Raw genomic sequence first — 144,179 nt, 5'->3', positions numbered from 1 at the left:
TTAATAGTTAAACAGTTCTATAAAAACAACGTAAGGTCTTTTGTAAATTTGTGAAGTGATTAGTGTAGCCGCTTAAAATGGCTAACTCCCAATTAGAATGGCCAAACCCCGATTTAAAATGGCGAACGGAAGAGGCTGATGGGAAAATCAGCCAACAGGACTCAAACAGACAGCTGCAGGCAAAACTGTGTATTCGCCTCTGGGGAGGCCAGACAGAATCGATACCTGCAGCCATCAACACAACAACACACCAGCCATCTGCATAGGAAGTAGCAATCCCGGGAACAATATGCTACAAATTAGAAACACAAAGCCAACCCAGACTTTTCGGCGCCAGCAGGAGCTTACACAAAGAGAGGTGAATGACCACCCCTCGATCAAGGAATCGCTCCAGCATTGGAGAATATCAAACCAAGTGATTGGGACCAAGTCCAATCACTTGGAACCAGGTACAAGGTCCGCCCCGAGAGGCGGGAAGCCCCTGGGGACTATAAGAATAGGGGCAAAGTTCAAATCGACCCTTCTCCTCCTCTGCACATCCTTCAAGACCCTTCTGCTGACCTTCTACAACAGCCGCAAGAACCGTAAGTCTTACTCCAACGCTCGCTACGAGATAGGCACTCCTGACTATCGACCTGTACCCGCTTTGAATCCCGCAGGCTCAGAACCCATACGAAAGGCCATTCGTTTCCCTGACCGGGTGGGCCATTTCCAAAGTTAAGTATTGACCTGTTAGTTGTAGGAAGTAGCTTAGAAGTAGAATTAATGTATAAGTATTGATTACTGTATATAATAAATGTGCATTGATTTAACTCTTACTAAGCGGTGTGTTGGATAATTGATAATTACTCGGACTTGAACCACGTGGCGGTATCCGAAAGATACCTGGCGACTCAAGAGCAAAGGTGATAGAACAAGAGTAATTAAACTAAGGCTAAAACGAGCAACATTTTGGCGACTCCTGACGGGACCCGATCTAGAAGTGGAAAACCACTCCGGGAGAACCCAAGAAATTTTGAATTTGAATCTAATTGGAAACAGAAAACCACAAGTGTTCAAGCAGTTCTGATCAATAGTCATAATTCGGAAGTGTGTGTATGCATGCGTAACTAACAGGGCTAGAAGGTAAAACTGATCGATTTTTGTTGCGTCAAAACTGTCGGAAGTCTGTATTTTCGGAAAGTAGCGAAAGCCGTACCCGCATTTACAACACCGCCTTAGCCCCCTGTTCCAAATTTAGAAGAAGCAGTCGGATAGCAAAGATGGCCATGCAGGCAATGCAGCGCCTCATGAACCCTGAGGAATTTGCGGTCGCAGCGACCAGCAGCATTTGGGAGGAGGAAATCCGGAAATATCTCAAGGGCAAAGGATGGCCCCTGTGGAATGATTTCTGCGATAATGAGGAATCAGGCCCCGGGAGTATAGGACATACTTGGTGGGAGAACCTGAGCGAGATACACAAAAAGAGCTTGGAAAAAGCTCGCAAGCTGATGGCAATCGTGTCCTGTTTGGCACAATTGCGAGGCACAGAGGAGGTCGTCAAGACGCTCCGCAAAGAAGTTGAGGGCATACATCGGATGAGTAAAGTCGATGTAAGCGAAGTTGAAAAAGAGAATTTAGAATTAAGGAGGAAATTGGCAGCAAAAGATGGAGAGGTGGCTGACGCCAAACGGGGTCACCAGTCTTTTATGGCGCATTTATGCAGTTTCCAGTCGCAATATGAAAAGGCTTATCAGGACACGCAACGTGCAGTCCTGGTAAGAGAAGAGACAGAAAAACAGGTAGAGACGCTACAGAAACAGTGTAGTGATCTCAAGGCAGCGTTAAGAGCACTCCACGCTGCCACCACCGAACAAAGGCAGAGCACCATAGATCACGCAAAGTGCCGGAAGCAGATTGCAGAGCTGCAATCACTGCTTTTTGTTCAAAAAGGTTTTCAGGAAACCTTTGTGGATAAGTTAGACCAGGAAGACGGCCCTGATTGGGAAGAGTTACACGAAACAGCGCAGAGATATGTTCAGGGAACATGTGCGCAGGGAAAGCCCCAAAAGAGAAAAGCACCCCAACCCCCCACACAGCAGATAGTTCACGCTCCGATGAACCCTGTAACCACCCTCCGCACAGCCACACCGGACGATGCGGAATATCTATATTCCACCCCCTTAACAGTGACCCAATTACGGGACGCGTGCGAGAAGATCACACCATTCCTCCCACCTCAGACCCCCACCATTTCTTTGCCACAGTTAGACGTCAGGCGCACATGTACGGCCTGGACGAGAGAGAGCATGTAAAGCTCATGGTTTTAAGTTTAGATCCGTCGGTAGCAGCAGCCCTTCCCGACCCACAGAATGTAGGAGGCACCCTTGCAGAAATGCATACCGCGATCCTGGATGCGATCGGGTATAACCAGGGTGACCCCGTAGATGGCCTCAATAAATGTAGGCAGAAGAAATCTGAGCACCCCACAGCGTTCGCTGGACGCCTGTGGATTCACTTCGCAGCAGTCTTTGGAGACGTAGACCGTGCCCATTTGTCTCCAGACAACATGGCCAAATGGACCCGCACCCTTATCCCCCATGCCACAGAAACAGGACAAACAGCTTGTGCGAATTACGACCCCTCAGAGGAAGCCCACAATGAGAAATGGGTTTTAAAAAGATTGTCCCGCGCCTGGGAGCAGTCTGTACAAAACAAACCCGCAGTTAAAAATCCCGAAGAACAGCAGGCAGAAGCAGACAAACCCGCAGTTAGGGAACCCGAGGAAGAGCAGGCAGACATGCATCCAGATAAAACGCACCAGAACCCCGCATGGGTAAACGAAGGAAGGAACAGCCCCCCACAGAAACCACCGGAATGTCACAATTGCGGACAATTAGGACATTACGCACAAGAATGTCAAGCCCCCCTGAAACAGCAACGGAATCAGCCCACAAATGCCCCCCGAACCAGCAAAGACACCAACAGCCCCGACCCCCCACCCAGGGAACCATACCCAAGGGAACAATGCACCAGAGAGTCTGCTCCATCTTATGTGCCCCAGGGGTCATGTTACAACTGTGGGCAGCCAGGACACTTGCCCGAGATTGCAGGAGACCCCCACCAGCTAGACTAGCCCCCAGATATGAAAGAGAACACCACCCACAGCAGCTACAAGGTCCCAGCTGCCCCATGCAAACTGGGAGCGCTTACCCACCACTTCTCATGGCAACGTTACCTCAGCAAGGCCACTTCATTTTTGTTTCACGCCTCCTTCCTTTCTTCTTCGGTCACGCTGCACTCCCTTCATATGCTAATTACAGCCCAGCCCAAAGGTGATTTACGATGTCCTGTATTCTGATGGAACCTGCAGAATGTTTTATGTTGTTAGTAAGTTTGTTTAATGTTGTATGTCCGACAGGAGAATGTTTCCACCCGCTTGTTCAGCGGAACTAGCTTATCTGCAGAAACTGGTCAAGAGACCACACGCTCGTTCAGAGGAACTAGCTTTTCAGCTGATACTTGTTCGGGTATCAGACGCCCGATCATAACTGCCCTTCTGGTTCGAAGGATAGAACCACTACGGCAGCCCCACCACGATGACTACATTTTTGCCCGTTCTTGTCGGTTGCTCAGGCAGTGGAGAAACGGCTTGAGACCCGCCCTGCCTGGGGACACCCCCGCTGGTCAACTACGCTCGGGGAGGAGAGATACGGCATTGGTAGCCGTCCTACCCGGGGACTCCATCCATCTCTTACCCGTCGCGACCCATACGCACCTCATTTTGACATTTTTCATTTCAAAACGTTTTGTTTGTTTAGGGAACCTTTAGGTTGCCCGCCATCTTCTATTTACATCCTGGAACATTTGGATGGTAACTCAGCACTGGTTCATGATTGGGAAGTGTGCCGTGTCCTAAAATTTGTTTTTGGAAAAAAAAATAAGGGAGTCACACATAGTGACCAATTATAAAGGGAATAATTGGCACCAAAGGACAGACACACTAACATACCGGATATTAAACAAAGATAGTTACAGATACGATGCTTGTTTCTACAGAACTCCAGAAGCTCCAGGCCCGGAGAAAATAAAGAGAAGAGAAGAAAGAGAAGGAAAGAGAACAGCCATGAAGACTTCCTTCACCTTGATCAACACACTGTTTGTGGACATTTGGTTGCGCGTGAACGCGAACCCCATGACTTCAAACCCCCCAGCCGTTAATGTTTCACTGCCCCGCAGTACCCAGAGCCCAGTCACCAACGACACTGCATCATCCTGGTGTGCCAGGTTCATAACCTGGTACTCCCTGTCCTATGTGATCGAAACACTGTTCGCGTTGGTGATACTCTGCTGTGTAGTGCAGACTATGCGCCTACGTAAATGGAGGAGAGCCTACCGCGAAAACCCCGGTATATAGGATCAGATCCCCTATGTTCGGTTACGACCAGACCCCCGACCCCCGCGAATAAAATATTAAAGTGCATTCACTTGCGTTTATTGTTGTAAATAAAGAGATGTAAAAAAAAAAACTTTTTCATGAGCAAAAATTGTACGATCCTGAGCTTGACTGCCAAGCCAGGAAAGACTGTATGCAATGCTGTGATTTTGTTGGATGATTGAGGAAGGTAGGAAAATGGAATGTTTAGCGAGGGTAGTATATTAAGGATAAATTAGAGGTTCCAAGTTTATTGTTTTGTAATGCATGTCCCTGTCTGACATAGCGCCCTTAGAATTGTTAGTTGAATTTTTTTGTGCATAGGTCAATGCAGAGGCCATGTAGGAGGTGTGTTCCCCGGTCAGGGAATGGAAAGTAACAATCATGATGTGATCCTTCAAGCTTCGCGTTAGGATCACAAGGAGGGTAGTGTAGCCACTTAAAATGGCTAACTCCCGATTAGAATGGCCAAACCCCGATTTAAAATGGCTGAAGAGGCTGATGGGAAAATCAGCCAACAGGACTCAAACAGACAGCTGCAGGCAAAACTGTGTATTCGCCTCTGGGGAGGCCAGACAGAATTGATACTTGCAGCCATCAACACAACAACACACCAGCCATCTGCATAGTAAGTAGCAATCCCGGGAACAGTATGCTACAAATTAGTAACACAAAGGCAACCCAGACTTTTCGGCGCCAGCAGGAGCTTACACAAAGAGAGGTGAATGACCACCCCTCAATCAAGGAATCGCTCCAGCATTGGAGAATATCAAACCAAGTGATTGGGACCAAGTCCAATCACTTGGAACCAGGTACAAGGTCCGCCCCGAGAGGCGGGAAGCCCCTGGGGACTATAAGAATAGGGGCCAAGTTCAAATCGACCCTTCTCCTCCTCTCCGCACCCTTTGAGACGCTTCTGCTGACCTTCTACAACAGCCGCAAGAACCGTAAGTCTTACTCCAACGCTCGCTACGAGATAGGCACTCCTGACTATCGACCTGTACCCGTTTTGAATCCCGCAGGCTCAGAACCCATACGAAAGGCCATTTGTTTCCCTGACCGGGTGGGGCATTTCCAAAGTTAAGTATTGGCCTGTTAGTTATAGGAAGTAGCTTAGAAGTAGAATTAATGTATAAGTATTGATTACTGTATATAATAAATGTACGTTGATTTCACTCTTACTAAGCGGTGTGTTGGATAATTGATCATTACTCAGACTTGAACCACGTGGCGGTATCCGAAAGATACCTGGCGACTCAAGAGCAAAGGTGATAGAACAAGAGTAATTAAACTAAGGCTAAAACGAGCAACATTAGTTTGTTTTGATGATGTCATCCACACACCCAGTGACACACACAGTTACACACACACAGTTACACAACACACAGTTACACACACAGTTACACACACACAGTTACACACACAGTTGCACACACACACCCAGTTACACACACAGTTACACACACACAGTTACACACACCCAGTTACACACACAGTTACACACACACAGTTACACACACACACACAGTTACACACACACACCCAGTTACACACAGACAGACTTTGGATGAAAAACAGTTTCTGAGAATCTGCTCCGGTTCTGAACCGGATCTGGGAAAAGGTCGGGGGCTCAGGGTGTTGACATCATCCCTGACATCACAATGACTTGACCCCGTGATCAGGGTCAGAGGCAGAGGTCAGGGGTCAGAAACCGCCATTGACAACAGGTTGTCACTAAATGTGTTGTTTAATTTGCAAATTGTAAAATCCCAATCAGACTGTAAATAAAAACAACCCAAATAAAAATGTCAGAGAATTAAAATGAAAAGGAAATTAAATATCATGAACTTTCCCCTGCATTGTAGTGCCACTTTCAGCCAGACGATGGTGATGTTGAGCTGTACAAAGTTCAGTGAAGTTTTACAGCGCAATATCGCCACCTGCTGCTGGATACCTGGTACTGGCAAGAATACCAAAAACCCAAAATGCTTAAACACTCGCTGATCAGACAATTCAGTCAGGACCTTTCTTCACAACTGAAAGAGAATTGGATCAGAAACAATGGAGAGAAAATAAACACGATCCTGAACTTTCCACTTCTATGTTGCTGTCACACACCAAGACCCTATCGGGAAATTCCACCCAGCCGGTCTGGACAATATTCCAAAAAGCCCAGGTTGGGAGAGTGAATTTCCCAGTTTGGGATCCTGCTGTGTGTCAGGAGCTGAATTCACAAATCTGGGTCTGGATTCCGAATACAGAGAGGATAAGAATGACCTCCTGGTTAGGGCAGCACGGTGGCGCAGTGTTAGCACTGCAGTCTCATGGCGCTGAGGTCCCAGGTTCAATCCTGGCTCTGTGTCACTGACTGTGTGGAGTTTGCACAATCTCCCTGTGTTTGCATGGGTTTCGCCCCCACAACCCAAAGATGTGCAAGGTAGGTGGATTGAACACGCTAATTTGCCCCGTAATTGGAAAAAATGAATTGGGTACTCTAAATTTATACTTAAAAGAAGAATGACCTCCTGGTTTAATAACTGGGACATTGGTGGATAGTTAGAATGGGAGAATGAAAGTGAAATTAGACAGAGCAACACCACCTCCCCCTGGCTGACAATGGTATTGCAGCAATAAAATTGGATTTTTAAAACCAGTGCAGCAGCTCCTGGTGAGACTGGAACAACATGTTTCCCTGTTCAATTAACCAGCAGATCAAATTAATAACAAAAACAGAAAGTTCTGGCAAAATGTACAGCAGTTTCATTTTACTGTTTGTCTGCACGTTCTCCCTGCGTCTGCGTGGGTTTCCTCCGGGTGCTCCGGTTTCCTCCCACAGTCCAAAGACGTGCAGATTAGATGGATTGGCCATGATAAATTGTCCTTAGTGACCAAAAAGATTAGGAAGGGTTATTGGGTTACAGGGATAGGGTGGATGTGTCACACCCAGGACCCACATCACACTGCAGCTAAGCTCCCAGCAGACACACACTGCCCAGCCTCACCCCCATCTGTAGGACCTGCCCACACACAAGCCTCTAAGCATGGAGGCGATTGGAGGCACACGGTTACCCTCTCCACTCCACAACCAGGTGCCACCATGCTGGTGGGATAGCACACGGCCCACCCAGTGAGGAGACCCACAGTAAACCCCACTGGAGGAAACAGGACACAGGCCAGAGAGCCTGTCGCTGACACGGGTTTCGGCACCCACTGGTACCCCTGTCGATAGGGATGATCGGTGAGGATAGAGCCTCCCACATCACAGGCCCTGTCCCTCCTCCCTTCACTCCACCTTCCCTGTCCCTCCTCCATTCCCTGTCGCTCCTCCATTCCCTGTTCCTCCTCCCTTCCCTGTTCCTCCTCCATTCCCTGTCGCTCCTCCCTTTCCTGTGGCTCCTCCCTTCCCTGTGGCTCCTCCCTGCACTCCATCCCACTACCCCAGCTTCTCCTCCCTCCCTCCGAGGGTCCTACCAGCATCACCACAGGGTGTTGGCGCTGGGTTGGCAGTATCAGCGGGTCTTGTCCGCGGGACGGAGGATGATGGGAAGGCAGTGAGATTCGCGTGTACCAGGACCTGAATGCAGAGCTGGCCAAGAAGAGGGCAAGTTTCAATAAGGTCAAGGCGTCCCTCTACAAGGAGGGGGTGAAGTTTGGACTATTGTACCCGGCACGCCTATGGGTGACGTATGGGGCCGGGAACTATATTTTGGATCTTTGGAAGAGGCAGCGGTGTTTATGACAGACAATGGACTGGCAGGAGAAGGTAGACCTTGAACTCTGGTGGAAGGACTTTTGTTTGGGACCATTCCTGTTTTCCCTTGGTTTCTGGCTTCAGTTCTGTTTTTTTCTTTTTTGTTCTTTGTCAAGGGATGAGGGCAGCTGGTTTCTTTGTTCTGTTCCTATTGATTGTTTGCACTAATGTTTGAGCAGGGGGGAGGGGAGCAGGGGGAGGGGAGCGGGGCGGAGGGGAGCGGGGCGGAGGAGGAGGTGTGTGGGCAGGTGAGGAAGGCAATCCAGGGGTATATAAACATCAACGATACGGATGAGGTGTCGGCGGGTATGGTCTGGGAGGCGCTGGAGGAAGTTATCGGGGGGAATTAATTTCTATTCAGGCACACCAGGAGAAGGCGGAGCAGGGGGGAGATAGAGAGGCTGATGGGAGAAATCCTACAGGTGGACAGAAGGTTCGCAGAGAGCCCAGAGGAAGGGCTTTTGAAGGAACGCCAGAGGCTACAATTGGAATTTGGTCTCCTATCCACGGGCAAGGCGGTGGGACAGCTGAGGAGGGTGAGAGGGGCGGTGTGTGAGTACGGGGAATTAGCGAGCAGGATGCTCGTGCATCAGTTGTGGAAGCAGGAGGCGGCGAGAGAGATGGGGAAAGTGAGAGATACGGGGGGGGAAGGTGGTCTTGGATCAGGCGGGGGTGAATGGAGTGTTTTGAGATTTCTACAGCAAGGTGTATAAATCAGAACCCTCAGCCGGAGAAGAGGGGATGAGGCAATTTTTGGGAGGACGGGGAGCTGGTCAAGGGCCTGGGGGCCTCAATCGGGCTGGGGGAGGTAATGGAGGGGTGAGAGGCAATGCAATCGGGTAAGGCCCCGTGACCGGAAGGATACCCGGTGGAATTTTATAAGAAGTTTTCCGGGGTGTTGGGGCCACTGTTGGTAAGAGCATTTAATGAAGCAAAGGAGTTAGGAGTGCTCCCCCCGACGTTGTCGCAGGCGTCGGTCTCTCTCATTTTGAAGCAGGACAAGGACCCGGAAAACTGTGGATCATACAGACCAATCTCCTTATTGAATGTGGATGCCAAACTGCTGGCAAAGATCCTGGCCACACGGATTGAGGATTGTTTCCCAGGAGTAATAGGGGAAGATCAGACGGGGTTTGTTAAGGGGCGGCACCTGGCGACCAATATTAGGAGACTCTTGAACGTTATCATGATGCCTACAGAAGGGTGCGAGTTTGAGGTGATGGTGGCTATGGACGCTGAGAAGGCCTTTGATCGGGTGGCGTGGGGGTACTTATAGGAGGTCCTGGGATGGTTTGGGATTGGGCAGGGATTTGTGGACTGGGCCCAGTTGCTATATCAGGCACCGGTGGCGAGTGTGCGGACGAATTGGGTGAGGTCGGAGTATTTTAGGCTGTACCGGGGGACGAGGCAGGGGTGTCCACTCTCCCCACTACTGTTTGTCCCGGCCATAGAGCCCTTGGCAATGGTGCTGCGGGCACAGGAAGAGGGACAGCTCCACAAATTGAACCTGGGTAGGCGAGTAGAGAAGTTGAAGGGGGACCTCCGGAGGTGGGACGTGCTCCCCCTGTCTCTGGCGGGGAGGGTACAGACTGTGAAAATGACAGTCCTCCCGAGGTTGCCGTTTGTTTTTCAGTGTCTCCCAATTTTTTCCCCCAAGGTGTTTTTTCGGAAGATGAATGTGGTAATTTTGGGTTTTATTTGGGCCGGTAAAACCCCGCAGGTGAGGAAGGTGCTGCTGGAATCAGGCGTGGGGAGGGGGGCTGGCTCTTCTGAACTATTAACTTTTACCGGGCGGCGAATATATCAATGGTCAGGAAGTAGGTAGTGGGGGAGGGGTCGGTGTGGGAGCGAGTGGAGGCGGCATTCTGTAAGGTCACGAGTTTGGGGGCATTGTTAACGGCACCTCTGCCATTCTCGCCAGCTCGGTACCCCACAAGCCCGGTAGTAGTGGCAGCCCTGAGGGTGTGGGGACAGTGGCGGAGGCATGGAAGTGCCGAATAAGGGTAGGAAAACCGATGGCGTGAGGGCCGGGAAGGGCTGGTGGTGTGTTTTTCTAAGCCATGTTGGTTGGGGGTTGTGTTTGGGGGGATTGATGGTTATTTTGTTGTGGGTCCTGTTGAATGTTATTGTTGAAAAATGTTAAAATTCTAAATGCCTCAATAAAATATTTTCTGAAAAAAAAAGTTCCTGTCTTACCTCCTCTTCCGAGATGCTTCCTCCTGAAATAAAGAAAGCACAAATCTGAGTTGACAGAGACGGACTGCCTCGATCAGGCCTGTCCAACCTTTCCAGCTGGATGAGCCACATTTCCATTACTCACTCAAGGGTTGATGATCAAATTTGGGTGAGAAAAGTTTTCACTCAACATTAGACGTGAATGTGAAAAATATCAATGTCACCGCAATAAATTTCAAAAAAGAGGGATGACTAAAAATGTCCATTAAAAAGTTCCAAGAAATAGAGTTCACCACAAAAACTTCAGTTTATCTTTTCACCTCAGGAGCAGAGCTGGAGAGAGACAGACTGGGCCCTAAATCCTGGTTGTCAAACAAGTGGTGGGGACCAGGCCTGAGCTGAGGGCTTGTTTTTCACTAACACTGACCTTGCCTCTGGGGGCACACATTCCGTGGTGGGCTTGGCGGAATTCATACAAAAGTGGGGGTAAAGGGCTGGAAGTGGATTTTCTTTCAGCCTGGGGATTTCCTCTTCTCCCCACCTGCTTTGTGGATGGGTGGTTGGGGAGGGAGGCTGAGGAAGGCAGAGTGTGTGTCCGGGTTCACACCCAGTCTCAGAGTTTCTGCTCTCGCACACTCAATCACCACACACACAGACTCTCTCACCATCACACACACTTACATCCATAGACACTCACACACACTCAATCACCCAGTTACCTACACACACAGACTCTCTCACTAACACACACTCTCACGTACATACAGACACCCACACACTCAATCACCCAGTTACCTACACACAGACTCACACACACACACACTTTCTACCTCACCTTTCCACAAAAACACTCTCTCAGATGCAGAGTGGGATTCTCCCCGACCCGGCAGGGGGTCGGAGGATCCCGCCCACAGACTCTATCTCATACACACTGTTATGGGCCAGGGTTTAAAAATCCAAAGTGTAGTCTGGAGTTCACCTGACCTATAACTTTTATGTTGAATTTGGCTAGGATGAGCACAAGAGCTTTCACTGAAGGTGTGATTTAACCATCTTCCCAGATACTTTAATCAAAACCAGCTTTATTCTAAGAACTTAGTTAACATTTATATAAACACACAGCAAGAATTTTTATCAATTACAAACATAAAGACACCCCACAGCTGCAGTAATCTATGTAAACACTGAATGGATTCCCCCTTAACTGTTTCAATTTAAAAACTAAATCCCATAAATCAAAACCCACTGAGATTGAGGCGGTGTCCAGGCATGGACCGCCATTGCTGTGGCCTGCAAAGCAGCCACCTTGCTGCGCACCCCACTGACCAACCTTGGCCATTGGTTCTGCAGAGTGAAACTGGCCTTATAGGTGCCCCCACCCCCTCACCTCTGCACCCCACCCTCCGCCATGCCGCCACACCTGCTGGCGGAGCACCAAGCGCCCCACCCAGGGAAATGCCCACTGTAACCCCTACGGAGGCGCCGGGAGGGGGACGCAAAGTGTACTGCTGGCAAGGGCTGTGCCAGCTGACGGTACCCCTGTCATCAGAGACGGGCGCCAGGGCCAGAAGCTTCACAGTGCCGGGCGCCGACGGGCCGGTGGGTGGGGGACAATGGGGGGCTGGGGCCACAGTGCCAATTGGGGCCACCATGTAGCCAGTTGGACCTGTCTGGGTACGGGGGTAAGCCCCATGCTAACATGTCATGTGAGAGTTCCTTTAAGAAATGGATGTTTAAGCAATGTACGGTGAAGAAAATAGTGATGTCAGAGAGTGAGTGGAGCTGAGCTCCATTTTGAGGTTAGTTCTGAGTTTTAGTTTCAGTTTTGAGACAGCAGCTTGGGTGTGACTGTGTTTTTGGCTGTGAGCTGCAGGAAGAAAAGCAAGGTGCTGGAGCTGAAGTCAACCAAGCTGATATATCTCTGCCATCCAATAGAAATTATGTATTAACTGTGACCTGGTGTGTTACTGTTTTTGTGAAGGTGAAGTCTTTTGGATGTGTAAAGGAACCGTTTGCAGGATTGGGTAGTGTTGTATTATTTTCGGGGTTATCTTTGAAGTAAGGGGTGTTAAGAGATCCAATGTTTATTTAAAAGGTTAATTTGAGTTCATGGAATAAACATTGTTTTGTTTAAAAACCACGGGCGAAATTCTCCGTTATCGGCGGAAACTCCGCCGAACGGCGCAAAAAACGGCGCAAATCCCACTTGCGTCACGTCATAAAAATGGGCCGATAGTCTGCGGCCCGAAATGGGCTAGCAGCGACGTAACGGGATCCGCGCTTGCGCAGTGGTTCACGCCGTGCAGCGTCATACGCGCTGCACGGCGTGACGGCTCATAAGGCCGCGCAGCTCCCCCCCCACCCGACCGGAACAGCCGACCGCAACACCCGACTTGATGGCTGGCCGTCGCTCAGCCCCGAGGTTCGAGTCAAGCGATGTGGAGGCGCTCCTGGACGCGGTGGAGCAGAGGAGGGACGCCCTGTATCCCGGGCACGGCCGCAGAGTTGCCCCACGCCACAGCCGGCGTCTGTGGAGGGAGGTGGCAGAGGCCGTCACCGCTGTGGCCCTAACACCACGGACAGGCACCCAGTGCCACAAGAAGGTGAACGACCTCGTCAGAGCAGGCAGGGTGAGCGTCCCCCATATCCCCCATATCCCCTCTCCCCCAAATCCCCCCCCTCCCCCATATCCCCCCTCCCCCATATCCCCCCTCCCCCATATCCCCCATATCCCCCCTCCCCCATATCCCCCCCTCCCCCATATCCCCCCCATATCCCCCCTCCCCCATATCCCCCATATCCCCCCTCCCCCATATCCCCCCTCCCCATATCTCCCATATCCCCCCTCCCCCATATCCCCCATATTCCCCCTCCCCCATATCCCCCCTCCCCCATATCCCCCATATCCCCCCTCCCCCATATTCCCCATATCCCCCCTCCCCCATATCCCCCCTCCCACATATCCCCCCTCCCCCATATCCCCCTCCCCCATATCCCCCATATCCCCCCTCCCCCATATCCCCCATATTCCCCCCTCCCCATATCCCCCCTCCCCCATATGCCCCCTCCCCCATATCCCCCATATTCCCCACTCCCCCATATCCCCCCTCCCCCATATCCCCCATATCCCCCCTCCCCCATATCCCCCATATCCCCCCTCCACCATATCCCCCCTCCCCATATCCCCCATATTCCCCCCTCCCCCATATCCCCCTCCCCCATATTCCCCATATCCCCCCTCCCCATATCCCCCCTCCCACATATCCCCCCCTCCCCCATATCCCCCATATCCCCCCTCCCCCATATCCCCCCTCCCCCATATCCCCCATATCCCCCCTCCCCCATATCCCCCCTCCACCATATCCCCCATATTCCCCCTCCCCCATATCCCCCATATCCCCCCTCCCCCATATCCCCCATATCCCCCCTCCCCCATATCCCCCCCTCCCCATATCTCCCATATCCCCAAGTGAATCCAGCCCTAACCTTAACCTCTGCAATGCACGCGCAACCGATGGCGTGCATTCATGTACCTGCCTAACACTGTTGCCTTTTACCCCTGCCACCACCCCCCCCCCCCCCAGGAGAAGCGCGCACACAACAATAGGGAGCATGTGAGGACTGGAGGATGGCCCGCTGATGAGAGGCCACTGACCGTACACGAGGAAAGGGCCCTGGAACTGGCTGGCGGACCTGAGGACCGGGAGGTTGCTGATGCAGAGGTCGGGGCCCCACGAGCAAGTGAGCCACCAACAGCCCGTCCCCATATCCCCCCTCCCCTATATCCCCCTCTCCCGTATCACCTGATCACTGCCTGATGTCTAACCATGCATGCTTCATTGTGTATCGCAGGACCAAACGTCCAGGCACCCATCCCCGCAGATGCAGACCGCCCGCAGGATGCCCCTCGGAGACCACGGGAGACGGAGAGACCCACACCCTCCAGCATGCGACGCCCGCAGGATGCCCCTCGGAGACCACGGGAGACGGAGAGACCTGGAGCAACAGGGAGACGACACCCCCGTCACGTGCGGGAGCGACCACCCAGCGATGAGGGGGGCAGCCACAGGCCCCCGTCACATCCGAGCCAGGACACCACTACCCAGGACACCACTATCCAGGACACCCCTACCCGGGACACCACTACCCAGGACACCCCTACCCGGGACAGCACTACCCGGGACAGCACTACCCGGGACAGCACTACCCGGGACAGCACTACCCAGGACACCCCTACCCGGGAAGACGAAATACCGGACAGTGACTCAGAGTGGATGGGTGGAGACGAACCCCCACCCCAAAGTGCCATGGACTCAGAGTGGGACGAAGAGCACGACACAACGCCACTGCTGTCACCAACACCCTCCACCATCGCAGAAACACTCACCACGGTTGGGCACTTTAGTGATGAGGCGTCTGGTACACTCACTGGTGCGCACAACACAGCCGTCCTGGTACAGCAGGTGGAGGTAGGAGCAGCAGAGGGACCGGGCGGGTCGGAGGGGCAGCCCAGGCCAAGCGAACATCTGCCGCCCAGATGGATCCCGGGTTCCTGCAGTTACCACACCCACACATAGATCCGATGCAACCACCGACACGGAGACGAGCGAATAGGGTGACGGGGTGGCTTGCGGCGGCTGCGGTCGCAGGTGGAGGAGTCCACCCGCGTCCAGGAGCTGGGAGTGGTCCCGGTCATGCGTGCCACCCAGGCTGACACCGCACGGGTGGCGTCCGCGGTGGAGGCAATGGGTGCGACGGTGTCAGACATGGGGAACGGTTTGCGAGGCCTGGGGCCTTCCGTGCAGGCGGCGTCTGTGGCCTAGGAAATGGCTGCCCTCTCACAGGAGGCCATGAGCCAGTGCCAGAGCCAGATGGCAGAGGCGCTCAACGCCATAGCCCAGTCTCAGGAGGCCATGGCCCAGTCTCAGCAGGCCATAGCCCAGTCTCTGCAGGCCATGGCCCCAGTCTCTGCAGGCCATGGCCCAGTCTCAGCAGGCCATCGCTGAGGGCATCGGCGCCAGTGGCCATGTGCGAGCTGGTGTCGCACTGTCGCAGACAGGGTTCGACAACCCCCCTGGGCTCCATGGCTGCAAACCTGCAGACCCCTGTCGATACCAGCACGGGCCTCCAGGACTGGCAGCGCCAGATGTCGGGGGCGCGTCGGATGGCCAGTCCGTTCGCATCCCCCACCCATCGGGCACCCCGAGGGGAGGAGGAGGTGGTGTGGTCCGTCCCCGGCTCCCTCTGTAGGGGAGGTCCCCGGTACACCGCGACACCTCGGACTCCCCCCCTTCCGTCCCAGGTGCATCGGGTGGGCAACGGGCAGGACAGGCTGGCAGCTCGCCATCCCAGTCGCCCGGGCCGCAGCCTGGCCCATCTAGGCCAGGACGCCCCAGGAAACGGCCGCCAAAGGGATCCAGTGTCAGAGGGCAGGAATCACAGGAGTCCACCTCCAGTTCTGCTGTACCGTCTGGGGAACCACGTAGACGTAGTCAAAGGGCCCGTAAGGCCAAACAATTAGACACTGAGTAAGTTGGCACGGGTGCAGGGCACAGATGAGTTTTAGGCGCTAGGGCACGTGCCATGAACTCCTTTGGTTATTAAAGTCAATGTTACACCTACCGAAGCTGCCTTTGTGCTCTGTCCAAAGTGTGCGGGGGGTGTCATGTACGTTGAGCGCAAGTGTGTGTGTGACAGGTGGTCTTACCTCAGCCCCAGGTGAGTCTGCCCCCTTCCCCCTGGGCCGCCATCAACATCCCCCGGGCAGAGGACGGGACCGTGCGCTGCAGTGTCACAGCCGCATGCAGGGATGGTCCGGGTGGATGGTGGTACTGTGGCCATGGGTCAGACATAGTCCAACGATGTAGAGCCAGGAGCTCATCGGAGGCGGGTTGTCATCATTCTCCATGGCCTGCGATAGACACGCGTCCACCCGCAACTGGGTGAGCCCGGCCCGTTGTGCCGCCGGTGGATCGGCAATTGGGAGTGGGGGGGGGTGTGCATGCGGGTGGGGTGTGTGGGGTTGGGGAGGGGGGGTGAGGGTGCTGGGTGGGTGGATGGGTGGGGGGGTGTGGGTGGTCGGCTGTTGTCATGGTGTGCGGTCTGTGGCCATACTACCCGATTCCCACGCCCATCTAGTCAGTGAAGCGGGCGTCTATCAGTCTGTCCCGTGCCCGCTGGGGCCAGCCGGTAACGGTGGACAGCCACCCGTCTGTGTCTACCCCGTCTGCCCTGACCATTGCCCCCCATCCCCCTCATCCATCCCCCTCATCTGGGGAGGACTGGGCCTCTTCCTGCTGCTCCTCCACTCCGCCCTCCTCTGCCTGCGGCACATCGCCCCTCTGCTGGGCTATGTTGTGCAGGACGCAGCACACCACAATGATGCGGCCGACCCTATCTGACCGATACTGGAGGGCGCCCCAGAGAGGTCCAGGCACCTGAAACGCATCTTCAGCACGCCAAAGCACCTCTCGATCACTCCCCTTGTCGCTACATGGGCATCATTGTAGCGGTTCTCCGCCTACATTGCGTGGCCTCCGTATAGGCGTCATCAGCCACGATCGCAATGGGTAGCCCCTGTCGCCCAGCAACCAGCCCCTCAGCCGGGGATGGCGTCCCTCGTACATGCCGGGGATGGATGACCGCGACAACACGAATGAGTCGTGTACACTGCCTGGGTGACGGGCGCAGACGTGCAGGATCAATCATGCGGTGGTCGCAGACCACCTGTACGTTCATCGAATAGGTCCCCTTCCTATTAGTGAACACGGCCCTGTTATCTGCAGGTGGCTGCACGGCGACGTGCATCCATCGATCGCGCCCTGGGACCATGGGGAACCCGGCAACGGCAGAGAAGCCCACGGCCCGGGCATCTTGGCTGGCCCGGTCCACGGGGAAGCGGATGTAGCGGTGCGCCATGGCATAAGGGCATCTGTCACTGCCCGGATGCACGATGCACCGATGTCTGCGATATGCCGGACAGGTCCCCACTCGGTGCCTGGAATGACCCCGTTGCATAAAAGTTCAAGGTTACCGTGTAACCTTGACGGACACGGGGAGAGGGTGTCCCCCGCCAGTGCCACCCGGTGACAGGTGTGCCAGCAGGTGGCAGATGTGTGCCACGGTTTCCCGGCTCATCCGGAGTCTCCTCCTGCATTCCCGGTCCGTGAGGTCCTGGTATGACTGCCGGGGCCGGTACACACGGGGCGCCCTCGGGTGCCTCCGTTGCCGTGGGGCCCGCGACGTCCTCCTCCCCCTCCCTCGTCCTGTCGGTCAGGTGTCCCTCCAGTCTGGGCGGCTGCCGCCTGCCCCTCTGCGGCAGCCTGCGCCGCCTCTCTGGCACGCTCCTCCTCCTCCTCCTCCTCATCCAGGGCAACATAGACATGAGCGGCTGCCACCACGGCGGCCAACATCGCTGGATGGTCTGAAAACATGACGGCCTGGTGGGGGGAGGGGAACGACGACATGTCATCATTGCCCATATCCCCTCCTCCCCCCAGCCAGGTGGCATGGACCGCATGGGTCCAACTGTTGGAGGCTGGCACCTGGCCAGGTGGACCAACTCATTTGCCCTCCCATCATCCACCCCGGCACGGACCCCCCCCCCAACCTCCACCCCGGCACGGACCCCCTCCCCAACCCCCAACCTCCACCCCGGCACAGACCCCCTCCCCAACCCCCAACTCCACCCCAGCACGGACCCCCCCCAACCCTCCACCCCAGCACGGACCCCCCCCCAACCTCCACCCCGGCACGGACCCCCTCCACAACCCCCAACCTCCACCCCGGCACGGACCCCCCCCCCAACCTCCACCCCAGCACGGACCCCCCCCCAACCTCCACCCCCGGCACGGACCCCCTCCCCAACCTCCACCCCGGCACGGACCCCCCTCCCCAACCTCCACCCCAGCACGGACCCCCCCCCCCCAACCTCCACCCCAGCACGGACCCCCCCCCCAACCTCCACCCCGGCATGGACCCCCTCCACAACCCCCAACCTCCACCCCGGCACGGACCCCCTCCCCAACCTCCACCCCGGCACGGACCCCCTCCCCAACCTCCACCCCGGCACGGACCCCCTCCCCACCCCCAACCTCCACCCCAGCACGGACCCCCCCCCAACCTCCACCCCGGCACGGACCCCCTCCACAACCCCCAACCTCCACCCCGGCACGGACCCCCCCCCAACCTCCACCCCAGCACGGACCCCCCCCCAACCTCCACCCCGGCACGGACCCCCCTCCCCAACCTCCACCCCCGGCACGGACCCCCTCCCCAACCCCCAACCTCCACACCCAGCACGGACCCCCCCCCCAACCTCCACCCCGGCACGGACCCCCTCCCCAACCTCCACCCCAGCACGGACCCCCCCCCAACCTCACCCCAGCACGGACCCCCCCCCACCCTCCACCCCGGCACGGACCCCCTCCCCAACCCCCAACCTCCACCCCGGCACAGACCCCCCTCCCCAACCCCCAACCTCCACCCCAGCACGGACCCCCCCCAACCTCCACCCCAGCACGGACCCCCCCCCCCCCAACCTCCACCCCAGCACGGACCCCCCCCCAACCTCCACCCCGGCACGGACCCCCTCCACAACCCCCAACCTCCACCCCGGCACGGACCCCCTCCCCAAACTCCACCCCGGCACGGACCCCCTCCCCAACCTCCACCCCGGCACGGACCCCCTCCCCAACCTCCACCCGGCACGGACCCCCTCCACAACCCCCAACCTCCACCCCGGCACGGACCCCCCCCCCCAACCTCCACCCCAGCACGGACCCCCCCCCCCAACCTCCACCCCGGCACGGACCCCCTCCCCCAACCTCCACCCCGGCACGGACCCCCTCCCCAACCTCCACCCCAGCACGGACCCCCCCCCCCCCCAACCTCCACCCCAGCACGGACCCCCCCCCAACCCTCCACCCCGGCACGGACCCCCTCCACAACCCCCAACCTCCACCCCGGCACGGACCCCCTCCCCAAACTCCACCCCGGCACGGACCCCCTCCCCAACCTCCACCCCGGCACGGACCCCCCTCCCCAAACCTCCACCCCGGCACGGACCCCCTCCCCAACCCCCAACCTCCACCCCAGCACGGACCCCCCCCCCCAACCTCCACCCTGGCACGGACCCCCTCCACAACCCCCAACCTCCACCCCGGCACGGACCCCCCCCCAACCTCCACCCCAGCACGGACCCCCCCCCCCAACCTCCACCCCGGCACGGACCCCCTCCCCAACCCTCCACCCCGGCACGGACCCCCCTCCCCAACCCCCAACCTCCACTCCAGCACGGACCCCCCCCCCAACCTCCACCCCAGCACGGACCCCCTCCACAACCCCCAACCTCCACCCCGGCACGGACCCCCTCCCGGCACTCCCCCGGAGCCCAGCCTACTCTAACCACCCCCCCCCCCCCCCCCCCCCCCCCGCCGCACACACACACAAGCCGAGACACACCTCTCCTCAGGCAATCAGTCTGCGGCCACGCCATTTCCTGCCCAGAGCCAACCCCCCAGGCCGTCACTCACCTCCTCGCTGGTCGGCATGAGCCTGGAGCACCGGGTCACGCCGATGAAAGGAGGTTTGATTCACGTCGACGTGAACGGTCATCACGTCGACGGGACTTCGGCCCATCCGGAAGGGAGAATATCGGCAGGCCGAAAATTGGCTGCCTTGCGCAGACCCGTGACATTCTCCGCGACAGCGGCCCGCCATTAACGCCCCGCCGACTTTTCTCCCTTCGGAGACTTCGGCGGTAGGCGGGGGCGGGATTCACGGCGGCCAACGGCCATTCTCCGACCCGGCGGGGGGGTCGGAGAATGACGCCCCACGTGTTCCATAATTGTAATACTACATCTGGGGAACAAGCCGTGTGCTTCAAAAGCAACAATCCATTAAAGGTAGGGGTTGGTTGAACTCCACGATACATTTTGGGCTTCTGAAAACACCTCTCCCCTAACAAACATATCAACCTTTTCACCCCCTGCAGACAATGGGTATTGGAACACAACCAGCAATGATGGCCTTCCTGCTGGTCTCCGCAGCCCTGGGGATGTTCTGCGGCTGTACGAGCTGGAGCTGCTCGAGGAGGAGGAAGCCGCAGCAGTGGAGCGGGCAGCAGTGGAACAGGAGGCAGCTGCCCACGATGGAGAGCCGGCTGCCCTATAGGCCGAGGAGGAGGAGGTCAGGAGGATGCGCCGCATGAGGCCTCATGTGTACCGGCAGCGCCTGTGAACCGAGGACCTGTGGGACCGGACATGCCGTCGAAGACTCCGGCTCAGCAGGGAGACTGTGCAGCATATCTGCCGGATCCTGGCACACCTGGCACTGCAGGGGTATGGGGGAGGACACCCGCCCCCCGGTCACCCTGAACCTTTATGCCACGGGGTCCTTTCCGGCACTGAGTGGGGACCTGTCTGGGATCTCACAGACCTCGGTGCACAGGTGCATCCGTGCCACCATGGAGGCCCTATATGCCCAGGCGGCTCAATGAATCCATTTCAATGTGGACCTAGCCTCCCAGAATGCCCGGGCAGCGGGTTTCACCACCATCGCTGACATGCCCCCTACAAGCAGCTGCAGATGACAGGCCGCTCTCCACAAACCGAAAGGGGTCCATGTGACCATCAGCTGCACATCATTCACGTGTGCGGTTGATACCCGGGCCGTGTGCAGTACGCCTTCGTCCTGGCACCCTCGATGATTCAGACATGTTCAAGACGCCCCTCCCCACCGGCCGGGGGTTTGGCTCCTGGGATTCCCGCTGTGGTCGTGGCTGACGATGCGTATCCGAGTTCACAACCCGCCACCGAGACCCAGGACAATGACGCCGATGCAGCGACCAGGAGCATGATCGATCGGTGATTCCGCCTCCTGAAGATACGGTTCAGGTGCTTGGTCCGCTCTGGAGGGGCCTCCAATATGACGCTGGGAGGGTCGCCCACATCATGGCGGCCTGCTCCGTCCTCCACAACATCGCGCAGCAGAGGGGCGACGTGCTGGAGGAGGGGGAGGGGGAGGGGGGAGATGGGCAGGACATGGAGCCAGGCAGGCACGGGAGGCTGCACGATGTGTGCGCCAGGGCCAACGCGCACGGGATGCTCTGTTGCCTCCAGGTTCACTGACTTAGGGTGGAGATGGAGAGGGGGAGCGGTGGAGGGACTGGTCAGGGGCACGGACTCCGCTTCCCACTGCCACACCTCTCCCCCCTCCCCTCCGCCAGACACCTCACCGCCTGCAACTCCCTCCGTGATACATACCTGCCCCACTACGCGGTGATGACAACCCGCTCTGTGATGAGCCCTGGTTCTCCGCATCGTTTGACAATGTCTGACTCCTGCCCAAGGTGACACTTTCCACCGTCCACCTGGGTGATCCCTGCCTGCGAGCTGGCCATACCATCACACGGTGCCATTGAATCCTTGGGGTGATGGTGGTGGGAACGGCCGAGGGTGCAGGGGGGGCAAGCTACCCACAAGGCCTGCTCATCTGCTCATTCTCCCCCGCACACACACACACCCCCCCTCTCCCCCCCGCACCCCTCTGTGGCCAGCCCAGTCCCCCACTCACACCCATCTGACAGAGCACCGAGGCAGGTTGTAGCAGTGTGAACAGCTGTTTAATTTGTGCCTCGCTCCTATAACTAAACTGTGCCCTGCACCCGTGCCAACGTAACCGGTGTCTAAACTTTCTGGCCTTACAGACCCTAACGCTACATCTTGGTGATCACAGACGGGACATCAGGAGTGGAGGCGGCCTGCTGTGATTCCCGGCCTGTGACCTGGGTCTTCTGAAGCGACTGGGCCTGGATGGGCCCGGCTGCTGCCCGGGTGTCCCGGGTGGCGTGATGCCGCCCTGTTCTGCCTGCTGCCCACCAGATGCACCAAGAACAAGAGCAGGTGGGGGGGGGGGCCGAGGTGCTGTTGCACGGGTCCCATCACCTCCTCCTCCCTCTGGGTGTTCGATGGCCCTCGGGCCTGCTCCGTGGGGCAGGGTACAAGCAAAGCTATCCACCGAGGACCCCTGCCACCTGGCCCTGCCAGTCCTGGAGACCCGCTCAGGTCTCGACCAGAGTCTCCACGGAGCACAGGGAGTGGACCATCTCCGTCTGGGCCTGCGCGACATCACCCATTGACTGTGTCACCACCTTCTGGGTCTGTGTCACATCAGCCAGTGACTGCGCCATTTTCCCTCTGGGACTGGGCCACCTCCCTCTGAGTTTGTGCCACGGTGGTCAGCGCCTGGGCAATGCCGCCGACATTCCCAGCCATGGCCTGCTGTGACTGGGCCATGCTGAGGAGCGCCGCTGTAATTTCCAGCTGGCTCTGGCACATGGCTGCCTGTGAGAGGGCCGCCCTGTCCTGGGCCTCGGCCAGCGCTTGCACAGAATGCCCCAGGCCTTGGACATGCTGATCCATGGCCGAAACCGTCGCCCCCAGTGCCTCCACCGCGGACGCCACCCGTGTGGTGTTGGCCTGGACGGCACCACCTCCTGCTCCTCCACACGGTTGGACTCCTCCAACTGCACCTGCAGATGCTGGATGTTCGCCGACAACCCTTCATGTAGTCCCTGGCTCTGTGACTGCACCTCCTCAATCAATGGGATCGTCCGTTTCCAGAGGCCCGAAACCTATCTGGACGGCAGCTCGTCCCAGGGTTCAGCCTGCCCTCCGACCATCCGCCCCTCGGGAGCTCCAACCTCCACCTGCTGTACCGGGTCGACTGTGTGGTGCGCACCAGATAGTGTCCCAGGAGCCTCTTCACTAACATGCCCAACCGAGGTGAGTGTCTCTGGGATGGGGGAGGGGGTTGGAGACGCTGAGACGGAAAATCACTGTCACCTTCCGACCCGGGCTCCGGGGTCTCCTGAGTCTCGACGGATGGCTGGCGTCTGGGCTTCTCACTTCATCACTGCTTGTCTCAAGGGGGGGCTCTGGATGTGGCACTGGCTGGGGGCGGGGGACACTGGCTGGGGGCAGGGGACACTGGCTGGGGCCGGGGGACACTGGCGGGGGCACTGGCTGGGGTCAGTGGACACTGGCTGGGGGCGGGGGACACTGGCTGGGGGCAGGAGACACTGGCTGGGGCCGGGGGACACTGGCGGGGGGCACTGCTGGGGTCAGTGGACACTGGCTGGGGGCGGGGGACACTGGCTGGGGGTGGGGACACTGGCAGGGGGCAGGGACACTGGTTGGGGGCGGAGGACACTGGCTGGGGCGGGGGACACTGGCTGGGGGGCGGGGGACACTGGCTGGGGGCAGGGACACTGGCTGGGGCCAGGGGACACTGGCGGGGTGCACTGGCTGGGGTCAGTGGACACTGGCTAGGGGCGGGGGACACTGGCTGGGGGCGGGGGACACTGGCTGGGGGCGGGGGACACTGGCTGGGGGCGGGGGACACTGGCTGGGGGTGGGGGACACTGGCTGGGGGCGGGGGACACTGGCTGAGGGCGGGGGGCACTGGCTGGGGGAGGGGGACATGGTGGACCCATCCCATCTTCAGCAGGTCCTGCAAGACACAAGACAAGATGCATGATTAGACCCCGGGCCGGGGGAGTGGGGATTTGGGGGTGGGGGTGGGCGTGAGGGGGAGACGGGGGTGTGGGTGGTGCATTGAGGGATTGAAGGTGGGGGGGGAGGGGGGGATTTGGGGGTGGGGGTGGGGGTAAGGGGGAGGCGAGGGTGTGGGTGGTGTGGTGTTGAGGGTGGGGGGGAGTGTGGGGATAGGGGTGGTGGTGGGGGGGGTCAGGGTGATGGTGGGGATGGGGGTGAGGGTGGGGGTGAGGGCTGGGGGTGAGGTTGAGGCTGGGGGTGAGGGTGGGGGTGGTGTTGGGGAGTTGTTGACACACGTGTCACGGGGAATGGTAACTCAGCAGGGTCTCACATCCTCGCCCCGCGGCCGAACTCCACCCCGGCGACCTCCTTTTCTTAAGGGCCACCGACCACATCCAGGGCCTCCGCTCTGCCACGGTGAGGGGCCGCAGGTTCGGGGGTCCTCCTCCAGTTATCCCCCCCTCCCGGCGGGTATTGGAGGCCTTCTCCTGGCGTGAGTGAAACAGAAAATGACTGTGTTCGACAGTCCGAGGCCTGCAGCCCAGGAGGTGGGTAGCTGGTGGACTCAGTGGCCAGTTCACCCGGCCATGGGGCTGGTATGGGAGCCGGCATGTGGTCAGGTTTGGGGTTGTGGGGGAGGGAGGGGGGGGCGGGCGGGGGGGGGGCCAGGGGCACAGTGCTGCCGACTCACCCTGGCCGCCCTGAGGATGTCGTGCAGTTTTTTTCGGCCCTGCTGGCCGGTCTGGCTGGTGTTGCCCACGGCGTTAACCGGCTCTTGCCAACTGCGCCAGGCACAGCGAATGGCGCCGGTTGGCAGCCTCCTTCCCGGGCCGGGCCACAGGGTCAACCGCCTCTCCTCCACCCCGTCCCGGAGGGTCCATTAATCATGAAGCTGCTCTCCTCGCTGCCATCTTGGTGACTGGGATGGTGTGTGTGAGGAGTGAAGTGTGTCTATGTAGCTGCAGCTTGTCAGCCTCCTGAGTGTCAATCTCAGGCCTGGCGAATCCCAGCACCGTTTCTCATTGGAATCGATTGTGTTCCACGTGGCGTCGGTGCTAATCCCTCAACAGTCGCTGAATCGCTCCAGATGGGGCGCCAGTTTTGCTGTTGTGGAGCTCCACGAATCCTGCCCCAGAGTCAACACTGAGCCTCACGAACAGAGAATTCAGCCCAATGTAGTTACAAATATATCCAATAGGGAGTTCAGGAGAAACGTCTTTACTGAGAGAGTGATGACAGTGCCGACCTCAGGATCACACAGTGTGTTTGGGGTGAAGGGTAAAGATATATTTAATGAGAAACTAGATAAGAACATGAGGGGGAAAGAAACAGAAGGGCATGTCGACAGGAATCAAGTGTTTCCCGGAAATCTCACATCAATTTCCTGTCAGTTCTCAAAACAGCTTCAGTTCTTCCTGATGTTCCTCACAGTGAAGTTTACTTTCCTTCTCTTTCCCATTCAGCTTTAATTTCCGAGCTTTCTCAGCCAGATTCAACAAAGAACAATACAGCACAGGAACAGGCCCTTCGGCCCTCCAAGCCTGTACCTGTCATGATGCCAACCTTTGCCAAAACCCTCAGCACTTCCTTGTGCCGTATCCCTCTATACCCATCCTATCCATTTGCTTGTCAAGATGCCTTTTGTTTTTTTGTAAAACATTTTATTGAGGCATTTATGGTTTTATAACAACAAAAGACACAAGTGCAGATATTTTTTTAAATTTTAGAGTCCCCAATTATTTGATTTTCCAATTAAGGGGCAATTTAGCGTGGCCAATCCACCCAACCTGCACATTTTTGGGTTGTGGGGAGAAGCCCACGCAGACACGGGGAGAATGTGCAAACTCCACACAGACAGTGACCCAGGGCTGGGATTCGAACCTGGGTCCTCAGCGCCGCAGTCCCAGTGCTAACCACTGCGCCACATGCCGCCCTGCATGTTCGCCCATAAACATAGTTCAACGCGTAACACACCAACACACCCCTCAATCTCCACAGTTCTTGCCTAAGCTAGACCGACATAGTCTAACTCCCTCCCCCCTACCCCCCCCCAGCTCCCTGACACCCCCCCAAGAAGTCGATAAACGGCTGCCACCTCCGAACAAATCCTAATGATGATCCTCTCAGGGTGAACTTGATTTTCTCAAGCCTGAGAAACCCATCCATGTCGCTAACCCATACGCCTGTTTTCAGGGGCTTTCAGTCCCTCCACGCGAGCAATATCCGTCTCCGGGCTACCAAGTAGGCAAAGTCCAAAACCTCAGCGTCTCTCGCTCCCTGGACTCCCGTGTCTTCCGACGCTCCAAAAATCACCTTTAACGCCCTGGACATGACATAAATTAAAAAAAATAAAACATCTGCAAATCCCGGCCTGAATCCCCTAACATGTGGACATGATTTGCGGGCCCTCCTGCACATCGCCCACACCTTCCTCTACCCCAAAAACCTGCTCATCCGGGCCACAGTCATGTGTGCCCGGTGAACCACCTTGAATTGTATCAGGCTGAGCCTGGCACATGATGGGGACGTATTGACTCGGCTCATGGCGCTGCCTCTACCCCGCTCCCACACTGACCCCTCCCCAACTACCCACTTCCTAATCATGGCTAAATTCACCGCCCAGTAGTAGTTCCGAAAGTTCGGCAGTGCCAGCCCTCCCTCCACTCGGCTCCGCTCCAGCAACACTTTCTTTACTCGCTGGGTTTTATGCGCCCACACAAACCAAGTTCACCCGCTTAAAAAAGGCCTTTGGAATAAAAATAGGGATACACGGAAAAGCTAACAAAAATCTTGGGAGAACCGTCACCTTTACGGTCTGTACCCTCCCCGCCAGTGACAACCGGAGCATGTCCCACCTCCGGAAGTCCCCCCTTCACTTGTTCAACTAACCGGCCCAGATTTAATTTGTGGAGCTACTCCCATCTCCTTGCCACCTGAATACCCAGGTACCGAAAACTATCGTGAAGTACGCCACGCCGCCGGGGGGCCATTGTCAAAGGCCCGCTCAGAAATCCTCCGCTCACGACCGGCTGAGTTCCCGACGGCGTGGAACTAACCACCTATTGCCGGTCGGGATGCTCGCGTGGAGCTATGAAGCAATTGTGCTGTCCACAATGCTACCGTGCTGCCCTAGAGGCGGCTGGCGATTTAATGTGCGGGGTTGAGGCTCGGGCGCATCATCGGGATGGCTCCACAGTCCGAGTCCGCCATGGAGCACGGCGCGGCCGCTGGAGGTCACCGCCGTGCGCAGGCGCGGCCTCTGACCCAGAAGTGCAGGGGCGCATATCTGCAGCAAAAGCTGCGAGATTCACTCCGGGTCCCTGCTAGCCCCCTGCAGGGCTATGAATTAATTTAACATTTTTGCAGGAATTTCAGGAGTAAAACTCCACGGTTTTTACACCGGCGTGGGGACATAGCCTCAATAATGGAGGATCCAACCCCTTTTCTTCGGTCAACACCGATGCAAACTATTCATTTAGTACCTCGCCCATTTCCTCTGGCTCAACACATAGATTCCCCCCACTGTCCTTAAGTGGTCCAATCCTTTCCCTGGCCACCCTCTTGCTTTTTACATATCAATAAAAAGCTTTGGGATTCACCTTAACCCTACTTGTCAAGGACTTTTCATGACGCCCCCTAGCCCACCTAATTTCCCACTTCACTACCTTCCTACATTCATTATATTCCTCAAGAGTTTCCACTGTCCCCACCCTTCTCGACCAGACAAAAGTCTCCTTTTCTTTTTGACGAGGTTCACAATATCCCTCGTTATCCAAGGCTCCTTAAATTTCCCAGACTTATTCTTCGTTCTCTCAGGAACGTGACTTTTCTGAATCCTAATCAACTGTCACGAAGACCCGATTGGCTCTGAGGTTTCTTTCTGGAAACTCCTGTCTACATTCCTGGCAGAGTTACTCTCCTTCTTTTCCCAACACTGGGTGATACAGGAGCGGCAGAAGTTGTGTCCACACTCCAGTGAAACCGGATCAGTGAAGAAATCAAGACAAATGGGACAAATGACCTTCTCGGACAAACTTTTCTCCTGCTGTCTGGAAGCCATGTTCACACTCAGCACTTCCTGATTCAAACCAATTTCAGTTCCAATGTCCCTGCTCTGCTGCTGAACACATTCAGTTCAGTAATTCCCTCATGAAGCCCACTGCAATCCTCAAGGAATTATTGTTATTTGCTGCTCTCGGTCCCGCCCACTTTGAGAGCTGGAGACAAAACCCGGAGCAGAATGAAGAATAAACAGGGTTAGAGTGAACGACAGGGAATAATTGAACCCAGGCGATGGGAGTGAAGGTCTGTTGGTGGTGGGGGTGGCTGGAGAGAGGATGGGAGGAGGGGGGGATTTTGTCCTGTGAGTGACTGGCAGCCTGCTGCTCTCCTTCATATACTTCTGTCTCAAAGCAGCCCCAGGCACGGATGGTCAAGTTGTGTTTTACTTTGTGGGAAACACAAACTGAAAACATATTGTCCAGCTCCTCCTGACCGTCCCTTTAAATCCACCATGATCCTCTCAATTGTCACTTTGGGAGCCACTCCGCACAACTGAAGACCCTCATCCCTGGTCCCATTCTGGGAAATCTCCCCTTGCGCCATCCCTTCAGCCTTGACATCCTTCCCAAAGTGCGGTGTCCAGAATTAGCTGTAACCTCGGTGGACGAGCAGTGGAAATCCTGTCGGGTCTGTTGACACCAAGTTGTTTGTAAATTATCAGACATGTCGACCAGTTTATTATCCAAACGTTTTAACCAGATGCCCTTATTTGCGAGATGAACACAGGAGAAACACAGGTTTACAATTCAACCCACATTTATTCACAAAAACAATAAAACAGTTATTCTCTCAAATTCTCCCAACTATAAACTGCCCAAGATTCTAATACCACCGTGCCGATGAACTCGATTGAGCTGCGGGTCCAATTCTCTGAGTCTCAGTCATCTCAGGGCCCTTGTCTGCGAAGGCAGGTCTCGTACGCCTCTTCCATCCATTCTCTGGTCTGCTGTTGAGTTTTCTCCCCTGACTCTGCGTCAATTCTGAGCTGGGGAGGGGTCCCAGGGCGTCACCATCTTTTCTCCCTCTTCGCGTTCTTCCAGAAGTTTCTCTGGCCCTCAGCCAATGAGGTCACTGGGTGGTGGTTGTGCAATCTCCGATGGAGTTACCGATTGCATCTCTGCGGGAAACCAGACCCCCTCCCCCCCCCCGCTCCCCCCCACCGGTACATCTTCAGGCGCATTGTCCGCATGTAACCTTGTTCCATATAAGGTAACAGTGGGAAACCTAAATGCCAGAACATCTGGCTTCATCTGGGCAATGCACAACAATCGATCTATTTGAATGGGCCGATTGTCTTCCGATCTCCTGTTTATAGAACAAGCCCAGGCTTGCCCCAGCTGTACGTATTCAGGCCCCTGACCTTCCCGTTGATTGCCATTTTAACACAAGACCCTGCTCCCATGCCCACATGTCTGTTCTTGGCCTGCTGCAATGTTCCAGTGAAGCTCAACGCAAACTGGAGGAACAACATCTCATCTTCCGGTTAGGCACGCGACAGCCTTCCGGTCTCAGCATCGAATTCAACAACTTCTGATGATTAGTTCTACTCTACCTCGACCCCTCTTTTCACTCCATTTCATTTGAATTGTCTTTTACCTTTTCTTTCTTTCTTGTCTTTCTTTATATATATTTCCCCCCCCCCCATCTTATCCACCTTTCCTTACGCTTTCTCCCCTTTGTTTTCCCCCTTCCCCTCCCCCACATCTACATCTGCCACAGTTTACCCTCTGATGTTAGTTTCTCTGCTGTTTGGCCTTTCACACCTTTTGATCTCTCCGGGGACTGCCATGAACACTCTTTCCCCTTGGTTTCTGTGGCTATTAGCACCCCGTTTCCCTGGGTTTCTGGGATTATGACTCATCTTTCATTCTCACTCCACAGTATCAATATTTCCCACTTTCTCTGTCTGTTAGCTTTGACAAAGGGTCATCTGGACTCGGAACGTGAGCTCTTTTCTCTCCCGACAGATGCTGCCAGACCTGCTGAAATTTTCCAGCAATTTCTCCAGCATTTGGAGTATTGCGTGCAATTCTGGTCGCCGCATTATAGGAAGGATGTGGAAGCATTTGGAAAAGGTGCAGAGGAGATTTACCAGAATGTTGCCTGGTATGGAGGGAAGATCTTATGAGGAAAGGCTGAGGGACTTGAGACTGTTTTCGTTAGAGAGAAGAAGGTTAAGAGGTGACTTAATTGAGGCATACAAGATGATCAGAGGATTGGATAGGGTGGACAGTGAGAGCCTTTTTCCTTGGATGGTGATGTCTAGCACAAGGGGACATAGCTTTAAATTGAGGGGCGATAGATATAGGACAGATGTCAGAGGTAGGTTCTTTACTCAGAGAGTAGTAAGGGTGTGGAATGCCCTGCCTGCAACAGTAGTGGACTCGCCAACACTAAGGGCATTCAAATGGTCATTAGATAGACATATGGACGATAAGGGAATAGTGTAGCTGGGCTTTAGAGTGGTTTCACAGGTTGGCGCAACATTGAGGGCCGAAGGGCCTGTACTGCGCTGTAATGTTCTATGTTCTATGTTCTCTTTGCCCCAGCTGTTTGTCTCTGTCCTGCACATTCAAACTTGGCTGTTTGAATTCCATTCAGGCCTGTCTGTGGTTCTGACTGTGGTTCAGTTAAAGTATCCAATTGTATATTGGCCATTTTACCACAATCATTTCTCCGGGGTCACTGTAGGTTCCCACTTAATACAGTCCAGAGATCCCTCCATGGAAATGCAACCCCAAGGTTAGGCCATAATAAGACCATGAGGCAGAATTGGCCATTAGGCTCATCGAGTCTGCTCCGCTATTCAATGAGGTCATGGCTGATCTGATATAATCCTCCACTCCATTATCCCGCCTTAGCCCCAAAATCCTTGATTCTGGACTGGACTGTACGCAGAACAATACTTTTCACTGTAACTTGGTACACGTGACAATAAAACAAATTCAACAAATCCAATCAAATCCGATTCCCTCACTGATTAAAAATCTGTCTATCTCAGCCGTGAACATGCTTAACGACCCAGCCTCTACAGCTCTCTGCGGGAAAAAATTCCACAGATTCACTCCTCTCTGAGAGAAGAAGGGCGGGAATCTCCCTTCTGGGGACAAAGTCCCCATGCCCGCCGGAAAACGGGCGAGAATCACTCCGGACGGGGTGATTCTCCATTTTCCAGGGGGGCTAGCAGAGCCCCGGCCTGTGTCCAGCAGCTCTGGCCGCCGGCGGGGCCCTGCTAGCCAGACCGCGCGTCCGCACATGCGCATAGCGGCCGCAAGCGGGTCCGTGAATGTGCGCGGCGGCCCACCTCGGCTTGGGCGCCGCCGACATGGCGGAGCCATACAGCAGGCCCCGCGCGGAGGAAGGTAGGTCCCCCACAGATCGCGATGGCCCACCAATCGGTGGCCCCCGATCGTGGGCCTGGCCACCGCTGAGGCACTCCCCTGGAGTCAGATTCCCCCGCACCCCCCCACCACGACCGCGGGTCCCAGCTCCCACCGGGTGGTACCACATGAATACCACGCCGGCGGGAGTTTCTGCGGAGAATCGCCGCAGGGGCCTCTTCCAACAACCCCCGACTGGCGCCACGTCAACCGCACGCATGCGACTGGCGGGTCCGCGGAGAATCGCGGATGCGCCATCGGCCGGGTTTCCGGCGTGAACGGCTATTCTCCGCCCCCGCACCGGGCGTGATTCCGACGTGGAGGGTCGGAGATTCCCGCCAAAAATTCCTCATCATCTCTGTCTTAAATGGGCCACTCCTTACTCTGAGATGGTACCCTCTGTTCCTAGTCTCTCACACACAGGGGGCGTCATTCTCCGACCCCCCGCCGGGTCGGAGAATGGCCGTTGGCCGCCGTGAATCCCGCCCCCGCCCCCGCCGAAGTCTCCGAAGGGAGAAAAGTCGGCGGGGCGTTAATGGCGCCGCTGCCGCGGAGAATGTCACGGGCCTGCGCAAGGCAGCCGATTTTCGGCCTGCCGATATTCTCCCTTCCGGATGGGCCGAAGTCCCGTCGACGTGATGACCGTTCACGTCGACGTCAATCAAACCTCCTTTTCATCGGCGTGACCCGGTGGCTCCAGGCTCACGCCGACCAGCGAGGAGGTGAGTGACGGCCTGGGGGGTTGGCTCTGGGCAGGAAATGGCGTGGCCGCAGACTGATTGCCTGAGGAGAGGTGTGTCTCGGCTTGTGTGTGTGTGCGGCGGGGGGGGGGGGGGGGGGGGGGGGGGGTGGTTAGAGTAGGCTGGGCTCCGGGGGAGTGCCGGGAGGGGGTCCGTGCCGGGGTGGAGGTTGGGGGTTGGGGAGGGGGTCCGTGCCGGGGTGGAGGTTGGGGAGGGGGGTCCGTGCCGGGGTGGAGGTTGGGGAGGGGGTCCGTGCTGGGGTGAAGGTTGGGGGTTGGGGAGGGGTTCCGTGCCGGGGTGGAGGTTGGGGAGGGGGTCCGTGCCGGGGTGGAGGTTGGGGGTTGGGGAGGGGGGTCCGTGCCGGGGTGGAGGTTGGGGGTTGTGGAGGGGGTCCGTGCCGGGGTGGAGGTTGGGGGGGGGGGGGGGTCCGTGCTGGGGTGAAGGTTGGGGGTTGGGGAGGGGTTCCGTGCCGGGGTGGAGGTTGGGGAGGGGGTCCGTGCCGGGGTGGAGGTTGGGGGTTGGGGAGGGGGTCCGTGCCGGGGTGGAGGTTGGGGGTTGGGGAGGGGGTCCGTGCCGGGGTGGAGGTTGGGGGTTGGGGAGGGGGTCCGTGCCGGGGTGGAGGTTGGGGGTTGGGGAGGGGGTCCGTGCCGGGGTGGAGGTTAGGGAGGGGGTCCGTGCCGGGGTGGAGGTTGGGAGGGGGTCCGTGCCGGGGGTGGGAGGTTGGGGGTTGTGGAGGGGGTCCGTGCCGGGGTGGAGGCTGGGGGGGGGGGGTCCGTGCTGGGGTGGAGGTTGGGGCGGGGGGGGGTCCGTGCCGGGGTGGGTGATGGGAGGGAAAATGAGTTGGTCCACCTGGCCAGGTGCCAGCCTCCAACAGTTGGACCCATGCGGTCCATGCCACCTGGCTAGGGGGAGGAGGGGATATGGGCAATGATGACATGTCGTCGTTCCCCTCCCCCCCACCAGGTCGTCATGTTTTCAGATCATCCAGCGATGTTGGCCGCCGTGGTGGCAGCCCGCTCATGTCTATGTTGCCCTGGATGAGGAGGAGGAGGAGGAGGAGCGTGCCAGAGAGGCGGCGCAGGCTGCCGCAGAGGGGCAGGCGGCAGCCGCCCAGGCTGGAGGGACACCTGACCGACAGGACGAGGAGGGGGAGGAGGACGTCGCGGCCCCACGGCAACAGTGACAGATGCCCTTTATGCCATGGCGCACCGCCTACATCCGCTTCCCCGTGGGGACCGGGCCAGCCAAGATGCCCGGGCCGTGGGCTTCTCTGCCATTGCCGGGTTCCCCATGGTCCAGGGCGCGATCGATGGGATGCACGTCGCCGTGCGGCCACCTGCAGATAACAGGGCCGTGTTCACTAATAGGAAGGGGACCTATTCGATGAACGTACAGGTGGTCTGCGACCACCGCATGATGATCCTGCACGTCTGCGCCCGTTACCCAGGCAGTGTACACGACTTATTCGTGTTGTCGCGGTCATCCATCCCCGGCATGTACGAGGGACGCCATCCCCGGCTGAGGGGCTGGTTGCTGGGCGACAGGGGCTACCCATTGCGATCGTGGCTGATGACGCCTATACGGAGGCCACGCAATGAGGCGGAGAACCGCTACAATGATGCCCATGTAGCGACAAGGGGAGTGATCGAGAGGTGCTTTGGCGTGCTGAAGATGCGTTTCAGGTGCCTGGACCTCTCTGGGGGCGCCCTCCAGTATCGGTCAGATAGGGTCGGCCGCATCATTGTGGTGTGCTGCGTCCTGCACAACATAGCCCAGCAGAGGGGCGATGTGCCGCAGGCAGAGGAGGGCGGAGTGGAGGAGCAGCAGGAAGAGGCCCAGTCCTCCCCAGATGAGGGGGATGGGGGCAATGGTCAGGGCAGACGGGGTAGACACAGACGGGTGGCTGTCCACCGTTACCGGCTGGCCCAGCGGGCACGGGACAGACTGATAGACGCCCGCTTCACTGACTAGATGGGCGTGGGAATCGGGTAGTATGGCCACAGACCGCACACCATGACAACAGCCGACCACCCACACCCCCCACCCATCCATCCACCCAGCACCATCACCCCCCTCCCCAACCCCACACACCCAACCCGCATGCACACCACCCCCCCACTCCCAATTGCCGATCCACCGGCGGCACAACGGGCCGGGCTCACCCAGTTGCGGGTGGACGCGTGTCTATCGCAGGCCATGGAGAATGATGACAGCCCGCCTCCGATGAGCTCCTGGCTCTACATCGTTGGACTATGTCTGACCCATGGCCACAGTACCACCATCCACCCGGACCATCCCTGCATGCGGCTGTGACACTGCAGCGCACGGTCCCGTCCTCTGCCCGGGGGATGTTGATGGCGGCCCAGGGGGAAGGGGGCAGACTCACCTGGGGCTGAGGTAAGACCACCCCTCACACACACACTTGCGCTCAACGTACATGACACCCCCGCACACTTTGGACAGAGCACAAAGGCAGCTTCGGTAGGTGTAACATTGACTTTAATAACCAAAGGAGTTCATGCACGTGCCCTAGCGCCTAAAACTCATCTGTGCCCTGCACCCGTGCCAACTTACTCAGTGTCTAATTGTTTGGCCTTACGGGCCCTTTGACTACGTCTACGTGGTTCCCCAGACGGTACAGCAGAACTGGAGGTGGACTCCTGTGATTCCTGCCCTCTGACACTGGATCCCTTTGGCGGCCGTTTCCTGGGGCGTCCTGGCCTAGATGGGCCAGGCTGCGGCCCGGGCGACTGGGATGGCGAGCTGCCAGCCTGTCCTGCCCGTTGCCCACCCGATGCACCTGGGACGGAAGGGGGGGAGTCCGAGGTGTCGCGGTGTACCGGGACCTCCCCTACAGAGGGAGCCGGGACGGACCACACCACCTCCTCCTCCCTCGGGGTGCCCGATGGCCCCCAGGCCTCTACATGGGTGGGGGATGCGAACGGACTGGCCATCTGACGCGCCCCCGACATCTGGCGCTGCCAGTCCTGGAGGCCCGTGCTGGTATCGACAGGGGTCTGCAGGTTTGCAGCCATGGAGCCCAGGGGGTTGTCGAACCCTGTCTGCGACAGTGCGACGCCAGCTCGCACATGGCCACTGGCGCCGATGCCCTCAGCGATGGCCTGCTGAGACTGGGCCATGGCCTGCAGAGACTGGGCCATGGCCTGCAGAGACTGGGCTATGGCCTGCTGAGACTGGGCCATGGCCTGCTGAGACTGGGCTATGGCGTTGAGCGCCTCTGCCATCTGGCGCTGGCACTGGCTCATGGCCTCCTGTGAGAGGGCAGCCATTTCCTGGGCCACAGACGCCGCCTGCACGGAAGGCCCCAGGCCTCGCAAACCGTTCCCCATGTCTGACACCGTCGCACCCATTGCCTCCACCGCGGACGCCACCCGTGCGGTGTCAGCCTGGGTGGCACGCATGACCGGGACCACTCCCAGCTCCTGGACGCGGGTGGACTCCTCCACCTGCGACCGCAGCCGCCGCAAGCCACCCGTCACCCTATTCGCTCGTCTCCGTGTCGGTGGTTGCATCGGATCTATGTGTGGGTGTGGTAACTGCAGGAACCCGGGATCCATCTGGGCGGCAGATGTTCGCTTGGCCTGGGCTGCCCTCCGACCGCCCGGTCCCTCTGCTGCTCCTACCTCCACCTGCTGTACCGGGACGGCTGTGTTGTGCGCACCAGTGAGTGTACCAGACGCCTCATCACTAAAGTGCCCAACCGTGGTGAGTGTTTCTGCGATGGTGGAGGGTGTTGGTGACAGCAGTGGCGTTGTGTCGTGCTCTTCGTCCCACTCTGAGTCCATGGCACTTTGGGGTGGGGGTTCGTCTCCACCCATCCACTCTGAGTCACTGTCCGGTATTTCGTCTTCCCGGGTAGGGGTGTCCTGGGTAGTGCTGTCCCGGGTAGTGCTGTCCCGGGTAGGGGTGTCCTGGGTAGTGGTGTCCCGGGTAGGGGTGTCCTGGATAGTGGTGTCCTGGGTAGTGGTGTCCTGGCTCGGATGTGACGGGGGCCTGTGGCTGCCCCCCTCATCGCTGGGTGGTCGCTCCCGCACGTGACGGGGGTGTCGTCTCCCTGTTGCTCCAGGTCTCTCCGTCTCCCGTGGTCTCCGAGGGGCATCCTGCGGGCGTCGCATGCTGGAGGGTTCGGGTCTCTCCGTCTCCCGTGGTCTCCGAGGGGCATCCTGCGGGCGTCGCATGCTGGAGGGTTCGGGTCTCTCCGTCTCCCGTGGTCTCCGAGGGGCATCCTGCGGGCGTCGCATGCTGGAGGGTGCGGGTCTCTCCGTCTCCCGTGGTCTCCGAGGGGCATCCTGCGGGCGTCGCATGCTGGAGGGTGCGGGTCTCTCCGTCTCCCGTGGTCTCGGAGGGGCATCCTGCGGGCGGTCTGCATCTGCGGGGATGGGTGCCTGGACGTTTGGTCCTGCGATACACAATGAAGCATGCATGGTTAGACATCAGGCAGTGATCAGGTGATACGGGAGAGGGGGATATAGGGGAGGGGGGATATGGGGACGGGCTGTTGGTGGCTCACTTGCTCGTGGGGCCCCGACCTCTGCATCAGCAACCTCCCGGTCGTCAGGTCCGCCAGCCAGTTCCAGGGCCCTTTCCCCGTGTACGGTCAGTGGCCTCTCATCAGCGGGCCCTCCTCCAGTCCTCACATGCTCCCTATTGTTGTGTGCGCGCTTCTCCTGGGGGGGGGGGGGGTGGTGGCAGGGGTAAAAGGCAACAGTGTTAGGCAGGTATATGAATGCACGCCATCGGTTGCGCGTGCATTGCAGAGGTTAAGGTTAGGGCTGGATTCACTTGGGGATATGGGGGATATGGGGGAGGGGGGATATGGGGGAGGGGGGATATGGGGGAGGGGGGATATGGGGGATATGGGGGAGGGGGGATATGGGGGATATGGGGGAGGGGGGATATGGGGGATATGGGGGAGGGGGGAATATGGGGGATATGTGGGAGGGGGGATATGGGGAGGGGGGATATGGGGGAGGGGGGATATGGGGGATATGGGGGAGGGGGGATATGGGGGAGGGGGGGATATGGGGAATATGGGGGAGGGGGGATATGGGGGATATGGGGGAGGGGGGATATGGGGGAGGGGGGATATGGGGGATATGGGGGAGGGGGGATATGGGGGAGGGGGGATATGGGGGAGGGGGGATATGTGGGAGGGGGGGATATGGGGGAGGGGGGATATGGGGGATATGGGGAGGGGGGATATGGGGGAGGGGGGGATATGGGGAATATGGGGGAGGGGGGATATGGGGGATATGGGGGAGGGGGGATATGGGGGAGGGGGGATATGGGGGATATGGGGGAGGGGGGGATATGGGGGAGGGGGGATATGGGGGATATGGGGGAGGGGGGATATGTGGGAGGGGGGAATATGGGGGAGGGGGGATATGGGGGAGGGGGGATATGGGGGTTTGGGGGATATGGGGGAGGGGGGAATATGGGGGATATGGGGGAGGGGGGATATGGGGGGTATGGGGGAGGGGGGGATATGGGGGAGGGGGGATATGGGGGATATGGGGGAGGGGGGATATGGGGGATATGGGGGAGGGGGGATATGTGGGAGGGGGGGATATGGGGGAGGGGGGGATATGGGGGAGGGGGGATATGGGGGAGGGGGGAATATGGGGGATATGGGGGATGGGGGATATGGGGGATATGGGGGAGGGGGGGATATGGGGGAGGGGGGATATGGGGGATATGGGGAGGGGGGATATGGGGGAGGGGGGGATATGAGGGAGGGGGGATATGGGGAGGGGGGATATGGGGGATATGGGGGATATGGGGGAGGGGGGATATGGGGGAGGGGGGGATATGGGGGAGGGGGGGATTTGGGGGAGAGGGGATATGGGGGATATGGGGGACGCTCACCCTGCCTGCTCTGACGATGTCGTTCACCTTCTTGTGGCACTGGGTGCCTGTCCGTGGTGTCAGGGCCACAGCGGTGACGGCCTCTGCCACCTCCCTCCACAGACGCCGGCTGTGGCGTGGGGCAACTCTGCGGCCGTGCCCGGGATACAGGGCGTCCCTCCTCTGCTCCACCGCATCCAGGAGCGCCTCCACATCGCGTGACTCGAACCTCGGGGCTGAGCGACGGCCAGCCATCAAGTCGGGTGTTGCGGTCGGCTGTTCCGGTCGGGTGGGGGGGAGCTGCGCGGCCTTATGAGCCGTCACGCCGTGCAGCGCGTATGACGCTGCACGGCGTGAACCACTGCGCAAGCGCGGATCCCGTTACGTCGCTGCTAGCCCATTTCGGGCCGCAGACTACCGGCCCATTTTTATGACGTGACGCAAGTGGGATTTGCGCCGTTTTTTGCGCCGATCGGCGGAGTTTCCGCCGATAACGGAGAATTTCGCCCAGGGAGTATGATTGCACAGTGGTTAACGCTCCTGCTTCACAGTGCCCGGGTCCCAGGTTCGATTCCCGGCTTGAGTCACTGTTTGTGCTGAGTCTGCTCGTTCTCCTGTCTCTATGTGGGTTTCCTCCGGGTGCTGCGGTTTCCTCCCACAAGTCCTGAAAGACGTGCTGTTAGGTAATTTGGACATTCTGAATTCTCCCTCAGTGTACCCGAAGACGCGTCGGGATGTGGCGACTAGGGGATTTTCACAGTAACTCATTGCAATGTTAATGTAAGCCTACTTGTGACAATAATAAAGATTATTATTATTCTATCAGGGGAAACATCCTCTCAGCATCTCCCCTGTCCAGCTGCCTGAGATTCCTCTATGTCTCAATCAGGTCACCTTTTATTCTTCTAAACTCCAATGGGTACAGGCCCAACCTACTCAACCTCTCCTCATAAAAAAATCCCCCCATACCCGGGATCAACCTGGTGAACCTTCTCTGCACTGCCTCCAATGCCAGTGTCTCTTTCCTTAGATAAGGGGACCAAAACTGTTCACAGGAATTCGAGGTGATGTCTAACTCGTGCCTTGTACAGTTTTAGCAAGATTTCCCTATTTTTCTCCTCCATTCCCTTTGAAATAAGGATCCACATTCCATTTGCCTTCCCCAGTACCTGCTGAACTTGCACGTTGTTTTTTGTGATTTATTCACGAGGACCCCCCAATCCCTCAGTGCTGCAGCTTTCTGCAGTCTCTCTCCATTTAAATAATATTCAGCTCCTTTATTCTTCCCACCAAAACATTTTCCTACATTATATTCCATCTGCCAAGTTTTTGCCCACTCCCATACCTGCCTCTGTCCCTGTGTAGACTCTTTGTGTCATCCTCAACACTTCCCTTCCCACCTATTTTTTGTTATTTGCAAACTCGGCAATTCTTAATCAAATTGTAAACATGACAACAATTCACCTTTAAATGGTACCTCCCTCTCCTGGAGAGGGGGTCGGGGGGACGGTGACGTGGGTTATTCATGAGACCCAGTGTCCTTTTCTTCACTTCAGCGTTCAGTTGAATTCACAAAGAGGATCCAGTTTCAGTGTCAAGGATTCTAGATCAGTGATCATACAGCGGGGGGAGGGATTCTCCCTTAGCTGCCACCGAAATGGTGAAATGCGATTGGGCGGAGAATAGCTTCCAACGCCAAAATCGCGGCAGCCGCCGATTTGACGCCAAATCATGATTCTCCGTCACCTCAAAAATGGCGTCAATGCATTTCACTCCGCACGCAGAGTAGGCACCGTTTGCATATCATTAGCGGGACCGACCCGGTACCCTCCAGCACCTCCGCGATTCTCCACACCCGGTACCCTCCAGCACCTCCGCGATTCTCCAGACCCGGTACCCTCCAGCACCTCCGCGATTGTCCCGACCCGGTACCCTCCAGCACCTCCGCGATTCTCCAGACCCGGTACCCTCCAGCACCTCCGCGATTCTCCAGACCCGGTACCCTCCAGCACCTCCGCGATTCTCCAGACCCGGTACCCTCCAGCACCTCCGCGATTCTCCAGACCCGGTACCCTCCAGCACCTCCGCGATTCTCCAGACCCGGTACCCTCCAGCACCTCCGCCATTCTCCACACCCGGTACCCTCCAGCACCTCCGCGATTCTCCAGACCCGGTACCCTCCAGCACCTCCGCGATTGTCCACACCCGATACCCTCCAGCATCTCCGCGATTCTCCAGACCCGGTACCCTCCAGCACCTCCGCGATTCTCCAGACCCGGTACCCTCCAGCACCTCCGCGATTCTCCAGACCCGGTACCCTCCAGCACCTCCGCGATTCTCCAGACCCGGTACCCTCCAGCACCTCCGCCATTCTCCACACCCGGTACCCTCCAGCACCTCCGCGATTCTCCAGACCCGGTACCCTCCAGCACCTCCGCGATTCTCCAGACCCGGTACCCTCCAGCACCTCCGCGATTCTCCAGACCCGGTACCCTCCAGCACCTCCGCGATTCTCCAGACCCGGTACCCTCCAGCACCTCCGCCATTCTCCACACCCGGTACCCTCCAGCACCTCCGCGATTCTCCAGACCCGGTACCCTCCAGCACCTCCGCGATTGTCCACACCCGATACCCTCCAGCATCTCCGCGATTCTCCAGACCCGGTACCCTCCAGCATCTCCGCGATTCTCCAGACCCGGTACCCTCCAGCACCTCCGCGATTCTCCAGACCCGGTACCCTCCAGCACCTCCACGATTCTCCAGACCCGGGACCCTCCAGCACCTCCGCGATTCTCCAGACCCGGTACCCTCCAGCACCTCCGCGATTCTCCAGACCTGGTATCCTCCAGCACCTCCGCGATTCTCCAGACCCGGTACCCTCCAGCACCTCCGCGATTCTCCAGACCCGGTACCCTCCAGCACCTCCCCGATTCTCCAGACCCGGTACCCTCCAGCACCTCCCCGATTCTCCAGACACGGTACCCTCCAGCACCTCCGCGATTCTCCAGACCCGGTACCCTCCAGCACCTCCGCGATTCTCCACACCCGGTACCCTCCAGCACCTCCGCGATTCTCCAGACCCGGTACCCTCCAGCACCTCCGCGATTCTCCACACCCGGTACCCTCCAGCACCTCCGCGATTCTCCAGACCCGGTGCCCTCCAGCACCTCCGCGATTCTCCAGACCCGGTACCCTCCAGCACCTCCGCGATTCTCCAGACCTGGTATCCTCCAGCACCTCCGCGATTCTCCAGACCCGGTACCCTCCAGCACCTCCGCGATTGTCCCGACCCGGTACCCTCCAGCACCTCCGCGATCCTCCAGACCCGGTGCCCTCCAGCACCTCCGCGATCCTCCAGACCCGGTACCCTCCAGCACCTCCGCCATTCTCCAGACCCGGTACCCTCCAGCACCTCCGCGATTCTCCAGACCCGGTACCCTCCAGCACCTCCGCGATTCTCCAGACCCGGTACCCTCCAGCACCTCCGCCATTCTCCAGACCCGGTACCCTCCAGCACCTCCGCGATTGTCCAGACCCGGTACCCTCCAGCACCTCCGCGATTCTCCAGACCCGGTACCCTCCAGCACCTCCGCGATTGTCCCGACCCGGTACCCTCCAGCACCTCCGCGATTCTCCAGACCCGGTGCCCTCCAGCACCTCCGCGATTCTCCACACCCGGTACCCTCCAGCACCTCCGCGATTCTCCAGACCCGGTTCCCTCCAGCACCTCCGCGATTCTCCAGACCCGGTACCCTCCAGCACCTCCGCGATTCTCCAGACCCGGTACCCTCCAGCACCTCCGCGATTCTCCAGACCCGGTTCCCTCCAGCACCCCCGCGATTCTCCAGACCCGGTACCCTCCAGCACCTCCGCGATTGTCCAGACCCGGTGCCCTCCAGCACCTCCGCGATTGTCCAGACCCGGTACCCTCCAGCACCTCCGCGATTCTCCCGACCCGGTGCCCTCCAGCACCTCCGCGATTCTCCAGACCCGGTACCCTCCAGCACCTCCGCGATTGTCCAGACCCGGTGCCCTCCAGCACCTCCGCGATTCTCCAGACCCGGTACCCTCCAGCACCTCCGCGATTGTCCAGACCCGGTACCCTCCAGCACCTCCCTGATTCCCCAGACCCGGTACCCTCCAGCACCTCCGCGATTCTCCACACCCGGTACCCTCCAGCACCTCCGCGATTCTCCAGACCCGGTACCCTCCAGCACCTCCGCGATTCTCCAGACCCGGTACCCTCCAGCACCTCCGCGATTCTCCAGACCCGGTACCCGCCAGCACCTCCGCGATTCTCCACACCCGATACCCTCCAGCATCTCCGCGATTCTCCACACCCGGTACCCTCCAGCACCTCCGCGATTCTCCACACCCGATACCCTCCAGCACCTCCGCGATTGTCCCGACCCGGTACCCTCCAGCACCTCCGCGATTCTCCAGACCCGGTACCCTCCAGCACCTCCGCGATTCTCCAGACCTGGTATCCTCCAGCACCTCCGCGATTCTCCAGACCCGGTACCCTCCAGCACCTCCCCGATTCTCCAGACCCGGTACCCGCCAGCACCTCCGCGATTCTCCACACCCGATACCCTCCAGCATCTCCGCGATTCTCCACACCCGGTACCCTCCAGCACCTCCGCGATTCTCCACACCCGATACCCTCCAGCACCTCCGCGATTGTCCCGACCCGGTACCCTCCAGCACCTCCGCGATTCTCCAGACCCGGTACCCTCCAGCACCTCCGCGATTCTCCAGACCCGGTATCCTCCAGCACCTCCGCGATTCTCCAGACCCGGTGCCCTCCAGCACCTCCGCGATTCTCCAGACCCGGTACCCTCCAGCACCTCCGCGATTCTCCACACCCGGTACCCTCCAGCACCCCCGCGATTCTCCAGACCCGGTACCCTCCAGCACCCCCGCGATTGTCCAGACCCGGTACCCTCCAGCACCTCTGCGATTCTCCAGACCCGGTACCCTCCAGCACCTCCGCGATTCTCCAGACCCGGTACCCTCCAGCACCTCCGCGATTGTCCAGACCCGGTACCCTCCAGCACCTCCGCGATTCTCCAGACCCGGTGCCCTCCAGCACCTCCGCGATTGTCCAGACCCGGTGCCCTCCAGCACCTCCGCGATTCTCCAGACCCGGTACCCTCCAGCACCTCCGCGATTCTCCAGACCCGGTACCCTCCAGCACCTCCGCGATTCTCCAGACCTGGTATCCTCCAGCACCTCCGCGATTCTCCAGACCCGGTACCCTCCAGCACCTCCGCGATTGTCCCGACCCGGTACCCTCCAGCACCTCCGCGATCCTCCAGACCCGGTGCCCTCCAGCACCTCCGCGATCCTCCAGACCCGGTACCCTCCAGCACCTCCGCCATTCTCCAGACCCGGTACCCTCCAGCACCTCCGCGATTCTCCAGACCCGGTACCCTCCAGCACCTCCGCGATTCTCCAGACCCGGTACCCTCCAGCACCTCCGCCATTCTCCAGACCCGGTACCCTCCAGCACCTCCGCGATTCTCCAGACCCGGTACCCTCCAGCACCTCCGCAATTCTCCGTCTCTGATGGGCCGAGTGGTTCACTTGTGCTTTTAAAAATGGTGAAACCGGCATCGTGGCTGCTGAGGGAGAGAGAGGGGTGCGGAATATGTCCATCATCACCATAGTTTACTGACAGGTTGCTGGCTGGGGCCTTCTGCCAGGGCCGGGGGGAGTACTAGGGGGTGGCTAGGAGATGGGCTGTAGGGTTGGGGTGGGCGGGCACAGGACACCATTGCCGCAGCCGGCAAGGCCGCCACGTAGCTGCGCCAACCGCTGACTGCCCACTTTGAACCTGGTGCCAGGTGTCGTATAGGTGTCCCCCCAGGGCACCCCCCTGAGTGCCCTCTGGCCCCAAATGACCCACAGCTGTGTGGGCACACTCCAGCACAAGCAGTGCCATGTTTTGTCTGGAGTAAGTATGTGTGGGGAGTGTAATGTGTATGTGTGGCTGCAGCTTGTCAGCCTCCCGAGTGTCGAATCCCGCACCGTTTTTCATTGGAATAATTGTGTTCCACGAGGCCCCGGTGCTCGGCCCTGAATGGAAGCCGAATTGGTCCAGGGGCGGCGCCGCTTTTTCTGTCGTAAAAGTCCACAGATTCTCCGCGGCGTCAACACTTCGGGCTGGGTTCTCCCATTTTGTGGCTAAGTGCCGACGGCGGCATGGAAACCGTGGCGTTTTCGACGCCAAAATCGGCGCCCAATCCTCACCGATCCTGGGACCGGTGCAGGGCCAGCAGCCGCGGTGGGTGAAACTCCCGGCTCCCACGACACAAACGGCGGAGGAATGGCCGGGTCCGTGACGCGCAGGCGCATGGCGACGACCAGCTTTAGCTGCCGATACGGCCCCGCCAGCCGTGCGCGGAACAACCTGCCAAATACTGCCCCCATGGCTACCCCATGGCCACCCCCGGCAGTCCCCCCTAGCCCTCGCGGAAGCCCCCCCCCAGCCAGCAGCATGCCTCCCGGCCGACTGTGGCACCGCTGGTCACAGTCCGCAGCCCCCACTCCGGGTTCCCAACCGCTGAGACTACATTTTGATAAGATCCTTCACAAGAGGTTAGTTGGCAAAAATTAAAGCACATGGGATTGTGGGAATGTACGTGGATCAGGAATTGGTGACAGACAGGAAACAGAGTGGGAATAAATGGATCTTTTCCCGAGTCAAGGCAGTGACTAGTGAGGTACCACAGGGGTCAGTGTTTGGGCCCCAGCTGTTCACGATATATAAACACAACCTGGATGAGGGAACCAAATGTAACATTTCTAAGTTTGTGGATGACACAAAACTGGGTGGAACTGTGAGTTGTGAGGAGGATGCAAGGAGGCTTCAAGGTGATTGAGACAAGTTGAGTGAGTGGACAAACACATGGCAGATGCAGGATAACGTGGCTAAATGTGAAGTTATTCACTGCGGTGTGAAAAACAGAAAGGAAGAGGATTATTTAAATGGTGATGTATTGGGAAGTGTGGATGTACAAAGGGATCTGGGTCCTTGTACACCAGCCAATCAAAGTGGAGAGGCAGCTGCAGCAAGCAATTAGGAAGGTGAATGGTTTGTTGGCCTTCATTGTGAGAGGATTGGAGTTCAGAAGTAGGGATGTGTCACTGCAGTTATACAGGGCCTTGGTGAGACCACACCTGGAGTATTGTGAGCAGTTTTGGTCTCCCTGCCTGAGAAAGGATTTACTTGTCACAGAGGGAGTGCAGCGGAGATTCACTCGGCTAATACTGGGGTTGGGGGGACAGTGCAATGAGGAGAGAATGATTCGACTGGGCCTGTGTTCACTCGGGTTTAGAAGGATGAGAGGAGATCTGATTGAAACGTATAAAATTCTAACAGGGCTGGACAGACTAGATTCAGGGAGGATGTTTTCCCTGGTTGGGGAATCTCGAACCAGGGGACACAGTCTCAGGATACGGGGAAGACCATTCAGGACTGAAATTAGGAAATATTTCTTCATTCAAAGGGTTGTGAACCTGTGGAATTTTTGACCACAGGAGGTTACCACAAGTCACTGAATATATTCAAGAAAGAGACAGATACTTTTGACATTTCAATGGCATCAAGGGGTATGGGGAGAAAGCGGGAATGTGGCATTGAGATAGCGGATCAGACACAATCATATTGAATGGTGGAGCAGGCTCGAAGGGCCGAATGGCCTACTCCTCCTTTTTTATATGTTTCTGTGTTTATGTGTGGGGTTTGGGGGGGGGGGGTGGGGTTGCCCCTGTGCTTGTGGGGGGTGGGGTTGCCCCGGTGCTTCTTGGGGAGGGGGTTCCCCGTATCCGTGGGGGGTGGGGCTGTATTATTTTAACACAGATCAGAGCGCCCCGATCTCGGTGGAGCCGGCGTTGCCGGATCTATCAGGCCCCGCCCTGCCAGCGTGAGGGTGAAAACCACGGCCATAGATTTTCTGAGCTCAGAGTGCCAGAGAATCTGGAGAGAAAACTCAGCTGTGCAGCTGGAGAGCTACACACCGGCTTTCTCTCTCTAACCAGCTCTCTGTGCACAGAGAGCAAAATCCCACCCACTGTGTCAAAGAGCAGCACGGAGTTAATTCCTTATGGATTGTGAAAAAGGGTCAGGAATGACCAGGATGCTGAAGAGAATGGAGATTCTCGTCATTCACAAAAAGTCCCATCTGGTCAGTGTGTGAAATAGTCCCTCCGAATCAAACTGCCTCTGCCCGGCTTCACACACTGATCCCTGTTTGGGCAGAGATGTGAAAGTGAGTGTCTGCCTCCTCAAAACCAGGCCGTTCCCGATTGGCAGCTTTGATTGGCAGCCTGCCCTGGAGAAGGAAAACTCTGATTTGAAACCCCAGCCATGGGTCAAATAGTAAAGTCTTCATTGGCTGACAGTGCGGAAGGAGACAGACAAGACCAATGGTCTGGATGTCGAAAGAGCTGCTGAGGCCCTCCAGCTTGTTCAGTATCGAGGAAAAGGACAAGTGTAAAGTTAAAAGCTGCAGCCTTTCAGCTGCTACACTGTGACACACATTACACCAGTGCAGCAATAGCTGCCTCAGAGCAGAGAGCGGCTCTGTACAAACCTCACCCACTTCAATACACTCACTGTGCAGCTTGTTCAACAAATCAACTCAACCAACACCCCCAGCATCAGTATGAAAAGCCCTGAGGGCTGGGGGAGGAGTCAGCCAGCACCAGAGACATTTCAGACTCGCTTTTAATGTATTTTTAAAAGTATTTTTATTCTCCTTTTACACATTTTCTCCCGCATTTACACCCATCAACAATAAACAATAATCAGCAAGATATGTCAAACCCCATAATAACAACGATCCCATCCGCCCACCAACTCCCAAACATCAGCCCACATGTTTACATAAACAAATGACAAAAAGGAATCAGGGATTACCCATAGTCCCCCTTAATCTACACAGCCCCCCTCCCCCCCGCCCCCTGTCCCCCCCACCCACCCACCCCCAACTAATGTTCGATGTTATCCAGTTCTTGAAAGTGCATAATAATTAGTGTCCATGACTTGTAGAACCCCTCCGAGCTTCCCCTCAGTTCGAACTTCACCTTCTCAAGGGTCAAGTATTCCAACAGGTCCCCCCGCCCGCCACGCCAGATCACTGGCTGGAGAGGATGCTCTCCACCCCAGCAGGATCCGCCTTTGGGCGATCAACGAGGCGAAGGCTATGATATCTGCCTCCGCACCCGTTTCCAACCCTGGCTGGTCCGACACCCCGAATATGGCCTCCTGAAAACCCGGGTCCAGTTTCACACGCACCACCTTGGAAATGACCCTAAACACCTTCTTCCAGTACTCCCCTAGCTTTGGACAGGACCAAAACATCTGAATGTGATTCGCGGTCCCCCCCTCCCGCAACGCTCACACACATCCTCTACTCCTTCAAAAAAATCGGCTCATCCTCGCCCTCGTGAGGTGCGCTCTATATCAGACTCGCTTTTAATTCAAATATTATTCTTGGAAAAAATTCAGATAACCTTGTAATTCTCCAAAGCTGATTTTTATCAAAAAATCTTCATTTTCACAGTGATATAAGTTTCAGTCAAAATTCATAACAAATAAATACCAAACATCCAACTTGAGTTGGAGTCAGGCTGGGTTTACGTAAAGGGTCAGGACAGGAGGAGCTGGACAATATGTTTCAGTTTGTGTTTCCCACAAAGTAAAACACAACTTGACCATCCGTGCCTGGGGCTGCTTTGAGACAGAAGTATATGAAGGAGAGCAGCAGGCTGCCAGTCACTCACAGGACACAATCCCCACCTCCTCCCATCCTCTCTCCACCCACCCCCACCACCAACAGACCTTCACTCCCATCGCCTGGGTTCAATTATTCCCTGTTGCTCCCTCTAATCCTGTTTACTCTTGATTCTGCTCCGGGTTTTGTCTCCAGCTCTCAAAGTGGGCAGGACCGAGAGCAGCAAATAACAATAATTCCTTGATGTGGAGATGCCGGTGTTGGACTGGGGTGGGCACAGTAAGAAGTCTGACACCAGGTTAAAGTCCAACAGGTTTGTTTCGAATTGCTAGCTGTCAGAGCACTGCTCCTTCCTCAAGTGAATTCCTTGAGTATTGCAGTGAACGTCATGAGGGAATTACTGAACTGAATATGTTCAGTAGTGGAGCAGGAACATTGAAACTGAAAGTGGTTTGAATCAGGAAGTGCTGAGTGTGAACATGGCTTCCAGAGAGCAGGAAGAAAGTTTGTCCAAGGATTTAATTTGTTCCATTTGTCTTGATTTCTTCACTGATCCGGTTTCACTGGAGTGTGGACACAACTTCTGCCGCTCCTGCATCACCCAATGTTGGGAAAAGGAGAGAAACTCCTGCCCGGAATGTAGACAGGAGTTTCCAGAAAGAATCCTCAGAGGAAGTCGGATCTTAGTGAATCTGGCTGAGAAAGCTCGAAAATTAAAGCTGAATGGGAAAGAGAAGGAAAGTAAACTTCACTGTGAGGAACATCAGGAAGAACTGAAGCTGTTTTGTGAAACTGACAAGAAATTGATCTGTGTGATTTGTAGAGATTCGCGGAAACACAAATCTCACAACTTTCTGCCGATTGTAGAAGCTGTTGAAATCTACAAGGTAAAAGGGAACAGATTTGATCCCCTGATTATCTGATCACATTTTCAGGATCTAACACTTTTATTTTCTGATTTTCTCTCCCAATCCCAGGATGGGGTGAAATCTTCCTTCGATTCTCTCACAGAGAAGAAATCGACGGTTCTCGAAATGGAGCAGCAGCAGAAACAGAAGATTTCCCAAATTAGGGTAAAGTCTCCCTGAGCTGAGCTTCCAAATTTAATTCATTATTTTGTTGTGTTTATTACAGGAACATATTATTTTTAATGTTTCTTCTTGTAGAAACAGTCGGTCAGTCTGCAGAGCCACATCACATCCGAGTTCACTAAAATGCACCAGATTCTCACTGAGAAAGAGCAGCGTTTCATCCGAGATCTCAGGGAAGAAGAGGGAAAAATTCTAAAACCAATGGAGGAAAATCTTTGTGAAATTCAGGAGAATTTAAATTCTATTCAGGAGAAACTCTCAAAGTTGGAAAACCAGTTGGAACAAAAAGACGGAGTGAGATTTCTGAAGGTGAGGGATTATATTTCAGTTTAGTTCAGTGAAAGTTCACAGTCACATGATCTACACGAGCCTCCTCCCATCCTACTTCATTTCCCTGTCAATATATCCTTCTCTTCCTTTCTCCCTCATCTGTATCCAGCTTCTCCTTAAATGTAGCCCTGGCTTTCCCTGGGTGGGTGGAATTTAATGCTGTTCCCCCCAGGGTACATTTAGTCAGGGTGTGGGGTGAGTGGAAGGGGACTTTCATAGAATTTACAGAGCAGAAGGAGGCCATTCGGCCCATCGAGTCTGCACCGGCTCTTGGAAAGAGCACCCTACCCAAGGTCAACACCGCCACACTATCCCCATAACCCAGTAACCCCACCCAACACTAAGGGGAATTTTGGACACTAAAGGCAATTTATCATGGCCAATCCACCTAACCCGCACATCTTTGGACTGTGGGAGGAAACCGGAGCACCCGGAGGAAACCCACGCACACACGGGGAGGATGTGCAGACTCCGCACAGACAGTGACCCAAGCCAGAATCGAACCTGGGACCCTGGAGCTGTGAAGCAATTGTGCTATCCACAAGGCTACCGTGCTGCCCCGGGACTTGGGGAATAACACTGTGTGGAGCTTCTGTTGTCTTTCCATCTCTACACAGATTAAGTCTGTGGTGGTAAGTCTTGTGCGACAGCCTTCCTGTAACCAATTCAGCCCCTTCACAGGGCAATGAATGTTCTCATCCTGCTGTCACTGGTATTTCCCCAGCAATGAGCAGGGGTCTCACAATACGGGAAGCCTGAAAATCAAACCCTGTTGGGATTACTGGTGGAATATTGGGAGGGGGTGGGGGGAGAGGTGGTGGGGTTGAGGATGTAGCGGGAATGCCCTTGTTCAGTTGCACTGTGTACCTGATTGAGGGACTGTAAGAGGTTCACGCTCCCGTTTCCTCTGACTGATGGTTCTCGACTCGAGGATTTTGTAAAGAACAAAATTACACAGACACGGGGATTGGCTCAACCACAAACTTGTTGTTTAGTAAAAACACTCCCAACACCCGAATACAAAGAGCTGTAAATCGTGTAAATCACATCACACAGCATTTAATTGGTTTTCCAATTTAAATCCCTCCACAATTTAACCTCAGCTTCCACATAAACACACAAATCACCACAACTTATTAAAAAGCCTCTCCTGAAAATCCACAGACAAAACCCCACATTTCAGCCCAAACGTTCCTCAATTCAAACCCAAATCCCCCCCGGATTTGGATGTTACACTGAAGTTATTTTAAAACCTCAGCCCCAATCCCCCTCGGATTTGGCTGATAAATTACAATTCCCCACCCGGCTGCTCCTTCTGGTGTGAATTGTAGGCCTGGGAGCCAGGTTGACCGTTCTTGACCCTCCTTCTTGGCTGCAGTGCCAGACCCTTGGATCTTGTCCTTTTAATGATGATTCTTATCGGAATATCACAAACACATTTCCTGAAGCCATCCTGCTGGAGGGTCAGTGCTCAGCACCTTTCAGTCTCTTTACACAGTCATTTTCAATCCCAGGGTCACGGCGTTCCCGATCGCGGGAAGTGGGATCCTCATAAAATCCAACCCATGGGGTTTAAACTGAATTGGAAAAGCAGCAGTTAATGATGTTGGAATCAGGTTTAAACTGGCTTCACAGACTCATTAATGAGACTAATTAACTTCCTGCCGCTAGTCCGGTGCATTGACCCCTTCCCGACTCTGACTTAATCCCGGGAGGTTGTCCTGCCATCGACAGACTGAGCCGTGTCCTCTCGTGTGATTCCCTATGTCCGGACACCATGCTCGCTGCTGTGACAGACTGGAGTAAATTCCACCCCGTGTGACAGTGAGTTCCACATTCCCATCACTCTCTCGGCAAAGAAGTTTCTCCTGAACTCCCGATTGGATTTATTTGTAACTTTATGGTTGTGTTATGTAATTTGGAAGAACACAAGCTGCCACTTGATGCAGTTTTGAGTAAAGGTTGCTCCAAACTTTGAAGTGAGTTCAATGTGTTTTATTGAACTATTAGCACAGTTCTCAATGAGTTCGACTCTCTGCTAATCTAAATGTAGTAACTCGGTCTAACTGAACCAGCCTTGCTCTAAGCCACGTGCTGGGGTGTGATGCTGAGGATACACCCTGTCTCACTCTGTAGATGTTGGTCTGTGGAAAGAGGCGGGGTGTGAGTGAGATACCACCCCTCAGTGTCCTGACTGCTCATTGGTCGTGTCCAAATTCTATGTGTTCATTAGCTGCATGTTTGCATATCATAGAACATACTGTGCAGAAGGAGGCCATTCGGCCCATCGAGTCTGCACCGACCCACTTAAGGCCTCACTTCCACTCTAATCCCATAACCCAACAACCCTCCAAACCTTTTTGGACACTAAGGGCAATTTAGCATGGCCAATCCACCTAACCTGCAGGTCTTTGGACTGTGGGAGGAAACCGGAGCACCCAGAGGAAACCCACGCAGACACGGGGAGAACGTGCAGACTTCGCACAGTTAGTGACCCAGTGGGGCATCGAACCTGGGACCCTGGAATGTGACGCCACAGTGCTAGCCACTTGTGCTACCGTGCTACTATATCATGACATATATTATGTTTCTATCCCTATTTCTGGATTCTCTACAGTGTAAACATCTTCACTGAATCTATCAAACCCGACCCATTTCATCATTTGAAAGATCTCTATCAGGTCTTCTCTTTTCTACAGTAAAGTTGATCAATCTTTGCTGTTAGTTGAAGCCTCTCAGTTGCTGTCAATCTTTTTGATACTTTCTCCTGTGCTTCAATATCCTTTGTGCAACATCCTCTTTCTATTCCATGTCTGCAGCAATGGGAATTGACAATTCCCAGCAGCTTGTAACAATGTGAGGGTCATTTCTGCTTTCTGGATATAGACAGTCCGTCTCCGTCAACTCAGATTTGTGTTTTGTTTATTTCAGGAGGAAGCATCTCGGAAGAGGAGGTAGGACATGAACTTTACTGAAACTCAGGGCAAGATGGTAAAATTACTCAGCAAAGTGTTTATGGTCAATTTATAATCAACTCTTTAATATTTACAGGATTAGCGATGAGGGTAAAATTCTGTCACTAGCAGATGGTGTCCTGTCCATCGGAAAATTCAACAGCCCTTTCCCGTTCCCAGTGTGGAGAGAAATGCTGGATGTCATTAACCCTGGTAAAACTCAGATAAGTTCCTCTGTCCTGATTTATATCTTATATTTCAATCATTATCCATATAAATATCAAAGACACCGGGCGGGATTCTCCGGTCCGCCAGCCCCCTTTTCCTGGGCAGCGGCCCTCACCGGCAGCGGGATTCTCCGTCTCCGCCACCTGCCAATGGGATTGCCCATTGTGGCCACCCCACACCGCCGGGAAACCCGCGGGCGTGGGAGCGCTGCCGGCGCAACGGAGAATCCGTCGGCAGAGAGAATGTTTAAGAGCTTTGTTATAAAGAAATGAGGATAAAAATGGTCCTGATTGGAATTAAAGTCTGATTCATGCACCTAATCCACTTTCTAAACATCATTCTCAGCTCGGTCAGCTGAAACTGTCAGCTCCCCAAACATCACCAATACAGGAACTCTCAGATGAAGCTCTGTCTCCAGAACCCATCCATACTTTACAAACTTCAGCAAGTGGAAACTCCGCCATTCCCAGCTGAACCTTTCCTCCCCGAAAATCCCAGAGTGACCGTATTTAACCGTGTGTTTCCCGGCGCTCGCAGTGCCGAGAAACTCATGGCGATAAAACGCCCCCCACGTTGGGTAAGGTGCCTGTGGGGAACGCGGGGCCGAGGCCGCTCATCGCCCCGTTTTGTGCAGTGAGGAGCTCCGCTCGTCCGAACTCCTCAGTGCAGCGAGAGATCGGGACGCCATTTTAAAATGATATCCCAATCTCCCAGGCCACCGACGCCACCCCGTCACACCCCCCTCCCAGGCACCAACTCACTTTGGGAGGGTCCCCAGCTCCCCCCGCAACACACACGCTGGGCTCCCCCCGCAACACACACGCTGGACGCCCCCAGCCCGATCACCAGCACACAGAAAATGGCAGCTTGGCACATTGGCAGTGACAGCCTGGCAGTGCCCTTGTCAGCTAGCAGTGTGATGCAACCATCAATTCACTCAAAGACACGAGGAGAAGTAAACCGTGGTTTTAATCAGCTTAGAACAGTGCCTGCCTGCGACTGGTACAATAGTGGAAACCGCCTGCAGGTCAGCTGCTCTTTATACTTCCTTTCAAGGGGAGGAGCCATGGGCGGAGCCCGTACATGCCCCAACATATCCCCCTGTGGGTGAAGCTACACAATGGCCCATAGGTGGAGCCCACAGGGTTAACAACATAACACAACAGCAGAACATGATACAAATGCACTGGTGAATTATTAGCACTATACATTCCCCACACAGGGCCCCCTGGGTGCCTGTGTGCTTTGTTTGGGGTGAGCTCTGCTATTCCCCTGCTTCCCCTGCAGTGGGGCTGAGCTTCTGATGAGTGAACTGAGGAGTGGCAGCACCTGGTGTGTCACTGATTGAGCTTGGCCACGCCCATCCCGGTGATGGCTCAGCCGGGGTCTGAGGCTTTCCAGAGGGGCGGCCTGGGTGGCTCCCAAATGACCAGAGGCTCTGTGAACATTTCCAGGACACAGTGAGCAGTCAGCAGAGTGAGCAGCCAGGGGCCTGTGAGTAGCACCAAAGGGGTGTGTTTAAAACCCAGACTGCAGCAATGGGGGTCTGAGCCAGGCCACCCCGATCCCGAGGGGGACACCCCGAGTGCACAGACCTGTCACCAAGTCGCTCCCCGTTACTCCCCCCGGCCCAGGCAGCCCCCCCAGCAAGTCCCACAATTATTGAGGCTTTTTGAGGGTTTTTCCCCTCTCTCTGCCCCTCAGCAGCCATGGAGCCCAGTCCCCGTTTGTAAATACTTGCACTAATTCACACCCGCGTGACTTCTGCCTGAGAGGGGCGGAGCATCGTGGAAGGGCGGAGCATACTGTGTCCAATCCGCTGATTAGATTTAAATCTATGTAAATGAGGGTGTTACATGGGCCCCGCTGCAGGGCACAAACTTTGATTTCACCGCCAGGGAGGGACTGGAGCCTGGCGTCGGAATCAGTGCCGGGCACAAACGTAGATTTGTGCATTACGCCCGATTCTCCGCCCGATCGCACTTCCGGTGCCGTGAAGCGGAGAATCCGCCATATTTGTTTCCACGGAGCAGAACGGAAATATCTCGGTGTTGAGATCTTCATCTAAATTTGAGAAGAGATTAGTTTATTTTGATGATGTCACCCACACCCCACAGTTTTACACACACACACACAGTTACACACACACACAGTTACACACACACACACACACAGTTACACACACACAGTTACAGACACACATACACACAGTTACACACACACAGAGTTACACACACAGTTAGACACACACACAGTTACACACACAGTTACACACACACACACACACAGTTACACACACACACAGTTACACACACACACAGTTACACACACACAGTTACACACGCAGTTACACACACACACACAGTTACACACACAGTTACACACACAGTTACACACACACACACACACAGTTACACACACACACAGTTACACACACACACAGTTACACACACACAGTTACACACGCAGTTACACACACACACACAGTTACACACACAGTTACACACACAGTTACACACACCCCACAGTTTTACACACACACACACACACAGTTACAGACACACACACACACAGTTACAGACACACACACACACACAGTTACACACACACACAGTTACAGACACACACACACAAACACACAGTTACACACACACAGTTACACGCACACACAGTTACATCCACAATTACACACACAGTTACACACAGAGTTAGACACACACACAGTTACACACACAGTTACACACACACACAGTTACACACGCACAGTTACAGACACACACACACACAGTTACACACACACAGTTGCAGACACACACACACACACACAGTTACATACACACACAGTTACACACACACAGTTACACGCACACACAGTTACATACACACACAATTACACACACACAGTTACATACACAGTTAGACACACACACAGTTACACACATAGTTACACACACACACAGTTACACACGCACAGTTACAGACACACACACACACAGTTACACACACACAGTTGCAGACACACACACACACACACAGTTACATACACACACAGTTACACACACACAGTTACACGCACACACAGTTACATACACACACAATTACACACACACAGTTACATACACAGTTAGACACACACACAGTTACACACACAGTTACACACACACACAGGTACACACGCACAGTTACATACACATGCACACAATTAGACACACACACCCACACACACACCGACACACACAAAGTTACACACACACACACAGTTACACACACACACAGTTACACACACACACAGTTACACACGCACAGTTACAGACACACACACACACACAGTTACACACACACAGTTGCAGACACACACACACACAGTTACACACACACAGTTACACACACACACAGTTACATACACACACAATTACACACACACAGACACACACACAGTTACTCACACAGTTACACACAAAGTTACACACACACACAGTTACACACGCACAGTTACACACACTGCACACAATTACACACACACAGTTACACACACACCCACACACCCCCAGTTACACACACACACAGTTACACACAGTTACACACAGTTACACACAGTTACACACACACAGTTACGCACACACACAGTTACACGCAGTTACACACACACAGTTACACACACACAGTTACACCCACCCACACACAGTTACACACACGCACACAGTTACACACACAGTTACACACACGCAGTTACACACACACACAGTTACACACACATACACACAGTTACACACACACAGTTACATGCACACACAGTTACACGCACACACACAGTTATACACATACATAATTACACACACACGCACACACAGTTACACGCACACAGTTACACACACACACAGTTTCACACACCCACACCGTTACACACACACAGTTTCACACCCACCCACCCACACAGTTACACACACACAGTTACACACAGTTACACACACACAGTTTCACACACACTTACACACAGTTACACACACACATACACAGTTACACACACACATACACAGTTACCCACACACACACACACACAGTTACACACACACACAGTTACACGCACACACACATTTACACACACACACACACAGTTACACACTCACAGTTACACACACAGTTACACATACACACATAGTTACACACACGCACACATGGTCTCTCCCCGATCCCCAGTGACTCTCCCCCGATCCCTAGTAAGTCTTTCCCCCGAACCCGTGAGTCTCTCCCCCGATCCCCAGTGAGTCTCACCCCCCGATCCCCAGTGAGTCTCCCCCGATCCCCAGTGACTCTCCCCCTGATCCCCAGTGAGTCTCCCCCCCGATCCCCAGTGAGTATCTCCCTGATCCCAGTGAGTCTCTCCCCCCGATCCCCAGTGAGTCTCTCCCCCGATCCCCAGTGTGTCTCTCCCCCGATCCCCAGTGAGTCACTCCCCCCGATCCCCAGTGAGCCTCGCCGATCCCCAGTGACTCTCGCCCTGATCCCCAGTGAGTCTCCCCCGATCCCCAGTGACTCTCCCCCTGATCCCCAGTGAGTCTCCCCCCCGAGCCCCAGTGAATATCTCCCCGATCCCCAGTGAGTCTCTCCCCAATCCGCAGTGAGTCTCTCCCCCCGATCCCCAGTGAGACTCCCCCGATCCCCAGTGACTCTCCCCCGATCCCCAGTGAGTCTCCTCCCGATCCCCAGTGAGTCTCCCCCTGATCCCCAGTGAGTCTCTCCCCGATCCTCAGTGAGTCTCTCCCCGATCCCCAGTGAGCCTCTCCCCCCAATCCCCAGTGAGTCTCTCCCCGATCCCCAGCGAGTCTCTCCCCGATCCCCAGTGAGTCTCTCCCCGATCCCCAGTGAGTCTCTCTCCGATCCCCAGTGAGACTCTCACCCTGATCCCCAGTGAGTCTCTCCCCCGATCCCCAGTCTCTCCTCCCCATCCCCAGTGAGTCTCCCCCCGATCCCAAGTGAATCTCCCCCCCAAAACGCAGTGAGTCTCTCCCCGCCGAAACCCAGTGAGTCTCTCGCCATGATCCCCAGTGAGTCCCCCCCGAAACTCAGTGAGTCTCTCCCTCCGAAACCCAGTGAGTCTCTCCCCCCGATCCCCAGTGAGTCTCTCCCCAATCCCCAGTGAGTCTCTCCCCCCCGATCCCCAGTGAGTCTCTCCCCCCGATCCCCAGTGAGTCTCCCCCCCCCCGATCCTCAGTGAGTCTCTCCCCCCGATCCCCAGTGAGTCTCTCCCCCCGAAACCCAGTAGGTCTCTCCCCCCGATCCCCAGTGAGTCTCCTCCCCGATCGCCAGTGAGTCTCGCCCACCGATCCCCAGTGACTCTCCCCCTGATCCCCAGTCTCTCCCCGATCTGCAGTGAGTGTCTCCCCGATCCCCAGTTAGTCTCTCCCCCGATCCCCAGTGAGTCTCTCCCCGATCCCGTGAGTCTCCCCCGATCCCCAGTGAGTCTCCCCGATCCCCAGTGAGTCTCCCCTGATCCCCAGTGAGTCTCCCCCGATCCCCAGTGAGTCTCTCCCCGATCCCCAGTGAGTCTCCCCCTGATCCCTAGTGGGTCTCCACCGATCCCCAGTGAGTCTCCCCCGATCTCCAGTGAGTCACCCTCCCGATCCCCAGTGAGCCTCTCCCCCGATCCCCAGTGAGTCTCTCCCCCCCGAAACCCAGTAAGTCTCTCCCCCCGATCCCCAGTGAGTCTCCTCCCCGATGCCCAGTGAGTCTCTCCCCCCTATCCCCAGTGAGTCTCGCCCCCCGATCCCCAGTGACTCTCCCCCTGATCACCAGTCTCTCCCCGATCTGCAGTGAGTGTCTCCCCGATCCCCAGTTAGTCTCTCCCCCGATCCCCAGTGAGTCTCTCCCTGATCCCCAGTGAGTCTCCCCCCCGATCCCCAGTGAGTATCTCCCTGATCCCAGTGAGTCTCTCCCCCCGATCCCCAGTGAGTCTCTCCCCCGATCCCCAGTGTGTCTCTCCCCCGATCCCCAGTGAGTCACTCCCCCCGATCCCCAGTGAGCCTCGCCGATCCCCAGTGACTCTCGCCCTGATCCCCAGTGAGTCTCCCCCGATCCCCAGTGACTCTCCCCCTGATCCCCAGTGAGTCTCCCCCCCGAGCCCCAGTGAATATCTCCCCGATCCCCAGTGAGTCTCTCTCCCCGATCCCCAGTGAGTCTCTCCCCCGATCCCCAGTGTGTCTCTCCCCCGATCACCAGTGACTCTCTCCCCGATCCCCAGTGAGCCTCTGCCCGATCTCCAGTGAGTCTCCCCACCGATCCCCAGTGAGTCATTCCCCGATCCCCAGTGAGTCTCTCCCCAATCCGCAGTGAGTCTCTCCCCCCGATCCCCAGTGAGACTCCCCCGATCCCCAGTGACTCTCCCCCGATCCCCAGTGAGTCTCCTCCCGATCCCCAGTGAGTCTCCCCCTGATCCCCAGTGAGTCTCTCCCCAATCCTCAGTGAGTCTCTCCCCGATCCCCAGTGAGCCTCTCCCCCCAATCCCCAGTGAGTCTCTCCCCGATCCCCAGTGAGTCTCTCCCCCGATCCCCAGTGGGTCTCTCCCCGATCCCCAGCGAGTCTCTCCCCGATCCCCAGTGAGTCTCTCCCCGATCCCCAGTGAGTCTCTCTCCGATCCCCAGTGAGACTCTCACCCTGATCCCCAGTGAGTCTCTCCCCCGATCCCCAGTCTCTCCCCCCCATCCCCAGTGAGTCTCCCCCCCGATCCCAAGTGAGTCTCCCCCCCCAAAACGCAGTGAGTCTCTCCCCGCCGAAACCCAGTGAGTCTCTCGCCATGATCCCCAGTGAGTCCCCCCCGAAACTCAGTGAGTCTCTCCCTCCGAAACCCAGTGAGTCTCTCCCCCCGATCCCCAGTGAGTCTCTCCCCAATCCCCAGTGAGTCTCTCCCCCCGATCCCCAGTGAGTCTCTCGCCCCGATCCCCAGTGAGTCTCCCCCCCCCGATCCTCAGTGAGTCTCTCCCCCCGATCCCCAGTGAGTCTCTCCCCCCGAAACCCAGTAGGTCTCTCCCCCCGATCCCCAGTGAGTCTCCTCCCCGATCGCCAGTGAGTCTCGCCCACCGATCCCCAGTGACTCTCCCCCTGATCCCCAGTCTCTCCCCGATCTGCAGTGAGTGTCTCCCCGATCCCCAGTTAGTCTCTCCCCCGATCCCCAGTGAGTCTCTCCCCGATCCCGTGAGTCTCCCCCGATCCCCAGTGAGTCTCCCCGATCCCCAGTGAGTCTCCCCTGATCCCCAGTGAGTCTCCCCCGATCCCCAGTGAGTCTCTCCCCGATCCCCAGTGAGTCTCCCCCTGATCCCTAGTGGGTCTCCACCGATCCCCAGTGAGTCTCCCCGATCTCCAGTGAGTCACCCTCCCGATCCCCAGTGAGCCTCTCCCCCGATCCCCAGTGAGTCTCTCCCCCCCCGAAACCCAGTAAGTCTCTCCCCCCGATCCCCAGTGAGTCTCCTCCCCGATGCCCAGTGAGGCTCTCCCCCCTATCCCCAGTGAGTCTCGCCCCCCGATCCCCAGTGACTCTCCCCCTGATCACCAGTCTCTCCCCGATCTGCAGTGAGTGTCTCCCCGATCCCCAGTTAGTCTCTCCCCCGATCCCCAGTGAGTCTCTCCCCGATCCCCAGTGAGTCTCCCCCTGATCCCCAGTGAGTCTCCCCGATCCCCAGTGAGTCTCCCCCTGATCCCCAGTGAATCTCCCCCGATCCCCAGTGAGTCTCTCCCAGATCCCCAGTGAGTCTCCCCCTGATCCCGAGTGGGTCTCTCCCCGATCCCGAGTGAGTCCCCCCCCCGATCCCCAGTGAGTCTCGCCCCCCCGATCCCCAGTGACTCTCCCCCTGATCCCCAGTCTCTCCCCGATTCCCAGTGAGTCTCCCCCCGATCCCCAGTGAATCTCTCCCCCCGATCCCCAGTGGGACTCTCCCCCCGATCCCCAGTGCGACTCTCCCCCGAACCCGTGAGTCTCTCCCCCGATCCCCAGTGAGACTCTCCCCACGATCCCGTGAGTCTCTCCCCGATCCGCAGTGAGTGTCACCCCGATCCCCAGCGAGTCTCTCCCCCGATCCCCAGTGAGTTTCTCCCCGATCCCCAGTGAGTCTCCCCCTGATCCCCAGTGAGTCTCCCCCGATCCCCAGTGACTCTCCCCGATCCCCAGTGTGTCTCCCCCTGATCCCCAGTGAGTCTCCTCCGATCCCCAGTGAGTCTCCCACCGAACCCCAGTGAGTCTCCCCCTGATCCCCAGTTGGTCTCTCCCCGATCCCCAGCGAGTCTCTCCCCGATCCCCAGTGAGTCTCTCCCCGATCCCCAGTGAGCCTCTCCCCCCAATCCCCAGTGAGTCTCTCCCCGATCCCCAGTGAGTCTCTCCCCCGATCCCCAGTGGGTCTCTCCCCGATCCCCAGAGAGTCTCTCCCCGATCCCCAGTGAGTCTCTCCCCGATCCCCAGTGAGTCTCTCCCCGATCCCCAGTGAGTCTCTCTCCCCATTCCCCAGTGAGTCTCTCCCCGATCCCCAGTGAGTCTCCCCCTGATCCCCAGTGAGTCTCCCCCAATCCCCAGTGACTCTCCCCGATCCCCAGTGAGTCTCCCCCTGATCCCCAGTGAGTCTCCCCCGATCCCCAGTGAGTTTCCCCCGATCCCCAGTGGGTCTCCCCCTGATCCCCAGTGAGTCTCCCCCTGATCCCCAGTGAGTCTCCCCCGATCCCCAGTGAGTCTCTCTCCCCGATCCCCAGTGAGTCTCTCCCCGATCCCCAGTGAGTCTCCCCCTGATCCCCAGTGAGTCTCCCCCAATCCCCAGTGACTCTCCCCGATCCCCAGTGAGTCTCCCCCTGATCCCCAGTGAGTCTCCCCCGATCCCCAGTGAGTTTCCCCCGATCCCCAGTGGGTCTCCCCCTGATCCCCAGTGAGTCTCCCCCTGATCCCCAGTGAGTCTCCCCCGATCCCCAGTGAGTCTCCCCCTGATCCCCAGTGAGTCTCCCCCGATCCCCAGTGAGTCTCCCCCTGATCCCCAGTGAGTCTCCCCCCGATCCCCAGTGAGTATCTCCCCGATCCCCAGTGAGTCTCCCCCGATCCCCAGTGAGTCTCTCCCCGATCCCCAGTGAGTCTCCCCGATCCCCAGTGAGTCTCTCCCCGATCCCCAGTGAGTCTCCCCCGATCCCCAGTGAGTCTCCCCCTGATCCCCAGTGAGTCTCCCCCCGATCCCCAGTGAGTATCTCCCCGATCCCCAGTGAGTCTCCCCCGATCCCCAGTGAGTCTCTCCCCGATCCCCAGCGAGTCTCCCCGATCCCCAGCGAGTCTCCCCCTGATCCCCAGTGAGTCTCTCCCCGATCCCCAGTGAGTCTCTAATGTTCTGTTTTTTCTCCCAGTCTCTGTGACCCTGGATGTGGAAACAGCGAATCCCCGGCTCGAGGTGTCTGAGGATCTGAAGAGTTTGAGATGGACCTGGACCCAGAGGAGTCGCCCTGACACCAGGAAGAGGTTTACACACTGGCTCTGTGCGCTGGGATCAGAGGGATTCACATCGGGGAGACATTACTGGGAGGTGGAGGTGACGGGGAATCGGGGCTGGAGTCTGGGAGTAGCCGCAGAGTCTGTGGAGAGGAAGGACTGGGTCAGTCTGAGCCCAGAGACTGGATTCTGGACCATTAGGCGGGTTGTTGATCAGTTTTATATAAATTCCTCTCCTGGATCCCGTCTCCGTGTCGGTCAGATCCCCGGGAAGGTGGGAGTTTATCTCAGTTATGAGTCTGGGACAGTTTCATTTTACAACGTGGACACCAAGTCCCATCTCCACACCTTCACCGGGAATAAATTCACTGAGAAACTTTATCCTTTCTTCTCGACTTGGGATGAAAACCAGTTTCTGAGAATCTGCTCCGGTTCTGATCCGGATTGGGAAAGGGGCGGGGCCTCGGGGTGGTGACATCATCCCTGACATCACAATGACTTGAGGGTCAGGGGCAGAGGTCAGGGGTTGGGGGTCAGAAACTGCCACAGACAACAGTTTGTCACTAAATGTGTTGTTTAATTTGCAAATTGTAAAATCCCAATCAGACTGTAAATAAAAACAACCCAAATAAAAACGTCAGAGGATTAAAATAAAAAGGAAATTAAATATCTTGAACTTTCCCTTGCAGTTCATTGTAGTGCCGATGTCAGCCACACGATGGTGATGTCGAGCTATACAAAGGTCAGGAAAGTTTTACAGCGCAGTATCGCCACCTGCTGCTGGAAACCTGGTACTGGCAGGAATACCAACAACTCAAAATGCTTAATCGCTGATCAGACAATTCAGGCAGGACCTTTCTTCACAACTGAAAGAGAATTGAATCAGAAACAAAGGAGGGAAAATAAACATGAGCCTGGACTTCCCACTTCCATGTTCCTGGAACACCAAGTCCCTATCGGGAAATTCCACACAATGTTCAGAAAATCCCAGGTTGGGAGAGTGAGATTTCCCAGTTTGGGAACTTGCTGTGTGTCAGGAGCTGAATTCACAAATCTGAGCGTGTATTCCGAGTACAGAGAGGATAAGAATGTCCTCCTGGTTTAATAACTGGGACATTGGTGGATAGTTCGAATGACCAAAAAGGTGAGGAGGGGTTATTGGGTTACGGGAACAGGGTGGAAGTGAGGGCGTAAGTGGGTCGGTGCAGACTCGATGGGCCGAATGGCCTCCTTCTGTCCTGTATGTTCTATGTTTTAGGTCCAGTCTGTGGAGAGGGAAACAGAGTTGACGTCTCGAGTGGAATATGAATCTTTTTCAGATGATTTCCTGCAGTCTCAGTATTTTGTTTTTATTACAACAGATCGAATTGTTAGATTGTATAAATATAGTTCACGTGATTCACCAACATTACTTGTCAGCAAAACAGTAAACCTAAACCCACAAACTGTTTATGGATTTATTTTTAACCCAGCAATTTCTCAGAATCTTTATGTTATTCAGACCCTCAAATATATTTCAATGTTCAATTAGTTCACACACCTTCACTTCAGTCACTAATATCTGAGGCTGTCTCTCCAGGGTTCCTCTGTTTTGAGCTTTATTCAGGTAAATAAATAAACACATTTTTTACATACAAATCCTAATTCCCGTGGAGCCACACCGCCACCTGCTGGTTGAGATCGGGTCTCCAGAGATTTATTTGTCCTGCATTACTGACTTTGCTGGTGGTGCTGGAACACAGCTGTTTCTTTTTGGGGAGACGATTCTGTTGACTGTTTACAAACTTAACTATAACTAGCGAAGGGAGCATCACTGTTTGTGTCAGTGAATGGCTCCATTAGTCTGTGTAGATATTAGGGATGGACAACAAATGCTGGCTTTGCCATTGACACGCGCCTGTTCTGAGCTGCCACCATGTTCTGAGATTGGGTTCTTTGGCTCGGACTCTGGGTCTGGGACGTGGTTCTCAGACAGACTGGAGACAGACTTTAGTATCCGCTTCAACACTTGTTTATTAGGATTACTTCTGAACCGGTTACAGAATAGGCACGTAGCTCTTAGGTATGATTCCAAACTCTCCCTCGAGAGTCGAACACATGACTGACGAGAGTCATTGTTACATCATCATCAACGTCACACAATAGAATATCCCACCTGTTAACCCTTTAAACACATCAACCCTTTCTAGACACGTTTGTCATAATATACACCAGTATATCATGGTGCAGACACACACTGACGGACACACAGTGGGACCAATCAACATACCAACACCGCAGCCAATCACCAGTGAGAGCACACGCATTATAAAGACAGGGGGCATCAGAGTTCCCGCTCATTCGAGTAGCAGCTAGCTAGGAGCACAGAGCTCGCAGCCTGCAACACAGACATTCACCATGTGCTGAGTGCATCTACTGGTTAGGACAAGGCAAAGGTCTTTAGTTAAAGCTGGTATCGTATTTACCCACAGTTCAAGTATGTTTAAATAGTTAATCTTTCAATAAAATAGTGTTGCACTACTTCAAGTGTTGGTGACCTATATGATCCAGAACACCCAACACATCATGATACCAGGAGTGGTTGCATACTAGCACTTCTTAGACCGACCTGCCTTCCGCCAGCATTCCGTCATCCTGCAACCTGGACAACATCAGCCCGCCGCCGCCGCTCCGCATCGCTGGCAACCTCGTGTCCAACTGGAAGATTTTCAAACAGCGCTTCCAGCTCTTCCTCGAAGCCATGGACAGGGAGGGTGCCTCGGACACCAGAAAGATTGCTCTTCTCCTCTCCACGGCCGGGGACCATGCCATCCACATTTTCAACTCTCTCACCTTTGCAGATGACGAAGACAAGACAAAGTTCAAGACGGTTCTCCTCAAATTTGACACTCACTGCAGCGTGGAGGTGAATGAAAGTTTTGAACGCTACGTGTTGCAGTAGCGTTTGCAGGGTAAGGATGAACCTTTCCAATCCTATCTAACGCACCTCCGCATCCTTGCGCAATCTTGCAGCTACGGGCCCACCTCCGACTCCATGATACGCGACCAGATCGTTTTCGGTGTTCAGTCGGACCCCCTACGTCAGCAGCTCCTCAAAGTAAAGCAACTCACCCTTGCGGCCGCCATCGAGACCTGTGTCTTACATGAAAATGCCACGAGTTGGTATTCCCATATACAAGCGGCTGTAACGGCGCGGCAAGGTCCCCACGAGGCAGAACGGGTCCAAGTGATTGAGCACCTCCAGGGCCTCAGCCTGGATGAGGGCGGCCATTTCGCGTGCTTTTCACGGACTCCCGCGCCTGTACACACCAAACAGGGGGACGGCGATGTGGAGGAACGTAATGCGCAGGCGCGCACCATGCATGACCGCACCCTGCATGCGCGGTGGCGCAGCGAACGTGCTGACGTCACAACGTGCGGCAACTGTGGCTCCGCCCATTTAAAGCGGCAATGCCCCACAAAATCTCGACAATGCGTACGATGTGGAAGACTTGCCCACTATGCTGCCTGCTGTCGAGCAGCTCAGCCTTCCAATTCATATCGCTTCAGCCAGCCTCGCAGGAATGTTCGGGCAATTCAACCCACGGTCAATGAGTCCGATTCCGACCTCCCACACAGCAGTGACACCGAGGACCTGAAGGCGCCTTTTCGAGTCGGTGTCGTAATGAAAAACAGGCTGTCCCCGAAGCAAAGACACCAGCCGCTGTCGGTATACAGCATCGATCCAGACGATGAGTGGTGTGCCACCCTGACGGTCAACCGGTCCCAAATACGACTCCGCCTGGACACTGGCGCCTCCGCCAATCTCCGTGTACCGAGATACAGTGAAAAGTATTTTTTTGTTGAGCTGCACGCAGAAAAATACATTTCACTGTACCTCGGTACACGTGACAATAAACAAATCCAATAAATCTCATGGCGTGGTCTGCTTTTCAAAGCCTTTGTGTCAAACCAACCATTCTTCCATCGGCCTGCCAGCTATTGGACTGCAATGGCAACATCATTCCTGCTACCGGCTCATGCCAACTCGAAGTGACGCACAAGTCACGAAAAGCCATCCTTCCTTTCGAGATCGTGGGCTCCTCGAAGGACTCTCTGCTTGGCGCACAGGCGTGCAAGCTGCTAACTCTCGTTCCAAGAGTTCACTCTCTCTCTCACGTCTGCCTTCCAGGATGCTGACTTCAGGGCGCAACTCAACGCCATCATCGACCAGCACCACGACGTCTTCGAAGGCATGGGCACGATCCCATATTCTGACAAGATCCTACTCAAACAGAACGCCACGCCTGTGGTGCATGCACCTCGCAGAGTCCCAGCACCCCTCAAGGACCGCCTCAAGCTGCAGCTGCAGGACCTCCAAGACCAAGGAGTGATCTCCAGAGTTATGGAACCAACCGACTGGGTCAGTTCCATGGTGTGCGTAAAAAAGCCTTCAGGCGATCTCAGAATCTGCATTGATCCAAAGGATCTGAATCGCAACATAATGAGGGAGCATTACCCAATCCCCAAGCGCGAAGAGATCACATGCGAGATGACTCGCGCCAAGCTCTTCACCAAACTTGATGCCTCGAAAGGATTCTGGCAAATCCAACTAGACAGATCCAGTCGGAATCTGTGTACCTTTAACACCCCTTTTGGCAGATATTGTTACAACAGGATGCCGTTTGGGATCATATCGGCGTCAGAAGTGTTCCCTAGGATCATGGAACAAATGATGGAAGGCATTGAATGTGTTCGCATCTATGTCGACGACATAATCATTTGGTCCACCACCCCGCAGGAGCATGTCAGTCGCCTCCAGCGCGTGTTCAAACGCATACGGGAGCAGGGCCTACGCCTCAACAGAGCCAAATGTTCCTTCGGTCAGACGGAACCAAAGTTCCCGGGGGACCACATCTCCCAGTTGGGTGTGCGGCCGGATGCGGACAAGGTGGCTGCTATCACGGACATGAAAAGGCCAGAGGACAAGAAGGCGGTCCTCTGATTTCTGGGCATGGTCAACTTCCTAGGGAAGTTCATCCCTAACCTCGCCTCTCATACCACAGCTCTCAGGAACCTGGTCAGGAAGACGACAGACTTCCAATGGCTTCTTGCCCACGAGCGCGAATGGAAAGAACTTAAAACCAAACTTACCACGGCCCCGGTATTGGCCTTTTTTGATCCAGCGAAAGAGACAAAAATTTTGACCGATGCCAGCCAATCTGGCATTGGGGCAGTGCTCCTGCAACGCGATGAGGCCTCATCATGGGCCCCCGTTGCATATGCGTCACGCGCCATGACCCCCACGGAACAGTGCTACGCGCAGATAGAAAAGGAGTGCCTGGGCCTTTTGACCGGTGTCGTCAAGTTTCATGATTATATGTACGGCCTTCCCCAATTCACCGTCGAGACCGACCATCGCCTGCTGGTCAATATAATACAGAAAGACTTGAACGACATGACGCCTCGCCTCCAGCGCATTCTGCTTAAACTCCGGCGATACGACGTCCAGCTCGTATACACCCCGGGCAAAGACCTGATCATAGCCGACACTCTGTCCAGGGCAGTCAACACCCCGTGTGACCCAGCGGGATTCATCTGCCAGGTTGACGCCCATGTGGCCTTCGTGGCCTCCAATTTACCTGCCACGGATGAACGCCTCGTCCAAATTCGGCACGAGACAGCGGCTGACCCCCTGCCAGAGCGTGTCATGCGTCACCTAACAGACGGGTGGCTCAAGGGCCAATGCCCGCAGTTCTACAACATCAGAGACGATCTGGCGGTAGTCGATGGTGTCCTCCTGAAACTGGACCGCATTGTCACCCTGCACAGCATGCGCCAGCTCGTCTTGGAACAGCTACACGAGGGCCATCTTGGCGAGGAGAAGTGCCGCCGACGGGCCCGAGAGGCAGTGTACTGGCCCGGCATCAATGACGACATCGCCAACACAGTGCTCAACTGCCCCACCTGTCAGCGCTTCCAGCCGGTCCAACCACGTGAGACCCTACAGCCCCATGAGCTGGTCACGTCCCCTTGGTCCAAGGTCGGCATCGACCTGTTCCATGCGCTGGGCAGGGATTATGTTCTGATTGTAGACGATTTTTCTAACTACCCGGAGGTGGTACGTTTGCACGACATCACATCGTCTGCAGTCATCCGTGCCTGTAAGGACACCTTTGCTCGTCACAGCATCCCACTCACTGTGATGTCGGACAACGGCCCCTGCTTCGCAAGCCAGGAATGGTCCAACTTTGCCAGGAGGTACAACTTTGTGCATGAGACACCCAGTCCAGCACAAGTGGGTAGCACTGTGGCTTCACAGCGCTAAGGTCCCAGGTTCGATTCCCCGCTGTGAATCACTGTCTGTGCGGAGTTTGCACGTTCTCCCCGTGTGCACGTGGGTTTCCTCCGGGTGCTCCTGTTTCCTCCCACAGTCCAAAGACGTGCAGGTTAGGTGGATTGGCCATGATAAATTGCCCTTAGTGTCCAAAAAGGTTAGGAGGGGTTATTGGGTTACGGGGATAGGGTGGAAGTGAGGGCTTAAGTGGGTCGGTGCAGACTCGATGGGCCGAATGGACTCCTTCTGCCCTGTATGTTCTATCTCTGCTCTGACTGAGGCTCCCGAGAGACGCTCTGCATTTCTTTGACAGCCCCTGACCAGAAGATTCTGGAAGAAATGCACAGCGGCAGCCAGTTGAGGTGGAGGGGGAAACTTATAGTGTGGCGGAAATCTGCAAATTATAGACACAAATTGGAAAGATTGGGGTCATTATCTCAGGCTACTGATCCTGGGATGGAGGGAAGATCTTATGAGGGAAGGCTGAGGGACTTGAGGCTGTTTTCGTTAGAGAGAAGAAGGTTAAGAGGTGACTTAATTGAGGCATACAAGGTGATCAGAGGATTGGATACGGTGGACAGTGAGAGCCTTTTTCCTCGGATGGTGATGTCTCGCACGAGGGGACATAGCTTTAAATTGAGGGGAGATAGATATAGGACAGATGTCAGAGGTAGGTTCTTTACTCAGAGAGTAGTAAGGGCGTGGAATGCCCTGCCTGCAACAGTGGTGGACTCGCCAACACTAAGGGCATTAAAATTGTCATTGGATAGACATATGGACGATAAGGGAATAGTGTAGATGGGCTTTAGAGTGGTTTCACAGGTCGGTGCAACATCGAGGGCCGAAGGGCCTGTACTGCGCTGTAATGTTCTATGTTCTTTGTCAGAACTGGACAAAGCTAACCACGAAACAGATTTGTTTTAACGTCCTGAGGCAGGAAAAGTGGGTCGGGGGGGAACTAAAGGTAAGGACTGTAATAGGGCAGAGAATTGAAGATGTTAAATCACAAATAAAGGCTGATGGTGCAAAACAAACGGGCGTGGTAATAAAGTAAAGAATCAACTTGCTGGAAAAACAAGGGAGGGGTCTGGGCAGGACTGCAAGAAGAGATGTTGCACATCTCCTGCAAAGTGCAAACATAACTTGGACGCAGACCTGTTCCCATAGCAACAAATTGCATTTGGAGGAGGTGAGCGCAATGAGTGGAGAAGCTGTTCGACGTGAGAACAGGTCGGGCCAGGTCGGAGGAGGGTGCTGGTGGATGGGGATTAGTTGGGCCTCATTTCAAGGCAGAAACAGAGAAACTCCCTGAGGGGACGAGGATGTGGAAGATGTGGATGGCATGGTCCCCGGCCGTGGAGAGGAGAAGAACAATCTTTCTGGTGTCCGAGGCACCCTCCCTGTCCGTGGCTTCGAGGAAGAGCTGGAAGCGCTGTTTCAGTTGGCCCCGAGGTTGCCGGCGATGCGGAGCGGCGGCAGCGGGCTGATGTTGTCCATGTTGCAGGATGACGGAATGCTGGCGGAAGGCAGATCACTTGCAGGTAGGTCTAAGAAGTGCTAATATCCCTCAACTCCTGGTATCATGATGTGTTGGATGTTCTGGATCACATACAGGTCACCAACACTTGAAATAGTGCAACACTATTTTATTGAAAGATTAACTATTTAAACATACTTGAACTGTGGGTTAATACAATACCAGCTTTAACTAAAGACCTTTGCCTTGTCCTAACCAGTCGATGCACTCAGCACAGGGTGAATGTCTGTGTTACAGGCTGTGAGCTCTGTGCTCCTAGCTAGCTGCAACTCGAATGAGCGGGAACTCTGATGCCCCCTGTCTTTATAGTGCGTGTGCTCTCACTGGTGATTGGCTGCGGTGTTGTGTGTGTTGATTGGTCCCACTGTGTGTCCATCAGTGTGTGTCTGCACCATGATATACTGGTGTATATTATGACACCTGTTACATCTCTAACGGTGCCCTGTTCCGATGGAAGGTACAGAAACGATAACAGTGTCTGTGTCTCTCTCCACACAGAGTTTTCTGAGTATTTCCAGCATTTTTTGTTTTTCATTTCAGATGCACAAATATTCCTGCTTCATAATCATTCATAATATTTCATTTATTTCACCTCATCCATCTTTACAATATGGATTCTCTGCTCATTCCTTGCTCCTGCATGCATGCTAATAACTTGAAGCTCTAATTCACCACCGTCTCTCTTGACTCCGGCAGTCTCAAAATTATCCCACTGCTTGTCCGACATCAATACCGGAACTTTTCTCCAATTAAATAGCGGGTGACTGAAGCCATTGCCACGATCCAATGGTCACGCTGCGCCCAAAATCCAGCTCACCGTGTGGAAAATAAAAGCCGGGAGACTCTACTCCCAGGATCTACCCAGCTCGCAACGCCTGGTGAGATCTAACGCGATCTCGCAAGGCGTTACGATGTAAATGGGCGGAATCACTTTAGAGCAAATCTGCATATCAGAGAGAGACAGCTAGTCTCGCGTTAATGTGCAGATTCCCCAGGTACCTGAGGCTTTGTGATTCATTCACAAAGAGGGTGGTAAAAGAGGTGGGGGGGAGGCATTATTAATTAGAGATAGTATAACAGCTGCAGAAAGGCAGTTCGAGGAGTATCACCCTATTGAGGTAGTATGGGTTGAAGTCAGAAATAGGAAAGGAGCAGTCACCTTGTTAGGAGTTTTCTATAGGCCCCCCAATAGTAGCAGAGATGTGGAGGAACAGATTGGGAAACAGATTTTGGAAAGGTGCAGAAGTCATAGGGTAGTAGTCATGGGCGACTTTAACTTCCCAAATATTGAGTGGAAACTCTTTAGATCAAATCGTTTGGATGGGGTGGTGTTTGTGCAGTGTGTCCAGGAAGCTTTTCTAACACAGTATGTAGATTGTCCAACCAGAGGAGGGGCAATATTAGATTTAGTACTGGGTAATGAACCAGGGCAAGTGATAGATTTGTTAGTGGGGGAGCATTTTGGAGATAGTGACCACAATTCTGTGACTTTCACTTTAGTAATGGAGAGGGATAGGTACGTGCAACAGGGCAAGGTTTACAATTGGGGGAAGGGTAAATACGATGTTGTCAGACAAGAATTGAAGTGCATAAGTTGGGAACATAGGCTGGCAGGGAAGGACACAAGTGAAATGTGGAACTTGTTCAAGGAACAGGTGCTACGTGTCCTTGATATGTATGTCCCTGTCAGGCAGGGAAGAGATGGTCGAGTGAGGGAACCATGGTTGACAAGAGAGGTTGAATGTCTTGTTAAGAGGAAAAAGGTGACTTATGTAAGGCTGAGGAAACAAGGTTCAGACAGGGCATTGGAGGGATACAAGATAGCCAGGAGGGAACTGAAGAAAGGGATTAGGAGAGCTAAGAGAGGGCATGAACAATCTTTGGCGGGTAGGATCAAGGAAAACCCCAAGGCCTTTTACACATATGTGAGAAATATGAGAATGACTAGAGCGAGGGTAGGTCCGATCAAGGACAGTAGCGGGAGATTGTGTATTGAGTCTGAAGAGATAGGAGAGGTCTTGAATGAGTACTTTTCTTCTGTATTTACAAATGAGAGGGGTGATATAGTTGGAGAGGACAGTGTGAAACAGATTGGTAAGCTCGAGGAAATACTTGTTAGGAAGGAAGATGTGTTGGGCATTTTGAAAAACTTGAGGATAGACAAGAGCCCCGGGCCTGACGGGATATATCCAAGGATTCTATGGGAAGCAAGAGATGAAATTGCAGAGCCGTTGGCAATTATCTTTTCGTCCTCACTGTCAACAGGGGTGGTACCAGGGGATTGGAGAGTGGCGAATGTCGTGCCCCTGTTCAAAAAAGGAACTAGGGATAACCCTGGGAATTACAGGCCAGTTAGTCTTACTTCGGTGGTAGGCAAAGTAATGGAAAGGATACTGAAGGATAGGATTTCTGAGCATCTGGAAAGACACTGCTTGATTAGGGATAGTCAGCACGGATTTGTGAGGGGTAGGTCTTGCCTTACAAATCTTATTGAATTCTTTGAGGAGGTGACCAAGCATGTGGATGAAGGTAAAGCAGTGGATGTAGTGTACATGGATTTTAGTAAGGCATTTGATAAAGTTCCCCATGGTAGGCTTCTGCACAAAGTAAGGAGGCATGGGATAGTGGGAAATTTGGCCAGTTGGATAACGAACTGGCTAACCGATAGAAGTCAGAGAGTGGTGGTGGATGGCAAATATTCAGCCTGGATCCCAGTCACCAGTGGTGTACCGCAGGGATCAGTTCTGGGTCCTCTGCTGTTTGTGATTTTCATTAATGACTTGGATGAGGGAGTTGAAGGGTGGGTCAGTAAATTTGCAGACGATACGAAGATTGGTGGAGTTGTGGATAGTAAGGAGGGCTGTTGTCGGCTGCAAAGAGACATAGATAGGATGCAGAGCTGGGCTGAGAAGTGGCAGATGGAGTTTAACCCTGAAAAGTGTGAGGTTGTCCATTTTGGAAGGAGAAATATGAATGCGGAATACAGGGTTAACGGTAGAGTTCTTGGCATTGTGGAGGAGCAGAGAGACCTTGGGGTCTATGTTCATACATCTTTGAAAGTTGCCACTCAAGTGGATAGAGCTGTGAAGAAGGCCTATGGTGTGCTCGCGTTCATTAACAGAGGGATTGAATTTAAGAGCCGTGAGGTGATGATGCAGCTGTACAAAACTTTGGTAAGGCCACATTTGGAGTACTGTGTACAGTTCTGGTCGCCTCATTTTAGGAAGGATGTGGAAGCTCTGGAAAAGGTGCAAAGAAGATTTACCAGGATGTTGCCTGGAATGGAGAGTAGGTCTTACGAGGAAAGGTTGAGGGTGCTAGGCCTTTTCTCATTAGAGCGGAGAAGGATGAGGGGCGACTTGATAGAGGTTTATAAGATGATCAGGGGAATAGATAGAGTAGACAGTCAGAGACTTTTTCCCCAGGTGGAACACACCATTACAAGGGGACATAAATTTAAGGTGAAAGGTGGAAGATATAGGAGGGATATCAGAGGTAGGTTCTTTACCCAGAGAGTAGTGGGGGCATGGAATGCACTGCCTGTGGAAGTAGTTGAGTCGGAAACATTAGGGACCTTCAAGCAGCTGTTGGATAGGTACATGGATTACGGGAAAATGATATAGTGTAGATTTATTTGTTCTTAAGGGCAGCACGGTAGCATTGTGGATAGCACAATTGCTTCACAGATCCATGGTCCCAGGTTCGATTCCGGCTTGGGTCATTGTCTGTGCGGAGTCTGCACGTCCTCCCCGTGTCTGCGTGGGTTTCCTCCGGGTGCTCCGGTTTCCTCCCACAGTCCAAAGATGTGCGGGTTAGGTGAATTGGCCAATGATAAATTGCCCTTAATGTCCAAATTGCCCTTGGTGTTGGGTGGAGGTGTTGAGTTTGGGTAGGGTGCTCTTTCCAAGAGCTGGTGCAGACTCGGGGGGCCGAATGGCCTCCTTCTGCACTGTAAATTCAATGATAATCTATGATTAATCTAGGACAAAGGTTCGGCACAACATCGTGGGCCGAAGGGCCTGTTCTGTGCTGTATTTTCTATGTTCTATGTTCTATTCCTTTTGCCTCAGAGGCTTGGGTGAGTGCTGTACTGAACTGGTCCCCACAAACAGGGACCAGGCATGATGGTGCTTGTGGGGGCCTCCCTGGGGATTGGAGGCCTCCAGCTGCATGCCCTTTGGACAGGTGGCACCCTGGTGCTGCTGGTGACACCTGGGCACCCTGCACTGCCAAGGTGCCCAGATGGCACTACCAGCTGGCAGGAGCATTGCCAGGTTGGCACTGCTAAGTTGCCAAGCTGGCATTTTTCTGAATTGGCCTGGGGTGCCCTCCTAAAGTGGGTTGGGGATGGTGGTCGCTTCGGGGTCCTCGGAGATCAGGATGCCCGATCTCTTGCTACACTGGGGAATTCCAGCAAGTGGTCCTTAATGCACAAAATGGTGTGATGTGCTCTTGGCTGCGTTCCCCGCTGAGGAACCTTATACAACGCGGTTGGGTTGTATAACTATGTGTTTCCCGGCGCTGCGAGCGGTTAAACGCGCTATGGGACCAAAAATCTGTCTATCCCAGCCTTAACGATATTCATTGATGAAGCATGCACGCCCCACTGGGATAGGGAATTCTCTAGATTCACAACTCTTGGAGTGAAGTAATTTCTTCTCATCCTGGTCTGAAATGGTCAGCTTCTTATCGAGACTGCGCTCCCCTTGTTTTAGACTCCTCGACCCGCAGAAACAATCTCTCAGTGTCCACCCTATTAAACGGGCAGCACGGTGGCACAGTGGTTGGCACTGCTGCCTCACAGCACCAGGGACACTGGGTTCGATCCCAACCCTGGGTGACAGTCAGTGTGGAGTTTGTACATCCTCCCTGTGTCGCCGTGGGTTTGCTCCGGTTTCCTCCCACATTTCAAAGATGTGGAGGTTCGGTGGACTGGCCATGATGAATTGCCCCGAGTTGAGGTTAAGGGGGATTGGGCCTAGGCAGGGAGCTCTTTCAAAGAATCGGTGCAGCCCCGATGGGCTGAATGGCCTTCCTCTGCACTATGAATTCTATGATTCTTTGAAACCCCTTCAGAATTTTGTTGGTTTCAATGAGATCACCTCTCCTTCTAAACTCCAGAGAATTTAGGCCTCGTTTGCTCAGCCTCTCATCGTAGGACACTCTCCTTATCCCAGGAACCAATCTATTAATTGGGGCAGCACGGTAGCATTGTGGATAGCACAATTGCTTCACAGCTCCAGGGTCCCAGGTTCTATTCCGGCTTGGGTCACTGTCTGTGCGGAGTCTGCACATCCTCCCCGTGTGTGCGTGGGTTTCCTTCGGATGCTCCGGTTTCCTCCCACAGTCCAAAGATGTGCAGGTTAGGTGGATTGGGCATGATAAATTGCCCTTAGTGTCCAAAATTGCCCTTAGTGTTGGGTGGGGTTACTGGGTTATGGGGATAGGGTGGAGGTGTGGACCTTGGGTAGGGTGCTCTTTCCAAGAGCTGGTGCAGACTCGATGGGCTGAATGGCCTCCTTCTGCACTGTAAATTCTATGATTAAGCCTTGGCTATGCGGCCTGCAATATAAGTACATTCTTTCTGATACATGGGGACCTAAACTCCACCCAGCCATCCAGTTACAGGCTCACCGAAATGTTGCATAATTACAGCAAGACTGGTTTAGTTTTTGTATTCCAACTCCCTTGAAATAAAGGCCAACATGCCATTTGCCTCCCTAATGGCTCACTGAACTTACGTGTCAACCTGCTGCATTCCTTCTACGAATACACCCAAGTCTCTTTGCGCATAAAAGCACACAAGGCTTAACGCCTTTTAAAAATGTTCAGCTCACACCCGGCCACGATGGAAGGCTCCCTGAAGGAAATGAATGAACCAAGTCTGGTTATTCAACAATCCATTTCTGCTCATCACAATTGCCTGTCCTGTTCTGAGATGTACTTATTGCCACTGGAGCCAGCGGCAGCGACTGACAAGTGTCCCAATTGATACGGGACCGCCAATTTTCAACTGGGTTGGACCTGAGCAACCCTCCGAGATGTCCAACTTTTGGGAGATGCTGAGAAACGATCAGAGGAAGGAGCTGTGCAGCCTCCACAAGGAGAAGGTGAAATTGTTTTGCAAAACGGACAATCAGCTCATCTGTGTTGTTTGCCAGAGTTCAAAAAGCCACCAAACCCACGGGTTGCTGCCGCTGGAAGAAGCTGCTGAAGAGTTTAAGGTGAGGAGATACTGTGTAAAGCAGAGGGACCGAACAGAATCGATCCTGATCACAGTGGTGTTCATTGACTTGGGGTTGAGGCCTGGCTGTCAATACTTAAGACATTTTTGATACTGTGTTTGTATTTATGTCATTACAGAGCCATTAGTAATAATAATAATAATCGCTTATTGTCACAAGTAGGTTTCAATGAAGTTACTGTGAAAAGCCCCTAGTCACCACATTCCGGCGCCTGTTCGGGGAGGCTGGTCCGGGAACTGAACCCGTGCTGCTGGCCTTGCTCAGCATTACAAGCCAGCTGTCTTTGCCCACTGTGCTAAACCAGCCCATTACTTGGGCTGCGAGTTGTATTGTTGTTTTCGGAGGCCAGGGATAAAACGTGCAAGTGTTAGATTGATTAATGTAGACGAGCCCTTCAACTGCCTGATCCAGATCTGAAGCAGTTAGTGCCAGCATGAATCGTTCTATCACCGACACCTCTCCAACAGCCTTTGGCAATATGGTAAAATAACCGGGATCATGAAACAGAGGCAGATCCATTTTTCCGGGCCTTTTCCGAAAGAACAGCCCAGACAGAGGCAGCTTTAACAGGAATAAGCAATTTGGAAGTGTGGGAAAATAAATTTATTTTGAACCCGTAAGGAGGTAGTGGGCATGATTTAACGTGCAAAATCAGAGTTTCATTTCAGGCACGTGTAGCATGGTCTGCCTCAGTGCCAGTAGCGCCAAGAACAACTCCTCTATCAAGCAGGACTCCGGTGAGGAACGCCCCGACAAGGCCGTACTTACCTCATTTCCTGAACTAACCAGCTCAGCTCGTCAGTGCAGGAAGAGATCGGGGTGGAGTTTAAAAATGGTAGCATAGTGGTTAGCACTGTTGCTTCACAGCTCCAGGGTCCCAGGTTCGATTCCCGGCTTGGGTGACAGTCTGTGCGGAGTCTGCACGCTCCCCCTGTGTCTGCGTGGGTTTCCTCCGGGTGCTCCGGTTTCCTCCCACGGTCCAAAGATGTGTAGGTTAGGTGGATTGGCCATACTAAATTGCCACTTAGTGTCCAGGGATGTGCGGGTTAGATGGGGTTGCAGGGATAGGGCATGATCAATTGCCCTGAGTGTTCAAACGAAAGGTGAGGTGGGGTTACTGGGTTACGGGATAGGATGGCGGCGTGGGCTTTCCAAGGGCCGGTGCAGACTCGGTAGGCCGAATGGCCTCCTTCTGCACTGTAAATTCTATGATTCAATGATTCTACGATCTCTTGACTCTCCTCAGATGCCAAATCATGGCCTCCGGACTCCTCCCACTTCCCCAACTTACCTCTTAGGAGGTCCTCAAGCCTCCCACCCCCTCCTGAGAGCAAGCCACCACCAGGTCCGATCCCAGCACAGACAATCTAGCATCAGGGCACTTTGGCACTTCCAGCCTGGCATTCCCGGCAGTGCACCCGCCAGTGTGCCAGGGTGACAGTGATCGGTGCCATGTTGGCAGTACCAAGCGGGAATGCTAAGGTACGACCCTGCCCAGAGCCCGACTACCCGGGAGTCTCCGATGCCCTGGGAGTCATCCCCAGGTGCCATTATGCCTGGTCCACGTTTGTGTGTACCAGTGCTAAATGGCGGCATGGCGAGCTCTCCCAGGTGTTTGTTCTTGGGCCTCGGGAGAATCGTGAGGCAACATTTGTAAATGAGCCTATTGGCTCGCTTAAATATGTTAATCTGGATCTTGCCCCGCGAGGGCGAGATTCAAAATGAGACGTCTCATAAGATCTCATTCGATCCGGCGACACCTTCCGGGAAACATAAATCTCGCGAGAACGCCTCTCAAGAAATTTACCGATCTTGTTGCGTCACCGAGATCTAATGAGATCTCCCATGTCACAAAAAAATTGGTGGTGTGGTGAATAGAGAGGACAGCCCGAGTTTATAGGGTGACATAGACGGGCTGGTGAGATGGGCAGAATGGTGGCAAATGGAATTTAACCATGAAAAGTGCGAGGTAATGCATTTTGGGAGGACTGACAAGACAAGCGAATATACAGGGAAGGGTCGGATGCTCCGAAGTACAGAGGATCAGAGGGATCATGGTGTGCATGTCCATAGATCTCTGAAGGCAGAAGGACAGGTCGGTAAGGTGGTTAAGAAGGAAGACTTTATTCCCTGAGCAGAGACTATAAGAGCGGGGAGGTTTGCATGGCGCTTATTAGGCCACAGTTGGAGTACTGTGTGCAGTTGTGGTCGCCACACTACAGGAAGGATGTGATTGTACTGGAGGGGGTGCAGAGGAGATTCACCAGGATGTCACCTGGACTGGAGCATGTCAGCAATGGAGGGAGGCTGGTTAGGCCGGGGCGGTTCTCCTTAGAGCAGAGGCAGCTGTGGGGGAAGAGGGGGAGACCTGATAGAGATGTACACAACAATGAGTGGCATCGGGTAGATAGGAAGAAACTTCTCCCCTTAGTAGAGGAGTCAATAACCGGGGCATAGATTTAAATTCGGGGCAGGTGATTGAGAGGGGATTTTGAGGAAATGTTTTTACATCCAGAGGGTGGTTGGAATCTGGAGCTCACTGCCTGAAAGGGTGGGGGAGGCGGGAACATTTAAGAAGCATTTAGATCAGCACTGAAAATGCCAGAGCATACAAGGCTACATTTGATCTGAGTTAGATTTATTGTCACGTGTACAGTGAAAAGTATTGTTTTGCATACAGTCCAGACAGATCGTTTCATACATGAAAAAATACAGGACATAGAATCATAGAATCATAGAATCATAGAAGTTTACAGCATGGAAACAGGCCCTTCGGCCCAACCAGTCCATGCCGCCCAGTTTTTTACCATTAAGCTAGTCCCAGTTGCCCGCACTTGGCCCATAACCCTCTATACCCATCTTACCCATGTAACCATCTAAATGCTTTTTGAAAGACACAATTGTACCCGCTTCTACTACTACCTCTGGCAGCCCATTCCAGACACTCACTACCCTCTGAGTGAAGAAATTGCCCCTCTGGGCCCTTCTGAATCTCTCCCCTCTCACCTTAAACCTATGCCCTCTAGTTTTAGACTCCCCTACCTTTGGGAAAAGATGTTGACTATCATAAATACCCAATGTAAATACAGACACACAGGCATTGGGTGAAGCACACAGAGTGTAGTGCAACTCAGTGGAGAAGATGTGTGGAGAGGTCAGTTCGGTCCATGAGGGTCATTCAGGAGTCTGGTAACAGCGGGGAAGAAGCTGTTTTTGAACCTGTCAGTGCCTGTTCTCAGACTTTTGTATCTCCTGCCCGGTGGAAGAGGTTGGAAGTGAGAATAACCCGGGTGGGAGGGGTCTTTGATTATGCTGCCCGCTTTCCCCAGGCAGCGGGAGGTGTAAATGGAGTCAATGGATGGGAGGCGGCTTCATGTGATGGACTCGGCTGTGTTCAAGACTCTGTGTAATTTCTTTTCATCTTGGGCCGAGCAGTTTCCATACCAGGCTGTGATGCAGCCCGATAGGATGCTTTCTATGGTGCATCTATAAAAATTAGTAAGAGTCAGTGTGGACATGCTGAATTTCCTTAGTTTCCTGAGGAAGTATAGGCGCTGTTGTGCTTTCTTGGTGGTAGCGTCAACGTGGGTGGACCAGGACAGATTTTTGGAGATGTGCACACCCAGGAATTTGAAACTGTTAACTATCTCCACCTCGGCCCCGTTGATGCTGACAGGGGTGTGTACGATACTTCACTTCCTGAAGTTAATAACCAGCTCCTTAGTTTTGCTGATGTTGAGAGAGAGATTGTTGTCATAACACAACACCACTAGGTTCTCGATCTCCCTCCTGTATTCTGACTCATTGTATGAATCTGACCCACTACGGTCACGTCATCAGCAAACTTGTAGATGGAGTTGGAGCCACATTTTGCCACACAGCCGTGTTTGTATAGGGAGTAGAGTAGGGGGCTAAGTACGCAGCCTTATGGGGCCCCGGTATTGAGGACTATTGTGGAGGAGGTGTTGTTGTTTATCCTTGCTGGTTGTTGTCTATGGGTCAGGAAGTCGATGATCCAATTGCAGAAGGAGGAGCCAAGTCATAGGTTTTGGGGTTTTATGAGCTTGGCCGGGATTATGGTGTTGATGGCAGGGCTGTAGTCAATGAATAGGAATCTGATGTAGGAGTCCTTGTTGTCGAGATGCTCCAGGGTGAGTGTCGGGCAAGGGAGAAGGCGTCTGCTGTGGACCGGTTGTGGCGTTATGCGAATTGCAGTGGATCAAGGGGTTCTGGGAGTGTGGAGTTGATGTGTCTCATGACCGACCTCTCGAAGCCCTTCATAATGATCGATGTCAAGGCAACTGGACAGTTGCTGTTGAGGCACATTGCCTGGTACGTCTTTGGCACCGCTGTGATAGTTTCTTTAACCTCGGAACGGAGTAGGGAGAGGTTGCAGATGTCCGCGAACACACCCGCCAGTTGGTCCGCGCAGGATATGACTGCACGACCAGGGACTCCGTCAGGACCCGTTGCTTTCCAAGGGTTCACTTTCAAGAAGGCCGCCAAGTGCTGGGAAATGGGATTAGAATAGATTAGGTCCCAATGGCCGGCACAGTCACGGTGGGCTGAAGGGTCTCGTTCTGTGGTGTAAAATTCTGTAACTATGATTAAACAAATCAGACCAGCGGTAAAAGTGTTTTCATTATTATCAAAAGAAATCTAAAACTGGGGAAAACAATAGCATTTGCAACTTTTGCTGGTCGATGGGATTGTGACAGCATTATTGAAGGTCAGGGCAAGTCATGTCGATATGCACCCCCCTCAGCTCTCATACGGGCTATTGATCCCTGTAATCTCCCAGGTCGAATGAAACTTTTGACTCCCCTTGTTAATGTACACCCTGTCTACATCTGTGAAAAATATTCATTGAGCCTGCCTCCACTGCTCCCCGGACAAACATAAAAACTTGCTCTCTGAGAGGACAAACATTTCCTATCTCCATCTTCAATGTGAGAGGCCTTATTTTTAAACTGTATCCCTAAGTTCTAATGACGTCCACTGCATGATTGCTTACCAAAGAGAAGCAGGACAACAGGGTCAACAGGAGAATAAGTGGAACGATACTTCATTTCTCACAAGCTATTCCAGTCAACATATCCTCAATGTTAACTCCATGCCTCAGACCACAGATTGGCTTGCAAAGCAAATGGAGATCAGATGGTTCCTATGGACAGCAGCTGATCCCTCGTTCCAACTTTACCACCAGACAGCAATCTGCAAATCGACCCCAAACTGCTGAATGTGAAGAAGAAGAGGCCTCATAAAATTCTGGAGAGTTCCACATAGGGCAGGAAGAGTCAATTCGGCCTCTAAATGTTTGTCCTACCATTCAATCAAATCCTGGCTGGTCTGGGTCTTAACTCTAGTCAATTATTTGATTTTATGATCCTTAATGTCAAAAATCTATCAAACTCCATTATGACAGATGAAATTAAAATCTGGATTTAAAAATCTAATGATGACGTGAAACGATTGTTGTTTAAAAGAAAAAATCTGTCTCACAGGTCTGCATGTAAGTCAAGATCCACAGCGACATGATGGCACTGCAATGGCCTAGCAAGCCACTCAGTCAAGGGCAATTAGGGGTGGTCAAACACTCAGTTTGGGTTCTGCCAGAGTCATTCAGCTCCTGACCTCATTACAGCCTTGGTTCAAAAGTGGTCAACAGAGCTGAATATCAGAAGTGTGGAGAGAGTGACTGCCCTTGACATCAAGGTAGCATTCGACCGAGTATGGCATTGAGGAACCCTAGCTAAACTGGAGGGAATGGGAATCAGGGGGAATACTCTCTGCTGGTTGGAGTCATACCCGGCACAAAGGAAGATGTTGTGGTGGTTGGAGGTCAATTGTTGCAGCATCAGGACATCACTGCAGGAGTTCCTTAAGGTACAGCAGTTCCTCAGGGTAGTGTCCTTGGCCCAACCATCTCCAGCTCCTTCACCTTCCATCCATCATAAGGTCAGAAGTGGTGATGTTTGGTGACGACTGGACAATATTCAGCACCATTCATGACTCCCCAGATAATGAAGCAGTCCATGTCCAAATGTAGCAAGACCTGGACAATATCCAGGCTTGGGCTGACAAGTGGCAAGTTACATTCACGTCACACAAGTGCCAGGTAATGACCATCTCCTACAAGAGAGGATCTAACCAACGGCCCTTGACATTCAATGGCATTACATCACTGAACCCCCTCAATCAACATCTGGGGTTACCGTTAACCACAAACTGAACTGGACTAGCCATAGAAATACTCTGGCTATCAGAACAGGTTGGAGATTAGGAATCCTACGGCAAGTAACTCAGCTTCTGACTCCTCAAAGCTTGTCCCCCATCTACAAGGCACAAGTCAGGAGTGAGATGTTAAACTCTCCATTTGTCTGGATCAGCTCAGCTCCGACACTGAAGAAGCTCGACACCATCCAGGACAAAGCAGCCCCGCTTGATTGGCGTCCCTTCCACAAACACTCACTCCCTCCACCTCCGATGGACAGTGTCAGCCGTGTGCACCATCGACAAGATTCACTGCAGGAACTCACCGAGGTTCCTCAGGCAGCACCTTCCAAACCCACGGCCACCACCATCTAGAAGGACAAAAGCAGCAGATACCTGGGATCACCCCCACCTGGAGGTTCCCCTCCAAGTCACTCCCCATCCTGACTGGGAAATATATCGGCTCAACGCCATCCAGGACAATTGAATTTTGAATTTGTTCTGGCCGGGACAGCAGTGCTCACATCCCAGTGAATAGAAAACAGTAACCTATTCATTTTCTATATTCAAGACAGTAAGAATTTCCATTGTATAAACCAAATGGAATTTAATTTTCAGATATTTATGGTATGCTCACGTTAATTGATGTTCTTTATTCAGGCGAAGCTGCGAACCTTCCTGAAGCCAGTCCAGGACAAGAAGAAGGACTGTAACGCTGTGAGAAGTGATTATGAGAAAATATTAAACCACATTCAGGTACTTTTAATGTCACTCTTTCTTTTTCTTTGACCAGTTCAATATTCAGTTCAAGGTTACGTGGATTTATGAGCAGCAGGGTAACACTGGTTAGCACTGTTGCTTCACAGCTTCAGGGTCCCAGGTTCGATTCCCGGCTTGGGTCACTGTCTGTGCGGAGTCAGCACGTTCTCCCCGTGTCTGCGTGGGTTTCCTCCGGGTGCTCCGGTTTCCTCCCACAAGTCCAAAGATGTGCAGGTTAGGTGGATTGGCCATGCTAAATTGTCCTTCGTCTCCAAAAGGGTTAAGAGGGGTTATTGGGTTAGGGGGATAGGGTGGAAGTGAGGGCTTAAGTGGATCGGTGCAGACTCGATGGGCCGAATGGCCTCCTTCTGCACTGTGTTCTATGTTCTATTCGTCACCAAAATAAAATGTCACTTCAGCAAATCTCCCATGTTCTGGTAAAACCCGAGTTCAATACAATACAGTAAAACAATCCTCAGTGTTTTGAAATTAATTTAAGGGATGTGGGTATCGCTGAGGGCACAGAGCCAACTACATTGGTGTAGGTCTGGAGTCACATGTAGGCCAGACCAGGTAAGGACGGCAGATTTCCTTCCCTAAAGGGCTTAGTGAACCAGATAGATTTTTAGGACAATCGACAATGGTTTCATGGTCGTCATCAAACTTTTAATTCCAGATTTTATTGAATACAAATTTCACCACCTGTCCTGGTGGGATTTGAACCTGGGTCACTGGAGCATTTCCCTGGCTCTTTTAATTACTAGTTCAGCGACAATACCACTGCCTCCCCGAAGAGAGGGTTTTACTCTCGGGGCGACACGGTGGCTCAGTGGTCAGCATTGCAGCCTCACAGTGCCAGGGACCCGGGTTTAATTCCGGCCTTGGGTAACTTCCTGTGCGGAGTTTGCACGTTCTCCCCGTGTCTGCGTGGGTTTCCTCCGGGTGCTCTGGTTTCCTCCCACAGCCCAAAGGTGTGCAGGTTAGGTGGATTGGCCATGCAAAATTGCCCCTCAGTGTCCAAACGGTTAGGTAAGGTTACAGGGATAGGGCAGAGGATTGGGCCCAGGGAAGGTGCTCTTTCAGAGGGTCGGTGTCGATTTGATGGGCCGAATGGGCTCCTTCTGCACTGCAGGGATTCTATGAATATTCTTATGAAGAAAACTGCACAACGTTTTTCGAATGTTCATTTCTATTTATCAACCTCCGTCCTCTTTCTCCAGGACCAAGGTACAAATGCAGAGAAACAGATCAACGCCCAATTTGAGAAACTTCACCAGTTTCTCCGTGAGGAAGAGAGGATTGTATTGGAAGGTCTGAAACTGGAGAAAGAGGAAAAGAGTCAGGAGATGAAGGAGAGGATTGAGAAGATAACGGAGGAAATCTCATCGCTTTCCGCTGCTGTTCAGGATATTGAACAAGAGCTGAGGGAACAAGACAACATCAAGTTTTTAATGGTAGCTCTTCATCTGTTTCTTTTTTCTTTGTCGCTTCCTTGACACCGTGTCCGAGATCATGCAGGTTGGCTAAAAAAAAACCTGAAACCTTGCCAGTTACGAGAACTGAAGGCTGACAGATCTGCTGAGAATTCCCGGAATTTCCTGAATTGTTCGGAATACGTCCCCGCTGACTCCGACACGTCAACTGCCATTTCAAGCTCCAACGAGCGTTGATTGACAGAAGGAGGTTCCCCGTCTCATTCGGGCCTATTACGATCCCGGACCAGATCCCAACAGTTGCTAGGATACCGGATAGAAACCCCAATATTCTATTTAATCTGTATGACTGTGAGGAAAGGGTACCTCGCTGCAGGAGTGATTTCACCCACAAACAGGGATATGGCATATTAAAACAAACTTTATTACTAACAGTCTGAATACCTTTAACCTTTTCAATACAAATAGCTTTCAATTAACAGTTGAACAATGTTTCTGAATACAGTGACACAATAACTCTGAACCGCTATCTTTACTCCCACTCAAACAAACCCATCTCAAACCAAAATCCACTTTGAAATACAGTTAGAACACTCAGAAATATTTGCTGTAAAGGGATAAACCACTTTGAGAGAGTGATATCCCTCAGGAACCAGCTGCAGTTTCTTGCCTGTCTCAACGTATTTCTTAACCTGCCAACCCTTTTCACCGGCAGATCTTTAACTCACTGTCTTGAGGTCAGCTGCTTCTGGCCTGTCCCCAGTCAAAGCTTTAACTGAACTGTTTAGGAAAGACACCGCTCGTGTGTCCACAGGCAGATCTTTAACTGAACTGTGTTGGGAGCAGCTGCTTGTCTTCTGTTCAGATCCCAACCTAAAACTGCACTGAAACCCCAGAAACTGCTTCAGTCCTGGCTCCTCCCATTAACTCCATCACCTTGCAAAGCTGAACACAGTGGCCGCGATCTTCCGGCCACACTGTGCCAGAAAAACATTTCCCTGCGGTGCAGTGTGCGGTGAAAGCCGGGAGCCCCCACTCCCAGTATCTACCCGGCTCGCCATGCTTTGTGACATTCAAAGCAATCTCGCGAGACATTGCAAGGTGAATCCCGCCCGCGATGGCCTGTGGCGGCCGCGCCATGCAACATGGCGCCAGTCGTGGGTGGATCCGGTCTGCCAAAAACTGCCACCCTGTAACCAACCTCGCCACCCCCCCGGACCACCCCCCACCAGTCCCCGCTGCCCCCGCTGAAGCCCCCTCTGACAGTGGAACAGCCCCCTCTCCCGACTGTGGTGGCGTCCCCCCGACTGAGACCGCAGCCGCCACGCGATATCCCTGAATGGTGCGAGCACGCGCGAGCGATGCCGTCGGGGACTCGGCCCATTGGGGACGGAGCATCAGGAGAGGGCCTCAGGTGACATCCTGAGGCCGTCCTGACAGCGTGCGGCGTACTCCCCGAGTGTGCCATTTTCGAGGCGGTGGAGCATCGCAAACATGGTGAACGTGGATTCTCCGGCCGATCGCCGAATGCGATTTTGGCGTCAGCGATCGGAGAATCCAGCCCCATTTAAAATGGCGTCCCAATCTCTCGCTGCAACAGGGGGTACTGGCGACGCAGGCCCTCTTTAGGCCCCTTATTCAACACGTGTTTCTCAGCGCTCGAGTGCCAGAAAACACGTGGTTAAATGTGCTCGCTCGGGGACTTTGTTTCTTTCGAATTACCTCTCCTCAGGGAACCCCCTTAATATAAGCATAAATACATGAGCCCAAACCTTTGCAATGCTTTAATTGCTCTTCTGGCTGCCTTGCAAACAGGATTTTTAAAAACACGACTGCAGCGGTCATACGCACCGTAACCCAGACTTTTCATGCTGACTGCACCAAATATATACACGATAATATATCTGAAATCCCCACATTATAACTTGAGAGGGCGCAACTCCACATCATGTGTGACTGACCAGGAGTCTCTCCCGCTCTTACCACCGGCCATTGGCACGTTTGGAACGATTTACAGGTGAACAATCAGCATGTTTGGCCACGTTTTGAACGCACCTTTCTTGGCCGTCAGGTCCGAAGGTGGGACTCGAACCTGGAATTTCTGACTCAGAGCCAGGGACCTGACCCACTGCACCACAAGACCTCCCAGTAACCAATGGTTGATCCCTCACTCTGAGATTGTGATCCCTAGTTCTATTCTCCCCAGCCAGGGCAAACATTCTCCCAATATACACTCTGGGCAGGATTTTCCAGACCCCCCTGTTGCCAGGATCATCCACTCCCACTGAAAGTCATTGGCCAGGCCCCCGAATCTACTGTGGCGGGTCTCACCTCGACAGGCCGCAACATCCCTACCTCTCAAAAGCCCCTGAACCATTGTGCATTTCAATGCGACCGCTGCTCATTAATCTGAACACCAAGGTGGGAATTTCACGTGCTTCCTGGCCGCGGTGTGTTCCGGTCCCACCGAAGTCAACTCTCCACAGCGGGTTCTTTGGTGGCCACGCAAGAGGGGGCGGCATGTGTGGTGGGATAATTCCGGCCTAAGGAAAATAGGCCTGGGGTGAAATGTCCCAGTCCAGCCAGTGGAATGTTCCAATCCAGCCCGTGGAATGTTCCAGTCCAGCCCGTGGAATTTTCCAGTCCAGCACGTGGAATGTTCTAGTCCAGCCAGTGGAATTTTCCAGTCCAGCCAGTGGAATGTTCTAGTCCAGCCAGTGGAATGTTCTACTCCAGCCAGTGGAATATTCTAGTCCAGCCAGTGGAATGTTCTAGTCCAGCCAGTGGAATTTCTAGTCCAGCCAGTGGAATGTTCCAGTCCAGCCAGGGGAATGTTCCAGTCCAGTCAGTGGAATTTTCCAGTCCAGCCCGTGGAATGTTCTAGTCCAGCCCGTGGAATATTCCAGTCCAGCCAGTGGAATGTTCCAGTCCAGCCCGTGGAATGTTCTAGTCCAGCCCGTGGAATATTCCAGTCCAGCCCGTGGAATATTCCAGTCCAGCCAGTGGAATGTTCTAGTCCAGCCAGTGGAATTTTCCTGGTCAGCCAGTGGCATGCATCACCACAGGATCCCATCCCTCGACTAATGGGAAGGGCAGGAAAATCCCAGCCCTCGTCTACTCAATTTTTCCTGTTATGGTACCTGAACCAGATCCCAATTCATATTGAGACCCCAACTATTTTTCAATTTGTAAACTGTGAGGAAAGGCATCTTCACTCCAGGAGCGATTCCACTGACGAGTATTAAAGGAAACTTTATTATTCACACAGAATTTATCGCATTGTAATCCAAGAGAAAAATGCCTTTTAATTAATAGTTAAACAGTTCTATAAAAACAACGTAAGGTCTTTGATCTTACTGTCCCATTTACTTCTAAACTTTCAACAAAGAAAAAGCCCACCTGGAGGTTCTCCTCCAGGTCACTCCCCATCCTGACTGGGAAATATATCGGCCGTTCCTTCAGTGTCGCCGGGTCCAAATCCTGGAGCTCTAATTTTGGGCACTAAGGGCAATTTATCATGGCCAATCCACCTGACCCGCACATCTTTGGACTGTGGGAGGAAACCGGATCACCCGGAGGAAACCCACGCACACACGGGGAGGATGTGCAGACTCCGCACAGACAGTGACCCAAGCCGGGAATCGAACCTGAGACCCTGGAGCTATTAAGCAATTGTGCTAATCACTATGCTACCGTGCTGCCCAAATGATGAATGGATGAATTAATGAAATAAATCAAGGTCATATGGAGTTGGCGTTGCAGGCAGTGTGCCCCAGGTGTACTATGTGGGGGTAGGCATTGCAATCCTCAATATCCACATTTTACCTGAACGGTTTAATCCAGGCAGCCACACCCCCAGTTTGGCTGGTGGTGCAGGTTTGGCGAGTGATCAGAGAAAGCCGGATGTGACCGTGAGTCAGACAGAGTCAGGAATTCAAGCTGAGGGAGGTCCCCGAGGATTTCACTCCAATCCAATGGGTACAGATTGTTGCTGCCTGTCTGGATAAAGACAGAACCCGGAGGACGGATGAGAAATACCGACCATGGCATTGTGGTGCAGGAGGCTGATCAAGTCGGGGCACTGGGTGGAAGCGTTGTGTTGGTGGTTGTGGGGCGGGGGAGAGGAGAGGTGTGGGAACAGGAATGTTGTGGTACGAGGGGACAGTTATAGTCAGGAGCACATCCCCAACGTGTAGGTTACGGATGGTTTGGACCCTGCTTGGCACCAGGGGCGAGGACATCTCCTGTGGCAGGGGACATGAAAATGGATTTGGGGATTTAATGTTTGGCTGACAGAGTGATGTGGAAGATTGGGGCTGGACAAAGCAGGGGCTCGGATTTCCCCCTCCTATCCGCGGCGAGGACAGCCGTGGGGGGGATGAAAAATCTGGGGGACCAGCAAAAGGATCATCGACATCCGGCAGGAAGTTCTGGTCCCAAACAGGGAGGGGATGGAAAATCCCAGCCTGGGTTTTTAACTTATTGGACACTGGACACTATTGGAAGGGCTGGTTTAGCACAGTGGGCTAAACAACTGGCTTGTAAAGCAGAACAGTGCCAGCAGGGCGGGTTCGATTCCCGTACCGGCCTCCCTGAGCAGGTGCCGGAATGTGGCGACGAGGGGCTATTCACAGCACCGTCATTGAAGCCTACTTGTAGCAATAAGCGATTATTATTACTTGCATCATCTTTGGGAACAAAATGCCTTTAGTTTTAACTGTGACCTTTTATCCCCCCATGTCACCTCAGGCCTTTTACTTCTGTGAATCTCTCTCTGCCCCTTCTTGTTCCACTCTGCTCTACATTTTTACCCAATTCGCCACCCTGCTCGTCACTCTTGACTTTTCCGGATCCACTCGCTGCCAGTCCGTACATTTCTGCCCAAAGTGAACGGACTTTCGCTGGACCGTCATGTCGTCCGTCCGGCTCACAAGGGTTCCTGAGGCAGGCGCGATGGAAAATCCCACCCGATGAAAGAGTTCGATAGGGGAGACATTGAGCAGATGTTTTGACCTGCGGGCAAGACCAGGGCTGGGGATCAATATCCGGATGAATGAAGTATCGTAGTATTTATGGTGGTGGGGGAGGGGAGATTGTACTTAAATCAGCACTTAATGGGGGGGCATGGGGAGGGGGATGGGGGTGAAGGACCAGAAGGACATATTGTTGGAATTCAATCGAGGAGGGTAGGTGGAGGCTCATTTGGAGCAGAAACACTAGCATGGACCTGTTGGGCTGGATGGACTGTTTGTCTGCTGTGAACATTTTCTAATACCTCATAACACAGCTGGAATGTGGATCTATGAGTTTTTTCGTGCCACAGAATTGAGTCATTTATAACATACTGGCTGAGCTGCAGAGAAGGACAAGTCATCTTCCATATATTATATAGATTTACAACACCTACAGCACAGCAATACACCATTCAGCGCAACCAACCCACCCGGGCGTTTATACTCCAGCCAAACCTGCTCACATTTTTCCTGATCCACATCTATCAGCTCTATTTCCCCGACATAGATTCTCTTTAAATATCCAGTCATCAATAATTATTATTTTTTAAAATTTGGAGTACCCAATTCATTTTTTCCAATTAAGGGGTAATTTAGCGAGGCCAATCCACCTACCCTGCACATCTTTGGGTTGTGGGGGCGAAACCCACGCAGACACGGGGAGAATGTGCAGTCTGCACAGACACTGACCCAGAGCCGGGATCGAACCTGGGACCTCGGTGCCGTGAGATTGCAGTGCTAACCACTGCGCCACCGTGCTGTCCCCCCAACAATCAATAATAATCTTTATTAGTGTCACAAGTAGGCTTACATTAACACTGCAATGAAGTTAGAATCATAGAATTTTATAGAATTTACAGTGCAGAAGGAGGCCATTCGGCCCATCGAGTCTGCACCAGCTCTTGGAAAGAGCACTCTACCCAAGGTCAACATCTCCACCCTACCCCCATAACCCAGTAACCCCACCCAACACTAAGGGCAATTTTGGACACTAAGGGCAATTTATCATGGCAAATCCACCTAACCTGCACATCTTTGGACTGTGGGAGGAAACCGGAGCACCCGGAGGAAATCCACGCAGACACAGGGAGAATGTGCAGACTCCGCACAGACAGTGACCCAAGCCGGAATCGAACCTGGGACCCTGGAGCTGTGAAGCACTTGTGCTATCCACATTGCTACCGTACAATTATCCGGGTGTAATATCTGTGTGCAATTCACCTCAACCACTCCCTGTAATAGTGAGCTCCAGATTTTTAACACTCTGTGTAAAGAATTTTTTTCCGAATTCCCAATTTTCGTTTCTTGATGACTGCCTTGCTTTGATGGCCTTCAGTTTTGTCTGCCTTCAAAGGTGAAAATATAGTCCTTGGGTCAACAACGTTAACGCTTTTCAGCGGCACTGTAGCATAGTGGTTAGCACTGCCGTCGGGCACAAGGGTTCAATTCTGGCCTTGGGTCACTGTCTGCGCGGAGTCTGAAATTTTAGGTCAACTTTCCCTTGGTAAAAGTGAAGAGCCCACGCCTAGTCTTTGCTGTTTTGGTATCACCCTGCATTTGAAATGGAGGTGTTGGCTCATTGAGTAGTTCTGGTCTGCAGCTGGGTTCATACCCCAGACCAGGACTAGTTGGCTGTGGAAGGAAGGAGTGTTCATGCTGTTTTTCAGTATGCTGAGAATGATTCTGCAAATCTTTAACTCATTCAAAGGGATGTGGATTTATTGCCCATCCCCCAATTGCCATCGAGGAGGCATTTAAGAGTCAACCGCATGGAATCACATGTGGGCCAGACTAGGATGGCAGACTTCCTTCCCGAAATGACATGAGCGAACCAGATGGGTTTTCAGAATCGACAATGGTTTCATGGCCATCATTGGACTTTTCATTCCTGATTTTTATTGAATTCAAATGTCACCATCTGCAGTGGGGGGGATTTGAACCTGGGACCCCAGAGCAGTACCCTGGGTCTCGAGATGACTCGTCCAGTGACAATACCACCATGCCACTGCCTCCTCAAACGGAAATCATGTGTGTGTGTGGTGTGTGAAGAAAACATTTATTAAAATATACTGAGCCATTTCTGTTACATTTTTGTAATAAATTGTCCTCTCCAAAAAAATTAATGATTGCTCTTGCTCCACAGAAAATTCTGGAAACAAAGGAAAGGTAAAATTCACCCCCTTGATTTGATTTTAATTTCTAACCTATTTCTCGCCCAGCCTGGAATGATCCAACTTTATCTCCTGTTTCAGACTGAAGCGAACTCTCCCAGAGCCACAGGAGGTTTACCCGTTAATAAATGTGGGGAAGTACATTGGCTCACTGCAGTACAGAGTGTGGAAAAAGATGCTGACGGTGATTAATACAGGTGGGTGTGAGCTTCCTGAACCCAGCTATTAAACATAAGAATATAAGAACTAGGAGCAGGAGTAGGCCACCTGGCCCCTCGAGCCTGCTCCACCATTCAATGAGATCATGGCTGATCTTTTGTGGACTCAGCTCCACTTTCCGGCCCGAACACCATAACCCTTAATCCCTTTATTCCTCAAAAAACTATCTATCTTTATCTTAAAAACATTTAATGAAGGAGCCTCTACTGCTTCACTGGGCAGGGAATTCCGTAGATTCACAACCCTTTGGGTGAAGAAGTTCCTCCTAAACTCAGTCCTAAATCTACTTCCCCTTATTTTGAGGCTATGCCCCCTAGTTCTGCTTTCACCCGCCAGTGGAAACAACCTGCCCGCATCTATCCTATCTATTCCCTTAATAATCTCATACGTTTCTATAAGTTCCACCCTCATCCTTCTAAATTCCAACGAGTACAGTCCCAGTCTACTCAACCTCTCCTCATAATCCAACCCCTTCAGCTCTGGGATTAACCTAGTGAATCTCCTCTGCACACCCTCCAGTGCCAGTACGTCCTTTCTCAAGTAAGGAGACCAAAACTGAACACAATACTCCAGGTGTGGCCTCACTAACACCTTATACAATTGCAGCAGAACCTCCCTAGTCTTAAACACCATCCCTCTAGCAATGAAGGACAAAATTCCATTTGCCTTCTTAATCACCTGTTGCACCTGTAAACCAACTTTTTGTGACTCATGCACTAGCACACCCAGGACTCTCTGCACAGCAGCATGTTTTAATATTTTATCATTTAAATAATAATCCCTTTTGCTGTTATTCCTACCAAAATGGATAACCTCACATTTGTCAACATTGTATTCCATCTGCCAGACCCTAGCCCATTCACTTAGCCTATCCAAATCCCTCAGCAGACTTCCAGTATCCTCTGCACTTTTTGCTTCACCACTCATCTTAGTGTTGTCTGCAAACTTGGACACATTGCCCTTGGTCCCCAATTCCAAATCATCTATGTAAATTGTGAACAATTGTGGGCCCAACACTGATCCCTGAGGGACACCACTAGCTACTGATTGCCAACCAGAGAAACACCCATTAATCCCCACTCTTTGCCTTCTATTAATTAACCAATCCTCTATCCATGCTACTACTTTCCCCTTAATGCCATGCATCTTTATCTTATGCAGCAACCTTTTGTGTGGCACCTTGTCAAAGGCTTTCTGGAAATCCAGATATACCACATCCATTGGCTCCCCGTTATCTACCGCACTGGTAATGTCCTCAAAAAATGCCACTAAATTAGTTAGGCATGACCTGCCCTTTATGAACCCATGCTGCGTCTGCCGAATGGGCCAATTTCCATCCAGATGCCTCGCTATTTCTTCCTTGATGATAGATTCCAGCATCTTCCCTACTACCGAAGTTAAGCTCACTGGCCTATAATTACCCGCTTTCTGCCTACCTCCTTTTTTAAACAGTGGTGTCACGTTTGCTAATTTCCAATCCGCCGGGACCACCCCAAAGTCTAGTGAATTTTGGGAAATTATCACTAGTGCATTTGCAATTTCCCTAGCCATCTCTTTTAGCACTCTGGGATGCATTCCATCAGGGCCAGGAGACTTGTCTACCTTTAGCCCCATTAGCTTGTCCATCACTACCTCCGTAGTGATAACAATCCTCTCAAGGTCCTCACCTGTCATAGCCTCATTTCTATCAGTCACTGGCATGTTATTTGTGTCTTCCATTGTGAAAACCGACCCAAAAATCTGTTCAGTTCCTCAGCCATTTCCTCATCTTCCATTATTAAATCTCCCTTCTCATCCTCTAAAGGACCAATATTTACCTTAGCCACTCTTTTTTGTTTTATATACTTGGAGAAACTTTTACTATCTGTTTTTATATTCTGAGCAAGTTTACTCTCATAATCTATCTTACTCTTCTTTATAGCTTTTTTGTAGCTTTCTGTTGCCCCCTAAAGATTTCCCAGTCCTCCAGTCTCCCACTAACCTTTGCCATTTTGTATGCTTTTTCCTTCAATTTGATACACTCCCTTATTTCCTTAGATATCCACGGTCGATTTTTCCTCTTTCTACCGTCCTTCCTTTTTGTTGGTAGAAACCTTTGCTGAGCACTGTGAAAAATCGCTTGGAAGGTTCTCCACTGTTCCTCACCTGTTTCACCATAAAGTCTTTGCTCCCAGTCTACCTTAGTTAGTTCTTCTCTCATCCAATTGTAATATCCTTTGTTTAAGCACAAAACACTAGTGTTTGATTTTACCTTCTCACCCTCCATCTGTATTTCAAATTCCACCATATTGTGATCGCTCATTCCGAGAGGATCTATGAGATCATGAATCAATCCTGTCTCATTACACAGGACCAGATCTCGGACCGTTTGTTCCCCCGTAGGTTCCATTAAATACTGTTCTAGGAAACTATCGCAGATACATTCTATAAACTCCTCCTCAAGGCTGCCTTGACTAACCTGGTTAAACCAATCAACATGTAGATTAAAATCCCCCATGATAACTGCTGTACCATTTTTACATGCATCCGTTATTTCTTTGTTTATTGCCTGCCCCACCATAATGTTACTATTTGGTGGCCTATCGACCACTCCTATCAGTGACTTTTTCGCCTTACTATTCCTGATTTCCACCCAAATGGATTCAACCTTATCCTCCATAGCACCGATGTCATCCTTAAATAACAGAGCTACACCACCTCCCTTATCATCCACTCTGCCCTTCCGAATAGTTTGATACCTTCGGATATTTAACTCCCAGTTGTGACGATCCATTAACCATGTTTCAGTAATGGCCACTAAATCATAGCCATTCACGATGATTTGCGCCATCAACTCATTTACCTTATTCCGAATACTACGAGCATTCAGGTAAAGTACACTTATGTTGGCTTTTTTACCTCTGTTTTGAATCTTAACACCTCTGTTGCTAACTTTGGTTGGCTCTCAATTCGTTGCCCGTTGGGTCTTTACTGAATTTGCTGTGTTTCTAAATGCTTTCATAGAAGGCGGCCATTCGGCCCATCGAGTCTGCACCGGCTCTTACAAAGAGCACCCTACCCAAGGTCAACACCTCCACCCTATCCCCATAACCCAGTAACCCGACCCAACGCCAAGGACAATTTTGGACACTAAGGGCAATTTATCATGGCCAATCCACCTAACCTGCACATCTTTGGACTGTGGGAGGAAACCGGAGCACCCGGAGGAAACCCATGCACACACAGGGAGGATGTGCTGACTCCGCACAGACAGTGACCCAAGCCGGAATCGAAACTGGGACCCTGGAGCTGTGAAGCAATTGTGCTATCCACAATGCTACCGTGCTGCTCTAGAGTCGCCAGGTATCTTTATGATACCGCCACAAGGTTCAAGTTCAAGTACTGATCAATAACTCAACACACCAATTAGTAAGATTCAAATCAAAACACATTTATTATACACAGTAAATCACTACTCATGCACAAACTCTACTTTCTAGACTAAACTCAATACTAAAAGGCCCATACTTAGCTTCGGAATTGGCCCACCAGGTCAGGGGAACAAATGGCCTTTCGTTCGATCTGAGTCTGCAGGATTCAAAAGCTGGTATGGACTGGTAGCTAGGAGCGCCTATCTTGTAGCGTGCGTTGGCTGGAGACTTACTTGGTTGATGCGGCAGCTTAGGCAGTTCACTCTCAAGGGTTGATTTGAGTTGCTGAGTGACCCTGCCAAGAAGACCAATTTGAACGTGGGGACTCTACTTTATAGTCCCCAGGGGCTTCCCGCCCTTCGGGGCGGACCCCGTACCTGGTTCCAAGTGATTGGACTGCGTTCCAATCACTTGGATCGATTTCTCCAATACTGGAGCGGTTCCCTGATCGCTGGGTGGTCCCTAAGTGTTCGTTGGCCTTCCTTTGTCTTGGCTCCTACTGGCGCCGAGGAGTCTGGCTTGGCCTTATTCACCTTAAGTGTTTCAATTGTGCCCGGGATTCGCTCATTAATATGCAGATGGCTGCTGGTTTCAGTGCTGTCTGGGTTTCTGCAAGTTCTAATACACAGGATTTCTGCACTTGCTAGTTTTTGCCTGTGTTGGCTGAATTTCCCTGTCGTCTTTGCGGTTCTCCATTTTAAGTCGGGAAGTGGCCAACCCAGGTGGCTACATTTCCTCCTTGTGATCCCTAACACGAAGCATGAAGGATCACATAACTGCGTTGTCTTCACTTCCTGACCCAGCGAGCACTCTTCCATGGCCTCTACACTGGCCATAACTATGTATGAATTTAAAAAAAAAACTAACAATTCTAAGTGGCGATATGTCAGACAGGGACATGCATTACAACAAAAAAAACGGTACCTCTAACTCTCTCCCATAAACTACACTGACTCAAACATTCAATCATGCTATCTTCCTAGCAATACAAAAATAATAGCAGCATTCACATTTTCCCTCTGGCTTGGCAGTCGAGTACAGATGTGTACAATATTTCCGTTGTAAACGAAACACATTTCTTTATTTACAAGAGATGCAACACAAATGTTCTTAATTGTAGATCAAGGGGTTCGGAGTCCTGGTGATAACCAAAAATAGGGGATCTTATCCTGTATACCGGGGTGCGAGAGCGGGAGTCTCTCCTTCGCCATTTCCTGAGTCTAAGTGTCTGCACGACACTGCAGAGTATCGCCTGTACTAAGAGTGATTCTACAACGTACGATAGTGAATATCAGGTTAGAAACTTGTCACACCATGATGGTGTGTCGGTGACTATCTCGGGGTTAACTATTTCAGGGTGTAGTGTATGGTAGGGGTGGGAATCATTCACGGCCTGTGTGGTAGGGGTCAGGGGGTTCGCATTCGCACGGAACCGGATACAAATTACAATAACGACGAAAAACATGTATGACGTCTTCATTGTTGCCTTCTTTCCTTTTCGTCTCTTCCTTTCTGTTTCCTCTCCCTTCCTGGAGCTTCTGGAATTCTGTGGATCAAGCATAGTTTCTGTTATTATCTTGGTTAATATCTCGTGCGTTAGCATGTCTGTCTTGTAGTGCCAATTCCCCTTTATAATTTGTCACCATGTGTGACTCCCTCATTTTTAATTTTTTTAAAACCGAAAATTTGGACTAGACATCTAAGAACTGAAACAGTGCGAGCCGTCTCGCAGACTGTGCGATTTACCATCCAAATGTTTGAGGATGTAAATAGCATAGGGATGGCAACCTAAGGGTTGCCCGAAAACAAAACAAAACCTTTTGATCCAAGAGTGCCGAAATGAGGTGCGTAAGGGCCGCGACGGGTAAGGTTTGGATGGGATCCCCGGGTAGGATGGTGACCGATGCCATGTGTGCTCTACCTGAGCGTAGCTGACCAGAGGGGGGTCCTCAGGCAGGGAGGAGACCAATGCCGTGTCTCCACTGCCTGAGCAACCGGCAAGAACGGGCAAAAAATGTAGTCATCGTGGGGAGTTGCTGTAAAGGTTCTACCGTCGAACCAGAAGAGCCGCTATGAACGGGAGCTGGCAAGCTCTCAGCGGTTTCTGCCGATAAGCGTGCTGGCAAGTTTTCACAGGTTTCGGCCGACAAATGTGGCGTTTGGCCGTGGAACTTCCGAATGTCCAAACAACACTTAACAATAACACTAACAAACAACATTGAACAACACGCTGCAGGTTCCATCATAAAGGACACCGTTTCTCCCAAGCAGTTCCTTTTTAAAACAACATCAGGACACCTCAGTTATCAGTTGCGAACAGGGTCGCAAACGGGTTCTCGTTTTGGGAGTCAGACTGAAAGTTGTCCTCTTCTCCCAGATGCCATACTCTGGAATGGATGAGGGTTGATAAAGCTGCGTGGTGTGAAGTAGGGTCCATCTCGTCGTTTCGGACCAGCCTGTATGAATTGTCGCGGTGCCAAAAAGTTGTAATTAATTCTGTGGGGACGGAGTCGTCATCGTGGGGCGGTGGTCTTTGGTGGGGTTTGTTGAGGAATATGATCAGGAAGGGATCACTCGAATCGTGTTCAGATTCGCTGGGTGTGGATCCTGTTGCATGGGGTTAGTAGGGAGGCGTGCTCTGGCTATTGTCTGAGTCACAGTCGCTGTCGCTGCTGTCTGTGGGCATTCCGGGGCGGAGTCTAGAGTTCGGGGGTGGGGTCGAGGGCGAGTCCGTGGGTGGGGTGGACGTGTTGGGGGAGGGTAGGGATACGTTGGGTGTGGGCGGGCTGTGGTCTGCTGCGTCGAGCATGACGTGATGTGCGTGGTTGGACTGTGGGCCATATGCCTTAAGCTGGTTAATATGGAACCACGCAGTCTTTCCGTTGGGATACTTAATTTTATACACGGAGGGGCTTACTTTGTCCGCAATGGAATACGGGCCCGAATACTTCGGTGACAGGAATGTGCAGGGGTTGTAAATGGAGAGCATGGAAGAACTTCCGGTTGCGGCTATGTGGAGTTCAGTCGCACATTCGGCGGCTCCCGCAAAAAATGACTTTTGGGCTCTTTTCAGGGCCCCCAACGGCACTTTTTCGACGTTTCCCGGTGTGGGAATGAGGCTATAACAGCTCCCCGTCAGCATATGGCTTCAACTAGGAGCGGGGCGACAAAAAAGGTGGTGGTGGACCCGAAGAAGGTGCGAGGGAAGAAGGACAAAATGGCGGCGGGCGGAGACCAGGCAGCGTGGATGCAGTGGGCGGAGGAGCAGCAGGAGGTTATCCAGCGCTGCTTCAGAGAGATTAAAACGGACCTGCTAGAGCCGATGAAGGCTTCTATTGATAAGCTGCTGGAGACACAGACGGCCCAAAGGGTGGCGATCCACGAGGCTCGACAAAAGATCTCTGACAATGAGGACGAGATCTTAGTCCTGGCGGTAAAGGTGGAGGCGCACGAGGCGCTCCACAAGAAATGGCAGGAGTGGTTCGAGGAGATGGAGAATCGGTCGAGGCGGAAGAATCTGTGGATTCTGGGCCTCCCGGAGGAGCTGGAGGGGCCGGACGTGGGGGCCTATGTGGTCACCATGTTGAACTCGCTGATGGGAGCAGGGTCTTTCCAGGGGCCCCTGGAGCTGGAAGGGGCCCAGAGAGTGCTGGCGAGGAGGCCCGAGGCTAACGAGCCTCCGCGGGCGATGCTGGTGAGGTTCCATCGGTTCGTCGATCGGGAGTGTGTGCTCAGGTGGGCCAAGAAGGAGAGGAGCAGCAGGTGGGAGAACGCGGAGGTTCGGATATACCAGGACTGGAGTGCGGAGGTGGCGAAGAGGAGGGCCGGGTACAATCGAGCGAAGGCGGTGCTACGCAGGAAGGGGGTGAAGTTTGGCATGTTGCAGCCGGCGCGACTGTGGGTTACCTACAAGGACCGGCACCATTATTTTGAGTCCCCGGAGGAGGCGTGCGCCTTTGTTCAGGCCGAGAAGTTGGACACAGACTGAGGGTTGGGATGGGCGATTGGGGACTGCGGTTGATATGTTACGTTTATTTTTGTTTTGAAGGGGGGGCCTTTGTATTGCTCTGGGTTTCTTTTTCTCTGTGGTTTTCTCTTTCGGGTCGGTGAGGGTGGCTGGGGCGGGTTGGGCACTGTTTTGGTTGGGTTGATCGGAGGGGCTCTTGGAGTGGGGTAGGTAAACGGAACAGGGGGAGTGGACGGCGGTGAGATGGGCCCCCACAGGGGAGGGGGAGGCCCGAGTCAGGGGTGAGGGGACCGGGCCTGTAAAAGGAGCTGCGTCAGAGGTGGCGGGGCCGGGTAGGTGGAAAGCGTGGGCTTTTTCCCGCGCTGAAGACTGGAGGGGGCGGGGCCGGGGCAGGGAAGCGAGGGTTGTTTCCCGCGCTTAGAACGGAAGGGAGAGGGGGAGAGCCTATGGATGGGGACGGGAGAGGAGGGTGTGCCACACAATGGGAGGAGTCGGAGGAGAGGCGGGAGTAGCCGGGTTCAGCAGGAGTCAGCTGACTTGCGGAAGTGCAATGGGGTTCGTAAATCAGCTAGGATGGGTCCTAGCCGGGTGGGGGTGGGGGGTGGGGGGTAATCGAGTTGCTGCTGCTATAGTCAAGGGGGAGCTGGAGTGAGTAGGGGGGGGCGGGGCGGGGTCTGCCGCCGTGGGGAACGGGCCGAGCGTGGGGTGCGGGCGCGTGGCTGGCCGAGGAGGGGTCATGTCTAGTCGGCGGGGGAGGGGGGTGGGTAGCCCCCTGATCCGGCTGATATCCTGGAATGTAAGGGGACTGAATGGGCCGATTAAGCGGGCCCGCGTGTTCGCGCACCAGAAGGGGCTCAAGGCGGATGTGGTTATGCTTCAGGAGACCCACCTGAAGGTGGCAGACTAGGTAAGATTGAGGAAAGAGTGGGTAGGTCAGGTGTTTCACTCGGGGCTAGATGCCAAAAATCGAGGGGTGGCGATCTTGGTGGGAAAGAAGGTGTCATTCGAGGTGTCGAGCATTGTGGCAGATAATGGCGGTAGGTGCATAATGGTAAGTGGTAAGTTGCAGGGAGAGAGGGTGGTACTGGTCAATGTGTATGCCCCGAACTGGGACGATGAGGGTTTTATGCGGCGCATGTTGAGTCGGATCCCAGACTTGGAAGTGGGGGGCCTGATAATGGGGGGAGACTTTAACACGGTGCTGGATCCGGCACTGGATCGCTCCAGGTCTAGGACGGGTAGGAAGCCGGCTGCGGCTAGAGTGCTGAGGGGGTTTATGGACCAAATGGGAGGGGTGGACCCGTGGAGATTTGCAAGGCCGGGGGCCAGGGAATTTTCATTCTTCTCACATGTCCATAAGTCTTATTCCCGGATCGGCTTTTTTATTATGAGTAGGGCGCTGATAGCGAGAGTAGAGGATACTGAGTATTCGGCAATAGCCATTTCGGACCACGCCCCGCATTGGGTGGACTTGGAGATGGGGGAGGAGAGGGACCAGCGCCCGCTGTGGCGCTTGGAGGTGGTGCTGCTGGCGGACGAGGAGGTGAGCGAGCGGGTCCGAGGAAGTATAGAGAGGTACCTGGAGACCAACGACAACGGGGAGATCCGAGTGGGGATGGTCTGGGAGGCACTGAAGGCGGTGGTGAGGGGAGAGCTGATCTCCATTAGGGCCCACAAGGAGCGGAGGGAGCGGGGGAGAGAGAGAGGCTGATGGGGGAGATGGTGAGGGTAGACAGGAGGTATACGGAGGAGCCCGAGGAAGGATTGTTGAGGAAGAGGCGTAGCCTCCAGGCCGAATTCGACCTCGTGACCACCAGGAAGGCGGAGGTGCAGTGGAGATTTACGAGTATGGGGAAAAGGCAAGCCGGATGCTGGCGCATCAGCTTCGGAAGCGGGACGCAGCGAGGGAGATCGGGGGGAGCTAAGGACAGGGGAGGGAGTGTGGTGTGGAGTGGGGTTGGCATCAATGGGGTCTTCAGGGACTCCTACGAGGAATTGTACCGATCCGAGCCCCCACGGGAGGAGGGAGGGATGGGCCGTTTCCTGGACCAATTGAGGTTTCCGAAGGTGGAAGATGGACTAGTGGCGGGACTGGGGTTCCGATTGGGCTGGAGGAGCTGATCAAAGGGACAGGAAGCATGCAGGCGGGGAAGGCACCGGGGCCGGACGGTTTCCCGGTCGAGTTCTATAAAAATTATATGGACCTGTTGGGCCCGCTGTTAGTTAGGACCTTTAATGAGGCAAGGGAGGGGGGGCTTTGCCCCCGACGATGTCCCGGGCACTGATCTCCTTGATCCTGAAGCGGGACAAGGATCCCCTGCAATGTGGGTCTTACAAACCGATTTCCTTGCTAAATGTAGATGCCAAGATGCTGGCGAAGGTCTTAGCCACAAGGATTGAGGATTGTGTGCCGCCGATCATCCATGAAGACCAGACGGGGTTTGTGAAGGGGAGACAGTTGAACGCGAATGTGCGGAGGCTTTTGAACATTATCATGATGCCGGCGAGGGAGGTGGAGGCGGAGATAGTGGTGGCGATGGACGCTGAGAAAGCCTTCGATAGGGTAGAGTGGGGGTACCTGTGGGAGGTGCTGAAGAGGTTCGGGTTTGGGGAGGGGTTTGGGCTGTTGTATGAGGTCCCGATGGCAAGTGTGGCCACAAACAGGAGGAGGTCCGAGTACTTTCGGTTGCACCGAGGGACGAGACAGGGGTGCCCCCTGTCCCCCCTGCTCTTCGCACTGGCGATTGAACCCCTGGCTATGGCACTGAGGGAGTCAAGGAACTGGAGGGGGTTGGTGCGGGGTGGGGAGGAGCACAGGGTGTCGCTTTATGCGGACGACCTGCTGCTGTATGTGGCGGACCCGGTGGGAGGAATGCCGGTGGTAATGAGGATTCTTAGGGAATTCGGGGACTTTACGGGGTACAAGCTCAACATGGGGAAGAGCGAGCTGTTTGTAGTTCATCCAGGGGACCAGGAGAGGGGGATTGGCGAGCTCCCACTAAAAAAGGCGGAGAGGGGCTTCAGGTATTTGAAGGTCCAGGTGGCCAGGAGCTAGGGGGCTCTGCAAAGGCTTAATTTTACAAGGCTGATGGAGCAAATGGAGGAGGAGTTCAAGAGACTGTCCTGGGCGGATCGGGTGCAGTCAATCAAAATGACGGTGCTCCCAAGGTTTTTGTTCCTGTTCCAGTGCCTCCCCGTGTTTATCCCGAAGGCTTTTTTCAGGCAGGTTAACAGGAGTATAATGGGGTTTGTGTGGGCGCGAGGGACTCCGAGGGTGAGAAGGGTGTTCCTGGAGCGGAGTAGAGATAGGGGGGGACTGGCGCTGCCCAACCTCTGTGGGTACTACTGGGCCGCCAATGCGACGATGGTGCGCAAGTAGATGATGGATGGGGAGGGGGCTGCATGGAAGAGGCTGGAGACGGCGTCCTGTGTGGGTACGAGTCTGGGCGCGCTGGCAACGGCGCCGCTGCCACTCCCTCCAAGGAGGTATACCACGAGCCCGGTGGTGGCGGCTGCCCTCAAAGTTTGAGGGCAATGGAGGCGGCACAGGGGGGAAGTTGGGGCCTCAGCATGGACCCCATTACGGGAGAACCACCGGTTCACCCCAGGAAGAACAGGTGGAGGGTTTTCGGGGTGGCACAGGGCAGGGAAAAGAAAGTTGGGGGACCTATTTGTGGATGGGAAGTTTACGATCCTGGGTGAGCTGGAGGAGAAGTACGGGCTCCCCCCAGGGAACACCTTCAGGTACTTACAGGTAAGGGCATTTGCCAGACGGCAGGTGGTGGAATTCCCGCGGCTACTGCCACACCCAGTACAGGACATGGTGCTCTCGGAGGGGTGGGTGGGAGTGGAAAGATCTCGGAAACTTACCAGGTGATGCAGGAGGAGGAGGTGGGAGAGGAGATCGAAGAGGGGACGTGGGCAGATGCCCTGGGGAGGGTGAATTCTTCCTCTTCGTGCGCGAGGCTCAGCCTCATACAGTTTAAGGTGCTGCACAGGGCACACATGACTGGGACAAGGATGAGCCGGTTTTTTGGGGGTGAGGATAGGTGTGTTAGGTGCTCAGGGAGCCCAGCAAATCACACCCATATGTTCTGGGCATGCCCAGCGCTGGAGGAATTTTGGAAGGGCGTAGCGAGGACGGTGTCGAGGGTGGTCGGATCCAGGGTCAAACCGGGCTGGGGGCTCGCAATATTTGGAGTGGCAGAGGAGCCGGGAGTGCAGGAGGCGAAAGGGGCCGGAATTCTGGCCTTTGCGCCCCTGGTAGCCCGGCGAAAGATTCTTCTTCAGTGGAAGGATGCGAGGCCCCCAAGCGTGGAATCCTGGATCAGCGATATGGCAGGGTTCATTAAATTGGAGAGGGTGAAATTCGCCTTGAGAGGGTCGGTACAAGGGTTCTTTAGGCGGTGGCAACCGTTCTTAGACTTCCTGGCAGAACAATAGACATTGGTCAATGGCAGCAGCAGCTCGGGGTGGGGGGGTTTACTTTATTATTGTTTTTGTTATTTACACTGAAGGGTCTGAAGGGGTGTATATACCTGTTGTGTTAAGTCGGGGTGTTAATGTTAATTTATTATTTATGTACAAGGGGGGGAGGGTATGGGGGTTTGCTTTTCTAGATTGTGTTTTGTACTTAACCCTGTTGGGTTCCTTTTTTTTTCTTATTCGGTTGTTGATATTTTATGAAAACCTTTAATAAAAATTATTTACAAATAAAAGTGAATGGCGAGCATGACCTGATGTCCAACCTTAAACTCAGTCGCATTCACTGTCTTGTCGAAACAGGCCTTGCTCTGTTTCTTCCTTGTGCCTAATCTTACTGCGGCTGCTAGCTGAGCCGTTTTTACATTTTTGACTCACTGTTTCACTGCGTTCTCATGTGTGAGGGCCGTCACTTCGAGGCTGGTCAAGTCAAGTCCTAATAAAAATTCTGTGCCTTTCATAGAATCATAGAATTTACTGTGCAGAAGGAGGCCATTCGGCCCATCGAGGCGTCCGGTCATGAGAGTGTGTGGGGTGTATCCTGTGGATGTCGAAACTGTATTTCTCAAAAAAGGGAGGACTGAATCCCAAGTGGTGTTGTTTCGTTGGACCATTTTTCTGAGGGTTGCTTTGAGGGTCTGATTCATTCACTCCACGATACCATTTGACTGGGGGTGGTATGCGATGTGGAATTTTTGGGTAATGCCAAATATCGTGAGGACATTCTTCATGACACTTCCCGTAAAATGGGAACCTTGGTCGGATTCAATGCTGCGGGGGAGTCCCCATCTCGTAAAGATGTGGTGGGTTAAGATCTTGGCTGTGGTCTATGTCGCGTTGGTTCTGGATAGGAATGCCTCTACCCATTTTGTAAAAGTGTCTATGACGACTAATACGTACTTGTAACATTTCCTGCAAGGGGGCAATTGTCCTATAAAATCAATCTGGAGGTTAGTCCAGGGGCCATTAACGGAGCGGGTGTGGCTAAGTTGAGCTTTCTTTGCAAATCTGTCCGGATTGTTTTGGGCACAGATAAGGCAATTTTCAACAAAGTGCATAACGTCTTCTTTTAAACTTGGCCATCAACAGAGCTGCCTGAGGTGGGCTGTAGTGGGATCAATTCCCTGATGCCCATGACTGTCATGGAACAAACAAATAAGCTGATTCCTGTCCTGCTCAGGAACCACATAAAAGGTGTCTTTTAGGACCACACCGTCATGTGTGGTTAGTGCATTTTAAAATCTAACGCAAGGTGCTGGAAATTTTCCTTTCAAAATTTCCCTGAGATTGCTATCTTGCTTCTGGGCCTGCAGTAAATTCTCGATATTAGTCTATGAGACCTGAACTGCATTCACTGGGGCGCTTTCGGGGGGTGTCCAAAAATATCCATGCCTGGAACCTGCTTTAGCCAGTGCGTCGGCTTTTACATTTCCAGGTGGGGAGGAACGGTGGTGACTTCGAACTTTAACAATTACAAATGTCCTGTCCTGTGCTTTCTCTAAAATGTGGCAGATCAATGGGGCTGAAGGGAGGGGTTTTCTGTCTGCGGAAACAAATCCTCTTGCTTTCCACAGGGGTAGGAATTCTATAAGGCTATTGCAGAGATAGAGGCTGTCCGAGTATATGTCTGCTGGGCTGGGGAAGGAATCTGGGTGATCCACAATGTATGCAACAGGTGCTAGTTCTGCCGCCTGCGCGCCTAAGTGTCCTGGTAGTTTTAAGGAGATTTCTTCTAGGGCGCGTCCCTGCGCGTCCTCTACATAAACGCCACATCCTGTAATGCGCTTCCCGTCTAATACTGTGGAAGATCCATCCACAAATATCCTCAAAGGTGCGCACGTGTCTGTGTGCTGGGGGCTCTGGGGTGAACTACCTATCTTTCTGGGGGGTGTTTTTGCGATAAAGGGGCCTGTGTTGTGGTGCGGTGAGATGATTTCACAATCGTGGGGGGTGCCTGGGTACTGAAGTTTGTCGGCTAGGAAAGTGTGGGTCTTGGTCCTTTTAACAGTGATGTCCTGTCCCTGCAAAAGAAGGGTCCACCTGGCTGCTCTAATCTGGCTTACTGTACCGTCCTTAAGTCGTCTGTCTAGTAAAGGTTGGGTAGGGGTGTGTTCCGTGAGGATTGTGATGGAGTTTAGTCCGGTGATGTATGAAAAATACTGAACCTCCCAGAAAACTGCGAGCAGGTGCCTTTCACAGGCTGAAAATCCCTGCTCCACAGGATCTAAAACTCTGGAGACGTAAGCCACAGGTCTTAATTGTTCGTCCCGTTCCTGGAGGAGCACGGCCGAAAGGGTGCGGCCTGTGCTCGCTTATCTCTATAGCATAGGGGGAAAGCGGGTCTGGAACCTATAGTGCGGGGGCTGCAATGAGAGCTCTTTTCAAAGCATCCACAGCATCCGTATGCTGCGGAAGCCATTCCCAAGGGGCTCCTTTCTTTTGGAGTTCCGAGAGGGGCGCTGCCTTGCTGGCGAAACCGTCAATATGGTTTCGGCAGTAGCCAACCAGTCCTAAAAACGACCGGAGGGCTGAAACATTCTGGGGAAGGGGCAATTTGACAATTGAGTCAATTCTTTTATGCTCGATCTCGCGTTTACCATGCATGATGATCGTACCCAAATACATCATTTTGTTTTCCAAAATTTGGGCCTTTTTGGGGTTTACTTTGCATCCAATTTGCTGTAGGAGTTCCAGGAGTTCGGCCAGAAGCTCGATGTGCTCTGCCTTGGTGTCTGTCTGCAGTAATAGGTCGTCCGCATACTGCACCAGACATGCGGGGCAAGAAAATGTTGATAATCCATTTGCCAGCTGTCGGTGGAAAATGGAGGGGGAGTTGTGGAATCCTTGTGGCAGGCATGTCCATGTGTACTGCTGACCTTTAAAAGTGAAGGCAAATTTGTATTGGCATGCTTTTGCCAATGGAATGGACCAGAATCCATTACTGATGTCCAAAACCGTAAAATATCGTGAGTTGAGTCCCTGTTTGAGCATCGTCTCGGGATTTGTGGCTACCGTGGGGGCTGCTGCGGGGGTGACTTTGTTGAGTTCCCGGTAATCGCTGGTCAATCGCCATGATCCATTGGGCTTTCTCACTGGCTAAATCGGGGCATTATTAGTAGAGTCTACCGATCTAAGTATGCCCTACTCCAATAAGCTATCGATAACTTTTGAGATTTCTCCCTCTGCCTCTTGGGGAAATCTGTATTGCATTTGGGGTCTCGGGTCAGGTCCTGTGATTTGAACGGAACCAGTCATCCGTCCACAGTCGTGCTTGTGGGTCGTGAATACTGTCCTGTGCTTCTGCAGAACTGCCCTAACCTGCTTGTCTGTGCTAATCGTGGTCGGGTCAAACCAGAAATCGCCGACTGTGCTAATCTTGTTTGCATACTCGCCTACTGTGAGCGTTGCGGGGGCTCTTGCGGATTTTGCCATTTTCCAGACACATTGGTTTACTGGATCAAATGAAAGGTGGTGGGAGTTCATAAAATCAATGCCCAAAATGTGTTCTGCTGTGTGGGGTAGATCGACAAAAACTATGGTGTGTCTTGTCGCAATATTGCCAATTTGAATGGGTACAGGGGCTGTGATGTGTCCCTGCTGTGAGTGGTCTGTGAAGCCGCTGAGGGTGATTGTGGCTGTAGTGGGCCACGTGTCTTTTTGGAACATGGTGCAGGAATTAATTGTGGTGTGGGACCCTCCTGTGTCCCAGAGAAATTCGATGGGTGTCTCCGTACTTTTGCTGCAACTACTGGTCGGCCGGACCTATCCCAAAGGGTGTCGCAGACCCAACTGGAGAAGCCCGAACACCGTCAGTCAGTTCCGTTAATGTCTGGTCTGAACGGGTGCTCACACTATGTATGGGCTCTGTCCTATTCTTATTCAGAGTGCCTGCCTGCTGGGCTCTCTGTAGCTTTCGTGGGGCATTGCATTCTCGTGCAAAGTGACCTAATTGTCCACAGTTGTAACACTCCTGTGGTATCTGTGGGGGGCTGTTCCTGCCTTCGTTCACCCATGCGGGGTTCTGGTGCGTCTTAACTGCGTGGATATCTGCCTCTGCCTGCTGTTCTTCGGGTTTCCTAATTGCGGGTTTGTGTTGGACAGATTGCTCCCAGGAGCGGGACAACCTTTTTAAAACCCACTTCTCATTGTGTGCTTCTTCTGAGGGGTCATAATTGGTACAGGCCTTTTGTCCTGCCTCTGTGGCATGGGAGATAAGGGTGCGGGTCCATTTGGCCATACCGTCTTGGGACAAATGGGCGCGGTCTAAATTGCCGAAAACGGCTGTAAAATTAATCCACAGGCGTCCAGCAAACGCTGTGGGATGTTTGTCTTTATCTGCCTGCACTTATTCAGGCCTTCTACCGGGTCTGCAAGGGTGCCTCTTCCTACATTCTGTGGGTCGGGAAGGGCTGCTACGACTGAAGGGTCTAAACTCAAACTGTGAGCTTCACGTGCTCACACTCATCCAGGCCGTACATGGTCGCCTGCTGCTTTACTCTAGCAAAGAAGTGGTGGGGGTCTGAGGTGGGCAGGAACCGTGTGATCTTTTTCCACGCGTCCCGTAATTGGGTCACGGTTAAGGGGATGGTGTAAAGGAATTCCGCGTCTCCTTCCGATGTGACTGTGCGGTGGGTAGTGACTGGATTCATGGGTGCCTGATCTATCTGCTCTGTGGGGGGTTGGGTGCTTTTCTCCTTTGGGGCTTTTCTTGCGCACATGTTCCCTGAACATACCTATGCACGGTTTCATTTAATTCTTGCCAATCAGGGCCGTCTTCCTCATCTAATTGGGATCCAAAGGTGCTCTGAAACCCATTTTGAACCGAAAGCAAAGATTGCAGTTCCGCAATCTGCTTCCTGCATGATCTAATGAGCTTTGTCTGTGCTCCATGGTAGCAGCATGGAGTGCTCTTAACGCTGCTTTTAAATCACTGCACTGCCTTTGCAATGCCTCTACCTGTTTCTCTGTCTCTTCTCTTACCAGGACTTGCATGTCCTGATAGGCCTTTTCGTACTGGGTTTGGAAGCTGCTCAGATGCGCTAGACAAGACTGGTGTGCCCGCTTGGCATCATCCACCTCTACGTCCTTTGCTGCCAACTTCCTTCTTAATTCTATATTCTTTTTCTCGATCTCGCTAACATCGACCTTGCCCATTCGATATGTCTCCTCTATCTCTTTGCGGAGCATCCGAACGACCTCCTCTGTGCCTCGCAATTGTGCTAAACAGGACACAATTGCCATCGGCTTGCAAGCTTTTCCCAAGCTTTTCTTATGGATCTCTGACAGGTTCTCCCACCAAGTATGTTCTATACTCCCGGGCCCTGTTTCCTTATTATCACAGAATTCACTCCAAAGGGGCCATCCCTTCCCTTTGCGATATTTCCTGATCGCTTCTTCCCAAACGGAACACTGTCCTACTCTGCTGCTGGTCGCTGCGACCACAAATTCTTCAGGGTTCATGAGGCGTTGCATTGCCTGCATTGCCATCTTTCCTCTCTGAATACTCTCTTAAAATTTTGAACAAGGGGTACTAAGGCGGTGCTGTAATTACGGGTACGGCTTTTACTATTTTCCGGAATACAAACTCCCGACAGTTTTTCGCAACAAGAATCTATCAGTTTTACCTTATAGCCCTGTTAGTTACGCAAGCATTAACACACTTCCGAATTATGAGGATTGAGCAGAACTGCTTGAACACTTGTGAATGTTTCTGTTCCCAATTGGATTCTAATTCAAATTTTTGGGTTCTCCCGGAGTGGTTCAGCCACTTCTAAGTCGGGTCCCGTCAGGATGTCACCAGTAATATGTTGCTACCTTTGGTTGGCTCTTAATTCATTGCCCGTTGGGCATTACTGAATTTGCTCTGTTTCTATAACTTTTGCTCTAGAGTCGCCAGGTATCTTTATGATACCGCCACAAGGTTCAAGTTCAAGTGCTGATCAATAACTCAACACACCAATTAGTAAGATTCAAATCAAAACACATTTATTATACACAGTAAATCACTACTCATGCAGAAACTCTACTTTCTAGACTAAACTCAATACTAAAAGGCCTATACTTAGCTTCGGAACTGGCCCACCAGGTCAGGGAACAAATGGCCTTTTGTTCGATCTGAGTTTGCAGGATTCAAAAGCTGGTATGGACTGGTAGCTAGGAGCGCCTATCTCGTAGCATTGACTGGAGACTTACTTGGTTGATGCGGCAGCTTAGGCAGTTCACTCTCAAGGGTTATTCGAGTTGCTGAGTGACCCTGCCAAGAAGACCGATTTGAACTACTTTATAGTCCCCAGGGGCTTCCCGCCCTTCGGGGCGGACCCCGTACCTGGTTCCAAGTGATTGGACTGTGTTCTGATCACTTGGATCGATTTCTCCAATACTGGAGTTGTTCCCTGATTGCTGGGCGGTACCTGTGCGTCCGTTGGCCTTCCTTTGCCTTGGCTACTGCTGGCGTCGAGGAGTCTGGCTTGGCCTTATTCACCTTAAGTGTTTCAATTGTTTCCGGGGATCGCTCATTAATATGCAGATGGCTGCTGGTTTCAGTGCTGTCTGGGCTTTTGCAAGTTCTAATACACAGGATTTCTGCACTTGCTAGTTTTTGTCTGTGTTGGCTGAATTTCCCTGTAGTCTTTGCGGTTCTCCATTTTAAGTCGGGAAGTGGCCAACCCAGGTGGCTACACCTCGGTCAGTAACCTCTCCTAAGTTATACTTCTTCTTAACGTTTCTCCTAATTTTCCTTGTCGTTGAACCCATATCTCTCGAGTGGGCAGCACGGTAGCCTTGTGGATAGCACAATTGCTTCACAGCTCCAGGGTCCCAGGTTCGATTCCGGCTTGGGTCAGTCTGTGCGGAGTCTGCACATCCTCCCCGTGTGTGCATGGGTTTCCTCCGGGTGCTCCGGTTTCCTCCCACAGTCCAAAGATGTGCAGGTTAGGTGGATTGGCCATGATAAATTGCCCTTAGTGTCCAAAATTGCCCTTAGTGTTGGGTGGGGTTACTGGGTTATGGGGATAGGGTGGAGGTGTTGACCTTGGGTAGGGTGCTCTTTCCAAGAGCCGGTGCAGACTCGATGGGTCGAATGGCCTCCTTCTGCACTGTAAATTCTATGATCTTCATGTAACAACCTGCCACGTCGCTGACCATTAATTTTTTTACTTCCCGTTTCATTCCTTTTAGTATTACTGGTCCTATTCACTGAGCTCCCCTCAGTCACTGTACCTTGTACTGTCGCCCTTTTTGATTTTTGACTATGGCTTCTCTGCCTTACACTTTCCCCCTTACTGCCTTTTGTTTCTGTCCCTGTTTTACTACCTTCCAACTTCCTGCATTGGTTCCCATCCCCCTGCCACATTAGTTTAAACCCTCCCCAACAGCTCTAGCAAACCCCCCCCCCCCCAGGACATCGGTTCCAGTCCTGCCCAGGTGCAGACCGTCCGGTTTGTACTGGTCCTATCTCCCCCAGAACCGGTTCCAATGCCCCAGGAATTTGAATCCCTCCCTCTTGCACCATCTCTCGAGCCACGCATTCATCCTATCTATCCTGACAGTCCTACTCTGACTAGCTCGTGGCACTGGTAGCAATCCTGACATTACTACCTTTGAGGTCCTACTTATTAGTTTAACTCCTAACGCCCTGAATTCAGCTTGTCGGACCTCGTCCCATTTTCTACCTATATCATTGGGGCCTATGTGCACCACGACAGCTGGCTGTTCACCCTCCCCTCCCCAGAATGTCCTGCAGCCGCTCCGAGACATCCTTGACCCTTGCACCAGGGAGGCAACATACCATCCTAGAGTCTCGATTGCGTACGCAGAACCGCCTGTCTATTCCCCTTACGATTGAGTCCCCTATCACTATAGCCCTGCCATTCGTCTTCCTGTCCAGCTGCACAGCAGAGCCAGCCACGGTGCCATGAACCTGGCTGCTGCTGCCTTCCCCTGGTGAGCCATCTCCCTCAACAGTATCCAAAGCGGTATATCTGTTTTGCAGGGAGATGGCCGCAGGGGACACCTGCACTGCCTTCCTACTCTTGCTCTGTCTTTTGGTCACCAATTTTCTATCTTCCTCAGTAACTTTTACCTGCGGTGTGACCAACTCGCTAAACGTGCTATCCACGACGTCCTCAGCATCGTGGATGCTCCAAAGTGAGTCCATCTGCAGCTCCAGAGCCATCAAACTGTCTAACAGGAGCTGCAACTGGACACACTTCTTGCACGTGAAGGAGCCAGGGACAGTGGATGTGTCCCTGAGCTCCCACATCGCACACGAGGAGCGTGACACGGGCCTGAGATCTCCTGCCATGTCTTAAACCTTAGGTTAACTTATACAACTACAATTCCAAAAAACGAAAGAAAAAAATAAATAGGCGATGAACAGAAAAACTCTTTTACCAGTCACTGACCAGGGATTAAAAAGCACCTCCTACCCCCAAGCTTCGAATTCCCACCTAGATTCAAATTCCCAAACTCACTCTTTGCTGTCTCACTCTGGCTGTGTCCTCTCTGGCTCACTGGGAGAACTCACTCTATTAGAAGAGCTCGCTCTATGAGAATCATCGAGTTTTAAAGCATGGAAAAAGGCCTCTCGGCCCATTGCGTCCAAGCAGACTATCACGCACTTAACTATTCAAATACTTATTTCCAGCACAGTAGCCTTGTATGTTGAGGTATTTCAAGTGCTAAATTCAAGAGCTCCATTGGTAGAATGGACTGGTCTCTTTCCAATAACTATATAATGGTCTGTAACTGATTAGATTTTACTTCAGTCGGGTTTCTGTTAAAGTACATCATTGTCAGGTGTGCTTCCACTTGTCATTGTGTGCTGAATAATTGCCCAGGCCCTGAAATCCCAGTGGGGGTATCAATGTGTCATTTAAGATGTTTAAATTGCAATAGTTAACTCGTGTCCTTTGAAAACAATTAGCTGATTCTGCCTCCCATATCCCTCGTGTCCAGTGTTATTGAAAACATGGAGGACATTGAACACGTAACAGATTTGATTGCTGAATGTAATCAATCACTGACTGACCCTGAGCTTCCACAAAACCAGCCTCCAGTAAAGGCAGCAACATTTTGCAGTTTTAATGTAGCTCGCTCCTGTCCCTGACATTCCTGTCTGCTCCCACCTAAAGCTGCCTCCTTATTCGAGCGGGAAATAGTATTGGAACCGACTCACTATATGGGAATTCCCAAGACTGCAGGATTTGGGACAGGAGAGGTTACTGACCGAGGTGTAGCCCTGCCTTCTCAACCTCGCCCCTGGCCTGAGGTGTGTCGATCCTCAGGTTAAATCATCACCAGTCAGCTCTCCCCCTCAAAAGGGGAAAGTAGCCTATGGTCATCTGGGACTATAGCAACTTTACTTGAATCTTCAGTTCACTCACCTGTGTGTAGACTTCAACACAAGGTCAATCCAGTTTTTCAGGGGGAGGAATAGGCCAAACTGCTAACTACCTGGACATACTCTGTCTCCTTTTCTCCTAAGAAGATAGTTTGTTTCCTACACATTTTGAAGAGCTTGCAGTACATAAGTACAAGGAACAGTACGGCACAGGAACAGGCTCTTTGGCCCTCTAAGCCTGCGCCGACTAGGCCGCCCATCTAACCTGTAACATTCGACACTTCCAGCATCCATATCCCTCTATTCCCACCCAGACGTAGCAGTAGACCGCATTTGATCAAGAAGATTGAGGATCGCTGATTGGGCGACGTTTAATCTTGGACCACTGTAACTTGAAATCATAATATTTGTACTTAATTAATTGAACAAAAAGTTTGGACAATCCCAGACGCAGTCACCGGAGTGGATTAAAATGCATTTCGATATCAAACTGTTAATATGCAGCTGTGATTAAAACTGGATTTTTAAAAAATTCATTGCTGGCCAACATTTATTGTCCAGCCCTCATTGCCCCGGAATTAAGTAGCTTTCTGGGCCAGATAAGAAGGCATTTCAGAGTCAACCACATTCCTGTGAATCTGAGCACACAAGGATGTCAGATTTCCTTTCCTTAAGGAGCACTAAGTGAACCAGATGGTTTTTCTCCATGGTTTCATGGTCATTGTTAGACCTTTTTTTAAAATTTAGAGTACCCAATTTTTTTTCCAATTAAGGGGCAATTTCGAACACAGAACATAGAAAATACAGCACAGAACAGGCCCTTCGGCCCACGATGTTGTGCCGAACCTTTGTCCTAGATTAATCATAGATTATCATTGAATTTACAGTGCAGAAGGAGGCCATTCGGCCCTTTGAGTCTGCACCGGCTCCTGGAAAGAGCACCCTACCCAAACTCAACACCTCCACCCAACACCAAGGGCAATTTTGGACATTAAGGGCAATTTATCATTGGCCAATTCACCTAACCTGCACATCTTTGGACTGTGGGAGGAAACCGCAGCACCCGGAGGAAACCCACGCAGACACGGGGAGGACGTGCAGACTCCGCACAGACAGTGACCCAAGCCGGAATCGAACCTGGGACCCTGGAGCTGTGAAGCATTGTGCTATCCACAATGCTACCGTGCTGCCCTTAAGAACAAATAAATCTACACTATATCATTTTACCGTAATCCATGTACCTATCCAATAGCTGCTTGAAGGTCCCTAATGTTTCCGACTCAACTACTTCCACAGGCAGTGCATTCCATGCCCCCACTACTCTCTGGGTAAAGAACCTACCTCTGATATCCCTCCTATATCTTCCACCTTTCACCTTAAATTTATGTCCCCTTGTAATGGTTTGTTCCACCCGGGGAAAAAGTCTCTGACTGTCTACTCTATCTATTCCCCTGATCATCTTATAAACCTCTATCAAGTCACCCCTCATCCTTCTCCGTTCTAATGAGAAAAGGCCTAGCACCCTCAACCTTTCCTCGTAAGACCTACTCTCCATTCCAGGCAACATCCTGGTAAATCTTCTTTGCACCTTTTCCAAAGCTTCCACATCCTTCCTAAAATGAGGCGACCAGAACTGTACACAGTACTCCAAATGTGGCCTTACCAAAGTTTTGTACAGCTGTATCATCACCTCACGGCTCTTAAATTCAATCCCTCTGTTAATGAACGCGAGCACACCATAGGCCTTCTTCACAGCTCTATCCACTTGAGTGGCAACTTTCAAAGATGTATGAACATAGACCCCAAGATCTCTCTGCTCCTCCACATTGCCAAGAACTCTACCGTTAACCCTGTATTCCGCATTCATATTTGTCCTTCCAAAATGGACAACCTCACACTTTTCAGGGTTAAACTCCATCTGCCACTTCTCAGCCCAGCTCTGCATCCTATCTATGTCTCTTTGCAGCCGACAACAGCCCTCCTCACTATCCACAACTCCACCAATCTTCGTATCGTCTGCAAATTTACTGACCCACCCTTCAACTCCCTCATCCAAGTCATTAATGAAAATCACAAACAGCAGAGGACCCAGAACTGATCCCTGCGGTACGCCACTGGTAACTGGGATCCAGGCTGAATATTTACCATCCACCACCACTCTCTGACTTCTATCGGTTAGCCAGTTCGTTATCCAACTGGCCAAATTTCCCACTATCCCATGCCTCCTTACTTTCTGCATAAGCCTACCATGGGGAACCTTATCAAATGCCTTACTAAAATCCATGTACACTACATCCACTGCTTTACCTTCATCCACATGCTTGGTCACCTCCTCAAAGAATTCAATCAGACTTGTAAGGCAAGACCTACCCCTCACAAATCCGTGCTGACTATCCCTAATCAAGCAGTGTCTTTCCAGATGCTCAGAAATCCTATCCTTAAGTACCCTTTCCATTACTTTGCCTACCACCGAAGTAAGACTAACTGGCCTGTAATTCCCAGGGTTATCCCTAGTCCCTTTTTTGAACAGGGGCACGACATTCACCACTCTCCAATCCCCTGGTACCACCCCTGTTGACAGTGAGGACGAAAAGATCATTGCCAACGGCTCTGCAATTTCATCTCTTGCTTCCCATAGAATCCTTGGATATATCCCGTCAGGCCCGGGGGACTTGTCTATCCTCAAGTTTTTCAAAATGCCCAACACATCTTCCTTCCTAACAAGTATTTCCTCGAGCTTACCAATCTGTTTCACACTGTCCTCTCCAACAATATCGCCCCTCTCATTTGTAAATACAGAAGAAAAGTACTCGTTCAAGACCTCTCCTATCTCTTCAGACTCAATACACAATCTCCCGCTACTGTCCTTGATCGGACCTACCCTCGCTCTAGTCATTCTCATATTTCTCACATATGTGTAAAAGGCCTTGGGGTTTTCCTTGATCCTACCTGCCAAAGATTGTTCATGCCCTCTCTTAGCTCTCCTAATCCCTTTCTTCAGTTCCCTCCTGGCTATCTTGTATCCTTCCAATGCCCTGTCTGAATCTTGTTTCCTCAGCCTTACATAAGTCTCCTTTTTCCTCTTAACAAGACATTCAACCTCTCTTATCAACCATGGTTCCCTCACTCGACCATCTCTTCCCTGCCTGCCTCCCTTCCCTGGTTATTAGCGTGGCCAATCCACCTAACCTGGACATCTTTGGTTGTGGGTAAGGGGCATTTTGATAAATACATGAATAGGATGGGAATAGACGGATACGGACCCCGGAAGTGCATAAGATTTTAGTTTAGTGGGGCAGCATGGTCGGCGCAGGCCGAAGGGCCTGTTCCTGTGCTGTACCTTTGTTCTTTGTTCTTTGTGGGGCCGAAACCCACGCAAACACGGGGAGAATGTGCAAACTCCACACGGACAGCGACCCAGGGCCGGGATTCGAGCCCAGGTCCTCAGCGCCGTTGGCAGCACCGTAGCACAGTGGTTAGCACAGTTGCTTCACAGCTCCAGGGTCCCAGGTCCAATTCCCGGCTTGGGCCACTGTCTGTGCGGAGTCTGCGCGTCCTCCCCGTGTGTGCGTGGGTTTCCTCCGGGTGCTCCGGTTTCGGATGGGAGTGTGGGCTTGGGTAGGGTGTTCTTTCCAAGAGCTGGTGCAGACTTGATGGGCCGAATGGCACTGTAAATTCTATGAACCATTGAGCCACCTGCCGCCCCCATTGCATTTGATGCAAGACTTTTTATTGAATGCAAATTTCACCATCAGCCCTGGTGGGATTTGAACACAGGTCCCCAGAGCGTTACCCTGGCCACTGCCATTACTTCCCCCTAAAGAAACTGCACTGAGCTAGTGTTGAAGTCTACACAAATTTCCTTTTGTCAATACTGAATTTCTGTACATCTTAGACTTAAATGTTTTGGGCGATCACATTCGAACCCTGATGTTTTGCTGGATCAGATCCTTTCCTTGATTCACTGTGATGTAGCAAACCCTTCGAAATAGACAGAGCCGCTGAGTGTTGCAACATTTCAGCTTTTATTCCTGAATTGCCACACCCTCAGTAATTTGCTGTGATGATAATATATTTTACGATAAGGAGCCCAAATGGTGAAACCCAGTCTTCAAAGGTGTGTCCATGTGTCAGAGTGGAAATGTCACCACTATTACATTTTTACACCATACTTGAATATATAACAAACACTCCAATCCCTGTGAACAATGCTGTCTTTTGAAATCATCCTCCCACACGCATTCAGAAAAGTATCACAGGACAAAAGCAAGTGTTGTTGAGTAGCGCATAAATTATGCAAATTTCACACAGGCCACATTCTCGTCATTCGTGGGTGAAGAGGAAAAATATTCTTGGTTCTGCTGCTCCCTGTCATTTTAACTACTGAAATCGACAAACATTACCTGCAGTTTTCCCTCAGAGAATAGTCCATGGGAAGCACGGTAGCATTGTGGATAGCACAATTGCTTCACAGCTCCAGGGTCCCAGGTTCGATTCTGGCTTGGGTCACTGTCTGTGCAGAGTCTGCACATCCTCCCCGTGTGTGTGTGGGTTTCCTCTGGGTGCTCCGGTTTCCTCCCACAGTCCAAAGATGTGCAGGTTAGGTGGATTGGCCATGCTAAATTGCCCTTAGTGTCCAAAATTACCCTTAGTGTTGGTGGGGTTACTGGGTTATGGGGATAGGGTGGAGGTATCAAAGCGTGTCTTTTTGGGAATGGAGTTTGAAAACATTCATGTGTCAATCATCTGGCGGGGATTGTGAACAGAAATACATTGTCGATCGGTTGAGTGGCATCAGCCATTTGGTTTCCGAGTGGGGGGTGTTGAACTTTGAAAACTGTATAATTTGTGAAGCAAAGGGGGGAATAAAGGAGTGTTGTATCATGATCAAACTATTCACGTTTAAAAAATGTTTTTCCTTGACGTTAAAAACTAATCATCAGCCCTGAGCTTCTGTTCCCCCACATAAACGTTACAATCCTCTGAGCAAGGGTTCCACTCTGAAATCTTCCCATCCAGTCGCGACATTAAATGGATCGTAATACCAATCACTAACCGGCTGTGAAAGTTACAGAGGGACTAACATTTTATCCGTGTCCATCTGTTCCCAGCTCCAGTGACCTTCGACCCTAATACAGTCCATCCTAAGCTGCTCCTGTCTGAAGACCTGAGCACCGTGAGAGAGAGAGAGACACGACAGCAGCTCCTCGACAATCCGGAGAGATTTGTTCGCCACGCCTGTGTCCTGGGCTCAGAGGGATTCACATCAGGGAAACATTCCTGGGAGGTGGAGGTGGGAAACAGGACTGAGTGGATTGTGGGCGTGGCCAAGGAATCCATCAATAGGAAGGCGATTTTCACCCTGAATCCAGGTAACGGATTCTGGACAGTGAGACTGAAAGAAGAGAAAACTGTCTTGACTCGAGCCAAATCCTTAAAACACTCCGAGCTGAGGGTGAAGCCGAGAAAGATTCGAGTCTGTCTGGATTATGAGGGAGGGAAGGTTTCCTTTTATAACTCGGATAACAAATCCCATATCTACACTTTCACTGGAACATTCACTGAGAAACTCTATCCTTATTTCTGTTTATCTGTTACGAATGGGGATAAAAACACAGATCCACTGAAGATTTGTCCCCGGACAGTAACAATCCAGGGGGATGAGGGTTTTATCCCTTTATCCAAACAAAACAGTTTCTAAAAACCCAATAGCACCGGTAATCACAATGAATCTCCACAGTCTTGGCAAATCCCAATAACACCAATAATCACTGAAAAATACCCATTGAGTCTGGGAAAATACTAGCCAAAAGCACAAACATAATTGAGTATTCCCAATGCTGTTGCCCACTGGCAGGAGGGTTTGAGTGTTAAATCCTGTGCATAGAACATAGAACATACAGTGCAGAAGGAGGCCATTCGGCCCATCGAGTCTGCACCGACCCACTCAAGCCCTCACTTCCACGCTATCCCCATAACCCAATAACCCCTCCTCACCTTTTTGGACACTAAGGGCAATTTATCATGGCCAATCCACCTAACCTGCACGTCTTTGGACTGTGGGAGGAAACAGGAGCACCCAGAGGAAACCCACGCACACACAGGGAGAACGTGCAGACACCGTACAGACCGTGTCCCAGCGGGGAATCGTACCTGGGACCCCGGCGCTCTGAAGCCCACAGTGCTTGCCACTGTGCTACCCTGCTGCCCTGTAGGAAAATAAAGATCTGCGTTAACACTTTTTCATAATCAGAGTGTGGGAAAGGACAGGGAACATAAATTCTGAGACTGGCAGTCATGTGACATTGAGGATTTATAAATAGAGGACAGGAACCTGGGGGGAGAGCTGCAGCGAATCCTCCACAAAAGGAGCCTTGGTTGGTGTATTTCCCAGGATAGAGACCATCATCGTGATCACTGTGTCCTGTTAGGTTAGTCTGCCTTAAGGAAGGGATGTTGTACAATGCCCCCTTACTGCTGTGACATGTTGCTGCTTTACTGACATCTTTCTGCTCTGCCTCAAATAAAGCTTTGCTTCTATTAAACAAAACATGAACGTCTCTGATTCAATTGGACTGAGCGAATTATCTGTGTACAAGAGCCGGCGAAAAGTCATTAAGCTGAACGTGAACCTTCCCTCTCGCTCCACAGATGCTGCCTGACCTGCTGAGTGTTTCCAGTACGTTCGCATTTTTACAAGTGATTTGCTTTTGTGAATGGAAGGCTGTGACTAGCGGCATTCCACAGGGCCTTTGTTGTTCATGGTGTATGTTAATGATTTGGAAGAAAATGTAGCTGGTCTGATTGGTAAGTTCGTAGACGACACAAAAATTGGTGGAGTTGCGGATAGTGAAGAGGATTGTCAGAGGATGCTGCAGGATATAAACTGGTCTTGGGCGGTGTAGCACACAATGACTTACGAGAGAGACGAGAAGTGATGACGTCGATTGAGGCTTTATTAAGCGAGACTTGTCCCCAGCAGTTCAGCAACAGAATAAAGCGGCGGGGAGAAGCTCGAATTCTTATACTCCGCCTTCAGGGCGGAGCCAGGAGTCAACAGCCAACCAGGACCCGGGATCTGTCAGCCAATAGCATCACGGCTTCACAGTCCCACATGACCCCTAATACATACCACCACAGGCGGAGAAATGGCAAATGGAGTTTAATCCGGACAAGTGTGAGGTAATGCCCTTTGGAAGGTCCAATACATGTAGGAATTACACAATAAATGGTAGAACTCTTGCGAACACTGACAGGCAGAGAGATCTGGGCGTGCATGCCCACCGATCACTGAAAGTGGCAACGCATGTGGATAAGGTGGTCAAGAAGGCATACAGCATGCTGGCCTTCATCGGTCGGGGCATTGAATATAAAAATTGGCAAATCATGTTGCAGCTGTACATGACTTTAGTTAGGCCACAATTGGAATATTGTGTACAATTCTGGTCGCCACACTACCAGAAGGATGTGGATGCTTTGGAGAGGGTACAGAAGCGGTTTACTAGGATGTTGCCTGGTATGGAGGGCATTAGCTATGAGGAGAGGTTAGATAAACTCGGTCTGTTCTCACTGGAATGACGAAGGTTGAGAGGCGACCTGATAAGAGGTCTACAAGATTATGAGTGACATGGACAGAGTGGGTAGTCAGATGCTCTTTCCTAGGGTAGGAGTGTTAAGTACTAGGGAACATAAAGGGTCGGATTCTCCGACACCCCACCGGGTCGGAGAATCGCCGGGGGGGTGGCATGAATCCCGCCCCCGCCGGCTGCCGAATTCTCTGGTGCCGGAGATTTGGCGGGGGTGGGAATTACGCCACGCCGGTCGGCGGGCTCCCCCCGGCGATTCTCCGGCCCGCAATGGGTCGAAGTCCCACCCGTTCTATGCAGGTCCCGCCGGCGTAAATTGGAGTTGGTCCCTTACCGGCGGGACCTGGCGGCGCGGGCGGGCTCCGGGATCCTCGGGGGGGCGCAGGGTGATCTGGCCCCGGGGGGTGACCCCACAGTGGCCTGGACCCCGATCGGGGCCCATCGATCCGCAGGTGGGCCTGTGCTGTGGGGGCACTCTATTCCTACGCGCAGCCGTGTAAGCCTCCGCGATGGCAGGCGCGAAGGTGAACCCCCCCCCCCTGCGCATGCGCGGGGATAACGTCAGCAGCCGCTGATGCTCCCGCGCATGCGCGGACCCGCGCCGGCTGGCGGAGTCCCTTCGGCCCCGGCTGCCGCGGCGCCAAAGGCCTTCCATGCCGGCCGGGGGGCACCAACTACTCCAGGGCAGGCCTAGCCCCTGAAGGTGCGGAGGATTCCGCACCTTTGGGGCGGCCCGACACCGGAGTGGTTCCCGCCCCGCCGATTCCCGGAGAATCCCGCCCAAAGTGTATGGGGAAAGGTTTAGAACAGATGTGCGAGGTAGGTTTTTTACACAGAGGGTGGTGCCTGGGGAGGTGGTGGGAGCAGGTACGACAGGGGCATTTAAGGGGCATTTAGACAAATATATGAATAGGGTGGGAATGGAAGGATACGGACTCCGTAAGTGCAGACGGTTTTAGTTTAGACAGGTAGCCTTGTGGATAGCACAATTGCTTCACAGCTCCAGGATCCCAGGTTCGATTCCGGCTTGGGTCACTGTCTGTGCGGAGTCTGCACATCCTCCCCGTGTGTGCGTGGGTTTCCTCCGGGTGCTCCGGTTTCCTCCCACGGTCCAAAGATGTGCAGGTTAGGTGGATTGGCCATAATAAATTGCCCTTAGTGTCCAAAATTGCCCTTAGTGTTGGGTGGGGTTACTGGGTTATGGGGATAGGGTGGCGGTGTTGACCTTGGGTAGGGTGCTCTTTCCAAGAGCCGGTGCAGACTCAATGGGCCGAATGGCCTCCTTCTGCACTGTAAATTCTATGAGGTACCATGGGCGGCGCAGGCTTGGAGGGCCGAAGGGCCTGTTCCTGGGCTGTTTTGTTCTTTGTTCTTTGTACACAGATTCTCCAGTGGCTATTCCTCTTCAGTTCTTATTATGCGCTCCCCATTTAAATTTATCCTTTCACATGACCCAAGTGGAAGACTTTGTGCTTGCTCATGGTAAGCTCTGCGCCGTAGTTTTATCCTTTTGCTTAATTTATCTCTCTCCCTTCGAAGCTTCTTGTTTCCATCTGCACTCCTTACTGCGCCTCCCAATTTAGTGCCATCGGAAAACCGGGATGTAGAGTTCTGTATTGTTTCGGCTCAATCATTGATACATAGGGTGAAAAGCTGAGGTCCCAGAATGGACCAGTTACATTACATTGAGAAAAGAAGACTCGACGGGAGTTTCTGGCCATTCCCGCCACCAGGGCTTCTGGTCCTACCGAAGTCGACCCCCCCCCCCCCGCCCCCCCACCCCACCCAGCGATGCATTCCCCGGCAGCGATGAGGAGGAGCCTTGCAGTTACTGCAGTACGGAAAGATGATATCTTGGAGGGGCATCAAATGAAGCTTTGTGGGTAGAGCTTAGGACTGCCACATTACTCGGTGTTTATTATAGACCCCCAGATAGTCAGCGGGAAATTGAGCAATTATGTGTGCAATTCGCGGAAGGGCTTAAAAATAATAAGAGGGGAATTATCTTAGGTGATTTCAACTTCCCCAAAATTAATTGGGTTAGTCTTCGTGTTAAGGGCTTAGATGGAGTAGAGTTCTTAAAACGTATACAGGAGAACCTTTTAGCTCAATGTATAGAGGGTCGAACAAGGGAAGGTGCAGTGCTGGACCTAATTCTGGGGAATGAAGCCGGGCATGTGTGTTGGTGGGGGAGCATTTTGGTGATAGCGACCAATAGCGACCAATAGCGATGGTACAATTTAAATTTGTTATGGACAAAGAAATAGACAAGTTGCAAAAAAAGGTTTTGGATCGGGGGGGAAGGCAAAGCTTTTGCATAGGATACAAAGTAATGGCCAAGATTTTGAGCAACTCTTTTGTATCTCTCTTCAAAATGCGGCCCAGGAATTGTAGAAAATCAAGATGTAACAGAGATGGAGGAATTTCAAACAATCATCATCGCCAGAGAAAAATGATTGGGGAAACTAATTGTGCTAAAAGCTAACAGGCCTCCTGACCTGGTGGTCTGCATCCTAGGTGCAAAGTTGCTGGGTTGCATGGAGATGATAACAGAACTTTTTTTTTTGTTTGTTTTTTTGGGGAGGTTTTTTTTATTAAGGTAAATCATCCAGCAAAAATTCTGACAGGAAGTGGGCACATACAGCCATCTGCCCTTTGACAAGAGATGTTAATTTCCATTAAAAACTAGTTTTACATGATTGCAAAAAAATGACAAATTTAAAATTAAAATATTTGCCACATTAGATTTCCAGGCTCCACATTTTAATTATTTTTTTCACCAAAATATTTTACCTGGTTACAAAACTAACCCACAAAACCACTGGAATGATTTGACACAAACAACTTTCTCCTTACTCTCCCCCACGTGCAATAGCCTAACACCACAAATACCTGGGGAATTAAAATCAGACCTTTTGAAGTATGACACAAGACAAACATCGACAGAAGTCAATAACTACCACCATTTACTTATCCCACATATCGCACTAACTACGACAATCACAATTTTGAAACAATGATTCTTTAGGGTTTGCGTACCCCCAAATAATCTTGGGATGTGGGTGTTTTCACAATTAAATTCATGCTAAAAGAACCTTGTATTTATAAAATAGTTGCTAAAAATATTCCTCTCTGTTAACAACACAGTATGGAGGTATGGATGTCATTGATGGAGATGGTGGGCAGATGCATTTATTCTGACTTGTCTCCTTTTTCTTCACAGCTTTCAGTAGGCTGTGCCTCATCGTTTTTGGCTTCTCCATTCTCAGAGGGAGTTTCTTCCTTTGCATCCTCTTGGTTCTGCTCTTCTTTGCCTGTTGCTCCTTTTTTTTCCTTTTGCTGCCGCTTTCTTGTCCTCCTCCTTGTCGTTGGCAGCCTTATTTTGTTTTGGCTGGCGCCTTCTTTTGTTTTGGCTCTGCTTTTGGAAGCGAGGGTTTCGCTGACAATCTGGGTGATCTCCTTTCTGGCTCCTCTCTTTGCTCCCCAATAAACTTTCTCTTGAATTCCACGGTCCTCGATCGATCAAAACAATGAAGGGGAGGGTAATGAAATAACAGAAAGGCGGGAGGGGGAACGGCCCCGAGGAGTGGGTTAATATATCTTAAAAAGCTACGGGGTGTTTTTTCCCCCCCCCTTATCCTTGCCCCCTCTTTAACACACACGGGTACCGCCAATGGCCACTCGCAGCCGAGATGATAACAGCGACCTCACAACCTGAAACGGTTTACTTCAGTGTCCTTCAGCAGCTCATACATGCTGAGCATGTGGCTGCGACGGGGAGAACTCCTGCGCGACTGACACGTCACGTCCTGCATGCAGGTCATCACAATAGACACATGAACACGCAATCTACGCAAGGGGTTTGAAAGAGGTGGGTTGCAGAGATAGTGGATGCAATGGTTGCAATCTTCCAAAATTCCATAGATTCTGGGCAGGTCCCGGCAAATTGGGAAACTAAATCGAACGCCCAAAACAGCTTTGTGAAAGGGGAATCGTGTTTGACGTGGTTATTTGAGTTCTGCAAGTACATGACAAGCAGGGTGGATAAAGGGAAGCTGTAGATGTGGTGTATTTGGACTTCCAAAGGGCATTTGATAAGGTGTGACATGAAAGGTTACTACACAAGACATGGGGCAGGATACTCCAGTGATTCTCAGCAGTGGAAGGCGGCGCACTGTTCGCTGGTGGTGGTGTTCTCTGCTCCCGCCACTCTCAATGGGAATTCCCATTTCCCACAGGCGGGGGTGCGCTGCCGATGGGACCAGAGCATCCCGCCGTCAGCGAATGGCCGGGAAATTCCGTCCAAGAGCTTAGGGAGTTGGGGATGATTTATCAGTAGCTGCGTTTATTGATGCCGCGGCACTTCCACGAGGTGGAGCTCTTCCCGCATAAGGGCAGATGCGATGCTAGCGTCAATCTGTGAAAGAGAGATACGTTTGGAAATTCAGGTCTGCTTCCCGTGATTCTAACACACTTTTGTTTGCAAGCCGCTGTCTTATAATTGCCTCCTTTACAACAAATCAGTTACTCAAAATAAAACAGCAACTACTCAAAAAAACCCACATTTTATCGGTCAGGTTTTTGTGAAGGTCAATATAATGATTGTGAACGTACCTTTAGTGGAAGAACTCAAATATGTGTTTCCTTAGTAACCGTGCATTCGATGAATATATCTGCCTTCAGCATTTTCAATTTAAAACAAACTATCACTAATGTGGGACTGGAGACCCTTAACCTGAGATTAGACATTACATTCACCACTGAGCTGGCTGGGCTGTATAGGAATTCTGCCCACAGGATTCCAACAGCAGACACATTCTCGGCAGAATGAGGCCATTCAATCCCTTGAGCCCGTTCCACCATTCGATCAAATCATGGTCGATCTGGCTGTGTTGCGAACTCCATTTTCCTGTCTGCTCCCCATTAATCTTCACTCCCTTCTTAATCGAAAACCTGTCTCACTGTTCCTCGAATAAATTCAATGACCCAGCCTCCACGGCTTTCTGAGGTAAGAGAGTTCCACACACTAATGACCCTCTGAAACAAAAATATTCTCCTCATCTCCGTCTAAATGGCATGTCATTTATTCTTAAACTGTGTCCCCTGTTTCTAGTTTCTCCCTCCGTCCCTTCCCACAAGCGGTACCCGGGGCCCAAGCCCTGGATGTCCAGGGCCATGTATGCATTGGGTTCTCAGGCTGGGAGGGTGGTTGAGGCCTGTTGAGGTGGGTGTCAGTCGAGAAGCCGGAGTTGAGAGGGGTTGAGAAGAGACCCCTCAGAAGTCGGGGCTTTTGGGGAAGGCACCCGATGTTAAACAGAGGCTGGCGATTGAGCTGACCCCTCCCCTTCCCGCCCGAGGCCTGGACAAGGTTATTTTACGGGCTCCCATCTTGCCATTGAACTCCCTCCGCCAGCCTGAAAACCGAGGCTGGGCGGAAAGCAGTCCTTACGTGCTTAAGGCCCTCAATTGGTGCCTCACCCGTCAAAGGGTAAAATCGCAGAGTGGTTGGGACGGGAAGGCAAGAGCCTGTCAGGGAGGCCAACCAACAAACTTTACGTTTAACCCCCCCCCAGCCCTCTCCAAGCCCCATCTACAATCCTGCTAGGGGGGGGAAGGTAAAGTTCTGCCCATAACAATCGGCCAAATAAATGGGTAGAAAATTGGTAGATGTAATGCAATGTTGTAAAATACGAAGTTGTCCAGTTTGGCAGGAAAAATAGAAAAGCAATACGTTATTTAGATAAAGACAAACTGCAGGATTCTGTAGTACAAAGGTGTCTGGATGTCCTCGTACATGAATCACAAAAGGTTTACTATGCAGGTCCAATAAAGTAGTCACCAGATAGCCTCCACAATCCGGTTAACCATGATCAGTCGCTTGTCTGGTTGAGGGGGCAGCACGGTAGCACAAGTGGATAGCACTGTGGCTTCACAGCGCCAGGGTCCCAGGTTCGATTCCCCGCTGGGTCACTGTCTGTGCGGAGTCTGCATATTCTCCCCGTGTCTGCGTGGGTTTCCTCCGGGCGCTCCGGTTTCCTCCCACAGTCCAAAGACGTGCAGGTTAGGTGGATTGGCCATGCTAAATTACCCTTAGTGTCCAAAAAAAAAGATTAGGATGGGTTATTGGGTTACGGGGACAGGGTGGAAGTTGTGACAGTTGAGGAGTATTTATCTAAGATCTGCCTGAGTAGTCAAGGTTGTAAGCTACTAGACAAGGTCTTGTGAATATCTAAAGTAAGACTCGCTATATGGGAGATCTAATTATAGTATACACAATGTGCCTTGCGTTCACTACCTTCAGTGTACAGGAGAGACCGTGCCTTAGATGACTATCTTATCCTTAACGTGACTAAATATTTCTAATTCCTGAGAGCTAGGCATGGGCACGTGACCCTCCAGATAGCCTCAGAGGGTGAGAATATGAGTTAAATGTCACTCTTATTTACTGAAATAGACAAGGATCTGTATGGTAAAATATATACACAATTTATTTAAAGAAAAAAGGGTAATACAAGTGTTTTGATAAATGATACAGTTTGACAGATACAGGATACGTGATGAGTTAGCCTCTGATCTTCTTAACTACATAATTGATTAAACTACAAACATTTCATACTCACAACGACTAGTAGTTCTCGGAGCTCGATACTCAATCAAGAGCAGAGCTCAACGAGTCGAGATAGCAGTTGAAACACCCAGTAATATCCTGAACAGCTCTCCAAGCGAAACTCCAACATTCGCAGCTTTTGCTATTGTTTTTACACTCAGGGAGAGCTCGGGAGTTCGAGGGGAGCTTTAGCATAGCCCCTTCTATTGAAAAACAAGTGAACTCCACACAGTTATTTCGAGACAAAGAACCGTCTCTCTCTTGGTTGGCAAGGCCTGAATTTCAGGGAGGCCTATCAGGGCACCTGTTTCTAAAGATACGAGGTTGATACCTCCGGTAGCTATCTCCAGAAAAACACCAGCCTCCCTTCTTGGCAGGGTCCCTTGCCAAGCAGTAGCCTCCCTTAGTGGCAAGGCCACTGGACAAGCAATAACCTCCCTTAGTGGCAAGGACACCAGACTTAATGCGTTCACTGCATCTGGACTCTTCCAAAGATAATACATATTAAAAAAAACATTATTGCGCTAAGTAAAGGTTTACATTGATAATTGTCTCATCAATCATCACTTTTTAATATAGAGTTAAATACATGATTTAATATAGCATCAACTCTGATCAGATTTTAATATCAAGTGAATATATGATTTAATATAAAATCAGTTCTGATCAGCCTTTAATACAGGTGGATACCGCCACAAAGTGAGGACTTAAGTGGGTTGGTGCAGACTCGATGGGCTGAATGGCCTCCTTCTGCACTGTATGTTCTATAACCGTAGGCTGCTTTCTTTCCCCTTTGAGAGGGGGAGCTGATTGGTGGTGATTTAACCTGAGGATCACCACACCTCAGACAGGGGGCAAAGTTGAGAAGGCAAATGGAATATTAATCATCATTGCACGAGGGGTGAAGAATTGAAAGAATCCCTACAGTGCAGAAGGAGGCCATTCGGCCCATTGCGTCTGCACCGACCCTCCGAAAGTGCAACCCACCTAGGCCCACTCCCCCACCCTATCCCCGTAACCCCATCTAACCTGCACATCCCTGGACACTAAGGGGCAATTTTATCCTGGCCAATCCACCTAGCCTGCACATCTTTGGACTGTGGGAGGAAACCCATGCAGACACGGGGAGAAAGTGCGAACCCCACACAGTCACCCGAGGCCGGGTTTGAACCCGGGTCCCATGTACTGTGAGGCAGCAGTGCTAACCACTGTGTTACCATGCTGTGTGGAAAAGTAGGGAAGTTTTACCACAACTGTACAAGAACTGGTGAGGCTGCACCAGGAGTATTGCGTACATTCTGGTTCCCTCACTTATGAAAATACAATGGAAGCCGTTCAGACGAGGTTGGATGTTCAGGTGAAGGGGCTGGCTTGTGAGAAACGTTTTGGCCACTGCGCCTTGGTGTCTAGAAGACTAAGAGTTTATTGAAACATGTCAGGTTCTGAGGATGTTTGACAGAGTAGACACTGAGGGGAAATCTGAAACTAGGGGGCACATTTTAACAATAAAGGGTCTCCTCATTAAAATGGAGATGTAAAGAATTTCTTTCTTTCTTTCTCAAAGAGCCATTTTGCTTTGAGTGTCTCTTCCACAGGGAGCACGGAGGTTGGGTCATTGAATATATTCAGGGTTGGGTTCGACAAATTTCTGATCGATCTGAGAGTCAAGGGTTAGAGGACGCAAGCTGGGAAGAGGGATTCAGGTCACAGGAAGATATTTTTTCCTTCTTCTTCCCAGATATAGATACGTGTGAGGCGCATGCGTCCATCTGTCTCCACGCTAGATTTTCTTGGAGTAGGTTTGCAGTTATTTGCGAGAGGCGTGCACTTGAGAGACACAACTTCACCGAGCGCGGCTGACAAAGAGGCTCTCCCACGCTCAATGCCTGCCATCAGCATGCTGGGAGGACAATCAACCTGTTCGGCAATGTTTGAATCGCACCTTCCATGGCAATCAGGTCCCAGGGCAGCACTTGATCCCAGAGCCATTGATTCAGAGCGAGGGACACTACCCACTGCTCCACAAGGCCTTCACAATCAGGTTAACCATGATCAGCCGCTTGCCTGGTTGAGGGGGCAGCATGGTGGCACAGTGGTTAGCACTGTTGCTTCACAGCGACAGAGCCCCGGGTTCAATTCCGATCTAGGGTGACTGCGTGGAGTTTGCACATTCTTACTGTGTCTGCGTGGGTTTCTTTCGGGTGCTCCGGTTTCCTCCATCTATCCAAACATGTGCAGGTCAGATGGATTGGCTGCGCTAAATTGCCTCTCGGTGGGGTTACGGGAATAGAATGCTCTTTCAGAGAGTCGGTGTAGACTCAATGGGCCGAATGGCCCCCTTCTGCACTGTAGGAATTGTATGATTCTACGAGTGCAGCTCCAACAACACTCAAGAAGCTCAACACCATCAACGACAAAGCAGCCCCGCTTGATTGGCGTCCCTTCCACAAACATTCACTCCCTCCCCCTCCGATGGACAGTGTCAGCCGTGTGCACCATCGACAAGATTCACTGCAGGAACTCACCGAGGTTCCTCAGGCAGCACCTTCCAAACCCACAGCCACCACCATCTAGAAGGACAAGAGCAGCAGATACCTGGGATTGCCCCCACCTGGAGGTCCCCTCCAAGTCACTCCCCATCCTGACTGGGAAATATATCGGCCGTTCCTTCAGTGTCGCCGGGTCCAAATCCTGGAGCTCCCTCCCTGACAGCATGGTGGGTGTACCTACTCCTCAGGGACTGCAGCGGCTTCAAGAAGGCAGCTCAGCACCACCTTGTCAAGGGGCAATTAGGGATGGGCAATAAATGCTGGTCTAGTCAGTGAGCCCACATCCCGTAAATTAATAATTTAAAAAATCTACTGAATGGTGGAGCAAGCTTGATGTGTCAAATATTTCTTGTGATGCCATGTGGCTGGCGAATGCCACTTGCACATCACTGCCAATCTGTTGACCTCCCCTTTACCCTCGCTCTCTGTCTCCTGGGGCGGGATTCTCCACAATTGGCGCGAGGTCCGCTGACCGGCGCAAAAAACGGCACGAATCAGTCCAGCATCGCGCCGCCCCAAAGGTGCGGAATTCTCCGCATCTTGAGGGGCAGAGCCCTCACCTTGAGGGGCTAGGCCCGCACCGGACTGATTTCCGTCCTGCCAGCTGACACGGAAATGACTTTGCCGTGCGACGAATGCGCGGGAGTGTGGGAATGAGGGGTTCCTTTTCATGGGACACTGGCATCAGTTTTGGGACAGGGGCGACCTATACCGTTGGGATGGTCTCCACCTGAACCGAGCTGGGACTTGTGTTCTGGCGAAAAGAGTAAATAGGGTGGTCAATAGGACTTTAAACTAAAGATTGGGGGGGAAGGGAAAGTCAGGGAACCAAGAGGTGAAGTAATCAGTGGGAAGCGTAGCTGCTTAGGAATACAAAAAAGCACGAAAATACAGAACTCAGGAGAGGTTACAATAGTCCCCATCCCACAAAATATGACACAGTGTATGGAAAGGCTCAGTAAACCAAGGTCCACCACACTAAGAAAACAAAAAGGGACGGTCAATAGAGAATTAAAGGTGCTATATTTAAATGCGCGCAGTGTACGGAACAAGGTAGATGAGCTTGTGGCCCAGATTGTGACTGGCAGGTATGATGTGGTAGGCATCACAGAGACGTGGTTGCAGGAGGTTCATGACTGGCATCTAAACATCCAGGGATTCACAACCTATCGAAAAGACAGAGAGGTGGGCAGAGGGGGCGGGGTTGCCTTGTTAATTAGGAATGAAATTAAATCAATAGCACTAAACGACATGGGGTCGGATGATATGGAGTCTGTGTGGGTAGAGTTGAGGAACCACAAAGGCAAAAAAACCATAATGGGAGTTATGCACCACGAAATAGAAAGTGCATGTCAGAAAGGCAAGGTCACAGTGATCATGGGGGACTTTAATATGCAGGTGAACTGGGTAAATAATACTGCCAGTGGACCCAAGGAAAGGGAATTCATTGAATGTTTACAGGAGGGCTTTTTGGTACAGCTTGTGATGGAACCACGAGGGAACAGGCGATTCTGGACTTGTGTTATGTAATGAGCCAGACTTGATTAAAGATCTTAAAGTAAGGGAGCACTTAGGAGGCAGTGATTATAATATGGTCGAATTCAATCTCCAATTTGAAAGAAAGAAGGTAGGATCAGATGTAAAGGTGTTACAGTTAAGTAAAGGTAACTACAGGGGCATGAGGGAGGAACTGACGAAAATCGACTGGGAGCAGACCCTAGTGGGAAAGACAGTAGAACAGCAATGGCAGGAGTTTCTGGGTGTAATTGAGGACACAGTACAGAGGTTCATCCCAAAGAAAAGAAAGGTTATCAGAGGGGGGATTAGGCAGCCATGGCTGACAAAGGAAGTTAGGGAATGCATCAAAGCAAAAGAGAAAGCCTATAATGTGGCAAAGAGTAGTGGGAAGTCAGAAGATTGGGAAGGCTACAAAAACAAACAGAGGATAACAAAGAGAGCGATAAGGAAAGAGAGGATCAAATTTGAAGGTAGGCTAGCCAGTAACATTAGGAATGATAGTAAAAGTTTCTTTAAATACATTAAAAACAAACGGGAGGCAAAGGATGACATTGGGCCGCTCCAAAATGACGCTGGTAATTTTGTGATGGGAGACATGGAAATAGCCGAGGAACTGAATAAGTACTTTGCGTCAGTCTTCACAGTAGATGACATGAGTAATATCCCAACAATTCCGGAGAGTCAGGGGACAGAGTTGAATATGGTAGCCATCACAAAGGAGAAAGTGCTAGAGAAACTAAGAGGTCTAAAAATTGACAAATCTCCGGGCCCAGATGGGCTACATCCTAGAGTTCAAAAGGAGATAGCTGAAGAAATAGTGGAGGCGTTGGTGATGATGTTTCAAGAGTCACTGGAGTCAGGGAAAGTACCAGAGGATTGGAAAATCGCTGTTGTAACCCCACTGTTCAAGAAGGGAACAAGGAAAAAAAAGATGGAAAATTATAGGCAAATTAGCCTGACCTCGGTTGTTGGCAAGATTCTAGAATCCATTGTTAAGGATGAGATTTCTAAATTCTTGGAAATGCAGGGTCGGATTAGGACAAGTCAGCATGGATTTAGTAAGGGGAGGTCGTGCCTGACAAACCTGTTAGAGTTCTTTGAAGAGATAACAAATAGGTTAGACCAAGGAGAGCCAATGGATGTTGTCTATCTTGACTTCCAAAAGGCCTTTGATAAGGTGCCTCACGGGAGACTGCTGAGTAAAGTAAGGGCCCATGGTATTCGAGGCAAGGTATTAACATGGATTGACGGTTGGCTGTCAGGCAGAAGGCAGAGAGTTGGGATAAACGGTTCTTTTTCGGAATGGCAACCGGTGACGAGTGGTGTCCCGCAGGGTTCAGTGTTTGGACCACAGCTGTTCTCTTTAGGGGAATAGATAGGAGATTCTGTGGTCGCGAGCGAGACTCCCGGAAGGTATGTTGCCTCCCGGGTGCCAGGGCCAGGGATGTCTCGGATCGTGTCTTCAGGATCCTTAAGGGGGAGGGTGAGCAGCCAGAAGTCGTGGTGCACATTGGTACCAACGACATAGGTAGGAAAAGGGGTGTGGAGGTAATAAACAAGTTTAGGGAGTTAGGCTGGAAGTTAAAAGCCAGGTCAGACAGAGTTGTCATCTCTGGTTTGTTGCCGGTGCCACGTGATAGCGAGGCTAGGAATAGGGAGAGAGTGCAGTTGAACACGTGGCTGCAGGAATGGTGTAGGAGGGAGGGCTTCAGGTATTTGGATAATTGGAGCGCATTCTGGGGAAGGTGGGACCTGTACAAGCAGGACGGGTTGCATCTGAACCAGAGGGGCACCAATATCCTGGGAGGGAGGTTTTCTAGTACTCTTCGGGAGGGTTTAAACTAATTTGGCAGGGGAATGGGAACCGGATTTGTAGTCCAGCAACTAAGGTAGCCGATATTCAGGACGCCAAAGCGTGTAATGAGGCAGTGGGGAAGGGAACACTGACAAAGGAGAGTACTTGCAGGCACGGAGAGGGGTTGAAGTGTGTATACTTCAACGCAAGAAGCATCAGGAATAAGGTGGGTGAACTTAAGGCATGGATCGGTACTTGGGACTACGATGTGGTGGCCATCACGGAAACTTGGATAGAAGAGGGGCAGAAATGGTTGTTGGAGGTCCCTGGTTATAGATGTTTCAATAAGATTAGGGAGGGTGGTAAAAGAGGTGGGGGGTGGCATTATTAATTAGAGATAGTATAACAGCTGCAGAAAGGCAGTTCGAGGAGTATCAGCCTACTGAGGTAGTATGGGTTGAAGTCAGAAATAGGAAAGGAGCAGTCACCTTGTTAGGAGTTTTCTATAGGCCCCCCAATAGTAGCAGAGATGTGGAGGAACAGATTGGGAAACAGATTTTGGAAAGGTGCAGAAGTCATAGGGTAGTAGTCATGGGCGACTTTAACTTCCCAAATATTGAGTGGAAACTCTTTAGATCAAATAGTTTAGATGGGGTGGTGTTTGTGCAGTGTGTCCAGGAAGCTTTTCTAACGCAGTATGTAGATTGTCCGACCAGAGGAGGGGCAATATTGGATTTAGTACTGGGTAATGAGCCAGGGCAAGTGATAGATTTGTTAGTGGGGGAGCATTTTGGAGATAGTGACCACAATTCTGTGACTTTCACTTTAGTAATGGAGAGGGATAGGTACGTGCAACAGGGCAAGGTTTACAATTGGGGGAAGGGTAAATACGATGTTGTCAGACAAGAATTGAAGTGCATAAGTTGGGAACATAGGCTGGCAGGGAAGGACACAAGTGAAATGTGGAACTTGTTCAAGGAACAGGTGCTACGTGTCCTTGATATGTATGTCCCTGTCAGGCAGGGAAGAAATGGTCGAGTAAGGGAACCATGGTTGACAAGAGAGGTTGAATGTCTTGTTAAGAGGAAAAAGGTGACTTATGTAAGGCTGAGGAAACAAGGTTCAGACAGGGCATTGGAGGGATACAAGATAGCCAGGAGGGAACTGAAGAAAGGGATTAGGAGAGCTAAGAGAGGGCATGAACAATCTTTGGCGGGTAGGATCAAGGAAAACCCCAAGGCCTTTTACACATATGTGAGAAATATGAGAATGACTAGAGCGAGGGTAGGTCCGATCAAGGACAGTAGCGGGAGATTGTGTATTGAGTCTGAAGAGATAGGAGAGGTCTTGAACGAGTACTTTTCTTCTGTATTTACAAATGAGAGGGGCAATATTGTTGGAGAGGACAGTGTGAAACAGATTGGTAAGCTCGAGGAAATACTTGTTAGGAAGGAAGATGTGTTGGGCATTTTGAACAACTTGAGGATAGACAAGTCCCCCGGGCCTGACGGGATATATCCAAGGATTCTATGGGAAGCAAGAGATGAAATTGCAGAGCCGTTGGCAATGATCTTTTCGTCCTCACTGTCAACAGGGGTGGTACCAGGGGATTGGAGAGTGGCGAATGTCGTGCCCCTGTTCAAAAAAGGGACTAGGGATAACCCTGGGAATTACAGGCCAGTTAGTCTTACTTCGGTGGTAGGCAAAGTAATGGAAAGGGTACTGAAGGATAGGATTTCTGAGCATCTGGAAAGACACTGCTTGATTAGGGATAGTCAGCACGGATTTGTGAGGGGTAGGTCTTGCCTTACAAATCTTATTGAATTCTTTGAGGAGGTGACCAAGCATGTGGATGAAGGTAAAGCAGTGGATGTAGTGTACATGGATTTTAGTAAGGCATTTGATAAAGTTCCCCATGGTAGGCTTATGCAGAAAGTAAGGAGGCATGGGATAGTGGGAAATTTGGCCAGTTGGATAACGAACTGGCTAGCCGATAGAAGTCAGAGAGTGGTGGTGGATGGTAAATATTCAGCCTGGATCCCAGTTACCAGTGGCGTACCGCAGGGATCAGTTCTGGGTCCTCTGCTGTTTGTGATTTTCATTAATGACTTGGATGAGGGAGTTGAAGGGTGGGTCAGTAAATTTGCAGACGATACGAAGATTGGTGGAGTTGTGGATAGTAAGGAGGGCTGTTGTCGGCTGCAAAGAGACATAGATAGGATGCAGAGCTGGGCTGAGAAGTGGCAGATGGAGTTTAACCCTGAAAAGTGTGAGGTTGTCCATTTTGGAAGGACAAATATGAATGCGGAATACAGGGTTAACGGTAGAGTTCTTGGCAATGTGGAGGAGCAGAGAGATCTTGGGGTCTATGTTCATACATCTTTGAAAGTTGCCACTCAAGTGGATAGAGCTGTGAAGAAGGCCGATGGTGTGCTCGCGTTCATTAACAGAGGGGTTGAATTTAAGAGCCGTGAGGTGATGATGCCGCTGTACAAAACTTTGGTAAGGCCACATTTGGAGTACTGTGTACAGTTCTGGTCGCCTCATTTTAGGAAGGATGTGGAAGCTTTGGAAAAGGTGCAACGAAGATTTACCAGGATGTTGCCTGGAATGGAGAGTAGGTCTTACGAGGAAAGGTTGAGGGTGCTAGGCCTTTTCTCATTAGAACGGAGAAGGATGAGGGGCGACTTGATAGAGGTTTATAAGATGATCAGGGGAATAGATAGAGTAGACAGTCAGAGACTTTTCCCCGGGTGGAACAAACCATTACAAGGGGACATAAATTTAAGGTGAAAGGTGGAAGATATAGGAGGGATATCAGAGGTAGGTTCTTTACCCAGAGAGTAGTGGGGGCATGGAATGCACTGCCTGTGGAAGTAGTTGAGTCGGAAACATTAGGGACCTTCAAGCAGCTATTGGATAGGTACATGGATTACGGTTAAATGATATAGTGTAGATTTATTTGTTCTCAAGGGCAGCACGGTAGCATTGTGGATAGCACAATTGCTTCACAGCTCCAGGGTCCCAGGTTCGATTCCGGCTTGGGTCACTGTCTGTGCGGAGTCTGCACGTCCTCCCCGTGTCTGCGTGGGTTTCCTCCGGGTGCTCCGGTTTCCTCCCACAATCCAAAGATGTGCGGGTTAGGTGAATTGGCCAATGATAAATTGCCCTTAATGTCCAAATTGCCCTTGGTGTTGGGTGGAGGTGTTGAGTTTGGGTGGGGTGCTCGTTCCGGGGGCCGGTGCAGACTCGGGGGGCCGAATGGCCTCCTTTCTGCACTGTAAATTCAATGATAATCTATGATTAATCTAGGACAAAGGTTCGGCACAACATCGTGGGCCGAAGGGCCTGTTCTGTGCTGTATTTTCTATGTTCTCTGCTCTATGATCTAGATAACGGGACTGAGGGCATTCTGGCTAAGTTTGCCGATGATACGAAGATAGGTGGAGGGGCAGGTAGTATGGAGGAGGTGGGGAGGCTGCAGAAAGATTTAGACAGTTTAGGAGAGTGGTCCAAGAAATGGCTGATGAAATTCAACGTGGGCAAGTGCGAGGTCTTGCACTTTGGAAAAAAGAATAGAGGCGTGGACTATTTTCTAAACGGTGACAAAATTCATAATGCTGAAGTGCAAAGGGACTTGGGAGTCCTAGTCCAGGATTCTCTAAAGGTAAACTTGCAGGTTGTGTCCGTAATTAAGAAAGCAAATGCAATGTTGTCATTCATCTCAAGAGGGTTGGAATATAAAAGCAGGGATGTACTTCTGAAGCTTTATAAAGCATTAGTTAGGCCCCATTTAGAATACTGGGCGCAATTTTGGGCCCCACACCTCAGGAAGGACATACTGGCACTGGAGCGGGTCCAGCGGAGATTCACACGGATGATCCCAGGAATGGTAGGCCTAACATACGATGAACGTCTGAGGATCCTGGGATTATATTCATTGGAGTTTAGGAGGTTGAGTGGAGATCTAATAGAAACTTACAAGATAATGAATGGCTTAGATAGGGTGGATGTAGGGAAGTTGTTTCCATTAGCAGGGGAGACTAGGACCCGGGGGCACAGCCTTAGAATAAAAGGGAGTCACTTTAGAACAGAGATGAGGAGAAATTTCTTCAGCCAGAGAGTGGTGGGTATGTGGAATTCATTGCCACAGAGGGCGGTGGAGGCCGGGACGTTGAGTGTCTTTAAGACAGAAGTTAATAAATTCTTGATTTCTCGAGGAATTAAGGGCTATGGAGAGAGAGCGGGTAAATGGAGTTGAAATCAGCCATGATTGAATGGTGGAGTGGACTCGATGGGCCGAATGGCCTTACTTCCACTCCTATGTCTTATGGTCTTATGGGAGCGTCAGCGGCTGCTCAAGTCATCCCCGTGCATGCGCAGTGGAGGGGGTCTCTTCCGCCTCCGCCATAGTGAAGACCATGGCGAAGGAGGAAGGAAAAGAGTGCCCCCACTACACAGGCCCGCCCGCGGATTGGTGGGCCCCAATCGCGGGCCAGGCCACCGTGGGGGCATCCGCCAAGGCCAGATCGGCCCGCACCCCCTCCAGGACACCGGAGCCCGCCCGCGCCGCCTTGTCCCGCCGTTCGAAAGGTGGTTCAATCCACGCCGGCTGGCGTGGGTTGACAGCGGCGGGACTTCAGCCCATCGCGGACCGGAGAATCGCCAGGGGTGGGCCCGCTGACAGGCGCGATTCCCGCCCCCGCCAAATCTCTGGTGGCGGAGAATTCGGGACACGGCAGGGGCGGGATTCACGCCAGCCCCCGGCGATTCTCCGACCCGGTGGGGGGTTGGAGAATCACGCCCCTGCTATCCTATCGAATTTCCAACCCAAATCAAGAAGCTGCCCCAAAATATCTTCCCCCTCACTTTTCCCAATAACCTTTCAGGTGGAATTAAATTGCCTTCTGAAAGCCCTTATGGAAAATGTCCACGGACTGGATACTAACCCATTCAAAACATTTAGTCACAGAGGTTGACAGCATGGAAAGAGGCCCTTCGGCCCAACATGTCCATGCTGCTGTTATGGACCAGGGTTTAGAGAACCCCAAAGTGTATCATGGAGTTCACCTGACCCAAACCTTTACTAGATTGTGGTATGGGGAGCACACGGCCCACTCTGCAGGTGTGATACAGCAGAAATGGAAAAGTATTTTTTAAAGCAAAACAATGTTTATTCTATGAACTCAAGTTTACCTTTTTAAAACAAACAGTGAACATCTTAGCAACCATCAACTCAAATACAACCCCCAAAGAATGCAACACTAAGTAATCCTTAGGCTGTCCTTTTAACATCCGTAAGACTTACAAAAGAACTTTTAACAGAAGCACATCAGGTTAAAGTCACTACTGAGGGCAGTTATTAGTTTTAAATCACCAAAGGATCGGTTTACATTCTTCAGATTACAGAGAGAGATTCATACACCTTCTGGCTGTGACTGCAGCTATCCAGCTTTGAAAAAGAAACTAAAACACACCCTGCAGCAAACAGCCTAAAACGAAAGTAAAAAGCTGAAAGACAGCCCAGCTCCACCCACTCTCTGACATCACTGCAGTAGTAAACACCTATTCCTTAAAGGTACTCTCACATGACACTGCCCAGTTTTTACCACTAAGCTAGTCCCACTTGCCCGCATTTGGCCCATATCCCTCTCTCTCCACCCTGCCCATGTAACTGTCTAAATGCTTTTTAAAAGACAAAATTGTACCCGCCTCTACCACTGCCTCTGGCAGCTCGTTCCAGACACTCACCACCCTCTGTGTGAAGACATTTCCCTTCTGGTCTCTTTTCTATCTCTCTCCTCTCACCTATAACCTATGCCCTCTAGTTTTAGACTCCTCTACCTTTGGGAAAAGATGTTGACTATCTAACTTATCCATGCTCCTCATTATTTTACCAACCTCTATAAAATCACCCCTACGCCTCCTCCGCTCCAGGGAAAAAAGTCCCAGCCTATCCAGCCTCTCCTTATAACTTCGACCAACAAATCCTGGTAGCATCCACGTAAATCTCCTCTGCACGCTTTCTAGTTTAACAATATCCTTCCTATAATAGGGTGACAAGAACTGAACACAGTATTCCACTTGCGGCCTTACTAATGTCTTGTACAACTTCAACAAGACGTCCCAACTCCGTATTCACTATTCTGACCAATGAAACCAAGCATGCCGAATGCCTTCTTCACCACCCTGTCCACCTGCGACCTTCAAGGAGTGGATTAATCAGAAATGGCAGTCCAACAAGGCCTCTTCCTGTTGAGCACCTCATATTTGTTCAAGTTACTCAATTATTTTCAACAGATTGAGTAGCTTCCCAAAGACTAGGGGCTGGTTTAGCACAGGGCTAAATTGCTGGCTTTGAAAGCAGACCAATGCAGGCCAGCAGCACGGTTCAATTCCTGTATCAGCCCCCCCCGAACAGGCGCCGGAATGTGGCGACTAGGGGCTTTTCACAGTAACTTCATTTGAAGCCTACTTGTGACAATAAGCCATTTTCATTTTCAAGACTGACAGGAATGTGGATGTTTGGATTTTCTATCAGGCACTTTACAGCCTCCAGTCCGAACACTGGCTTTTGCAGCATCCAGCATTTGCCTGTACCTCCCAAAGTCTCTCTGGCAGAAGTTGACAACAATACAAGATGGGTGTACCAGTGATTCTGGAAATGGGGAGGAAGTTGGACTTAACCCTCCCAGTCGGAGCACTGTGCCAGTGAAGTGGTCTGTACCCACGGTGCCCACCTGTATTTGTCTTTCCTGAATCGTCAATTTGTCAGTTGGCTTTATGGTCATTCCCTGACCTGCTGAGAGTTTCCAGCATTCTCTCTTTTCGTATTTCCATTGGCGAAACCTTCAATGGTGTTCTGACGGTTCACCAGCAGGTTACCTAGTTACTCTCTCCGAACCTCTCGGTGCATCTTGGGTAACCTCACAGGGTGCTTAAAGATTAGGATGGACATTTGGCCTATCATGCTCAAACTATGCAGGAAGACTCGACTGTTTCCCCGTTGTTGTGACATCCCGATTTTTTTTATTACTGTAAATTGTGGTGTAAACGGGACCATTGTTTCAATCCCCTCCGCCTTTTCAGCAATGATGTGGTACCCACATTGAAGGGGGGGGGGAGGGGTCAGCCTCAATTCCTCACCACACAAATGCGTGCTGTACTTTGCATTACCTTACAACTGCTCGGGCTGTGTTGCAAAAGCGCAAAGGAGTGTGCGCTGGATGCAGTTGACGTTTAAAAATGGCGACTGCCCGCTCCCACCCCAGCAGCTCACCTTTATACCCAACGCATAAGTCGACTGACAATTTTGGAGGGATTCCTTTGGCACCTGACCTGTACATTGACATCGATGGTAGATCAGCACGGCAGCACAGTGGTTAGCACTGTGACTTCACAGCTCCAGATTACCAGATTCGATTCCCGGCTTGGGTCACTGTCTGTGCGGAGTCTGCACATTCTCCCCGTGTCTGTGTGGGTTTCCTCCGGGTGCTCCGGTTTCCTCCCACAAGTTCCGAAAGACGTGCTGTTAGGTGAATTGGACATTCTGAATTCTCCCTCTGTGTACCCGAACAGGCGCCAGAATGTGGCCACTAGGGACTTTTCACAGTAACTTCATTGCAGTGTTAATGTAAGCCTACTTGTGACAATAAAGATTATTATCATTTCAGCTTTTCTCCATTTAATGCTTCAAACATTCTTTAAGTGAAAGATATATTCCTGTTTTCAGTCTCGAGCTGGCATTTCCCATCTTGATCCTGTCTTCCCTCGTCCTCTCTTGACGAGGGAAACATTTATTGACCATTGAAATAAAAGCAAAATACTGCGGATGCTGGAAATCTGAAATGAAACAGAAAGTGCTGGAAAAACTCAGCAGGTCTGGCAGCGTGTGTGGGGAGAGAAACAGAATTAACATTTCGAGTCCAATCTGGACACTTCGGAACATATGTTGGCCATTCCTTGATTCTTTATGGATTCAATAGCTCTTTCAAAGAGCTAGTATTGGCCGGAGGGGCTGAATGTGCTGCTTGGTTCCATGATGAATCTAAAGCCGCGATTTCTAGGTTGGGGAACACATTCCTCTGACTCTGACAGCCCCCCCGCCCCCCCTCCACCATTTTATACTCAACTGAGCTTCGATTGGCAGCAGGCGTGATCTCCACCTTCCCTTGGACTTAAATCCCTCCTGGGAGAGCTGTCATCCAATCAGGTCGGCTGACAGCTCTCCAGCTCATCCAGGCACGGCGCTGCAGTGGCCAGAAGAGGAACTGCAATGCCGTGCCTGAGATGAAGTCACAGGAACCCTACTGATGGTAAATATCAGAGGACCAGTGAAGGGGAGGGTAGTGGATACCCTGGGAAGTTGATACGGTGGGCGGGGCAGGGGAATGCAGTTGGGGGATAGATCTGAGGGGGGACAGCCGTGGGTCTCCGGTCCCTGAGCAGAAGGAAAAATCCCAATCTGAAAGGACCTTTCAATGGAGGTGCCCTCACCTAACTATGCCCCCCAGCTTACCCTCCTCCACCTGAGATCGGGTGTAGGATTTTTTCCAGATTCCCACCCTCAGTCATCAGGCACCTGCCAGTGTACAAAATGAGCCTTGGAAAGAAAAGGCCCTTAAATGGTCATTCAGCAGGGCATGGCAGGCTTTCATGGAATCCCAATAGTGCAGAAGGAGGCCATTCGGCCTATCGAATCTTCATCCGCCCTCCAAAGGAACACCGTACCTAGGCCCAATCCCCTGCCCTATTCCCGTAACCCCAGGCATTAATCACGGTTAGTCCACCTAGCCTGCATATCTTTGGACTGTGGGAGGAAACCGGAACACCTGGAGGAAACCCGGGGAGAATGTGCAAACTCCACACAGATAGTCACCCGATGCTGGAATTGAACCTTTCCCTGTTGCTGTGTGGCAGCAGTGCTAACTACCCCGTGCCACCTTCTTTTCCGAGGCCCTGTCCACCCCACGTCCAGGACTTGGCGGGAGGGATCCTGGAGGGAGTCCCATCCATATGGTTTTACGCTCCTCACCACCCACCTCCCCCGCCTCAGAAGCCACCTTGGGAGGGAAGCGTAAAACTCTAGCCTCAGTTTATATGGAATCACATTGACATCCAAGGATGTGGAATTAATGAGCCTCTTCAGAGTGCGGCCAGCAGATGGCGGAAATGTTCCAGTTATTATCTCTTGCACTTGTTTTCCACACAGTCGAGACATTATTCCCATCAGATACTGAATCAGGCTATAGGTTCACTCCTTTCTGGTCAGAACTGTGGATAAATATTTTGACCAGCAGACTCTTCAGGTATTTTTTCTATGATCTGACTGGCTGGAAGTATTAGCGGATAAAGCAATGACAAATTAAACCAGCAACAGGAAATGCTGGAAACACACACAGCGGGTCATAGAACATACAGTGCAGAAGGAGGCCATTCGGCCCATCGAGTCTGCACCGACCCACTTAAGCCCTCATTTTCACCCTATCCCTGCAACCCAATAACCCCTCCTAACCTTTTTGGTCACTAAGGGCAATTTAGCATGGCCAGTCCACCTCACTTGCACGTCTTTGGACAGTGGGAGGAAACCGGAGCACCCGGAGGAAACCCACGCAGACACGGGGAGAACGTGCAGACTCCACACAGACAGTGACCCAGTGGGGAATCGAACCTGGGACCCCGGAGCTGTGAAGCCACAGTGCTAGCCACTTGTGCTACCGTGCTGCCCTAGCCGTGCTGGGTCAGTAGAGTAACTCTAGGTAGAGCAGGCAAAACATCTTGGATTTGTTTGGCACACTTAGAATCATAGGGATTCCGCCGAAGGTCAGCTGAGCTGCCCAGTCTCCCAGGGCGGGTCCCACTACGACGAGGTCAGAAACGCCCAGCCACAATGTGGTACAAGGGGGGTGTTCAGCCATTGAGTTCATGCTGGCTCTCTTCGGAGCAGCCCAATGAGTCCCATCTCCACACTCCATCCCTGTAATCCGGAAAGTTTATTTCCTTCAAATCCCTCTCCAGTTTCTGGTGGTACCCCTGGTATTGGGATCTATCCCCTTCGTCTCGGTGACCCCGGGCAAGTGCCGTTCAATTCTCCACAAACTGGGACCAGGCAGAATGGCCCTTGTAGGGGTCACCCAAGTGTCCCCAGCTGCACGCCCTCTAGGCAGGGTGGTTGCCTGGCACTGCTGGTGGCATCTGGGTCCCCTGGCATTGCCAGTCTGGCACCCTGGCAGTGCCACCAGAGTACCAAAGTGGCATTGCCAAGGTTCCCTGGTGGCACGGCCAGCTGGCAGGGACACTGCCAACATGCCAGGCTGGCATTGCCAAGGTTCCAAGCTGGCATTTCGTACGCAGTGGCAATCGGGCTGGGGCACTGCCAGACCTCTTCATAGTGAATTGGGGCTTTGTGGGGGCTTCGGAGATTGTCCTGATCTCTCGCTATCCTGAGGATTTCCGGCGAGCGGAGACCTTCGGTGCAGAAACCGGGGCTTCGTGTGGCCTTGGCTGTGCGTTCCTGCTGAGGCCCCCGACCTAACCTGAGTCCCGGTCAATAGCATTGTGTTTCTCGGCACTGTGAGCGCCGGAAATCGCGCGGCTAAACGTGCTCGCTCTGGGACTTTCTCCCATTTAGTTAACTCACGCCAGAGGTCTATTAACGACCATTGTCGATTGTTGTAAAAACCCATCTGGTTCACTAATGCCCTTTAGGGAAGGAAATCTGCCGTCCTCACCCGGCCTGGCCTACACATGACCCCAACATTGTTGGCCCTTAAATGGAATGGCCCCGCAAACCACTCGGTTCAAAGGGCAATGAGGGACGCCCTTCTAATCAAGAAACAAAGTCTGGATTGTAAAGGGAAACATCTGCTGACAGGGACAGTGTGTCAGACCACACCCTGGAACAATTCCATCCGCCAGTGATTGGCTAGTGGGAAATTTCCCCGGATCTCCCCTGAACGTCAACCTATCAACTTGGATGTTTCTTGTGGGCGGCTTCCATCATTAATACAATACAGGTCATGGATCAACCATACATTAGCGGCGAAGACCCTTCAGTCCATCATGTTCCTGTCATCTTTCTGATCTCCCATCTCCCTGCTCTCCCTACTGTTCGTACCTAATCTGGCCTGCATGTGACTCCAGACCCAGAGCAACCTGATTGATTCTTAGGTGCCCTCGGTAACGGCCTGACAAGCCACTAAGTTCTGATTTTTCTATTTGTTCTTTACAGGCATGTGGCGTGGCCAGCATTTATTGTCCATCACTAATTGCCCCTTGACAAGGTGGGGC

General features: G+C 52.4%; 1 protein-coding gene and 1 pseudogene across 1 annotated transcript; one reads left to right on the top strand and one right to left on the bottom strand.

The window, feature by feature from the left end:
• Positions 1 to 47,820: 47,820 nt before the first annotated feature.
• LOC140389162 (E3 ubiquitin-protein ligase TRIM39-like) lies at positions 47,821 to 119,385 on the top strand. The gene is made up of 11 exons (XM_072473322.1): positions 47,821 to 48,570; positions 48,661 to 48,756; positions 48,850 to 49,101; positions 52,036 to 52,058; positions 52,156 to 52,271; positions 75,468 to 75,808; positions 82,703 to 82,798; positions 84,022 to 84,255; positions 91,390 to 91,412; positions 91,499 to 91,614; positions 117,947 to 119,385. The coding sequence occupies exons 1-11, from the start codon at positions 48,163 to 48,165 to the stop codon at positions 118,534 to 118,536; spliced, it is 2,295 nt and encodes a 764-aa protein (XP_072329423.1). The 5' UTR covers positions 47,821 to 48,162; the 3' UTR covers positions 118,537 to 119,385.
• A 4,222-nt stretch (positions 119,386 to 123,607) lies between these two features.
• Positions 123,608 to 124,176, bottom strand: LOC140389161 (high mobility group nucleosome-binding domain-containing protein 3-like; annotated as a pseudogene).
• Between the last annotated feature and the right edge of the window lie 20,003 nt (positions 124,177 to 144,179).

Source organism: Scyliorhinus torazame, chromosome 14, assembly GCF_047496885.1.
Source record: "Scyliorhinus torazame isolate Kashiwa2021f chromosome 14, sScyTor2.1, whole genome shotgun sequence".
In the NCBI taxonomy this organism is placed as follows: Eukaryota; Metazoa; Chordata; class Chondrichthyes; order Carcharhiniformes; family Scyliorhinidae; genus Scyliorhinus; species Scyliorhinus torazame.
The sequence above is the reverse complement of the archived record's forward strand: the minus strand, read 5'-3'. Positions and strand labels throughout refer to the sequence as shown.

What these genes read in the sequence shown, in the direction of transcription:
- LOC140389162 (XM_072473322.1), top strand. Translation starts at nt 48,163, where the DNA reads ATGGCTTCCAGAGAGCAGGAAGAAAGTTTGTCCAAGGATTTAATTTGT. An exon ending in GAAGCATCTCGGAAGAGGAG is followed by an intron (nt 52,059 to 52,155) that starts GTAGGACATGAA and finishes TAATATTTACAG; the next exon opens with GATTAGCGATGAGGGTAAAA. An exon ending in AAATATTAAACCACATTCAG is followed by an intron (nt 82,799 to 84,021) that starts GTACTTTTAATG and finishes CTCTTTCTCCAG; the next exon opens with GACCAAGGTACAAATGCAGA.